The 144,179-nt window shown below is 40.5% G+C and overlaps 2 protein-coding genes, 1 long non-coding RNA gene and 1 other non-coding gene across 7 annotated transcripts in view; 1 reads left to right on the top strand and 3 right to left on the bottom strand.

Annotated features, from left to right (window-relative positions):
- Positions 1-10,659, bottom strand: part of RELN (reelin) — a 269,232-nt gene extending 258,573 nt beyond the window's left edge. For both annotated transcript variants that reach the window (XM_042815609.1, XM_042815611.1), the window contains exon 1: positions 10,431-10,659. In XM_042815609.1, coding sequence (XP_042671543.1) covers positions 10,431-10,659 — 229 coding nt within the window. The remainder of the gene's footprint in view (positions 1-10,430) is intronic.
- Positions 10,660-10,832: 173 nt separating this feature from the next.
- On the top strand, positions 10,833-15,845 carry LOC122158709. Its single transcript, XR_006168298.1, has 3 exons — positions 10,833-10,878; positions 12,997-13,177; positions 15,230-15,845. It is a non-coding gene; the product is annotated as an uncharacterized LOC122158709 (long non-coding RNA).
- A 23,131-nt stretch (positions 15,846-38,976) lies between these two features.
- ORC5 (origin recognition complex subunit 5) lies at positions 38,977-107,882 on the bottom strand. 3 transcript variants are annotated; one of them, XM_042816145.1, is made up of 15 exons: positions 107,796-107,882; positions 105,074-105,257; positions 104,189-104,281; positions 101,890-102,087; positions 98,215-98,289; positions 95,766-95,877; positions 95,283-95,413; positions 91,983-92,031; positions 90,838-90,928; positions 88,615-88,667; positions 87,012-87,124; positions 85,372-85,419; positions 76,884-76,994; positions 44,182-44,294; positions 38,977-40,692 (listed from the first exon to the last, which is right to left on the bottom strand). In XM_042816145.1, the coding sequence occupies exons 2-15, from the start codon at positions 105,182-105,184 to the stop codon at positions 40,647-40,649; spliced, it is 1,344 nt and encodes a 447-aa protein (XP_042672079.1). In that variant the 5' UTR covers positions 105,185-105,257; positions 107,796-107,882; the 3' UTR covers positions 38,977-40,646. The 3 variants fall into 3 exon arrangements, with proteins under 3 accessions (XP_042672079.1, XP_042672081.1, XP_042672080.1); XM_042816147.1 differs by lacking the exon at positions 107,796-107,882 and having other exon boundaries at positions 104,680-105,164; XM_042816146.1 differs by lacking the exons at positions 38,977-40,692; positions 44,182-44,294 and adding an exon at positions 72,393-72,426.
- TRNAG-CCC lies at positions 93,711-93,781 on the bottom strand. Its single transcript has one exon. It is a non-coding gene; the product is annotated as a tRNA-Gly (tRNA).
- Positions 107,883-144,179: the final 36,297 nt, after the last annotated feature.

A 144,179-nucleotide genomic window follows, 5' to 3' on the forward strand; every position in this document is an offset into this window, starting at 1 on the left:
GAATCTCTGTGTTGCACATCTTTATAGCAGGGGCTCAATCCCTTTTCACTTTATCTGTAAATATCACACCTACATTCATGAAGTTCTCTTTGTCTGTGCAGACATGACATTAGTGAAACTGTCCTGAGTAAAAATGAACTAGTATTTGTTCTGAGAGTTGTGTTAGAAATGTTTCCTTCCGGAGCAATGTCCAACCTTATTCTGTTCAATGTCTGTTAATTATGTCAGCACTGTGTTTCCCTCACTGATAATGCAGACTTTCTTCTAAATACATTCCGTTTCCCAATTGCCCTTTCTAGGCTTCTTGGGACTGATTCAATAATCCATTATTTTTACGCCTTGCTTAACAAATCTGGATTAAGACTTTGAATGATATTAATTTACAACACTTAAGGTCCAAAGTGACTTGCCTAGAATGGGATGAAATCAGGGTCATTATCCTAAAAGCCATGCACTATTTTACTCAAAACACCAGGAGAGCACCTTACATTTACAAAGGAAAACTGCAGTGAAGGCAGAAACTTCCGTATCGGTTGTGGAGGCTGATGGTGTTAGAGGGGTGAAATAAAGTCGAGACTAGACAAGGAAGACTGGAAACACCACTTTGTGCTGCACCATGTATGCTGAGCTTCGTTGCACTTGGTTATCCCTCCTGACTCCACCTTTCTGCAGCAGAAACATGAGGTCAGCCTCACTCTGAAGCAGCACTGCCATAACAGACAGAAGCCACAATTCACATGCTCATTTGGAGAAGAGATTCATCAAATTTTGCAAGGGGTCAGATGGAATATGGGATTTTTGTTTGTCAAGAATCTGCCAGTCTTAAGATTGTATGTACTACACTCACTAGCTTCTGTATGAGCACTGTGCATTGAAAAAAATCTCCATGCTCTAGAGAAGCAATCCCCGACAAACCATACATAAATACATATTCCCTATTTCTGACTATTTGCCTGGAGTATATTTGGTAACTGCAATAAGCGCAAACTTTGTAGATCTGTAATGAAAGGTCAATAGTTGTGGTGCAGTTCACTAGAGAACCCAGCAGTGTTTCTTAGCAGTTACAGGTGTCCAATCAGGAAATGTACTGTACTGCAACTAATTTTTCAATGTTGTTTTTTCATCTTTTCTCTGGAAGAAATTTGCTGCAAATAGCAGAAGAATTTGCTCTCTGATATCACCAAGTGGGAAATAAAAAGGAGTATCTGGAAAGTTGGGCATTGGGTTTTTAGGCAAAGACCCAAAAGAGGAGTAGCCAGTTCGTAACACACAAGTGCCTCTGCTCAATGACAGTTTGGACTTTTAATAAGATGATCTGTACTAAGAAAATAGCCAGATGCCATAGCATTGGCTTTCTCTCAGTAATGAATGGCGTGAAAGCTTGCTAACATCTGCTGCCACTTGATGAAACAAAACTTCCATTTCCTTGACTGGGAAGGTCCACAGATGCTCAATGAAGTAATCGGGGCTGCCAGAGGCTGGAGAGGGACCAGCCCAAACCCACATTTTTTACCTCCTATGGCTGAGGCAGTTTCTGCAAACATCACAGCCCCAGTACAATTACGTAATTTTCACCCCACATTAGCAATATGCTGCAGGAAAAATAGGCTAATGAAGAACATTAAGGATTATTTCCCTTAATGAAATAAGCCTGCAATTCTCATTGCCAATTTCTATGTCTGCTCTGAACAGTTTTCCTGTTTAAGGTGGGCAGCTCTGTAAATATCATTCCTTGGGAAGAAAGAAAAAGGTAATTTTAGAGATGTGGAGGTCTATTTATCTAGTCAAATGGATTCTTATTCTGTAGATGCAGTGTAAGAGGTTTTCAAGTTTGTAAGCAGAAATGTCCTCTAAATGCAGATATCCAGAAGGAGCAAAGTGATAGATCTTTTCTAAGGCTTTTTTTACCAAAGGACTGGACTGGAGAAAAGATTTCTGGTGAGGAAGAAAACTGAATAGTGGCTGAATGTAAAGGAAAATGTGGTCAGTGTATACATCAGAAGCCCCATAGCAACTGCAGGTATCATTACAGAGAACAAGTTTGTTACCTTGGAAATGGCAGTATTCCTACCAGCTGCACTTCGGTGCCTTAAAGAGCTAATTATTATTCTCTTATTTATTTGGGGAACAAATGTGAGAGGAGTCATGAGGGTTACTTGTTTGAATCAAATCTGTTCAGTGGCCGGAAATTAAATGGTCAACTTGTCAGAAGTGAAACTATTCAATTTTTGGTTCAGTGACCAAAATGAAAAGAAAAAGAAATAAAAAGAGATCAGCTAACATGAAAAGAGAAGACTGGGGGGTTTAACAGACGCCAAAAATTAAAATATCAATTCGATCAATATGAAAATCTTCAGTGAACACAGAAAAATTAGATAAAGAATATTGTTCAAGCAGGAAGGTCTCATTCCATTTTCTGATTATTCACTTAACTTCTTTTTTTCCCTTTTCATAGTCAGTTTCAAAATTGAAATACTTTTCCAAAGCGAAAATCAGAAATTTGCATTGAAACTGCAAAGTATTTCACATTCTTCACCAGTTTCTACTCAGAGACATTGTCCATTTTTGTCCTCCTCACAAACCAATTATAAATGAATTTCTTACTCATTACAAACACGGCAATTCTAGATGAACAAATTATATAGTCCTGTTTCTTATGGGAACAACGCTATCATCTAAAAACCCTTCTGATGGGTTATCAGGAATGAGCAAATCAACAGTAGCAATTGGAAAACAGAAAAATATTTGCCAGAAGGTTTTGTTCTTGATACCATCCAGAACAATGCTCTTCATGCTGCCATCTCTGGGGGCTAGAGACAGAATTATCACTCTACAAAGATATCTAACATTGGTGTTTAAGCAGACACCCTTTCTTTCAAAAATACTAGAAAGGTGTTTTTACAGAACTTGATAGTAATGACTCTGTGACCTGACACCCCACAGAGAAGCCTGCTTGCTGCAGCACTTGCTGGGCAGTGCTTTGTAAGACCTAGATCTTTGTATGGGTCAGTGGTGCTGTCTGGTTTCTTTCTGCAGTTCACGGTATTGAAAATCATTTCACCCTTTGTCCAGATGAATGTGTCTAATTCTGGAAGGAGGCTTGTTTTCTCTAGCAGCATATTTCCCCTGTGAGATAGGAACACTGGAAGGTTATTCTGGCCTGGAAACTGCCACTTGTTTAGTCAGAAAGATAAATATTATCTATATTTCTTGTTCTTTCCTATCTATTGTATTGTCCTGGAGAGCAGTGGGAAAAGTGGAACCAAATGGCAGAGACCTTGCCAAGCCCTGTGACGTGATGAATGACTTCTCACATCCCAGGGCCTGACACGGGGAGAGGCTACAGAGGGTTGTGCTGCTGTTTTCGGATGTTAAAAGGCTGATCACCTGCTCATTGCTCACATTTATCACACAGAGAGAGCTCTCAGGGACAGGACACACACAGCAAACCAAGTGCTGCCATGAAGTATTCCTTTTCAATAGTATGGCCAATATACATAGAAAACTGGTTTTCAGCCTGCATCAGCTGATTGTGTCCTTGGTGACTCACTTATGATTATTGTACCAGACGTGTTGAATGCTGAGGCCAGAAAGTCTCTCTCAATTATGGAAAGATAATCCCAGGTTTCTCTAAGCTTTCTGAACAGTGAGTGTTATGCATTCTTTTTCCCCTCTTCCTTCCTTCCCCTCCACTATGATGCAAATGTTCAAGGTCTCCCCATATTTCCAGGGAGCATCCAACATCTGCTGCCTGTGGGCAACCACCACAAAAATCTCTTCCAACCCAAGCTGAGGCTGGGAACTGGAGAGGAATGAAGGATGTGTGGCTACAAGGAATAATGTGTCAGAGCTGGTGAGCAGATCTCCTTCATGTTTGCGCATCCTAATGCTTCTGCAAAAGAAGTGAGCATGGCAATAGCTTCCCCTAGACCTGGAAGGCTGGAATTGTTAATAAGACTTCTCATTGCCAGGTATACCCCGAGGTACTTGTCACCCTGGGGCATGAATGGACAGGTGTGGGGCACCAAAGCAATGGTGCAGTTCAGAGAAACCTGCAGTACACATCATATTATGAAGGTGGCCAATGTAGAAGTCTAGAGGGGTGGAGATTTTTTTATTTCTATTTTTATAGAAGGTAAAGGGTGAAGCTTGCACCTGAGTGGAGATGGATTTGATGCCTGCTGTCACTTCAGGCTCTCACAGATAACAGACATGAGCTGGAAAAGCTCCACTGATTTTTTGCCCTGAGATGATGCTTGTGAAAATCCCACAACCAATATTAGTATCAAAGTGCCTAGTCAGAAGGTGGGAACTGCTTGCTTTGTTCCCAGGTCTCCACCAGGATGGAAAATCTGCCAAGAGAAACTTTACAAAGACCTTGGTAAAACAACCTCTGCTTTGCAGTAAGCCATTGGAAGTTTATGAGTTCCTCACCTGCCACACAGCCTTTACAGACCCCTCTTGTTTTCCATGTTAATGCACAGAATCATAGAATCATAGAATAGCTCAAGTTGGAAGGCACACACAAGGATCAGAGTCCAAGTCCTGGCTCCACACAGGACCGTCCAGAATTCAAACCCTACGTCTGAGGGTGTTGTCCAAATGCTCCCTGAACTCCAGCAGCTCGGGACTGTGACCTCTGTCCTATGGGATGGGTCAGAGGGGTTGCTGCCCATGGAATGCCATCACCTTTTGATTTGGCACAGCCCAAATTGCACTAACGGTGTGATGCACTCTTGGGCTTTCATTTTCCAGGGAAGGGTGAATGGATACAACAGCAGGCTTGACAAGAAGGAATCAGGAAAGAACATCCCAAGGCCTCTTCCACAAGCAATCTATTCTTGGGCCTTGACGGATGTTAAAAGTTGCATTGTAAGAGTTTGTGTTTATCCCAGTGGCCACTCACAACTTGGAAAAAAAACAAAAAAGGGGAATGACACAAATATTCCAGAAACACGTTTGCACTCTATGCACTTTTTATGCCAGATGAAAAGGCAGGAAATGTTAACACAAAGAAAGGAAGCATGTTAAAAAGACTGAAACTTTCATCACAGACTATTGAAATTCTCAAACCAAGGACTACTAGGAGAGGTTGCTTATTCTCAGAGGTAAGACAGTGCTGTTTCCTTTCCTCTTTATGCAGCAAAGATTCATGACAAATCCAAACCACAGCTGTAGAGCAGGAGGCAAAAAGCTAATGAAGCTTGTGCCAGAACACATCTCTGTCGTATCATCAGGTCTGTCATCAGATGGAAAATCATACCTCCATTAGTCCATGTTCAAATACTGTGTTATTGCGCTGTATTGAAGTGTGACATTATGTCACAGGCAGCGGTCTTTAAAAATCCAGATCAACAGAACAGTGAGGAAAATTAGAAATGTTGATGGTCAACAGTCATACTCTGTTCTACCTGATGAACCAGCATGGCTTGGGTAAAATGCTCATTGCAAAAAGATTAGAGAAAGGAGCTACATGTCATCACAACACAGTAATCTACTTACACACTGCTTACTGGCCCACTTAGGTCCTGAAGTTTTATATCTTGCTACGTGTACAAATATACACGTAATATAAATGTGTGATATAATGTGATGTACATATGCATATATAAAATTACAGCTACTTGTTATTTATAGAAAAAGTAGCTTTTAAAAATAATCTACTTAAAAGCTGTTGTCACAGGCAGATTTTAGCAATGTATTCCTTAGATGAACTGTATGTATTCAAAATCACATCCTTCAAACTTGAAGAAAGTACATGCAATATTCCCAGATCGATTTTTAATGCACAGTCTGCCCCATGCAGACCAATAACACCAGCAATGCCATTTCTGTCCTGCAGTCAGATGTCACCTGGCAAATGTGGGTCAGGCCAGCACACTGTGCTGACTGCAATTGCTGTTATTTGGGGCAATCAACTCTCCTTTGCAGGGATAGCAGCCCCCGATGGGGGCAGAAAGGGTTTAAGCAGAGATTACATCTCTTGCGAATTTGCAAGAAGGATTCATGGAGGCCTTTGTGGGCCATTACCTCCATTTATAAATCCCATGCCTGACCGTATCTATGGTTGAGCCATCTGCTGGCTGCTTATCTGGCCCAGGAATGAGAATGATGGCAGCTGATCCCATTAAAATTTAACATCTTCCCCAGGAAAATACCTCGATTTTGTCTCCCTTTTTCTTTCAAGGTTCCCATCCCTCATCAACTTGTGGTCAAGAGATCTTCAGAGCAGAACTCCATAAAACTTTCGTGTTCATGTCACTTTAACTCTGGGACAAGAGCTTCGGAAATAGAACCTATTGTCTGAGGTCAAGATTTAAATAAATAAGGTTCAGATCTGACATATTCAAACTGCAGACTGTAGAGAACAGACCGCGTTATTCAGAAGTCATTCCTGCTTCTACAAACTCCGGTTTGTGCAAGAAGATCCTAAACAGAATGGAAAGCAGCTGGGATGAACTCTTTGGGCACTGGGGGATGAAGGTTTTTCTCTGAGTGCCCCAGAAGAAAAATTTGATGGGTTATGAAACCTTTACACCACTGCAGAATTTTGCTCAAGACCCAGTAGGAAAGAATGGACTTGAACACCCAGCATCTGTCCCATTCTTGATAACTCCCTTGCTGTTGTTATCAATTGCTAGCCTCAGGGTTTTAATTTAAGCATCCTTTAAGAGTTAACTGTACTCCTATGAACAGAACTTTCTACACAGCTCAGTAATTGGAACAAAATATTAATGAAAGTATCCATTCTTACAAACATGATGGCAAGGTGTAAGTAGATGAGACCAATGTTTTTGAGGTAATATCCAGCAGAAGTTTCTAAGAACTAACATAATTCACAGAATGATGCTGGAAAGCCTTCACCAAAACATGCTCTTCCCTTACCAGTGCACATCACATTCTCCACACATTTTACTACTAGTGGCTGACAGAAAAGCTTTGTACACTGTGGCATAACTGATAGAGAAGATGCCGTAACAAAGTGCCTGGACCTTCCTGACAATCCTATTTCTCTGTTCCTCAAGCAGCATCACTTTTACTCTCCTGTTTTTTGCTCTCACCCCCTCCTTCATCTCAGATTCCAACACATGCTTTTTATTTTTTCCTAGTCTGAACAGTCAGATTTTACCATGCAGATACCCACCAGACCAAGCTGGTACCAGGAATGACGATACTCTCAATGAAAACAGGCATTGAGTCACAACCTGTATTTCTTAAATACAGGGCTAAGTAACAAAGGTGCACTTGGCTACACTTTAAACAATTTCTTATCAGTGCTGGACGAGTATGTAATTACCACTTAAAATAGTTGAAAACTTCTTTTCTTTTTTTGCAACCTATCAAAGCAGTGGTTCCACACAATATACAGTGTGTCCAAGAATAGTAACAGCCATTGATGGGAACTGATAACATTTGGGGACTGAAGGTTAATCAGTTCTGGAAAAAAAAAAAAAAAAAAAAAAAAAAAAGGAACAATGGAGAGTGAAATAGGAACTGAAGTCTCATTAAAGAAAACTATTTTAAGGCTAGAATCATGAGTGTTGACATCAATCATGGGAAAAGAGTTCAAAATTGTTCCTAAAAGATCTAAATAAGAAGCCTTGAGAAAAAAAGCTTGTTTTCTGCCCTGTTTGCAGTGACAGCAAAACCTTTCTTTTTGAGAGAAAGATAAGGAAAAATACTGTGTGAAGGATCTCTTTGCACTGTTTTAAACCCTACCAATATGAACGTTTATTTTAAGTTCTCTGTGATGGAGGGCAGTGAGGATTCACTGTTCAGTCAGGCTGATCCTTCTGCATGTGTTTCCTTTGTGTATTTCCAAGGCACAGATCTGCCTGCAAACTGTGGGATGAGCTCACAGCACCGAGGGCAAATTGGTGTGAGTAACCAAAACTGAGCACAGATTGAAAAGAAACACACACACAAAAAAGAAACTTGCAGGAAGATTTTGGACTTGTAATTTATTATTATTATTATTATTATTATTTTCTTAAAGGAATGGCATTCTGCTCTGTAGATTGAAGTGGGAAGCCAGGGAGAAAGCGGGATCACTTCAGAACTATGAGCAAGCCCTGATGCAGCCCAGATCTGAGCACACCAACACCACTTGGCTGGAAGGGAGCTGAGCAGGTGCCTGAGTTAAACAAGTGCACAGTTTGTCAGTTTGGATTTGAGCAAATGCATAAGTGCTTCACCAGCTCAAGCACTTAATTAGATTTGGAGGAAAAAAGCCAATTCAAGGAATAAAAGGCTGTCGAAAGCAATAAAACTGTTTACCAATTTCAAATTGGCCCTGTATGTAAAGAGCATATTTATGTGCAGCATAGTTCTGTTCCCATTCAGTCAGTGTGTGTTTAAATATTTAGTGAGCGCGGGAAGAGGGCCAAACTGGGAGCAGTTTTAGGGGTTAGGGGTGAAGTGCTAAATCCCAAAGTATCCAATTTACCAATGCAAAGTAGGGAATACCATTGTCCTCACTTTACTTATGAGGTTCAGTGTCACAGGAAAGTGAAGTGCTGGAGCCAGCGTGCCAGAGAAGCTGCTTGGAGAAGCTCCGTTCTCAGCCGATGCCCACATGTCCCCATGGGGAGCTTTCCTCTCATGGGCACAGGGCAGCACGAGGGACCGCTGGGCAGACGGATGTGAGCCAGTGTCACAGCTCTGTGTGCAAACACATTAACAGAACGCTGTGAGCTGATTTGCGTTTGATATTTCTTCTTTTCCAGCCCTTGAGATAAGGGTTCACCCAATTCACTCATCTCTGAATTTGGTGCTCGTGGGCTCTGCTGTTACCGAGGGAAGAAGCAGCCAGTGCAGAACAGCCCTGCTGGATCCTGTGCTCGGAATGTGCTCTCTGCACAGGTGGGTTTCCATTGCACATCTGTACATCTCCCTTTGTCCTGCGCTCCTGTACTGCGTTCGCAACTCCACCTCACAAGTCTGCCTTTAAAGCCTGGTGTTTCGAACAGTAAATGCTGAAGCAGTGCAGAGTGGGATTTGCCAGTAACATTAAGCTGCATGACAAACAGCCCAGATTACTCCGGATTGTTTTTTCGGGTTATAATTTCATTTATTTTATTGGTGCTACTTTTAACACCGATAATTGTTTCGAGATATTCAGACGAGACGTTTCAAAGTATCTACCGGAATAGGTGTGCTTGCTCAAGGGTACATCACCGCGCCGCACGGAGCCAGCGGGCACTGCCTCTGCCTTTGTTTTGGCACAGCCAAGTGTTCCATCAATGCACGGGATGACAAAACAAGCTCCCATGACAGGCTGTGAGCAGGGCGGGCACAGGGCAGGGTATACCCACACATCGTGATGCACGAAAGCATTAGCGCCAAGTTCAGCCCTTGCTCTGTGTGCCCGGGATGGGGCCGTTCCCCCGCGCCGGGCTTCGGCTTGTCTCCCGGCGCAGCGCGGTTCTGTCGCTTAAGCCTCTGAGCCGCGGTATGAAAACTGCAGAGCTTAAAGCTGAGGGAAATTCGGGACTGTTTTGTTTTTTTCGCTCTCGAGTCGGGGGCGGGCGGGTTGGATGCAGTGCGATCGGTCCGAGAGAGGATACGGGGCTCTGAGGGGAAACCGAGCGCGACGGTCACGGAATTAACGTACGGGAATCGTTAAAAAAAAGATAGCGACACTTTTATAAAAAGTTTCATATGGATTTTTTAAGAACTGCGTTGTTAAAGGCTACACAAACACTTCAGCGCTCCTAATCCGGTGAGGGGTGTGTGACGTTCGTTCTCCCGTCCTTACAATAGGAACGAAATCCATCAGAACATCCGCATCCCTCCGAGATTCTCTGATTTGCTTTAAACTTAAATTCTAAGCCGGAACACATCAAAGGCAGCAGTTCGACTCCATCCATAGCCAGGGACCGCCCAAGATGTCTTACTCTGAGCAGGACGCTTTCAATAAATATTTACTTTTTTTTTCTGGCTTTTTATTGTTTATTACAAATCAGCGCTTATTACGTAGCGTCGCAAAACCTCGAGCGGACGCAAAGAGGGGAGAAGGATCCGCCAGTACACCTTGAAGCGGCCATGAATTAGAAACGTTCCTCACCCGAAAGTTTGCCTTACGAAGAGGCGGCGGTGGGGCTCTGTCGTTTCTCCTCACCTCAGGTACCCACAGAGAGCGGCTGTCGCGGCGTTACCCGCCCGACCTTCTCTCCCCCTCCCCCCCGCCGCCACCTGTGAGCGCGGCTCCCGCATCCCCCGGGCGCGGCCAACTCCGGGCACCGCGAGCGGCACCGCGCACCCCAGCGGGACGCGTTCCCCGGCTCCCGAAGCGGGGACGGACCGGCACCAACTTCGGAGCGTCGGGATCCGCCGCCGGCTACGCAGACCGGAGGGCGGAGGGAGATGCGGACGCCGCGGGTGTCCCCCGGGGGATGCTCGCAAGCTTTCAACGCGCGGCCGCCACTTACCGTGGTACTCCTGGCCGGGCACGTAGGCGGCGGGGTTGCCGGCGATGTGGAGGGCGATGAGCACCTCGCCCTGCTCGCCGTCCCCCTCCAGCTCGCCGTGGTGGGTGCAGAGGAAGAAGAAGGGCGAGAAGCGGGCTCGAGGGGTGGCCGCACGTCCCGCCGCCAGCAGGGCTCCCAGCGCGGCCAGCAGGCAGGGCCAGCCCCCGGGGACGCCCCGCCGCCGCTCCATGCTGCTGCCGCCGGCGCCGCTGGGGCATCCAGGGCACGGCGGGGCCGCCGCGCCGCTCCGCTCCTCTCCGCTCCCCGCGGGACGGGACGAGACGCGACGGGACGGGACGGGACGGGACGCAGGGCGGGACGGACGGGGCGGGACGGGGCGGGCGCTGCCCCCCGCCGAGCCCGCGGAAGTTCGGGGAGCGCGGAGGGGCGCGGAGAGGAGCGGAGCGAGGTAAGGGCGACCGCGGCCCTTCCGCGCCCGCAGAAGGCTGCGCTGCCCCGAGCGGCTCCGCCGTCCCCGTCTACCGCTGCCGGGGTGCGGGGCTCGGAGCCGGGAGAGCGAGGGTTGGGAATAATTTATTTCCCCCGGTGTCGGGGTGGGAGGGAGGGGAAGGTCCCTCCTCCTCCTCCACCTCTTTCTCCTCCTCCGCCGCCGCCGCCCGCTCCTCCCGCTCCTCGCTCTGCGCGCTGGGGTGCGGTGATGCCTCTGCGGAGCCGCGGGCTGCCGACCCAGCGCTGTCGCTGCCCTTTGTCTGTCGCCCGTCCCTGCCTACGGGTCCCCGCTCCGGCCCCTGGCGCTGCTCCCGGGTCCCTGCTCTGCTCCTGCCGCTGATCCTTCCCCAGTTGCCGCCCCGGCACCTGAATCCCTGTGCCCCCGTCCCGCTTCTCCAACCTGTGTCTCTCTGCCTCTGTCCCTCTCCCTGCCCCAGCCCTGTCCCTGATCGATGTGCGCCCAGTTGGTTTGTCCTTAGACGTTCTTCCCACACATACACAGAGTTCTTCAGGTCAGGAGGGGCCGTGTGAGGGCACACAGGGAGGGCAGGTTCCCAGGAGAGCAGTTCAGCCCCCAGGGAGGTGTGCCCAGGCCCCACACCTCAGGAAGAGGAGCGAACACAGGGCGGACTGCAGGGGGAATGAGCAGCTGGACACGAAATGCTGGCAAGAGGAATAATTCATACAAATGTACATTTTTAATTGAGCAGGGCTAGCAGAGGGACCGCAGTATGAGGAGACAGGAGCAGACCTATCAGTCTGTAAGGTGTGTGCCACACTGCTGCTGGATGCCAACTGGTGTCCAGGACAGTGCAGGCAAGCACCAGTGACATGATGCAAGCGGAAAGCAGAGCGTACCTGCCAGCATTTTGTCAAGTGCAGAACTGGCACGGGCCAGGGGCTCCCTCCTGGATCCATGTTAGTGCCAGAGGGAAAGGTTCCCTCCGCAGAGGCGCGAGCCACATGGCAGCTGCCCTTCATTGGCGCAGCCTGCCGGGCTGGCCCATCTCCACGCTGCTGCTGGGAGCCCGCGTGGGGCCCTGGGGACATCCTCACCATCTGTCCGAGCTGTCTCTGCCACTGGCTGTGCACCAAGCTGAGCTCAACACCACCGTCAGAACTTCGCTGCAGTTTTCCTTCTCAGTCTTTGGTGGGGATGGAGCGAGGCCGTGTCCTGGATGGGGGAAGCACGGGGACAGACTCCCCGTGAAGACGCAGAGGCACAGCGGTGCAGGGGGCATCCAGCTCCAGCTGGCGGCTGTCCCGGGCCACTGCCTTGGAAACAGAGCTGCTCGTAGTCTGGCTCCGACTTTTCCCTTTTAGCTCCTTCATTTATTTTTCAGCTTCGGGCATTTGTTTGTTTTGGATATATATTTTTTTTAACATTTGTGCCTCCTTCATAAATTTTAGTGCTAGTAGAAGTGATGGACTAACATAATTTGCTCACGCCAGAATCTCAAACAGGCATAAGCTGTTCAGGCTCCCTCCAGAACTGCCCTGGGGGAATGTTTGCCCCTGCTTTCCCACCCCCCCACCTCTCCCACTAAGTGCCCACTCGCCATCCACAGAGCTCGGGGTCTGCAGGCACAGCCAGCCCCATTATTTCATAATGAAGGAAGTGGCAGGGGAAGGGGCGATTGCCTCCCACCACTGCCAGAGTGCTCCCCAGCTGCCAGCAATGCCTTCATTTATTTTTCCTCCAAGAGATAACTCTCTAAGTAAGTTTGGGAGCATGGGAGTATCTAATCAGCCAGGGGATTTCTCTGGAAATCTCACTGAAGTTGTTGGGGTTTGGATATGCCCTGTGGTGATGAATTGTAGGCTTTTTTTCTTTGTTTCCAATGGTTTAGTAGACAGTATTGTCGGCGCAGCTGGGCACTAAAAGCTGTGTTTGTCGCTTACAAGCAAAGGGGAAACTCAGCAAAGCAATGTGTGCAAGGCAAGGTCTCTGCTTGGAAGCCTCATGTTCTGCCTTAATCACCTCCCTCCTCCACTTCTGTACCTTAGCACCTTTCTCTCTCTGTCCTTTCTCCTTTGTTTTTACTGTTCCTGCAGACATCTCACCTCTTCTTTGAAGGTCACAGCCTGTGCCCAGTCTGTGGAGAGACCTCGGCTAATACTGAAGGGGACAGGACACAAAGGGCTATCTGGGTCCTCCAGCCGCCGGCAGCAGTGTGACTGATACCTAGACCAGCCATGATCCCTGCCTTCCTGAACCCTCGTCATCAGAGTCAAAGAGTGCTTCCGAAAACTGCCCTGTAAGTTTCAGGTTCGTTTTCATCTAGAATAGTGGTGCCCATCAACAAAACATGGGGATGAGGAGCATTGCAAGAACTGCAACATTACAATTACGCGTTCCTACAACAGCAGGGACACCCTTGCTGAATAAACTTTCAGGTAAGCCAAGGCTGTGCCCAAACCCTGTGCTCCAGAGGAAAGGAAGGAAAAGAAACACCATGAGCCCAGTTCTCCCATAACGCCTCCAAAATGTCCCTTGCATGGAGCTCTTGTGCCCTTCAGCAAATCCTCTCAGGGGATTCTGTCCCCTGCACTGGGTCAGTGTGGTACCTGCCTACTGAAGATAAGGCATTCATGCAATGCCTTTGGCCAATATTTCCCATTCATCCTTCTCCTAATGACACAAGATTAAAATATTATTGTTGTTCATAATAGTACAGTCTCTTTAAGAAAAGCAATTTTCTTAAATTTCTTAAGCTCACTTCATTCAGAGAGAGAGTTTGCACCCCAAAAGCGGAATGGCAAAGCTAACGGCAGAGAAGCTGCTTTATTAGCAGGGCCACAAGCAGTCCCTTTGCAAGGGTCAGGGTAGGCTCAGGAATAGTTCAGCAACACTCAGCAATAAGGAGTTCTGTCAGAGCTCCCTGTATCTGGAAAAGTTTTCATGGGAGAACATAGAAGAACACTTGTCACTGCTGTGTGGAAAGTCCTGATGCAACACTCCAGCTTTTAAAAACAACTTTCTATGACTGCCCAAGGTTTTGTCATGATTGGCTTAGAATGGCAGAGACCACTAGGCTGCAAGTGGCACTTGTTCACTGTGGTACAGCATGTAAAATGCTAATAAAGATGGTCAGGTGGAATTTTCAAAGTGAGAGCTTTCCACCAAATGCTTTTCCTTTCCACTCATCCAAGCAAGCAGCTGTCTTGCTGTGTGCCTCTCCTCCTGGCCATTGGGCAGACTCAGAGAGCTGACCTGCTCTTTTTGCTGCTTGGAAGGTTTTGCTGAAGAAAGGAATACTGATTGCTGAAGGAGCATGATGTGATGGATGTGCAGAAGAAACAGCGCTGTAGCTGATACAGTTGATGATCTGTTCACAAGCACTTTTCTTTGAAGAAGTACTGTTGTGTTACTGGAGGCAGTGGTTCCCTTGGGCCGGCTGGCCCCACAGTGCTTGTTCCCGACCTTATGGAGCACAGGGCTGAGCCTGGCTGTGCAGCAGCGATTCCTCTGGACATGGGAAATGCGACGTGTTCAGCAAATGCATGCAGCCAGATCGAGCCACTGGCTCTGTGTCTCATCCCACTCATCTTGTCTCAAGTACAGGCAGGAAAAATTGTGAACCACTGATCCAAGAGATGGAACACTTCCCCTACAAGGACAGTTGGGAGCTGGAGTTGTTCAGCCCGGAGAAGAAAAGTCTCTGGGGAGACCTGAGAGTGGCCTTTCAGTATCTATAGGGAGACTGTAAGAAACAAGGGACCACAGTCTTCAGTCGGGTTGGTTGTGACAGGACAAGGAGAAATGGTTTCAAATCAGAAGAGGGCAGATTTAGATTGGATGTAAGGAAGAAGTATTTTACAGTAAGAGTGATGAGGCACTGGAACAGGTTTCCCAGAGAGGTTGTGGATGCCCTGTCCTTGGAGAATTCAAGATCAGGCTGGGCAGGGCTCTGAGCACCTGCTGTAGCTGTAGGTGTCCCTGATCATTGCAGGGGGGTTGAATCAGTTGATCTTTAATGGCCCCTTCAAACTAAACCGATTCCATGGTTCCATGATTCTTGGATTAAACCATCAAAACGGGCTGGGAAGTTCTTCCCCAGTCACCCCAAGGGTCCCTGTATCAGGGAACTCAAGTGGGAGGATGAATCCAACAGTGCCAAAACCAAAACCCAAATCCTTCTCTTCTGTCAGAAGTGTTGAAGCTTCAGTGAAGTTGGGCCTCAGTGCATCTGCCTCATGAACGCTGGACAGAAGCATTAGAAGTAATTAGTAGCTAATTGATCTTGTCCCTTCTTTCAAAACAAAGTCTTCTGTTCATGAAGTCTCCTCATTTTCTCCTATTTATGCAGGCACTGCCACAGTGACTTACCAGAGGAGCCTGGAGCTTTGGACTTGGCCATGCCACGTAACCCCTTGGGATGAATTCCTTTTTTGTGCACACTGCTGGTCATAGCTGTGTAATAATGCAGCCTTGCCTCGCCACTTGCATGAACTTTGCTCTTAAGTAGAGCCCAAGCCATTTCTAAACAAAGGCCTAAATGTGAAATTACAGTCAACTTCCATGCCTATGTTATTACGAGATTTTCATTTTCCTAGGGTATGAACAATAGCAGCTATTTGGCTGCGCTGTTTTCCCGGGTGCTGGCACAATATGCATCTTCTGTAAACTGACATCTCATGATTTTGTCTGAAAATAGAATATTTAACTGCACATTTTATTCTCTCATAGTGAGTTTCATTCAAATGGTCTTAAACTTGTATTTCTTCATTGCTTATTAACTTTAATGAGGTATGAATATAAAAGAGAATATTAAAAGGGTTTTCTTTTTCAAAAAGGCATTTCTTTACCAACAGTGTTGACGTTATCGAGTAGGTGTGTCTAAGCCCTTAAATTTACTATTGATCTTATAGTCATTAAATAAAGAATGAGATTTAAAAAACCTTAGGCAACTAGGATTAACAGCTTTCTATTGTTTGGATTAATAACACAATTTAAGTGTGAATACTTTAAAAGTGTAGGAAGCCTTTGTGCTTCCACACCTTATGCATTTTATTTATTTATGTGAAATTAGTTTAAAGATTTAAATCTCCTACAGCAAATAAACTACGCCCATGCTTAGAAAACAAGATACTGTGAGGGATTGTGAGCTTGGGATTATTCTGAGCATCTGTTATGCAGAAAAATAAAAATTTCTGGAGACAAATACACAACAGTCGTTACAAGTCTTGTTTTTATATATTCCTAACGTTGGTGTATTTTCTTTTAATGAATTATTTTGGGTGCAGCACAAGCACAGGAATATCCTTCTTTCTGTGTCTGATCCACTGAACCAATGTGCCTTATTAACAATGCATGAGGAGCTTACCTAAATATATTTAAGGAAATTCAACTTGACTCTCGTTATTTACAATTCTAATGTTCAATCTTGCTTTGGAAATCTGATTTTCAGTGTACATTAAATAAACGTGTTTTATATGAAGAGGCATCTCCTTCAACAAACATTCATGGCTATTGTTTCCTACTGTATGTTTGCTGATCTGGATTTCTGTGAAGAAATGCTGGATATTTACATGTGTTACTGAAGTTTCCAAGTCTTTCATTAACTTGCAAATATTTATCGTGGGTAGTCTTTATCTGAAGAATTTTTTAAATGTCAGTGGCCACAAAAGAAACCCTCAGTCCATTTTACAACCTGATTTATGTCTCTGCTTTTCTCTTCTAACCTGAATAACCCCAAAGGCCCAAGGTACACATGGCTAACAGAGCAGGTCAAATTTAACCGTTTGCTTTGCAAAGGAAAGCAGTAAACCCTAAGGAAGTCCATAAAAGATATTCCTTCTGTTTTATCAAATGATCACCAAACTTGCAAAGACCTGGAAACACCCAATACTGTTGGTTTTGAGGATTTGCTCTTATCACTTCTGCATTTTAAACTTATCTAAAATATACAGTGCACATGGTTAAATGTCAGTGTAGCTGTGCATGGAGATCCAACATCCAACACTTTTATCTAGGAGACACCACTGCAGCTTGTGAGCCCACAGACACACTGCAAGAATGAACTTTGTTTGCCAAGTGTCTACCACAAAACTTTCTAGGCTGCAGGTGCAAATACAATCCAAGCAAAATATAAACTATGATTGCATCAAAGCCATTTAAAATGCCCACAGATTTACGGAAAACCAGAGAATAAGTAGGCAGTCCCAGTGATAGGGTGGTGCAGGAGGAGGGTGCTCCCAGGCAGCAGTTTGGGTGCAGGTTGCATTCCACTGCCCATCACCTCCATGCTCCCTGACCTGCAGGACTGCATGGGACATGCATCAGGATGTCAAACCTCTGCTCCTTACGTGGGACCTGGTCACCAGAGCCATCAAGTGCTCTCATTCGTTTTTTTCAGCCCACTGAGCCAGTGTGAGCAGGACAACTGGAGAGGAGTTAATGTGATGGATGCCCTCAGTGACTGCGTTACTGCATTCATGCACCAAAAACAGTCTCAGTTTTGGTTAAAGAGCATCTTTTGTTGATGAGATGAGATAAAGGCAGCAGAGCTACAAAATGCTGTTTGGGCTGGGGTACATCCCCACAGGACGGCTGAGGAACCTGGGGCAGCTGAGCACCCCCATCAGTGAGCTCAATGAGCCTGACCTATGAATGGGACTACTGGGCAAAAAGCCACCCCTGTCACAGCTTCAGGCACCTCTGCAAACCAGGCACATGTGAGTCCGTGCCCAAAGGTCACAATACGCAGGTGTAATAACACATGGGAAGTGAGGAGACTGAAATGGGGATGAACAAATGGGAATAGAAAGAAATTGGGTGCTAATGTCTTTTTTCTTCCCAGCACTCTTCACTTGTGGAAAAAAATCTTGTCAGAATTGCACTGCTTTCACTTACTTGTAAATTGTCAGATTTCTTGTTTTTCAGAGTGAGCCATATCCAATATATATGGCAATACTGTAAAATATGGGGCCTGAACTCAGTGTCAATGTGAATGCAGTTAAGATGTTAGGAATGGTATCTCCACTTCAGTTTTGACCCACAAAATGGTTTTTTCAATCAAAATAAGACTTAAAAAATCAGACTTGGTGGTTAATTTTAAAAAAAGGTTTTAATTTGTATTAGCAGCAAAGCATTAGGATAAGCCAGAATATTATACAATAAGCAGATATTTTTTTATTATTCCAAATCCTTCACTAGAAGTCTAAAATTCATCACTTATGAGTCAAATATTCCTCCCAGCTCCCTGTAAGAAGGTCACAGAGAGATTGCTTAGAGTGGTTGTCAACAAGAATCTGTTGTATAATAAGAAGTAGAAATGAGACCATAGGATTTTCTTCGTCAAGAGGGATCATTCTACAGCTGAAGAACAGTCTGGTCACTGGGAGGAAAGTATTGGGCTCCTATTCCTGCCCCTTGCTTTTCTTAGGCAGGTTGGTTCCTCCACATCTCAATGTCACTACTTCTACATGTGATCATATCAACTGGCCCACAACTTTATTAAGTTAGGTATTAAGCTCCCTTTACAGTAAACACTATTATATGATCCTAGTAAAACCATGAGTCTACTTTACCAGCTTTTAAGCCCAAAGGTGCTTCTGGCATCATCTCAGTGTCTGATGCCATGGATCATAGGGCTCCACCAGGGAAGTTTTTTGCAGCTCAAACCTTTCAGCCAAGGCATAACCTCATTTTACAAGGTCTTGAAGATTTCCAATGCCAGAAAATCCATTGCTCTTTATTCAGCATGATGTAATGGCATTTTTAAAACCACTTGACCCAAATAAAATATTTTCATTTTTCATACAATTGTATTTCCCTTCTCTTTGTCGGACTCTGTTCCACCAATTTAGGGATTAGATTCAAGTCGAGGCAGAGGAAATGTCCCTGTGAAGGCACATAAGCTATCAAGTTTCCTATCACCTCTCACTTCAGTAAGCTGAATAAATCAACTTCTGTGAGCTCACTGCACGGTAGTAGAAGCACTCCACAGAGAGTGACATTGCCAGCAGACATGAGTCCTCCTTGCTCTCGTATGAGATGATGCACAACGGTGTAAAAAGGTGCCAGGCTCCTAAAACTGAGTAGGCTTTCGGAGGGCTGCCATGGAGAGGAGGGGATGAATCTGAGAAACCTACAAATTAAAACATCTTGCTGGGTCACCATGTATGGACTTACAGCATGTTTGAAGATTTCTGATGGGTGTTCATGAAGACTGAACAAATACTGGTTTGTACATGCAAAGGTTTACTCACGTTTGCTGACCGGGACATTTCTTCTTCTTCCTCAGAGTTCATCTGAAACCCCCAGGATGCCCCAGCTCTGCACAGGGTACCTCAGTGTCTCCAGTTCTGCCCCACTGCTCGTGTGCTCTCTTAGGAACTTCTGCAAATCGATGTGCCAGTCCCAGGTTTTTTTCCATGGTAATTCCTTCTACAATAAAAACACACAAGTACCTATGAGTGTGTGTAGAGTCTCTGCATTAAAGCACAAGGCCCAATGAGAAGGAAGAATCTGACCAAACTGTACCCAGGAACATCCGTACACAAAGAACATGAATGAAAACACCCAGTGGGCTTTCAGATCCATTTAGGGTCTTCAGGGCAATGAGAGAAGAATCTGAGGCATCTCTCAGCTTCCAGGTGAGGTGAATGGAGGAGTTGTTTCTGACGAAATATCAGTGCTCCAAAACCTGTGCTTCCTGCCCCTTGGGAAAAGGGAGCCTGAGTGACCTGAGGCAAAGCTTGATGTCATTCTGCCCTGGCTCGTGTGACCGTACTGTCATGTTGGCTGCTGTAACCATGATCGTCCCTCCTAACACTTCAGCTGTTTAGAAGTAGTTCTCAGATTTGGTCATTTTTCTCTTCAGAATCCTGTCTGGAAAGACATGGGATACAAGAGCCTGTGCCACCAGCATCTGTCTGCAGAGGGACCAGAGCCTTTATCAGCTGATGGAAGGGGCTTGGGGCACAATGCCTGGCAACACCTGGCATCCCTATAATCTGTCTAATTCCTCGGCCTTCCCCTCACTCATCCTTCCGAGGAGATAACAGGACGGGTGTTATCTCTGTGAGCTGTGCACACATGCTGATGGCAGTGCTGGAAATCCCAGGTTTCCAGGCAGGCTCTCCCTCCCTGCTGCAGGCTGTGCCACCCTCCTCACACCCGGCCCAGCTTTGTGCTTTGCAGGCAAACCTCACAGACCCACCTGTTCCTCACAGACCCGTGCCACCTCTGCCTCCCAGCCATCCCAGGAGAATGTATGGGAGTGTGTGCTCTGCAGGCCCCAGGCAGCCCTGTTGGCCATCAGCAGCCTGGCGTGAAATCAAAGGATGTTTGTCCAGTGTTCTGAGAGCCTCAACTGGAAGAAGATATAGAAATGCAAAGTGCAGGATCCTTTTTTCCTTGGCAAATAGCCTAGAAAAGTAACAAAAAGAGGCAGAAATGCCAAAAAGCAAACCACCTACTGTTGTCTCCTGGAGATAAAGCAGAACATTGTTCCAAGGAGCAGAATGCCGCTGTCATTTCTTGTGGAAGTGGAGATAGCGTCACTGGGTCCAGGGCAGGGGGAGGAGGGAGAAAAATGAACAGCTCAAGTGAACCTCTTGCAGGGAAGTTAAGGTAGTGCATTTACTGCAGAATTATGTGACATCGTGCATTTAGAGAAATCACGGCTGTGTGGAGTGAACGCAGACATGGAGACATTTGCGACATTCACTGGTTACAATAGTTTGTTGTAGATTATTACTCCCACTCCTGAGGAGAGTTCTTCTCCACATGAGTCATAAGGACCATGCCCATCTATGTTGCTATGGCCCATAGCACCCTATTGTCCATTATCTATTATTGTCTATTATCTTCCCCCACACAAAAAATGCCGACTTTCCAGTGTATGATTTCTGACATTCAGCAAATGCAACGAGGACAGAACACCAAGCACAGGGCTCGGTCACTGCACTGCTTCCACTCTGCCAGTCTTTGCTGCTAAGAGTCCTTGGAGTACAATGGTAGCTTTTAAGCTAGATCCCTCTGTTTGATTTAGTATCAGTCTGTGTTTGCTAAAGCCAAGCCCCTTCTCTAATGAAATTAACACCAGGCTCAGAAAACGTGACTTTTTGTGTGGATAATTGCACGCGTACAACATTCTGTTTCTCCCTGTTCTGTAGATTATTGGGAAACAGGACATAATCTTGTGGCAAGAAGTGTAAAAATTTCCTCCGGGCTCTACCAGAGCTGCTGACACAAACCTGACAGAGGCACCTGCAGTGGCTCTGCTCCATCCGTCCACACACCAATGCTCCAACTTCCCTCCAAAGTCTGAAGCAGAAGCAATTCAGCACCCGCCTCTTTGCTGCTCCACTCTTGTGCCTCAGCTCGAGCTGACTGGGGCACACATTTCATTCTGCTTACACTATTAGAGCAGCAGTAACCTCTGGCAGGCAGGTGGGAGACAGCTCTATCTGAAACCGCTGCAGCTCTTTGCTTCACTGCGCACAAACTGAAGCCCTGAGGAGCTGAAGCTCCATTTGCAACCATAGGAAGCTCGGGAAAGTCAGCAGTTCACCTTTCTGTGGTTCTTTGGGGAAAGAACAAAGAAAACAACAGATGTAATACAGCAGTGTTCTTACTGTATCTTGGAGATCACATATGCAATAACTCACCGGTCAGTAATGGAAACTATCAGTGGTATCTTTATTCACCAGTCAGCAGTCAAATCCCCTTAATGGCTGCTTCCCAGACACAACCAACACTTTATTTCTTCACATTTTCACGCATTTCACCCACTGAGAGCACATTACCCAGCCGCCTCCATGCTGCTGGGTAGAGGGTGCTCCCAGGTGGCAGAAGAGCACTGCATTTCATTTCTGCCCTCTGTTACAGTGACACACAAAAAGAAACCATTGACAAATTGTGTTTTTCCTACAGGCTACTAGCTGTGCGAAGGATCAAAGGCAAAGTGCCTTTTCACAACTCTAGGTGCTTTAGAAAAGTAATAAATAACAGCAATGTTGAGGCTGTGTACAGACTCTGTATCCAGAGACAAAGCATTTTGCAAGCACAGGTAAAAATGCTTGTCATATTTTATACAAAGAGGAACATAGAATCCAACTAATAGGTAATATTTTCCCTTCTATGTGCACAATATGTTGGAACAAAATCTGTTTTAACAATATCGCATTTAGCTCAGCTCTGCACCATGTACTCAGATGTGTGGTTCCAAAGCTTTTTGCCACTGCAAGCAGGAGGGAGGCATGGTGCTGCCTGCTGCAAGCAGGATGCCTGGGCTTGGGGCTGTGACTTCAGACACACTGAAGCACTCATACATTGATCAACCATGTCCTACCAAAAGCATTCACTGTTTGATGCATCAAACCTCTGTAAGCCACAATTTAGGCTGAAACACTGGGGCTACACACCTGGAGCAGGATTGCACATCTTGGGCATGGATTGCAGCAGCATGGCAGCTTTTCCTTCCCATTTTGCACTGACCAAAATATATGGATGAGTGGGAATGTGGCGGGGAGCGTCAGCCTCTGTAAATATGTGCGTCAGAGGTGCTCCCAACGGGCCTCTCATACAGGGTGGTGACACTGGAACTGGTACAGAGAACTTGAGGCTGTGGGAGAAATCAGAGGTGCCGACTTTGTTCTTTGTTTGAAATTGCATTTTTGCCACTCTGATTAGATTAAACTGCATTGCATCTCATTAACAATTCAGGTGTTGTCTGTGTCTTCAGAGAAGGAAACGTGAGATGACAGACTATTTAACAAGTTCATTTTGAGCACAAAGTGTGTTTAAGGCAGGAAAAAAATAATACTTCATGCAAAACTTGGGTTCATGTAATTGCAGCTCTGACTGCTTCTAAGATGAAAAGCCCCTTTCTTAATTCAAGGCAAATTTAGCAGAAATAATGTTTAGAAAAGAGGTGCAGGTAGGTACACACCAGGGAGTACAATTTTAATATCCTGAGTACGAGATTTCTTAAATCTGTGTCTGACCCTGCATTAACACACTTGGTTACATTTCATCTGCCACATTTATCTTTGTCAGTTTCTTTTTCCCCTACAAGTTGTCTGCCTGTGCTCATGTTAAACTTTCTGGCTGATGCTCCTGTCCATTTCAAGACATTGTGGAATCTCAGCACCGACCCCTTGGGTGAGGTCTGGTTATGTCCTTCTTCGGCAGATCCTCCTCAGTAGCTGGTGGCGCAGGTTCCAGATATTTGCCCTGAAAATAAGCAATGCGATCAGCAGTTCAGCAGTTCATTAATCAAGAGAACAGGAGGTAATTCTGGAAGTTCTGAATGTGTGCTCAGTGCAGATTTACACCTGATGCTACGGCTGTGTCTCAGTGTGGAGTCAGAAAGATCCAGATCATTCCCAGTCTGTAGGCTGGGTGGCGGGGATGTTCGTCAGCCCTTCCAATGCAAACTAAAACTTTTGTTTGAAGGGCAATATGCATGGAAGATCTTATAGAAACATAGAATCTTTGGGATTCAGAGGGAGCTTTAAAAGTCATCTCGTCCAACTCCCCTGCTAGTGATCAGGGACACCTACAGCTAGATCAGGTTGCTCAGAGCCCTGTCCAGCCTGATGATGAATGTCTCCAAGGACCCCTGTCCCAGGATCCTTGGGCATCCACCACCTCTCTGGGCAACCTGTTCCACTGCCTTACCACCCTTAATGTAAAAACTTCTTCAAATCCAATCTAAATCTAAGTTATGATGAGATGTAACTGAAAGGAACATGGGATAAGGCTCCCAAGCATCTTGTTCTGAAATACTTGTGTGAATATCCATTAGTGCAGCTCCATGGGCACCCACCTCTCTACTGAGACTTGGAGCTGGTGGGAAAGCCCCAGCTTGCCTGACCTTTCCTGAGCGTTGATTTATCCAAAATAGAAGGTGCTGTCAGAAAGGATGGACATCAGGAAGGAAATGAGGAGAAGTGGCACGGTGTCAGGCTGGAGCTTTCATTCGAAAGTCCCCAAAACACCCCAGACTGCATCCCAACAGTGTGGCCAAACCAAGAGTTCATTGCCCAGGCCACCTCTTGGAGGTCTGAGGGGTCCACCATGTCTGGCACCCCTGGTTGCGTCCATGCCTCCTCCAAGTCTGGAGGCCCTGGCAGAAACTTCTTGGAAAGCTGAACAACAGCAGACTGGCCACTGTGTTTCGTGAGGGTCAAGGGTTCTGTGCTGTTTGCTGTCTTACCTACCTCCTGATTCAATGTTTTGTAAATTTAGCTCTCTCCCTCTTCAGTGTGTGGATGAAGACACTTATAGATGTTATTTATTCCAATAGCGAGAAATGACTTGATAATTTATGGGTTGTAAACCCAAAGTTGTACAGGTTTTTACCTCAGGAGAGAATAAATCCACGTCTCATTTCAACACATTTTAGACAATGTGCTCCTTTTTAATGGCTTCCTTTGATTTTACTCTGAGATATGTAGACACTTCCTCACAGGAGTTTCATAGGGGAGCTTCATGCTGTTCTGTCAGGTTGCATATTTTCCCCCTGAATTTCTTATAGAAGATCACGCTTATTTGAATTACAAAGATGTTAACATTGTGTTGTCAATGTGAATAAGGAGTTTAGGCAAAGATTTTATTTTGATTAAGAAACAGAAGTGTTGGAGAATAATGATTGCAATAGCAATAAGAAATGCATGGATGTTTAAAATGAATCAGAACATATTTATTTATTTACACATGTTGAAATTAGAGTACGATTTTAGCCCCAAATAAAAGAATTTTTGCATACAGCTACTAAGTCTGGTTGAGATGATGTGCGTGCAGTTTTGTGCCCTGAGAGGAAAATATAACTATAACAGATACATATTGGTATGTGGCGTGAGGAATTTTTAGGCAATCACATTTGACGTTACAGTTCAAGGATGGAAAAGATTTATTGATCTGTGAGTTAAACAGTGACCTTGGTTTTACCTCTTGTTAGTGCTTTGTAGGTTGCATTCAAAAATTGTACAGTAGTGAATCCTTAGGCTCAGATAAATGTAAATCCTCCCCTTGATATGTCACAAAGGAGAAAAACACTGCAGGAGATGCTCAGTTCTACAAGCTGTTTTATTTAGAGGACATTTTCATGTCTTCTGCACAGATTGGGGTCAGTTTTGTGGGATTCCTCCATCTCCTCTTCTCTGATGATTTTGATCTATCGTGACCTCCCTGGCCAATATTTGTAAGCAGTGACTGAAGTCGTGAGCTAATGCCACCTAAATACACAGTATGGCAAATGGGACAGGACAGGCTTTTGTGTCCCTGGGCCCAGCCTCACACCCCTGAGGTAACTATTAAACTCGTGGCAAACAGAACTTTGATCCCGTCTGCATTTTCAAACGATTGGCAACTGCAGATCTTTTCAAGTAAGGCACTTGAAAAGTGACACAGGCATTCATTGTGTCAACACAGAAGGTGTCCAGTGCAAGGTTTAGAGGAGCAAACAGCAGTGAGGAGCGGCACCAGAAGCTGTGGGGCCTCTGCCCGGCAAGTCGAAACCTTCATTTTGCAAACGAACAGGACATTCACTCAGCATCAGTGCTACTGCCTAGCAAGAGAAGGCAGCTGTGGTCAGGGAAAAAGTGGATGTGTAAAAGGATAAAAACACGCACTGCTGATAGCGCAGCAAGATCTTCAGAAGGTGAGCGGTTCCTGCTGCTGTCTCGCAGGCCCAGCAGCACAGCTCCTTATGAGACACGGCTGAAGGGAATGCCGCCGTGCGGGTGTCCAGGAGGCCTCAGAACAGGGAGGCCCTGATGGGGGGCAGGACAGAGGCCTAACCTGGGGATGGGCCAACGTGGCACCAGGATGGGGTCAGAGCACTCTGGCTTCTCCCTGGCAGGGGGTCCATCTGCAGGAGACAAGGCAAGACGAGAAATGCCAGAGGATAAGCAGCCTAAAAGCAGCTTAGAGGCTGAGCACTCACCATCAAATAGACCTCCAGCTCATCTCAGCTTCAGCAGCTCGGCTTAAAGTACTGTTAGAAAAACAAAACAAAATAACACCAAAAAGAGCCTTTGTAGCACAGCTCAGAACCCATTTATTCCTTCATTTGCAAAATACTTCTCCCTGGTTTACATATGTTGGCTTATCTGCTTCTCTGGATGCTAAGAGCATTGGGGTGGACCAGGAAATTGTTTCCTCACTGAGCTGCTGCTAGGAGCTACGTCCTGAGATTCCTGCACCAGATGCTGCAAAACTAATGGTAAGAGACCAGTTGGTAAGAGACCAACTCTCTGATGTTTGCTTAACATAAGCCAGCAGTGTGCATTTGCAGCCCTGAAGGCCAGCAGTATCCTGGGCTGCAACAAAAGAGGGGTGGCCAGCAGGGACAGGGAGGTGATTGTCTCCCCCTGCTCTGCCCTTGTGAAGTCCCATCTGGAGTACTGTGTCCATGCTTAGGGTCCCCACAGAAAAGATGTAGAGCTGTTGGAGAGGGTCCAGAGGAGGGCCATAAAGATGACTGGAAGGCTGGAGCAACTCCCCTATGAAAATAGGCTTAAGGAGCCTGGCTTGTTCATTCTGGAGAAGACCAGGCTGTAGGGACACCCTATTATGACCTTCCAATACTGAATGGGAGATGATAAACATGAGGAAAATCAATTTCTAACATGGGTAGATAGTAATAGGACAAGAGGGAATCGTTTAAAACTTTAAAAAGGGAGATTTAGATTAGGTGTCAGAGGAAATTTTTCAATGAGGGAATGGTGAGATGGTGGCACAGGTTGCCCAGAGAGGCTGTGGATGCCCCATCCCTGGAGGTGTTTAAGGCCAGACTGGATGCAGTGCTGGGCAGCCTGATCTAGTGCTTGATCTAGCAGCTGACAACCCTCCCTGTGGCAGATTAGCTGAAACCTGATGATCCTTGAGGTCCCTTCCAACTTAAACCATTCTATCATTCTATGATTCTCATGCATATGTGAATGTGGGGAATTTGGGAAAAATGAGCAAAGTGCAAGAGCCCACCTGCCACAAAGAAAGCTCCTGCTCACAGCAACTTTTCACCAAAACAAAAAAACAGGTGGGATGGTTTGGTGAACATCCCATCTTGCTTTCTGATCTGTTGTGTGCCCCTGTGCTTCCACGAAGCTGCCTGGGGCTGAGGGCTGTGAAGTGTCCTGAGCAACCAAGAAATGCCATTCAGGTAATGAACGTTGTTATTCAGCAGTAGAACCTTAGGCTGCTCCTAAAGGACTGAAGTGAGCAAGTATGGATAAATATAAGGTATGGATGGGCAGGGAGATGAGCAGCAGAATCAAGGCTTTCCCTCAATCTGTCTTGCTGAGTTAACCTATGTTCTGAGGCTGGGGAGGTGAACAGCCTGGATGTGCACAACTGCAGTCCCAGTTGTACCTAATTAAAGAAATTCTTCCTCTATTTTCATTATAGAAATAATTCCTAACCACGTGCTGGAATAAAATTACATTTCTTCCACTAATACAATTTTGCAGTGTGTAATCATACAGCTCTTGTATTTTCAGTGTAAGATGTACCACACAGGGATGTGTCTCACGACTGCGTAAATTCAGAGCTCTAAATATTTCATGCAAGTTGTAAAATAACATAGTGCAATCAAAATGTATACCATATCGGGAAGGGTTGGGCTAAGGTGTGAAGATGATGAAAACTCATCTGTTTGCTTGGAACTGTCAGCTGGGAGTTACTTGTCTACAGTTCCAGAGACCGCTCCAATAATTCATGAGTGCTTTCACAGCTGTTCCTTGCCACCCCCCCACCCTACCAGAGATGCGGTCATTTTTGCACCTACAACACTGGGCTGGATTTCTGCCTCTGAGGTGTCTCAGAGCAGAGACCAGCACCCTGTAGGAGGTGGCCCCAAGACCTGACAGGGGATGCCCCGATCACTGCTGAAGTACAACCAGTGGCTGGAAATAATAACCAAGTCACCACGAAGTAAGAACCCTCTTATTTGTAGTGATAAAAAATATCTGCGGATGGGCAGGTATCTGTAGAGGCAATCTGCAAAGAAATAGCAGGTGAAAGCTCAGCATGCCGGCTAGGCGGCTTCCTAATAGCTTCTGTGTATCACCTAGCAAACGGATATCTACAGCAGTGTCGCTTATTGGCGATGGCTGATAATGGGATTACTGCTCCCACATCCAAGAAGCGTGGCATCCCAAATAGCATCATTTCATGCTGATGGAAAGACATTATTATCGTGTCCTGACTTCGTGTACTGCTCAACCGGTTATCTATGCAGGACTCAGTGTGGAGCTCTGAGACTTTATAGGGTATTATCATGTTATATGAAATTCATGCTGCTGCAGCTATAAATCAAGAGGATGCCTCGTTTGGTGGCTGGTTCTCCTTGGAACACTATCTCTAAGCAGAGGCTCTGTTCTCTGAAAGATTAGAGTGTGATTTAAAAAAAAAAAATGTTGTCAATTAATTTAATGCTCATGAAAAGGGCAGGTTTAATATCTTTGGCATTTGCACAGCACTGTTTGTTACAGCCTAAGCTTCTGCACAGCACCTTAAGAAAATACCCCAAGCCTGACCAGAGAGTGCCCCCTTTCCATGGATAAGAGGATAGTTATGTCACACTTTTAAAATAGTATTTCCATCTACTGACACTGTCCAGGAGAGCACAAACTGTGGCAGAGGCCAAGTGGAAGGAATATCAGTCTACAAGGGGCTGCATATATTCAGGATGGGGTTTTAAGGGTGGTCAGGCTGATCCAATGGCTTGTAGGTACCAAAGAACACTCTGCCAGTCCTCACCCTGCTCCCCTGTCCTTGCTCAGAGGCAGATCCGAGAGCTCCTCTCTGCTTTTGTCCGTCATGGTGCTCATCAGCCCTTCTTGCCCTGGGGGAAGGTAAATAGCTCCTTTAGCTGGGTTAGCTTTTGGCTCCCAGAGGGTAAGACCTACTATGAAAGTGGTAGAAAGCAAATGAGGGAAATGTATATCCTAGGGAGAGGGAACCCACTGGCAAGAGGAGATGGCTCACCATGTCTCACGGAGTTGAGCCCTTTCCTGGTGGATTAGCTTGGAAATGCTCATGTGGGGCTTCTCTCTTCAGCCCTGCACAGCCCACATACACCAGGACTGCTAAGTTCACAGGTGCCCAAAAGAGTTGATATTCCCAGGTACGGTGTACTTATTAGGGTGGCTCTTGTCTGAGACCTTCTCTTGCATTTTCTCACCAGCAAGAGTAACTACTGCATTTGTTGGGCACAAGAGTGTTGGCTTACCCTTGATGGAGCAACAGTAGCTGGAAGAAAAATGTCACCTTGGGAACAAAGAGTTGTTAAAGCACTGCTAGGTTCAAAAGCAGGAGTAATGGAAGCTGAATAGCAAAGCTGAAAACCAGAAAGCTTTGGTCAGCTTAGTGCAGCTGATCTGAGCCCTCCAGTCAGCCCCATTTAGAGCCCCAGCTTGAGCCATCTCTGCTGGGCTGCTGACAACGGATATTTCAACAAATCTCTCGCCTCCTTTTGCTGACAGGAAGCTGTATTTCTTACAGGACCAACTGAACCATTGCACGCAAAGCAGATTGGGGTCAAACATTAAGACATATCTTTATAAATTCATCCCTAATTAAGCTGCAAAAAGGTCAAATTTGAAGATCAAACTACAAGAAACTACAATCTAAACTACAATCAAACTACAAAAAAGAGGGGAGCTCTTGTATCATTAACCTTAGGTGTATATATGAACCCCTCCTAAACCACCAGAGTCAGATGAAGCCTTTGGATCTGCCCCTCAAGTGCTGCTAATTCTCATCATTCCAGAAACTTATAATGAGAAATCAGAGCTAAAATCCCAGCAACAAGAACTAATTCATACGATGACCAAACACGCTTAGTAGCCAACCCTACTAGGCCTGAGTTAGGCTGCAGCAGCAGGTTTTTCTACAGTCTTTTCACCTGTGCTGCTGGTTCATTTCTTCATGAAGAAATTGTATTAAATTGATGAGGTAAACTTCTGCATCTCCTCAGGCTCTGCATTTTACCTGCATTTTAAAAAATAAACAAGAGGGAAAATAGCATGTTTGACTTGAAAACTTAGCATCTGTCCTTCATGTGCTTTTTCTAGGGACTACCAGCAAGAGAAGGAGCAGTGAGATGCACTGGGGAGAATGTTAAGGGCACTGTAAGTTAACAAGCATGCAGCTTGTGAGAAAAAAGCAGCCGTCAGACTGGCAGAGTTTATCATTTAGGATTCACTTTGTGCACGCAGGGAGAAGGAAAAGTTCTCCAGCACCTACAACAGAAGGATGGTACTTTATCATCCTTTGGAAAATCACAGAGAGCTTTGAAGGTGTACAAAAAAGTAATGATTTAACAACAAAGTTCTGTTGGTTGCCCATTGCGTCTTTTAAATGCCCACTGACTATAAAGGCTTGTAATATTTCAGTAGGTTATTGCCTCTGAGAGGTGTTGCCACTTCAGTATACATTTTTTAATTGTTCAAAAGCCTATGATGCTAAAGATTTGCTTTCTTCTTCCTGAAATAATGCCTGAGACTCCAGTGAGGGAGGGAACATACAGTGCATGCTGCTCATGAATAAAAGATGTTTGCAGCTAGGCAATCTAGAGTGTTCTTCTCTTAGGGGATTAATGCTATTCATCAGAAATTATTTTAAAGAACAGTTTTTAGAAGAGAAATATTCTTGCTTGAGTGATGGTGAGGATGCTGCAGAGGGGAGAAGGGGAGGGAACTGGGGCATTGAGCATCACCATGGCTATGGGAGGGCTCAGTGCTGCTCCTCACCTTGGGGCAACTCTTCGTATCACAGCATCCTTCTGGTGGTTTCCACCAGCTTTGTGCCCTGCACAATCCAATGGTTATCCCTGCTCCCACTTTTAGACACTTCCTCCTTGCTCCAAACCTAAACCATGGCTACCAGGCTCCTGTTGGGCAAATCATCATCTGTGCCCTCAACCTTGTCACCATCATTGTGCTGCCAGCTCTCCAGGTCACCATGACCATGGGCACCATCTATGCCTGGAACAGACTGAAACACAGCATCTTCTGCATCAGGTTGAATATTAGGGAAGATTTCTTCCCAGAAAGAGCGGTGGAGCATTGGGACAGGCTGCCCAAGGAGTTGCTGGAGTCACCGTCCTTGGAGGTGTTCAAGAAAAGGGTAGTTATCACACTTAGGAACAGGGGTTAGAAGGCATGGTGGGTGAAGGCTGCACTAGATGGCCTAAGTGGTCTTTTCCAACCCCAACTCGTACAAAGTTTGACACTGTGGGTGTGAGAGAGTGCCTCCCTGAGGCCTGCCAAGCCCTGGGATTTGTCCTCCTCACTGCCCAGCTCCACGTGCAGCCTCAGTCACTGTCTCTGATTCTTAGCACCAATTGCAAGGCAAGCAGTGAGCCAGGTGTCATGAGAGATGTCTTACGGGACTCATGGGTGATGGTCTTGTGCAGATCAGAGGTAGAGAAGTGTGAAGTTGCTCTGCTGAAGTGTAAGTCTGTGACTGGCACCCAGAGTGCTTCTGCACACGCATCTGACATAGCAGCGGCAGTCAAGACACTGAGAAGGGGAACGTGGTGCATATGCTGCAGAGGAGCTGTGAGCAGCATAGCCATTGCTTCTGACCACCTGCAGGACCATGCCACACCTGCAGCCACATCGTCATATCTGCACCCATGCTGTTGTCACATTATAGAAGCCACAAACTCTCTAAGCATGGCAGGACTGCATCACTCAGGCTGGGTGCCTGCAGGAAGAACAAAGGCTGAGCCACGTTCCAGGAAGCACCAACACATATATGCTCTGCCCTTGAGCATGGCTATATCTGTAAAGGACAGACACTACCTCTGTCCCTCTTCTCAAAGCCACAGCCTTGGCAGCACAGCCAGGTGCAACCTATTAAAAGGTTTCTCCTTCCTGGAGAGTGTTTGTGAGTGATCAACCAGGAATTGCTCTGTACGCAGTGAGAAGACAGGGAGATCCCTGTGTGCCCATGAGTTTCAAGGACAAACTACAGGCATTGCCTCCTTATCCTACAGTCCTCATAACAAAACATTTTTTTTTCTTTCAAGAATGTATGTACATGGGTTGCTGCAAAAGTAATGCCTCCTATTTATTTCCATAGAAACTACAACAAAGACCACAATAATTCTATTTGATAGAGCAAATTCTTAGCTACAAAACACTATTTGTCAACATAGTCACCACCATCAGCTGTGCATTTTCACTAGAGATAAACAAGAGCCTGCATGTCATGCATGTCACTGTCACTGCTGCTGAAAGGCACCAGCCACCATCTCACTATGCTCACATCCACCGGTTGGTCTCCATAAAAGATCAGCAAGAGCCACTGAATGTCAGCGAGGCATTCAACGACATACCTATGCTCCATCTGCACTTCCATGTCAGACTCCATTCTGTCAGAGTGCCCCTCTGCTGCCATCTGTCACATGGCAACAAGATGCAGTGGAATATTGGTGAGAAGGCTCAGCCTCTCCTGCCATATCATGAACATCTGCCTCTGACATCATGGGCCAATGTAACAAAGTAGAAGGCATTACTTTCAGAGCAGCCCCTATGCATATAAGTAAATGCATATGTAATTTTATAGGATATTTGGATCTCAGGCAGCTGTGAACAAATGCAGCTTGTGAAGAGTCACAAAGTCCATCAGTATAAAAAGCACAGCCCCAAAATGTGAGGGAAAATGAAAAATGCTCCCATTTCTCTAATGCTGTGGCTCTGCCTGTGGTGTTCGTAAGCAGGGGACTGCAATTACAGTTTAAGCATTTTATTGCAGGAAAAGCATCAACACGTGTGCTGTATTTTCTGGGTCCTAAACAGCAAAGTAAACGTACATAAAATTGTGAGGTGATGTATAATACATGAAATGAAGACATTTTGATTCATGCAGCAAAATGAAACACATGCAAATTATTGGTAGTCTATATGGAATGAAGTTTCATTCCACATAACTTTATGTGCCTGCACAGAGAATCTGTAATCCCACAAAGGAGCACTTCGTCACCTGTAATGAATGAGGGGTTTTAAAATGAGAAACCTGTTAAGGTTTAAGCCAATATATATCTAATACCTCTAATATATGGAGACTAAAAATAACACCAGAATACACACGGTATCCAAATGAAAGCATCACATTTGTGCTTAAGGAATTAAGCATCCAGCAAACACTTAACTTCCCCAGAAATACCTTGCTTTAAATTCCATATTTTCCTCTGCCACATTTTTCATTCAAAAGCCTGTGTGAGCTTTTGTACTGTTGCCAGGCTTATTCTGTGTGTATGTACAGGTTCTTGCCATGGAGATGTGTCCCTGACATGGAGGCATCCAGTATAGGAAATGACACGCAATGCCTTATTCTTCTGGTTTAATTAATGCTCTGACAACTTGGCAATGTGGCTGCAGCAAAGAAAAGGTCTCTGCGGGAAACCGCAGGTTCTGAGCAATAAGAAAACTGTCAGAATTTTACTATATGTCTATAGTAACATATCAAACATCCAAAGATTTCTGGAAGGCATCTGTAGAAAAGAATTCGAAAGAGAAAAGGTTAGCAGAAAAATGATGCTCCTTAACCTACTAAAAATAAAAGAATTACTTTCCCAGCAGCTGAAGTTGGAGCTCTTAAAGCAGCCTACATGGACTTACTCATTCCATGCAGAAATTCCCGTTTGTAATGAGTGAGGACCGATAGGTGCAGCCTACAAAGGGTTATCCCCATCCCCACTGAAGCAATCTTCTCCTGCCATTTAAACAAGCTGAACGAAGAATGGGTCTGTCCCACACAGTGATCCGGATCCCCACGACCTGCTGGATTCACTACGTTGGGCAGCAACTGAGACGCCAGCCTGAAGGAGGCTGCAACAGCAGCCACAACTCTGGATCATCATGGCTCCATGCCTCACCAAGAGCATAATTCAAAATTCACGGCCTTACCATCCTCTGTCAGCTCCCTCTCTTTCCCAGGATAGGATATTGCAAAGGAAATAGCACACCAGGCACAGCACCACCCGACTTCCTCCAGTATCCCCATCTCTTTGGCTGTGCATGCACAGACACAGGGCTCTGTTCTGATGGATGTGCTGTTCTCGGTCGCTGACGGACAACAGCTGTCAGTGCTCATGCACTTAATTGCCTTCAGCACCAAAGATTCATGAAGTTGTGCTGCACACTTAAGTAGCTTTCTGTAATTGGGACTTAGGGGACTTTTATTTTAGTGAACAGATTAATTTATTTCTGCAAATGCTTCCCAAGCGAACCAGGCAGGCTTGTCTCCTCACAGGTCTGATTTCTGAAGAAGGGGCGTAGGAGAAAGTAAAAGGCTGCCACCAAAAGTATTCATTCTGCATGAAAAATATCTACAGGAGAGGACGTGGATGCTATTCAGTGTTACAGCTGCCACGAGCAGCAGTGGCTATAATGAAGATTACCTGATTTTTTTCCATATAATAAACTCACTAGCTTCTCAGAATTTTTCAAAAGATTAACAGTTTTTCCTATAATGGGTGTGACAGCCTTAGCAGAATGTCTATCTCAAGGGTAAAGGAACTTCAGCAAGACTTGGTTAATTGTATGATGGAAAACTAAACCTGGTGTCTTCTTTTTTGATACTGATACAAAAAACGTTGCGATTGTTTCACTGAAAACCTCTGCATTCCCATGCTTTGGAGAAGGTATTGGAGATGAGATTGGGAGGAGCAAAAAGAATTGAGTCTACAGCTGGGTTATGCAGGGACCATCTAGACAGAAACACAGATGAGTCTGTGCTCATTTTAAAAGTGGGTGGTGAGTGGTGGAGGGATGGCTGAGGAGAACACTTTGCAGAAAACTGACAAGCTTTTTTCTTTTTTTTAATGCATCCTTAGGGAATAATCAAAAATTGCATGGGAAACATTGCTGTGGGATAATGGGATGGGCATTCCTCCAGGTGTCTGCAATTCAGAACTCCTGGAGCTGCAGGGGAGTATCATCATAGGTCCCCTTTGAAGATCATAGAACCATGGAATCAGTTCAGTGGGAAGGGATCTTTAAATGTCATCCAGACCAACTCCCCTGCAATGAACAGGGACCCCTACAGCTAGAGCAGGTGCTCAGAGACCCATCCAGCCAAACCTTCAGTGTCTCCAGAGATGGGGCATCCACCACCTCTCTGGACAACCTGTGCCTCACCACTGATGAATGAAAGGTTACTCCTTGCTAAGCTCTTTCCAGCCAGGATTTAGAAATATCTGTATGAAAACTCTCATTGCCTGTCTGAAGGCAGAGGAAGAGCACAGCCATTGCACTCCCAGTTCATGAGCACCAGAAAAGCCAGCTAGCAAAGCTCTGTTATCCAGCCCTACGGGTCCTACCTTATTCCCAGTACCTTCATCTGAACTCAAATATCTAAACATCTTCTGAATTTATATACTTACATACTTCCCTGAGCAAGAATCAAATGCAAAGAAAGGATTTGCGCATTAAAAATCCTATTCTGCTGAAAATTCATGTGTGCCAGGAAAGCAGAACATATGTACTGAATGCATTTCTGAGTGCATTCAGAGAGAAGTGCACTTTTGCTTTGCTGCTCATGACAAATCACATTCTACACTAGGCTGGGTCTTGTTGCTATTTTTCATCAACATTTCATCAAAATCCAACAAACTTGTAAAACAAACATCAACAAGACAACCAGCTGCATAGTCATCATGGCACGATGTGCTTAATCAAATTTTGGAAAAAACAACATTGCTGAAGCCAAACACCTGCCTTTGAGTCTCTAGTCAACACTCATGAACACCCACACAAGTGTTGGCAGGACAAGGGACATTATGAGACAACAGGATGCTCCAACAACGTGTACCCACGGCACAGACAGCCCACTGCAGGCTGCCTACTTTGCTAGCTCACTGAAGGCTTTGAACCAAGTGGAAGAAGAGTTAGGGGCACTTTCTGGTACTCTGGACTGCCCTTTTCTCTGTTCTACTCTTCCCCTGGTTCCTCTGATCAGCTCTAAGAAAGCTGCTCTCTTGCTCAGTTTGAGGGAAAAGGGGTTATTTATTTACAGAGGAGGAGGCAACAAAGTACAATCCATTACAACATCTCAAACATTAAATCCATCTATGCTACTTTGGGCATGAAGCTGTTTCTCAAAGATGACCTTGCTATTGGACAGTGAATTACTTGCTTAACCTAAACAGCATGGAAACAGGAATGGGCACAGGCTGACTCAACAAATCACCTTGGTCTTACTTGTAAGCTTCTTAATACTAGAAGCCCAAATATTTACAAATACGTGGCTTTTCAAATGTATGGCGGATATATTGCCAATGTCCAACAACAAGCAGTATGATTTCCAACTTCTTGTTCCAGCAGAAACTGCCACTGACGTTGAGAAACCAGAAGTTACCGTCATGTCAGCAGCATTAAATCCTGGGTGGAAGAAATCTTCTGTTTCCAAACCAGGCAGACTGAAGCACATAGCATGCCTAACTCCAGGCAATCCCTAACAACCTGCTGTTCCTTGCTCTTCCGTGCTACCTCTGCCAATGGAGGTGCAGAGGGAATATCTAATCCTGAGATATTCAACCGTCTGCGTTTTGCTTACAGGTCACAGACATGTAGTATCTCCTACGTTCCTGCTGGGAATCCCATCCTTCACACTATTTTCCTGGCATGGCTGTCTGTTCCAGTTAGAAGGAAGCAAGGAGCGCCTGAATGGGCTTGGCAAATCTACTTGGATACTGGAAAAATTTCACCAAGGAAAAAATGGATCTATGCTCACATATGTAAATCATGGTGTATGGCAGCACCAGATGTCAGAAAATGTTCAAGTAACCAATTCACTTCTTTTAACTAACAAAAAATCAGAGAACAGCCACAGGGATTATTATGGTCAGCGCAGGGAGCTCTGGGAGAAGCAGAACAAATTTCCTTTATACTAAATGAGGATGCACTCTTACAAGACTCTTTTAAAAAGAAAATCTCTATTCTATTGGTATGAAAATGCAGCTGTTGATGAAGTCGGGTATTTAAGGGCACGAATACCTCTGCAGCTTTGTGATAGGTACAATTCTTTCCCCATTACTTTCTTCTTCTAAAAACAAGACGCAGCTCCAGTGGATGTGTGGACCAGGCACTACATATAGGTACTCTGAATTTATAATCTTTAAAGTATTTTAATACTTTTTGAATGGCAAACTGTTAAAAAAAAATCCTGGTATTCTTTAAATAAATTCTCCTGCACTGAAGTACTGAGGATTTCTCTTGCTCTGCATCTTTTGCACAGCTCTCCAATTCACCTGTAGGACCAGTGCAATTCTAGTCCTGGGGAGGCTGAAGCCCAAGACTTCACCCATGAAAAGGTCTTAAACTGAAATATTGCTAGGGTACATAACAGGACACTCAGCAGTAATTTATAAACTCATTGATATGGATATATAGAGGTATTTCTAGTTTGTTAGAACAAATTCCACTATCCATCATCAGCATAGTTATAGCCTACATCCATCATCCACACCTCAGTCACCCTGCTCATTCTCATTCTGCTGATTCAGTTTTAAGTTTTATATCACTTGATAGAAATCTTTCAAAAAGGTCACAAAATTGCATTTAGTGAAAGGACAGCAGTTCCAGGTAAGGGATCCCCAGTAACTACTCCTTCTCCAGGTAACTGTTTAGTCCAATTAACTACATCCCACAGCTATCTGTAGCCTCAGCCTCCAGACTTACACTGGTAATGATCATCATGCTAGCGAGGAAGAAATCGCACTACAAAACATATCTCCAGCATCACATTTCCTCAGCGCCCATTTTCTAAGGCCCATACTTTGTGTCACCCACTCTCTGTGTCCCAAAAAAGGGGTTTAGTAGTTCTGACTGCCTGATCTTCTATGTGGGATTAATGGGATTGCAGATAAGGTTGGACAACCAAATGAACACACTCACTGCAGTGCTAATGGAACATCTTTCCAGCAGCAACCCAAACCAGAACTTACTGTGATCGGTTTTGTTCCACACTCAAACATCTGCAAAGGCAGTTCTGAAATAGCATGTTTAGTACTTTCTATGTACATTGCCTGTGTGTTGCCTAGTACCTAGAAATTAAGTCCTCAACTGGTTCTGCTCTTGATCTCTTTTTAAAAAAGATACGGCAACAATGAAGGAGAAACATCATTTACCTATACATGTGGGCTGATTTATAACATCCAACTGAATTTTAACATCGAAACAATGCTGTGCATTTCATTAAGTGCTGTTACAAGCACTTACATGTGTTTATGGATTCACACAGTTAAAAATACTAAGATTTTGGAATTGATTTAACCATACAACATTGACTTGGGGTCAACTTGCTTTTATATCAGAGCAAAAGACCATTATGTTTGTTTTTTCTTTTTTGTTTGAAGCCTTTGACTTTTGCATCTTCTATCAATGTACATCATCAACAGCATTAAAAACATTCCTGAAATGATCAGGCATTAGTCCAAGTGGTAAAAATCCTTCTGGTGGGATATCAGATATAAACATTGCACGACTCTGAGATGACAAAGTTTTTTTATGCAACCTTATACTCTCATAGGATGCATTCCATGTTCTCCTTGTATTCTGTTTGCATGCATTCTCTAGAACTATTTGATTATTTCTGATATTTTTATGCAGGGTAATTTGAAGTGTTATACTATTCAGAACTTGCTGTTGGCAGTAAAACTTTCCAGCACTTCTTCTAAATGCTTCTTAGAAGACTGACTTGGTAGGCGCTTTGGTTTTCAGCCGTGCTGGCGACCACTGAGCAGGACCTTCATAAGCTGGCACTGTCCTTCTCAGCAGTACAGCCCCATCTCCCTTTGCTGAAAGCTGTAAAAAAAGGTCAGTTGCAGAATTTTCAAAATTTTGTGACTTGAGTGTTGTAGGACTTCATAAATTAGTATCAATCACATTATGTTTCACATATCCAAGTGTAATCCACATCAGATATCTGGAAAAGCTATGATGCATGGCTGTTTCTCTGCGTGGGCTAGTGTAGATGTAACAGCTCAAACTTCCTTCGTCAATTTTCAGCCCTTGGTAGTCAGGCCAAGCACAAGCACAAGAGCTGAGCTGAGACCATCACAAGCTCCAAAAAAAGAAGTAGCTGTAAAGTTTAGTCCCAAGAACAACTTGCATACATTTTTATTAGTAAAAATAAAAGTAGGCAATAAACATTTTGAAACAGGTCATGTATTTGCATCCATTTATTTCAGCAAGTGTGACAAATGTTGCCACCTCATGGACAGGTGCAGGGTTTGAAGTAGCTCAGCAGTCGGAAGGAAAACGGATCACACAGATGACTCATTGCTGCCCTTTCACATTCTCCCGAGGAGGGAAATGACAGCTTGGCCAGAAGGATGCTTCTGTTGCTTAGATTCACCTGGAACTCCTTCATCTGAGTCCAAATCCAGAAGCAGAAGCCTGGCTATACATTCACAATTGGAAAAAAAAATAAATAGAAAGAGCTACACACGTTCAGGGTATTTGACCATCTCCAATATCAAGACAAACATGTAGTTTTCTTTTTAGAAATCCATAGTGGTCAACACACGACGTAGCTGGTCTTAAACTATTAAAGAGTCAAAGGCAAGCATTAAGGAACAAAATACCCAAATAACAGGCTGTGGGGCCCTGAGTCTTCGAGATGGTGAAAAAAGCTTTAGATTTATGAAGACAATAATCCTTAAGAGGGCCAGTGGATTTCAATACTCTACAGAGGTAACAGCAGCTGGGACTCCTCTGTTTGTAAATTGGAGACAAATATAGTTTCACTATATGTTTCCAAAATCAAAGCTTTATGCTGTTACAGAATTACATTGATTATTCTTTATTACACCTTGCTTGGGCAACCACTACAGGAATACTTTGTCAACTGCTGAACCTCTCCCTTTCCGATGGAACGGCAGCTGTGCCACACTTCTCTATAGGACAGACAGTGTTACAAAAACCACCACAGTGTGCATCTTAAATTATATTCTTTAAAACAGTATTATAATTAGCACTCCACAGAATTGGAGCTTAAAGGGAATGTAAAATGTTGAAGAAAAAAAAACCTTTCAACATCACGTTAGAATTTCATGAATCAATGAGTTTTTGAAAGTAAGTATCATAAAAATAGATTTGTAGTCAACATTTATGAGTGGTCTGAAAAAGGACAGTATGATGATTAATTGGGAGTTCCCAATCATTGTGATCTCTGTATAACAGTCTGCCTAACACTCTGTAACACTCTGCCTACGAATGACTGAAGAGAAAGCATTTATACCAGCTTGATTTTAAATATTTTGCTTATATTTATTGTATTTCACTGCTACACTCTCCTAAAATGGTAGCCTCAGGAAAAGCTACTTTGGCAGGCAATTGGAAAGATTCCTGTGGAGAGGAAGTGAAAAGACTGGGCATACAAACAAGGGCTGCTGCCATGTTCAAAGCACTGGGGAGAGTTCATAGAGCAAAATGCAGTCCTAAGTAAATGGGTTTCAGGCAATTTCAGTGTTAAGATAACATCATTAAGAGTAGAACAGATTGTGCTCAAACCCTGCTGTTTATAATTAACACATTGCTTCCAAATACTCCAGGGTCCCCGGTAAATAGTCCTCTGCTCAGATCTACCCAGACCAATCAGAATATTTTCATCAGAATCCATGCTGGGCCAGCACCTGTTTGGACAAATCCAAGAGAGCCAAAATACTCCTCATTCTGGCCAGCTAAGTAGAGAGATGAACACAGCTTGCCTTAGTCATTGTCACAGTGTCCATATGGCTGTGAAGCTTGTTTTCACAAGAAATCGTACAAGTACTTTATTATGTCGAAGTTCACAGTCCTATAAACAAAAACACAGCAGATTTGAGCAAGCATCGTAACAGTGCTAAGACTTCAACCTGCTTGGAGACATATATGTGAGACACAGCACTATCAAAATCAAGGAATATCTCCAAATAAAAGCCATTGAGATGTAATTTTTAACTTAATTTTTAATTAAGTTCCTACCTTCTATTTATTCAAGTTTTGTTAAGTTTGAAAAAAATAAAGCAGCTTTCTAGCAACAACTGATTCTTATTCCAGTCATTAAGCAGCAAAAATATCTAAGTAAATGCATTTTCATACGGTAAATATGATATTCCTGTTGGCGATGCAAAGTTGCAGCCTTTTATGCTATTGAATATTTTGTTCATTTTCCAAACCACCTGTTTTACCATGTACTACATAACTCCTTCATCTCCACTCATTTGCAGTCTGTGTTCTTTCAGTCTTGACACTAGTTGACCCAAATTCGTAGCTAAATTTGAAAAACCCGAGAACACTACTCAATAGGATAGAAGATTTTAATGTATACTTTTATACTTCAATAGCAGGCAGAATGAACAGCAGTAAAATAAAACATGTAATTATTTTTTTTGTCTTCAAACTCATTCTGTCATGCATCTAACACTCAGACTTTGAGATTTACTGCCTGAACAAATAACACAAATTACTGCATATAATGGCAAGTATAAAATTAAAAGTTTTTTTGGTTTTTGTGTTTTTAAGTATTCAACGATTCAAAAATAACTGTTCTCAATGCTAAGTGAGATTAACTGACTGAATGTCTTATTTTCTAGGCTGCAATCATTTAATATTCTCTACTCACACACTGTTCTGTAACCCACTTTTCAAGAAGTTTTTATAGAACAACACGTTGAGAAGAGAAAAAGTTCAGAAATCCCCATGATACCTAATAAGATATAACGTGTTGGAGTCTACCTAATAATCCAATGACAAAACTGAAGGAAATTAAATGCCACTGTTAGATTCATATTACCTTATGTTGCTCAATAAAAATGCTAGTTATAAAGCAGAAACAAATTGCATTGTAACAAACACCAACCTTATTAGCTAACTGGAACTCAACCACTGTCATAAGAACAAGATCATTAGAGACTATATGAAAAGCTTCATGACGTTCTATGAACATTAAGTCATTCTTACTTCAGCTACAGAAAGATTATGAACTTGAGTTTGAGATCTGTTTATCAGAAATGAAAAGTTTCTTAAAAAGAAATGCCTCAACTGACTTGAACTGAAAATGTAAATACTACATAGTAAAAAGCATGGGAATTTATCTGCAAAGGCTGAACGTATGTAACAGAACAGAGAGAGACATGGAGCTCTATAGTATTAAACTGAACGACCCTGGATTGGAAGAGGTTACCACACTAAAAGCCACCTGAAAGACAACTAAGTTTGCTACTCTTTTCCAAAAGCAGGTGGGTTTTGGCTTTAAAAAAAAAAAAAGCAGACTCCATTCTTGCTCTAAATAAATAAATAGTTAAATAAATAAATGCTGAATACCTTGAATAGGGGTGGGGAGACGAAGAAGAGAGCACAACTGCCTGTCCTACTCTCCTGCAGAAATATGTTTGTCCAGCAGCAACAATGAAATGCTAACAAGGATGAGATCTTTGAGGATTTTGATGACTAAAGTTATTTTAGTGCTACTGTAGTAATGGAGATGAAAGAATCAGGAGACAGTCTGCTTACTCAAAGTGTACTGTGGTTGAAATGCCAAAGTAGTTCCATTTCTTCCACTTCTTCCATTTGTGGTTAAAAACTACAGGCAGCTGCAACGTTAGAGCACAGCTAGCCAATGATCATACATTCAGCCTTTAGCAAGTCTCATCAAAACAAGGGAGAAACCCATTTATTGTGGCTTCATGAAACTTTTAATCTCAACTATGTCTTTTTTAAGGATATAATAAAGACAGTGGGTTGGAAAAAAACTCAAAAATGTGTAACAAAGGAATAATCACAGAAAAAAACAAAACAGGATTAAAGAACAGTCCAACTTTAAAATGTCAGATCACTTAAATGGACCTATTTGTGCAGCTTAAACACACTCCCAAATTACTTGGGGGTGCGGAGGGAATTGCTGACTTCTTCATAACTTGTATGAAAAATCAGTCAGGATACATGCATGCACATCTGACCTAAAGGCCAGAGCAATGTGCTGTGCACTGAGGTTTGAAGTGACAACTTCTCTATCAACTTTCTCTGTTAGACATGAGCTGCATAGCCCAAGTTTTGGTCCTGTTTTCTCTCCACCTGTACTGTATGGCAATTCTAATGGAGTCCACAAAACTTCAAAGGATGTTGAAGTTGTAGGCGAAGGGCCATCGTTTCAAGAATTTGAGAACTCATAGTACAGAGTTTAGAACTGGTTTCTGTACTCATAGTAAGTCAGAGCAGAAGCAAGAGCATGGGGATGTCTGCACACAGTGATCCATGTTGCTAAACAGATGGTCTGCTGTACTTGGTACCAGTGGGAGCTTTTTCAGGGCATCATTCACATGTGACTTTATTGCGGGGAACAGCAAATTGATGTAGCAAAGCCCTGGAGATGCCAGCAGTTATGGCCCAGCCAGGTCTGAACAAGACGAAGTTTTGCTTCACTGTTCCTGTGTGGTTCACTGACCAGACTATCAGACATTTCGTAGCTCAAGGAATCAACTTGTGTACTGAGGATACAGGATATAGTCTGAAACACAGATTCCTCTGAAGTCCCATATTACAGAGGAGAGGTGGCCTTCATAACCTTTTCCTTTTTGCCATGTCATTCCTGGGCTCTGGTCTGGCTACATATTCTTTTACCAAGACCTGCTAATTGAGCTGGCTGCAGCAACATGTGTGAGGTAATACTGTTTGGATTTCGTATCAGTGAGACATCAGTTGGATTGCTGCCTATATACTGCATGCAGTTCTGTCTGTAATTTATCACCATCTCTCCTGATGCATCTGGAACTGCTCTCCAACTCCCAGAATGAAGGCTTTGAAGGAACAGGTAATTACTACCTTTGACGTATTTACACTGAATTACTGAATTAGTTTGTATTAACTACAGAACAGACAACATGGAAGATTTTTTTTAACGTAGGCAGCTTTTGTATAAGTTGTAAAATAACACTTCTGAGAATTAAATATCAATTTTGGACATAATGGGTCTCTGGTAATAAAATGGATTGCTGTTTTAGATCAGTATATTCACAGGAAGTTCCTGACTTTCATTAAACACAGAGACAGTATGTTACTATGACACACTAAAGCAGTTCCTTGGCCTACTCCTGTCACTCTAAGATAGCTGTTTTTCAAAACAGGATTGAAACTTATCTCAAGTTCAACACCTCCTGTAGATAAGACTCATTCACTCATTCTTCAAAGATATCCACAGATACCCATTCTGATCTGCAGAGAGCTAACATAAAGACTGGGAAAAATACAGGTGTTAAGTCTCATTCAGACTGGCACATACAACACTAAGGGTCTCTAGAAGGCTCACCGGGCAATAGCTCTGATGAAGTCCAGAGATACGGTACATTTGTATCGGGGTCCATCAAGCTGGTCATTGTTGCCAACCACGGACAACAACTGGAGAGTCACAAGGGAGGTGATCTGCAAACAAGAAACATCAGTAATATTAATCATTTTTGCTAACACGAAGAGCAGTGGCAATCTTTTTTTTTCCAATTTGTCATCAGTGCATCTTCCCAAGTTACAATATTCTCATACTTCAGAAAGTTACTCTTAGTTTCTCACTGATTTTCACATAGTCCTGGAACTAGAAAACTCAGGAATGTTTGTACATTTTCTCTATGACATTTTCAGCACAGGCAGTGAGGCATACAAGCTAAATCCTTCAAATCAAAGTTGTTCTGGAGTTCCGATCAGAGAGAGGAAGATCTTGGGGGAGAATAACAGGCATGAAGTGAACATCTTCCAAATCTCTGCCTGACAGCCAGGACAGACTTTGATTCTCTTTCCTTTGTATCTGAAGACCTCCTCATCAATTTTCACACTCAAAGCTGAATTTTCTTGTTCCAGCTCATACCACATTTTGAACAGATGGTTAGTATCACCCTATTCCAGCTAAAAGAAAGGAATTCAAAGGTCGGAAAGAAAATGCCTGAAGACCACGTGCTTAAAATAAGTAGTGCCTGAAAGGACAGAACTTTGCCTATAACAACTCATGCAGTGCCTTGGCAGAGCTGCCGATTATTGCAGCGGTACAGCAATGTACCAGCATATTTGTCACTGTCTTCTTCTTCCCAGGGATGACTGCAGTATCACCAAAGTGCAGTCAAAGGATGTCAGCACTGAATGCAGTCAGGCTGCTCTGCCTCAGGAAAGAATCCTGCAGTGATTCTGCTGCCGCCCTACCACCACCCCTGGGAAAGAAATAGGTAAAAGCAGAGAACGAGAAAATATTTCCCTAGCCTTTGCAAAAGATGCTGCTGACAACTCAGTGCAACAAGAATTGGTATCTCAGCACAGCCCTACTTTTCAGAAAACAAACAAGCAATCACCACCACAAAACAAAAGGCTATGATCTGCTTCTGTGTAAAGATAATAATACAGTAAGGAATATCTGAAGCATGAACGTATTGAGAGAGAGCATCAATTCAAAACTTTAAGGAAGCATGTGCTATAAAAGATAGCAAGTATCAGAATCAATTAAAAAAAACCCTAACTCAGTAATAACCCCACTCTTCCACTGGAAGTGAACTTTGTCTTCAAAAGTGTGCCAAAACTTGCAGGAGGTACAAATTTCCCTCATATGGACATGATATGAAAAAATGACACTTGTGGAGAATAGAAAAAAATACAAGCATCAAGAATGAGGCAATCTTTTACATGAGTTTGTGCTTAAGTTTCTTGTATATGGCATTAGGCAACAGTAATTAGGATGTCATCTTTCTGTAAGGTATTCGGAGTCCGGTTAAGGAACACAGGCCTCCCTCTGCTCACCAAGACAAAGACGACAAAGACTTAATTCAGCTCAGTAAATCACATTAAAGAGAAGCAGATGATTTACAAATTATTAGTGCTGAAAGCTTAAGAAAACTGAACTTGCTATAGTGTACATGGCTCAAAACACAGATCATTAATCATTTTGGACTTGTCGTTGAATAGTAACCTATCTCAAACTTGTTACGTGTTTGTTTTCTTAGAATACTCATGAGTTTGAAAGCATATTTTTCTACACTCTTCATCCAACAAAGTCTTTATTAGCTAGTGAAGAAACACAATGTAGTAGTCTGCTGTTGCAATTACTGTTTTACATCCCAGTGCCCCATTACTACCTAATCACTTCTGTGATATGCACTTGCAGCTGGCCTCATGTTCAGGAATTACCAGTGAAGGAACTGCAGAAGGCTCCTCAAAGCCTCCAATGAGCCCAGCAAAAGCCTAGAGATAGCTTGGAGCTATTGCAGTTTTGTGAGATGCAATAGTGACTTTGCTGCTGCACTGCAAATGTTCCAGCCATTTAATAGCAAATCATAATTGATTTTTTTCCAACTATCACCAAATGCCACATATGTAACATAACGTCAGCAGTACAAAATTCCTTACTGAAGGCTGACACTAGAAATCCAAAAGCGTCAGACTACAGGAGAAGTTTCATTAATGTTTCAGACCCAATACTACCAGACACAAGGTTTCTGATCATGTCAGAATTAGTTAGTAAGCAAGCCACATTTTACTCATTTCTTTGAAAAGTCCTCCACTTATTTAGCTTAATAAAAATGTCATCATAGTGAATGTCTGAACACTGAGCTCCGTAATTGAGACTGCTTAAAAAGGAAGAAGTAGACAGAATTGCTGTTTTCAATTCATGCATGCTTTTAATTAATTCAGGTAGGAAACAGCTCTCTCCCTGAAGAGGCTCAGAACTGACAAAACCAGAGTCCATATCTCAGGGAAGCAGCCCTGGGATCAGGCCACCTACAGAAAGTCAAAGGTTACATTCCAGAATTCCTAACTTGCGAGTCTTCAGAGTAGAATTCAAGACCTAGCTAGATATCTGCTCCGTACATGGAGACAGGCAGAGATCTCAGGAGGACACATGCAAGAGCCTCCATGTGGTTCTGTGGGCAGCAGCCCAGAGCTCTGTTTGCACAGCTTTCTCAACAGGTTCAGGAAAAATCAAAACCAAGGGTTTTATGAGGGTTCTGACACACAGCAATAACTTTTTTTGGTTTGCTTGTTTCCTGTTTTATACAAATACAACACAACACTTCCATGGATAGGCCAGTGACAGAACGGGGTGACGCACACTTCTGGCAGTAAGCTGTTTTGTCAGAAGATTCAGTTTTGCTACAACTGGAATTAAGTCCCTGAAGCATTTTGTGCTCAACCCATCTATCTAGATCTGATTCATAGAAAAGATGACTTTCTTCATCAGTTATTATATCATCTAGGTCACAGAAGGCTCGATTTTCCCTCACATTAGGGATTTGGGCTCCCTTAGCTGAGCATCTGGAACTTACCTGGGGCATGGGTAACTTTAGAGGTAACCTATTCTTAAATGAAGAAATGTCATCATATTTGGAAAAAATAAAAGAGTAATTATACTTCTTAGCACAAAGAAGTGTTCAAAGCTTTTTTTTTTTTTTCCTCCTTAAATACTGTGCATACAGTGGCTGCATTTCATTGTCACAAAAGCTGGAAAAAAACATCTGGCAAGAAGAGCCTAGCAACTAGCCAGAAGAATTGTGTGGGTGACATAAAAGAAGAATATTTACTGAGAATCTTCTGAACAAAGGAAATTACAGTTGGGAGAAATATTTTAAAGCTATTCATAAAATTAAAGTTCTATGTGGCAATAATTTAACACCAGCAAAAGCTAATAAGTAAATGGAATTTTCTACAAGAGGAACAAGAAAATCTAAAGAAAAGTTAACGGAAAGAGAAAAAAGAATAGGTGTCATTTTTATGTTCTAAAATAAACCAGGACTGAGCTTTCTTTGGAATGCATTTATGTGAGAAACCTGCTGCTGAAAGCCTGGCTGCAAGGTGGGAATACCCACACATACATGGCCAGTTGTTGCTGCAGTGACCCCTCAGAATGCTTCTGAAGATTCGCTGGTCAGAGACAGACATGGAGAAACCTCTGGAAAAAACACAGAGTAACCCACCAACCATCCTTAAAGGCTGCCTTTTTCCTATCAGCCTGAGCTAACAGACGGCCTTGCATCATTCCCCCAGAGAAACAAAGGCAGGCTTTGTTAGCATGCTGCTGCGAGGGGGCAAGAAGAATTCCAGAAGTGAAAGCTGTCCATGGGGAAAGGCCAGGCTCTTCCCATCGACACGGCATGCCTGAAAGCACTGACAGAGGTGCAGAACACAACTGAATTCAGAACAGAGGTACAGGCACACATAGGTTTGGTTTGGTTCCGTAACAACAGACTACCTCAGGAAGAAGTCTGGATAAATCGTGTGGCATATCTTGAAGTTAATGGATAAAACTAAAGTGAGAAAATGATGTTGACTGCTATAAGAGATGCGACTGAAGTATCACCAAGTGGAACACTCTAAACTGGACTAGACAAAACTGCTTTAGGAACAAATCTCAAACTGGCAGAGATGTACTGGATGATCTACAAGGTATTTTTCATCTCCACAGTCTATGATTTCTAATTACCTTGCTGTACTATTAACCACTACTCTTAAGTCTCGGTTACTTTCTGAAACTGACAGCTTTAACCTATTTTATGATTCTGAACCTCAAACCAGTCAAGGTATTAAGAACTTCCATAATTTAAGCTATAATACTCAGACAAGAGTACTATATTATTTCACAATAATTAAAATTTATATGCACCCAAGTACTCTGCAGTACCGCCACCACACAGCTCTCAAAGCACAAATCAGCTTGTGCACTTGTTCAAACCCCACTGCTGCTTGTAGTTCAACTCAGGCACATGATAAAGCTGCAGCTGCTCAGTAAGACAGTCTGAAAACCAGATGCTATTTAGAAAGCACCTTTCAGTCAGCATGACTGCAGAACTAGTCTCCTGGAGCTGAATTCAATGACCCCAGCACGAATTACGTGAGCAGAAAAAACAACCACTCAAAATGATTTCAATCAAAACTATATCCAGAGTATGTTCAGTGTGCCAGCCCTGGTAGGAAAGCCAACAAAAGGGAAGTTAACGATAGAAATAGCAATTAGATATATTTAAGCAAGCAACTGATCAAAACTGTTGTAATAAAAATTACTAAAAGTAAATCAATATTTTTCTGAATGCTTACACTTCAACAGACAGTTAAATACTTTGTAAAGTATTTTGTCAAATTTTCCATTGGTAGTGAGTCAAAGTTTCCATTCTCAGTAGCACTCCAATATTTCTAACTACACACCATACCATTCTTGCCTTATTCTTTACCCTGTCAAACTGCTTACAGCCTTTAAGTGTACAGTTAAAGGTTCACTACTATAAGCTTCAGTTGTCATCTTTGTCTCAGCTTAAATTATTCCTTCTCTTTTTCAACCATCTTCTGAATGTAACCCTAATGTTTCTGGCCAAAGCCAGAGAGATATCCCAGACATGGCTCCAGGGGAGGAACACTGTTGTCTTCCCACTGCTAACACACATGGGTGTCTCAACAAGATGCTGCAGTGCATGGCAGATATATTTGTCCCTGCTGTGCAACTGTAAGGTATCCAATCCCCTTTAGAAGCCCTTTTTTTCTTTTTTTTCTATGAATACTTGTGCTGTTAGGTTCCCCCTCCATCCCCCCCCCATACCAGTTATTTTTGCATTTCTTTTCATATTTTTCTGTTGACTCTATACATCACACCACATACATTTTAAGTAATCTCTGCACATTTCATCAATGGGTTGACAGTACTTTACAGAAGACTTTCTCAGATGGAGCAATCAGATCACTGGCACTGATAATTAACCTGAACAAGACAAAAATGGTGGCAAATTCCAGATGTGACAGCATAATTGTCACTAAATGTTCAACAAGTGAGCTCAGACCACTTTGTTACTTCTAAAATCTTATACTGCTTAGGCTTGCTGTTTTTTTTTTTTTTTTTTTTTAAACGTATTATTTTTAAACCCATTTAAGAATTGTAAAATATTTGCTTTCTCAATATGCTTAGCTGTTACCAGGTTGCACTTTTGACAGCATGGCAGGCAGGGAGATTTGCATCATATTCTCTTTTAAAAACTATCACGCAATCTCCCTACAATTCTACTTTCAGCTTTCAATCTTAAGTATTTCCTGGATCATGATCATGCTGTGTTATTGAAACCATTAGGTCACAGCATTTTTTTCATGAGTGCACTATATTTTATCATAAAAGCAGGAAACATTTTCTCTCTAACACAATGACTCCCATAGAAGACTTTTTCAGAATCCTAGGAAATTTGCTTTGGGTTCTTAACTCATTTTATTCAGGACCAATTTACATGAGTACAGTGCTTTCAGTCAAATCTTTGGCACTTGTTATTCTGCATCTCTGTATTATGGTCACCTCTGACTTCATTTATAGATTTAAACAAGTTACACTTTTGGCTCTTTCTTTGGCCATTGTCCCATTGGTAGCTCAGTCCTTCACTAAGCCAGACAAAACTTTCAACAATTCTTACACTTTTAAAAAGATGATCCTTCTGTTTTCAGAAAAAATGTTTACTTACTCTTGAATTTTATGCTGCTCAGCCCACTAGTTTGTACCATACCATCTGAAACGTATTTCAGGAACATCTTCAAGTAGAAAACTTTCTTAAGCCCATGGTGTAGAATCTTGAATGTTTACATTACAAAATTCCTTCAGTTTCCGTTATATGGGTCATAACCACCATTCCCATATGGTATTTTTCCCACTGTATAAACAATGTGTATCACTTGCCTTGTTGTACTCTGTCTAACTTTGTGTCCCACTTACGCCAAATATTTGACAAAACGTGCTGCTGATCTCATAGGCTGATTCAAGGCGTAAGTGTGAATCTTTCACTTTTTTTCCTTCTCCCCTCCTCCCGTCCTGTAAATCACTCACCTTTCAGACCATTTCAGCATACCAGAAGCTTTCTATTTCTACTACACTCCTGTAAATCAGCTTCCTTGATGGCTTTTCTCTTCAATCACAAGTAAAGCCTATGTATTTTTTTCCTTCAAGAAGACATCCTTACCTTTCCCTAGAATTTATATTCTTTTTTATAATCAATTCTCTTCAAATCTGTCATCTACATCTTTTTGTTTGGTGACTATTTAATTTATAGAATCACAGAATGGCTCAGATACCTGCAAATCTTGAGTCATCAGTGCAGCATCCTTTCATCTCTCCTTTACCATATTCCCACCTGTACTTTCTCATTATCTCTAGCCTTCACATCTTCACTTTCAAAAAACATAAAAAAAAAAAATCCACAACTTTTTAAAATGCAGTGAAAACAAGGCTCCTGTTTAATGGATACTGAAACAAGGTTCAGTAAACACCCCAGGAAAATAAAAAGACAAGATAAAAAAGTAAGCAAGAAAAGCACAGGAGGTGGCATTTCTTCAAATATGCAGTTAGTCTGTGGCACACCTGGCCACTGGAAGTTCAGTGAGGTGATACAGGGTTTTGTGAAGTTAAGAAAGTAGCTTAATACAATCCATACAACCATGGGCTGTTAAACACAAAGACTGTCAAATCTGCAGCAAACAGCTGAGCCACACAGAGTGAGAAGCTGTAATGTATGCCAGACAAATTCATCCTATGTTTGCCAGTTGTATATTCTTCCCTATGTGTCTGATATGAACTAGTAGCTGTTACGACACATTCACCAGAGGTTATATAATAAATCAATAAATATCAACAAAATCTGGTCTTCTACATCCTATTACTTTGTATTTCCCCTTCACCCTTCTCTTGGGTCTCCACACGAACTTTCTCAATATTAATCACCCTATTTTCTCCACAGCCTGCAGTCTGGGGAAAAAAGTAAAAATAAAATTTGCTTCTTCCTACCAGCTTCCAGAGAAGTGTCAGATATCTCAAAAGCAGTGAGAGCATTCGTCTTGCCCACTATAATTGTCACAATAACAGAACTTTCTGAAAGCAATTTAATAATTTATTCATTTTTGAACTATTCTTAGATGGTTCTCCAGAATTATAAATGAATTTATTCTCCAATGTTTTTACTTGGTAGATAAATTTGGAGGAAGATCCTTTTTCTCTCAGAACATTTACTTTAGCATTAACTCAGTGTGCAGAAGGAGAAAGAGAACAATAGAAGGCAATTCACAACGATGTTAAAGTACTTTGTCATCTACCCCGAGAGGCACGCTAAAAATTTGCTTAAATAATTTTATCTCAAAATACATTTCTGTACCCGAGGATATATGTAAATTTCTTTAGAAATTTGCTAGTCTTGGAACAGACTGCAGTTTATTTTGATCCTCCAAAATGCTGAAAAACAAGAGTTGAATGTACTTAAAATCTGCTGGATGCACACACGTTTGAATCATTCCATAACAACCTGGGGAAAGTAGTCCTAACCACAGGGTCTACAGAGACAAGTTGTAGACAGATGATTCAAAAGTACTTGCCTTTCTCTTTTGAATTTTAAAATCAGAGCAAACAAAGATGGTAAAGGGTCAAAAGAACACCTGGGGAATGATGCTTACAGTTCTTTTAATTACTTAAGTCAGGCAGCTTCACAACATGGACACCAAGCAAAGGCTGGCTATTTTTCAAGGCACAGGCAATATGGAAGTATCTGTCTGCCTCTCTGTAACCCCACCATCCCAAATTCATTTCCGCAGAGCTCTTACATTCCAAGTGTTTTTCCAGAAGCATTTAAAAAGCTATATTTACAAACATAAGTATGTACACACACACACACACACACAGACTGTTTCCCTGAAGAGAACTTTTAATGAAAAAGATACTGAGCACACAATCTTAAATCCTAAACTCCAGTGACTTTTCACCTAGTTGTTAAAATCCCTTATTTACAGCACCTCTGTCCAACAATGGCAGCTTTCTAGATAATGCAAGACAAGTTGGATCCAGAACAGAAGAGACTAACCTTAAACATGTTGTCAAATATGTGTGATAGTGACATGACGTGATACTCATGTTTTAGAAGGCCCCTAAATTTTTAATACTGCCTTCTCAGCAAAATATAGAGCTGTGTACAACTGCTGACCTTTTACTGCTGTTGGCTTTGAAAAAATAACAAAAGCAATGAGGATTTCTGACTTGAACCAAAAATCAGCACTCACTGATTCACAACGCTGTGAACAGAACTCATGAAATTATAAGGATAATTCCCATAATGAGATATTTGGGGGCATCTTCTGAGACAAAATTACCTTGCTTTCTCTAAGAAAAAGATTTTCAAAGCCTGTTAACTGCAGTCTATTTTTTTTATGATTATGATAATTAAGTGTTGAAAGAATATTGATCCAAAGCTTATATAAGGAAAAAAGATTTTAAGAATTTTTAATTAAAACAACTGCTCCAGGAAGATTTGACCTAAATACTTCTGAAATACAAAAATTAGATATTTTATCCACAAGGCTAGATAAATGGTAACATTTACAGTTGTCTGAAGTAGGAGTTTGCTCTGAAAAAATGACAATGTAAAGAAATTTATTTTGTATCTTGGGATTACTAAAATCAAATCTAAAATTGTGTTTACTGGTAAAAATCATAGAATGGACCCAAGATCATCAAGTTCCAACACCACTGCCACCTCCAGATCTGGTACTAGAGCAGGCTGCTCATGGCCCCGTCCAACCTTGAAAAAATGTTTCTCCTTGGTTTCTTTCTCATATATGGTTTGTTTCTAACAAGCCCCTCTCCCTCGTCTGCAACCTGCCCTCAAATACATACCATGTGTAAGAGCTCAGTGTCTTTAAAGAACTGCCCACAATAACCTATTGTATCCCAACTATTCAAGAGAAGCACTGCACACACTCGAAAGTAACAGTACATACATCTCCACACATTTCAGTGGTTCTATAATAGAAACAGCAACAGAAATAAAAATAGAAATAAATTGTATCACTGAAGTGTACAAATACCTCATCCTGGTAAAAAAGATCTCTTCTGTTGCAGTGTGCTCTCTCTTGAAAGGAGCAGCAATACATGCTTAGGAAAGTGTACAATACAACTGTAAGCAAGAGAAATTCTACAACATACACTCCTGGGTAATCTCCATTTCGAGGATGTAAGTAATTACATACAAAATTATTCACACATACGGATCTGATCTGTTGAAATACGGCACTTCATTTTGTTCTCGCATTGTAGAACTGAAGCTAAAAAGATTGCTAAACTGGGAAATTAATGAACCTAATCAACACATTGCAGGAGAAAATTATGATAAGGTTGCATACACTAGGATGAAGACCATCACTCCGTAAGTCAATCATCCTAATTGCTTGAAAAATAACGAAACCCTACTGTAACAGCACAGAAACTGATGGCTGTAATCAACAATAAGAAAATTTTGCTTTGTTTTTTATAAAAATTGATAAGTATGCAGCAAATTTACACTACAATAGTGACTGTGATTTTGTAACATCCATTTGTATTCATCATCCTACAGAAAGTAAAGCTTCCAGTCATCCATGAATTGATGTCATGAAATATTAAAAATTTAACTTCAGTGATCCATTAAATACCTTTCAGATACAATTGCAAAATATATCTATAAATATCCTTAAGCTTCTTGGATAGAAAACCCTGAAAAGTGGGCACAAGTACTAGCGTTGCATCTTTTATTCAGTTGTACTGTTTCATCAGATAAAGACCATGAAACATCACCTGTCAGCACAACGCATCATCTCTTAGCAATTAATTTGAAAGGAAATAAACTGTTCTGCAAACACAACACTGTTTTTGTATGCAGTTTCCATCACAACTGTTAAATTTGCTAGTTACACAGTGTATCACTTAGCTTTCCCAACCTGGGAAAAAATAGCTTCTAACACATTTGGCAAGCACACATGTCAGGTAGAGAAGTTCACAGTCAACCAAGAAAACAGATGAAGTAGTATGCTGTAATATCTGCTAACTATACAGGGTAAAGAATTTAACTCAGTTTTATCTACAGACAAGTAATAAAATGGGAAGAAAATATCCAGGTTGGGATAGAAAAAGAGACAAACTTTGTATCAGGTACTGTTACACTTCAAGTAATCTCTTGAAATTGCTCTTTGAATTGCTCTTGGGAGCAGTGTGTGCATTCCATCTAAATACTGCAAAAGGAAAGGATGGTGTAAGGGCAGTATGCAGCTAATTAGTATTTGTCCTGCCCTTCCAGGATACAAAGATAATACTATTTAGACTGACAGAAACACTCAAAGATACAACCCTCCTTCATAACTTAAAGCATCTTGCTATAAAGTTTGGATTAAAATTGGTGTAGCTAGTAAACAGTGACTATATGGCTCCTATATCATTTTATCATCATTTACGGAGCACTGATGTGATGCACAATGCAATTTCTATATGTAGACCAGGAAAGGATTAATGCACAGAAAAACCAGCACAGGACATCCCACTTTAGTTTCAGAGGAATAAAACGCAATAAAAAAAAACGCAAGTCTCAAGTTTCTATGACTAATTAACATTGATTTTTTCAGTTGATGGCTGTGCCACTCATGGTGGTTTTTTATTAATCATTGTGTCAAGACTTTTTTGTAACGTTCAGTGATAGTAAATATGATTTTTGAATGTTATCACCATAAAGAAGGTTATACCCCAGAAAGTATCACGTTGATCACTAAACCAAAAAAATCCATGCAAGAGATTAATGAAAAGATGGATGCAAAAGTGCAGGAAAGAATCAAACAATGAGTGAAATCTTTCAATTTTATGGATGAAAGTCACTCTCCCCCTATCTACAGAGGGAGATACAGACTTTATCTACACATATAGCCTATCTCTCTCTATTCTGTCTACTGCAATGAGAAAAACAGGAGAAAAATGAAACCAAAGCAATAAGAGGGGAAGCAGGTATGATTTGGTAAAGGCAATATAAGTGTCTGATGAAAAGTTCCTTGTTGTTCCGTTGACTGTGCTATATCTTGAAGGCTTTTCCACCCCTTGAAGGTTTTTACAGCTTTACATAACGGATAAATAAGTCCCAAAGCTATCTTCTGGAATCTCTTTAGTGAGAAGAAATAACTATCCCTCCTGTACCTTTTAACCTGTCCATACAAGAACTACCACTGCAGTCAACAAATGTTTATAACAAAGAATGGTATCAAAGAATCAGCGGATCAGGGAGCTTTTAGCCTGGTTTTAGCCTGCTGCTTTTCAGTAGGGGAAACTCAAGCAGCAGAGATGAACTGTCGTCTAGGGCTGAAAGCACTCAACTCGAAGGCCTTCCCCTCTGTCACTGAAAACTCAGACTTGCTCTGCCTGAAGTTCTTGACATGCCCAAGATGATTCATTAAAACAGACCACTGGTGGGAACTCGTTATCAGATCGGGACATCCAAACTGTTCCTTCCGAGGTGCCTGGCAGCCTGCACCCTCTTTAATGGTTATACTTGATTTTACTACAAGAAGTAGCAACCTGAGAAGTGACAGTGGAGACTTCCTTCAAAGTCAACAAGTTACTGTTAAAACTACATCCCCAATATGCAAGGACATCTCTGTGCCTGCATATCTGGTCTGGCAGAGGCACTACACATCATTAACATGGCTGATTTTATCTGCAAAGTGTAGAGACCTCCTCACCCCAAGAATAATTTAAAGCTACCAACTTTGGAAATTGCACTTCAAAGAATTTCGCACTAAAAAATAAAACAGAACTAATGTTCATAAAAGAAAGACTTTTCTGTCCCTAAAATGATTCCCAATTTATTTTATAACAGAGAAATTATGCAATACGAATGCTACCATGGTAACGACTCACTTTATTCAACAAGAGAAAAAATAATTATCCCAAACCTGTGCATCATGCAAGCACATGCAGTAAATTTAGTGCTGTCCTTTCCCTCCTTGCTATTTTTCCTCTTGCAAAGAGAGACAGATTTTGAATTTATACATTATAGCAAGCCAGGCACCATTTTACTTGTTCCTCCCACTTCTTTGTATATTTTACACCTCTTGAGGGCACGATGTGAAGGACCCACTTACTTACAAAAAGAAAAAGGGATTAATGAATCAGAAATGCTCTTCCCCCTCCTGAGTTAAGTACAGAAGACTCCTATGTAAATGCTTCATGCATTTAAGAAAAAGTGAAGCCCTAAGGCTAGCACAGCACATGCTTAGTATTCACTCAGTATACTGAAACAGGAACCTTACATTTATAGTAAACCAAAAGTTATTAATCTCCAAACATAAATACAATCTGATTTTACTGTTTGGTTCAAATATTCTTTCTGATATTATGTTCTTGACCACATTGTTACATTTTATATACAAGGGGCCATAATATTTTCAGAAGAACAGCATGGATAGAAGCCATACAAATCCAATTACTCTCAATAGAAGTTGTATAACTAAATCCCCGTGCTTGCCTTTGACATTTTGGAAGCAGTGGGGGAGGTTTTACAAGCAGAGAATGTATTATCCAAAACTCAGTTTTCTCTAAAGAAAAATAAAATAGATAGATGTAGGCATATTCAGATATCAACAAATATTCATGTGACTGTCAGTAAAACCACATTTCCAGCAAAACAAATGATTTCCTCAGAACTCTACCAAAAATAACAGTATTATCCTGCAACCTGCACAATAAAGCTAAATGCACGTGTGTATTAGTTGGATAAACTATTCTTATTCTACCTCCAGTTTTGATCTTTTTATTTCGTTTGCAGTGGATCTGCCTAACAAAATGCTCAGGAATTAATTAAATCTTGTGCTCACAATTAGATGACAACCAAAACAAAGTGTTTGGGATGTATTCAATTTATGTTTTCAAATGTTACCTTAAAGAAGAGACTTGGAAGTGCTGTTTAAAAAAATGATCTTGTTTGCCGTGGACCTTCATCACCTTATTTTTCTTAACCATTCCAACAAACTTAACAGTAAAAACAAAAGTACTCTCACCCAACTTCAGCAATTGGTAGATTTCTTCCATTACTGGGGACAATTCATGTTTAAGCACATTCACACACACATGATTTTAATATGCTGCCTTCATGGAGCTGGAGCTCTCCAAACCATCCAAATACAACTTATTTTGTTACACTGAAATGTAAGCTATCACGGTATATCTTTTGTAAATACACACACACACAACTAAATGTGATTAACACTCCTTATGAAGTTCTTAAGGAAAGGAAAATTGCAATAGTTCTACTAGTAGAACTCACAATTTCATGTAAAAGAGACCACTCTTAGCTACAGACAAATGCCTCCTCTCTTCCCCAAATCTCTCCAGATTAGTAAAAGGATCTCACGTGGTGAGTATAGTATGTAGGTGCTTTTTCCACCTTAAAAGACATTAAAACAAAACCACTAAGTGTGCATGTTTTAATTGTAATTTAACAATTAAATCACAAGAACGTTATAACTTCAAAAGAAGTACAAATGCTTCATTTTACAGTAACATAATTTCTGCATTTGAAGGTACTTTTTGTATGGATACATTTTCCAGTTCAAAAATAATTCACACAAGCACAGCAGAGATGACTTCTTATTCTGTTAAGTAGGAGCATTAAAACAAACAGACAAAAACAAAACAAAACTCACAGGAAGGTTCAGCCTGTGCAGCCCACGCTACACAGCGTTTAGAAGTTTTAAATAAAACTTGTTCTATTTCAAGTTAATTATAACTATAGAAATCCTCAAAGACTGGAATAATAATCATGTTTTTTTTTTTTTTAAACCTGCAATGGATGACAAAGCTGATACTTCATACTAAACTACTGCCGATAGAAGACATTGCTAGATATAGCAATATTCTGCAGCAGGATGTTGAAAGCCTTACAATCTGACTAGAAAGACGTCTACAAAAACATTAGCATGTTTTAAAAATACACATAATCTACTGGGACAATATCTGAAACGGTAGCTTCTCTGGACAGATGCTCTCCACAAAGCTACCTTTGAATTTTGCAGCTATACAAAGCCGTGATTTCTGGGCTACAGAACTTCAGTGTATTAAAACGCTTAACGTAATAAAATATAAGTGATACAATGTTTCATGTTTGAACTCAATTAAATAAGAAACTGTTCTTCAAAGATAAAAACTTATATCCATAAGCCTTCGCCAACGCACAAGGCTCAAATTTCACTCCCCCGACCATGGCACTTACAACCTCAGCTACTTCTATCCCCTCACAACCCCTTCCTGTTTCTCATTACACCACTTGGCACACCACACACCTTCTGTTCCCCAGATGCACATGGGTGAAAACATTCCACACCGCATGGCTGAGTCTGGCTTAGCTCCTGGTGGACGGCCAGCACCAGCTCAAACTGGAAAACCACTGAACAGAAGGCAGTGGTCACCACCCTTCATTACATTTGTTGGACTTTAATGCCTTTGAAACATTCAACTTTCCATCCGTTTTAGTCAGAACCAGATAAGCTAAAAAAGGCGTGGAGGATGTAAACAGACTGAAAGATGTGCCAGATATGCAATGGATGCTACTCAGGAAACCAGGCCAGGAGAAGCTTAAGAAATAAGCAGCCCTCTGAAAAGCTGATACTGGGAAGATATGGAGTAGACACTGATACGTAATCACATTCAAACATACTACAGACTTCTGGTGGGGGTGGAAAGGAACACGGCCAGAGTTTTATCTTCAACAGCTTGGGAAGTACTTCGATTTTACAGATAAAACAAAAACAGTTGGAAGTAGAAGTACAGCAATTCATTAATGAAACACGTATATCCTTTATTTTAAAAATAAATAAATTCAGATATAAACCAAAACCTTCTTCCAAAGAAAAAAAAAATTTGGAAAACTGGAACAAGTACAAGATTCCTAAGCAGCTTCCTCCAACCAAACCTTCCCGGTGGTCCCCACAAGCAGTTGCTCTTTGAGGGGATCATGGATGAAGCATGGGCAATAGATGTTAAAGTATGCAGGATGACCCACTTCACAAATCAACTGTTAGTTGTTCATTCAGAAATGTAATTTCCATTCAGTTGTCTGATGAAAGAATACCTGACAGTAAGATCTTTCATAGGCTAGGTTATAACCATTATCTAGGCTCAGGGCTTAGATTTTAGTCTCTAAGTGGCAATTTTTTTCATGTGGCAAGCCCTGCCCAAGGGGAATCCCCCGTCCCCCTGCTTGGGGGCTGGCCCATCACCAACTGCAGCCTAGGCTACAATTTCCAGTGGCAGAATGCAGCCTATTCAAGCTAGCATGATTAATTTAACCAAAAAGAAAACCACAAGCAGAGAGAAATGGATTAAAAACCAACAAAACCCTACACACTCATGGTCTTATCTTAGACTTGCCTTGTTAACATTCCCCTTTTTTGAGCCACAGTATTTGAAGCACTCCCTGGGCACTGCCCAATGCTGACACTATAACCTAGTGCCTTCACAGTCTCCAGCACAACCCAAGGCTGAATTCAGGTATTGTTCCTCCCATCACAAAGCAACTGAAAGAAAGCCACTGCCAGGTTCCCAGAAAGCTGGGGAAATGCTTAACTGAATTTAACCCTTAGTGTTCCCCGTAAGCAGCAACACAAAATCCCCTGGGCTAGAGCTACAGACAACATCAATAATTTCCAACTTCCGTGTAACTGCTACATGCTACATTTGGAAATACCATTAGACAGGGGCACACAGCAAGGAAATAGTGTTATGAAATAATTCCATTTTCTTCAGTGAGACCAGATGTTAAAATTTCCCTGCAGTGATCTAGTAGCAGAATCAGAGATCTAATATGGTTTATTTACTACACATTTTCTGTGTTTTCCTCTAACCAATAAATGTATTTAACTTTCAAATTTGCTCTCTAGATTCTCTGTAATGGGAAAATCCAATAATATTATTTAGATCCAACAAAGGAAAAAGCTAAGACAAAGGAAAATATATGCAAAGTACTGATGGGAATGACTGGCAAACCTTATTTAATCAAGAGGTTAGACTTGCAGAAGTAAAACAGTATTAGCTTATATCAGGTCATCCAAATCTTCAACATACCAATGAAATTATTACTTATCTAAATATGAAGTCAGCTACTCAGTAATGATTATTGCAGACATTATGCTATAACACTGCTATATTTTCATCTGAAATCTTAAGTCTGTCACCTTTACTTCAATATGGAATTAAATAACTTCAAAAAAGATGGCATACTTCAAAATAAATTTAACAATTTTCTGAATGGATTCTCATACACTTCCTTAACTTCTATAGTTTAAGTCTGAGTTGCATAATCTTTTTTAAGTACTGCCACTTCACATCACATTCCCTGCGCCCTTATAAAGTTGATCAGGTTGATAACCGTGTGTCGTTTTATACAACGTTGTATGGGAACTGCTGAGTCACGGCCTGAACCTCTGATTGATCACCTGAGGTGAGCCTTGAGTCAGCCAGAGGAGCACAGCTGAAGGCAACTCACCTGTGCTGCCGGAAGGGGTGGAGCCAGGCTCCACCCCGCCTGGACCTATTTAAGAGCTGGCTACCAGAGGGGAAGGATCTCTTCTGGAGATCCCCTCTTTTGGTATCTTCTGGTGAGCTCAACCCAAGGGTAAGCTCTTCCATTTATTCTCTTTTGTGATCATTGTCTGCTTTGCTTTACTCTCTTGATTATATTGCAATTATAACATCTTGGTTATACAAATTATAACATCTTGGTTATACATTATAACATCTTGGTTATACAAACGTACTCAGCCATGCTTATACAGCAAGCACCTACAGATAAGACAGAAAAAAATAAATACATTTTCAATGCATTATAAAATAATTGAAGCAAATTATTTGCCCATCTTTTCAAAAACCAGAAAATGTCGTTTTCCAAAGGGTTCCACTAATGAGCAGAGAATCATCTCAACACGTCTATCAGTGACCTCAAATACAGAGTTGCTCTACATTAAAGTTACGTCTTGGATGTATGTGTGAGCACATGCTTGGAAAGTTGGGCTAGTTCCAGTACTTCTCTAGGAATGTGCTCAGCTGTAATCACTGCAAAACAAACAAAAAAGAAAAAAGAAAAAACACCAACAAACAGATGAAAAATACGTGGCCAAACTTCTCTGCCCCTGATTTCCAACTGCAACTTCTTCCTATTTAAAACATATTAGGGTTTATCATCAAAATGAGCAGTTTTTCTCTTACTACCTATATACCATGAAGATGACAGTGGTTGACAGTTGTGATGACACATCTCCATATCACATCTCTAAATACTTATTTTTCTTGTTTATGCATATTTTTGGGCTTTTTGTTTTCCAAAAAGAATATTACTCACAAGATATTTCCCAACGCAATCTGTTGGAAAAGTTGTAAAACTAGTTTTTTAATATTTGGTTATAAAATAAAATTAATTTAAAACAAATTACACCTCTGAGTTTCAGCATTTTTATTCTCGTGAATATGACTATAAGCAAGACTATCAACTGATGCAATAGATTCTTTATATAAATAGAACTTGTATAGGTAATACAGATAAGGGCATTGTTCCATTCAGGATGCAGAGGGAGTTAAATCATAAAATATTCAGTTTTAATTAAGATTACCGTATCAAAGGCAAGACTTAATGCAGAACTGAAGTAAGGATGAAGGTTAATGCCTGTTCTATCAAGAATTTACATAAATTATGTTTCAGTAGTACACTAGAAGGCTTATATTGTCAATTTTTACCATGTGATATCATAGAAATCCAACACAGAATCCTTTTCTCAAGTTTATTTACGAATGCTTTGTTCACTGAAATTTCAAACAGCTCAAGTAGTAGGACAATCCACTGAAACGTCAGGAGAGAGTATTACACACTCCAACATCTCCAGCACGTTGGCTGTTTTTTGGGGATTTTTTTTTTTAAACAGTACTCAAAGATAGTCTTCACCTCATCTCATTTCATTACTCCTTCTTAGACCTCCTTTGGACTTCAAAATGAACCCTTTCTTGCTACTTGAAAGCTAAAAATGCTTTTAGACATTTTCATCATCCCCCAGTAGCTATTTAGCCAAATTAGTATAGGGATCATCTTTCTTGATCTGAGCATCGCCAAGCACACAGATAACTAAATGTAATAATTACGCACGTTCATTTCCTTTAATCTTTCTTCACAAGTCATTCCCTTCTAGCCTTTAATTTTTACCACTCTTCGTGCCTACATCTTCTTTCAAGTGTTAGTATCTTCCAATTATTTTCTTTTCTCTGAACAGCTTTGTATTGGGCCATTTCCACTTAAGTATGCTAGTCTGAATTTGTGAATTTATTCTCATTTTTTTCACTAGAATATGTAGGTTGTTCTTTTTGATAAAACATCACACTCAACTTCCCTTCTCTGTTCACAATGAACAACCACAGAAAAAAAATTACCTGTACTAAAAACTAGCATCTCAGCTTATTAAAAATATTATAAACATAAGTGCCTAATAAATTGAAATTGTTTACATTACTCGTTTCTGTCTTTGGCTATTATTTTCCAGACTACATTCTGTCAGATTTCAGGTACCATTAACTTTGAGAAATTGATCTGAAACATCTTTGGCTCCTGGAGTACAGATAACCAATCTTCTTTCTTTGCATTTGTTTCTGCAGACACTCTAGCTACAAATAGAGTTAACTGCATAAAGACTTTAAGGATTATTTATGTCCTGTATTTGTTATTCCTATCATGTTTTCTTACGTTTCTTCATGACCACCCCAAAACACTGAGTTATCCTTAGTGCCCGAGCACAACACAAAGTTACAAAGGCTTCCTTTGAGTCAGACAGATTTGCTCTCATCTGTCTGAAGTGCAGCTCCATGAAGTAAACTCCAGACTGTGTGTAGGCTATTTTAGCTTATTTTTAAATGTAGTTTACGATAATATGATATTGGTTTAAATATGGTTATATAATGACAGAAGTAATTTTAGGGGATTTTTTTTCTCCTAAGCAGAAACTGCCTTGTTAATCCCCCACCTGTACCTCTTTACTTTTCCCAGTCATTAATATATAGTCCAATTCTCATTGTGACCACACAGTAAATATGCTATAAAAACCAAAGTGGTCAAATCACAGTTCATAGGCTAGCTTTTTTTTTTTTAATGCCCACAGTAAGACTAAAACTGTTGAGATCTTGATGCTTTTTATCTTTTATAGGAGGAGGGAAGGAAAAAGCACGTCAAGGATGCGCTCGTCAACAGACCAGCCAACTTTGCAAGAGCCCGTCAGTCACTACATTTCTTCATCCTTCCCCTTTACTACTTCTCTTGGTTGACCAATGCATTTTATGCCACAGAATCTCACACTGCTAACAGTGAGTCAATAAAGAAAAGATTTTTCAGGTTAAAAAGAAGCACAGAGAGATTACACTGTTGATGTCACTGCTATACCTGTTCAGTGAATCAGAACAGATAGCTTCCATTACCCATCCTTCTAGGCTGTCAGTCTAGCATCTTTCAGAAGTACTACAGTCACACAAATTATTAAAAAGCTATATATATATATAGTGTATATTCATAGTGTATATGTGAATATATATACACATATATGTGTATATATATACATATATGTATATATAGTGCATATATATAGTGTATATTCAATACACTATCAGTGTTACACATCCATTAGAGGTCACTTCAGGCTAGAAAATATCTGTTGCAAAACATCCTCCTATGCGATTTACTGGTAATAAATAAAAAAGGTTGGAAAAGATAATTTTGTACCAACAGTCTTCAGTTCTATTCTCATATCTCTGCAGTAATCCATTAAGTCAAACTCTTTACTCTCTGTATCAACTACTGAAATTTATTTTATTATATATTATTAATCAGTGCATCTTTTGACTTTCATGTTTCTTGCCTGAATATCTAGAACCAAGAGCCCTCTTGCTCATTTGGTCTAGGTCACACATGGTCCTCAATTATTAAACTGAATCAACAGGGATCTCTATTTCTATGTCTTTTATTAAAACCCCCAGTCAGCACTCTCCCTGGTCTTTATTTTTAAAAACTTGATTTGCATTACACTTTAAGAAATATATATGGACAGGAACAGGCGGGAAAAAAAATTACATATGTAAAATATTATATATGTAATATTTTATATACATATAAATTTTATATACATGTAATTTATTTTTATATACATATTACATATATAATATTACATTTTACATATGTAAAAAATTACATATGCACAGAGACACCTGTCAGTGTTCTACATGAATTGTTACAAAGAGCTGGCCACAGGTCCTGCTTGAAATGGAAATGTATATTAGCTTGTAATCATATTCAGAATTGAGTATCACTTATAATAGAAGAGATAACAATTTGAAGACTAAAATACAGAATTTTTGGTACTGGGATACTTTCTCTCCACAGGGCTGGCTGCAGGGTAACTGAAGTTCATCAGATTCAAGTAAAATTGTCCCATCACGTTAGTAAAACGTGCTTGCAGACAAGCATCTACATTCTGCTCATCTAGAATATATCTTGAAGTATTTCAATTTTAATTTCCATTGTTAAACTGTGCCTTAAAATCCCCTCTAAATAAGCTAAGTCATGTTTTGAAATTTTACCTCTAAAGCACCTTCTGAACTCATATCTGTTTTTTTTTCCAATTCTTCTACAAGCTCCTCATGCAGAGGTTACACCCAGTCTCCTCATATTTCAAAATGAAAGCAGAAAATCCTACCTTGTCGTATTTGGCTTTCTCATGTGAAAAAAGATCACTATTGATGCTTTCCACAAGACAATAAGCTGTGCTACAGTTGCTGTTACTGAAACGTGGTTGAAAGATGTATGGTTCACACAAATTCAAGGATGGAAAATGACAGATCATCATCACAGAATTCTGCAGAGTAAGTGTCTACCAGGAAAATCCTAGCATTAAAAAGACAGAATATAAGCCCTTGTTCTTTGAGATAAATCAAAAGCAGTTCTGCAAACTGAAGGCTGGCACTAGGCTGCCAGCCAAGTAACCTATATATCCCCAAGTATACTACAGCATAATCAGACAACTCAATCCACAGGAGTGATGAAATGAAAGGTAGGGTATAAAAATCCACTGTTTTTCCTGCTCTGCAAAAGTTTTGACAAGGAATATGACAACCAAGAAGGTGCATTTGGTGGTAAGTTTTCGGATTGTTTTATGAGTAATTCAGGATACTCGAGAAAAAGAACTTACTAGCCAATATGAGTAATACTTCTTAGTCCTCAGAGGTGGAATAACTTTAAGACAGCTTCAAATGTAAATATTTACTCTGTAGCCATGTAGCTTATGAAGTAAAACTGGTACCTCAAGGATGCATGTCACTGTAATCTAATAAACATAAAAAACTGTCAAAATCAGAGAACTTTCAGAAGACCACATCTACAACAGGGTGCACGAGATGATGTTCTCTGTATGACCATTTCTCCCCATTAACTAGAAACTCACGCTACCGACTAGCTTAGATATATGTGTAGATATATGAAAAGATATATATAGATATAGATATATGAAAAGTACAATGAAGACAAATCTGATTTTGCTTCCATCCTCCATTCTCCTTCACCTTTTGAGAAATGGATGCACAAGATATCAGGACAGAGACCGTGCATAGTTCCTATTGTATCTTTTTATATCTGGCACCAATATCAGCTTTTAGAATAACACTTTTGTAGCAGATTCATTTGTTCAGTAGCCAAGTCACGGGCATTTTTTCTTAAAAACAACAACAAAAAAACACTTTTATGGAATCAAACTTCTGCAAGTCTAAGCTACGTTAGGACATTTTAGCTTATCTTATGACTCCTCCACATTTTAAAAAGCAGTATCTGTAATGCTCATTTGGAACATATACTTTTCCTATTTATTTTTTAGATTTACATGTACCCTGTTGTCAGTCTTCCACATTGCTTCCCGCATCTATTTGTCAATTTTCATTTCCATACATGGAGAAGAGGGATTATGTCAATTCTTAACCACTCTTTGTCTGTCAAGAGGCATTTTTTTGTCAAGTTTCATATTTTGAAATCCTGCCTTTCAAATTAACTGTAACGTAGCTGCTGTTGCTTTTATTGAAGATGCTGTGTCAAGCCACACTATTCCACATCAAATGAATAGAAAGCAGCAGAGGGTCCTTGCAGGAGAAGGAGGGATGTCAAGTAGAAAGTCAGTGGCTTGAACTGACTGCAGCTGGCAGGGCAGAAACAGTACAAGTATCCACTGAAGTGATCCAACATATTCTTTAATACATCATTTTGCTACCTTGCACTCTGTCAGTGTACAAGTACACAGCCTTGGTACCTTCTTTGCAATCAAAAATGTAAAGAGTTCTCCTGGTACAGATACAATGCTACAGGTTTATGTCACATGTGATATGAAAGAAACCCGTAGTGAAATGACAGATGAGGGGTAAGAATCTAAAAGAGAATATAATCTAGAAAAGGAGATGTAATAGCACATGAAGCAGGAGGACAGAGACCTTATCAGAACCATTCTGAGGAGAGTACCAGTAAAAAGAAGTTTTTAAGTTTACAGTCAACTTCTCTGCTAGTGACTGTGAATCATTTTTGTGCCACTTATGTGTAATTATATTCAGTTATAATCATTACTGTATGTGCAGAAAAGTACAAGTCCCATGTATAAGTTAAGGCTTGAAAAATGAAGACCATGTCAGAATATCTGTGCCCTTACAACCCTGCTGAGGGAAGTGCCAAAGAAGAAGTAAAGCTATTTAGGTAAAAAAGACAATGGCAGTACAAAGTAAGAGAGGTAAAACTGGCCTTGGGTAGTCTTCAACTCAGAAATAGTTATAGTCACGACGGCAGTGTAGAAACCGGGACATCATGTTGCGATTTGACCCGAGTCCTGTCCTAGTCTTGACACTGTATTTCACTGAACTAGGTTCCATACAAATTCTCAGTAAGGAGATGGCTCCTTTTCCCAGTCTGTGATGCACATTAGCAGAGAAATCACCCAAGTTATTTTTAAAAAAACAGAACAACAAAATTTATGAATAGTGTTTATGATGTCACCTGGGTGTTCAACAGTCCCATACCACACAAGAGATTTGCAAGAGAAGCAATAAACTCTACCTTCACTCTCCAATTTACTTTATCTCAATGTTGTATCCTAAGTCATTTTGATGAATAGCTGGTAATTCTGGAACACATTATGTGCATACAGTAAACAGTTAAAGGAAAGTGATTAGAAAACTCATCATACACAAGCTGTTTTTAGATATGTATGTTATCAAGCGAGGTTGTGCAGTATTTGCTTAATTAATCTTTGCTGTCTTAACAGATGAACCAGATGTACCATTATGTTCTTTGTTCTCCCCTAAAGAGGAGATGAGCCGATTATTTATCTCCAAACAATAGGAGTTCATGTACCACAGTGAAGATTTTTTTTTTTTAATCTGGGAGGCAATCACTAACAAGCTTCAGCTGCAACTGCCTGATGTAAACACAGTGTGAGTTTGTTCCTGGAGTATTAAATGATTTTCCATTAAGTACATGGAACCAATTTCTAAATAAGCATGTGAAGAAAGGGAGGGAAAGGAAGTCTGGAAGGAGACAAACTCTGCTCTGACTTTCAAGTATTCACATTTACTTCTTTTATACACTAACAAGTTTGCATAGATAAGTCAAAGTTTCAAACTTCAAATGCTGTTTACAAATAATGCACTGATAAAACAAAAGTTAAAGAAACCACTGGTTGATGCAAGAAATGTTTTACACCATACCATATATGATGCGAAGGCACATAAGGAACACAGGGCTGCAAAAATTGCTAACAGATTCAGAGAATTTAAAATTCTTCACCACTGTTCTAGCAACTCGGTGCATCTATCTCAAAAATCACACTTTTCATTTGATCATATTTGAAAAGTACAAATTCATTGCAAACAAATTTTAAAGAGCATTATATATAGCTGATTTATGAGAGTCAGGAAATTCTTACAGAGATGCTACTAAAATAGTAAAAAATAGAACAAATACAGCTAGAAAGCTGTGTGTTTTTTTTCCTAACTAAAAGCACTGGCACAGCATATTTAGAAATTCCGTTCATCTTCCTCAGTCTCAATCATATCTGAAGTCCTCCTTCTCTCCCTCCCTCCCAGTAGGCTCTCTTGTCGTAACTAGAATTTCTTCTGTTAAACTAGTTTTCAATAACTCACAACAATTTGCCTTTGTTACATACATTTATCCGTGCCTGAAAAAACAGCTGAAATGCAAACCTGGGCACTATTACCAGAAGCCCTTTGGAGAAATAAGTTTTCTACCTAAATTACTGTGAAGAAAGAATTCAAGTAGAACAGAACAGAGTTTGGTCAAGAAAATACTTTAAGAAAGCCTCCCAGGAAACTGTAAAGCTTCGTTAACATGGACAGTGATAGGACAAGGGGGAATAGTTTTAAACTGAGACAGGGGAGATTTAGGTTAGATATTAGGAGGAAGTTTTTCACACAGTGGGTGATGACGCACTGGAACAGGCTGCCCAAGGAGGTTGTGGATGCCCCATCCCTGGAGGCATTCATGGCCAGGCTGGATGTGGCTCTGGGCAGCCTGGTCTGGTGGTTGGCGACCTGTACATAGCAGGGGGTTGAAACTAGATGAGCATTGTGGTCCTTTTCAACCCAGTCATTCTATGATTCTATGACAGGTCAGACAACACAGCGTAGCTCAAACATCAGTTTCTCTACAAGACCTTTTCTGTATCAATTAAAACTAGAAGGAATGAAGCACCAGGAATACATTCATTTTTATTCACAGCCATGCTGATGCTTCAAGAGTAGTCAGCTACTTGGTTAAAAGTCATGTTTTTTCTTTCACTTCTGAAAAAAAGCAGGCTTTCTCAAGCTGCCACAGCCAGCGCTGAAGTGCTAACCTATGTTCCCATGCTATGCATCACAAATTCCCATTTAAAGCTGTGAATTTCCATCAGATCAGTTTGGTGACCAGTAATAGAAAAACTGAGTTATTTATTACCTCTTATCACCATCTTTCCAAATCTACTAAAAATTAACAGAGTACTGACCAATAGATTACTAAACTCTCTAATCAATAGATACAACAAAACAAGGAACGTGATGCATAATACACCTACAGAATAAGGTATGTGGTAAGATCAAATGCAACATTAATATTACAAAGACATAAAAAATACAGCTGCAATTTTGCCAGCAGCTAAGCAAGCTGTTCTAACAATCTTTATTAGGTATTGGTAGTCATGACATCACTGCACAGAAAAAGCTACTTTACAGGCCCATATGGACAAGATGCCTACAGGGGTTGCACAACTTGAAGAGACTGAATGTACACAGAACTGTTAGTGATGTTATATAAGAATAATACTCATATGTGTGGACCTTCACAGACACTGCAAGAAGAAGGGAAGTCTATTTGTAACAGTAATGAAAATTACCAGTAATGATAACTACCCCAGAGTGTAGAGTTTATGTTCAATCATCCTATCTGTGGCACACTGGGAAGCAAAATTCTTTAGAATGATCAGACGGGCAGCTATACTGTGCACAATATGTATTTTTAACCAAACCTTTTCCTCTGGAAATGCACACATCTTAGCAGTGAATGCTTCAGACAGGTTGGATGTAAAACGTTCCCATGAGCAGTCCCTGCAACAGCAAGGAAGGCTGGAACACTGTGCAGGAACTGCTGACTGAGCAAAGAGAGAGCGTAATTCTTCTTAATTCTTCTTCTGCCGAGAGTTCTCAAGTGTAGAATGGAAAGCAGAGTATTTTCAAATATTAACACAATCTGAGCTATGCAGATGCATTACACTTTTTTCAAGTGGGAAACAACACTAAGATGACAGCACTCTTTCTCAAAGTTGCCTCATCAAGAGGATCCAACCTAATGTTTGAGTTAGCACTATGACCAGGATAGGAGTATCTGATGTCTGAGAAAGGCCATGCCAAAAAGCAAACTCCCTATCAAATAAGTAGGTAACTAAACCAGAATGCTTACTATCGTCTTGGCATCTGAATTTTACCATAGCTGGAAACAACAACAACAACAAAGTAGTACTTTAAATATCAAACTATCATATGAAATAGCGAGATATAAAGTACGCTGCTAGCAAAACACAGGCAAATAAATCTTGTAGGTAAATTGCCATAAACTGTTCCAGTTGACATACGCCAATATTAGTTATTCCCTAATCTATTCCATGAGGGGCAGTCAAAAAAGGAAGGAAAAAGAAAACAAACCTGACCGTATTCTATGCTCCAAGAAAGGGTATTTTAATCAAGGGAAATTACATTCCTCTGGCTCCTTCCAGCTGGGAGCATTCTATATACATCAGGGGTTTTATGTATTTCTAATAGATCTGTATCAGATTGCTACTTAACACATGACTCTAAATCTTAGAGCTGTAGACTTATTCCACCTTCAGATAAAATCACTTGCTCTGTAACCAGCATCACTTGGAATTGCATTTATGGGTTTGCCAGATTGGAAAATGTTAATTTTTAACCTTCAATCCAAATTCTTACATATATATATACACATTAGTTTAAGAGTTTGTGGATCTCTTAAGGAAATTCAAATGCTTTTCTTGCATCCAGCGTTAAACAGATCAGAAACATCTTTAAATGAAATGCAGGCTGTGGAGTATAAGATAGCAGATCCATCATTATATATCTACAGAGAGAAACAGCCTTCGTGAAAATTTCATTTTCCAAACGCACAGTGACTAGAAATTAATTCTAACCAAATTAATTCTACATATATTAATATCGGGTATATATAATAATGTTTTCATATATAGGTATACTACATATAGATATATCTGAATTATAACTATTTAAATAAAAAATATAAGCATAAAATAGATCTATTTTAAAATAACCTAACAGTCTTAACTTTAATGCATTATAGTGAAATGCAGACAGAAGTGAAGTTACCTATCAGCATGTTTCGGCCATTACTATGTTCTGAGATCAGTTACTGCATCTCTCTGCATAGGCCTCTCTCCAAATGTTCTGGATGTGTTACTATTTATGAAGTATGCAAAAGTAAGCAAGACAAAGGAGATAGTTCAATTTCAGAGAATAAAAGCAACAGCACAACTCAAATACAAGTAGATCTCAGCAATCTTTTTAATGAAAAACATATTTTGCAACAAGGTGGACATTTGGTCTAGATATTAGAGGACTTTTCCAGCCTTAATGATTCTATGATTCTAAAAAAAATAAAAGCAAAATAAAAGATATAGAAAACAGGACATGTGAAAAACAGCTGAGAATTAATATGAAAAATCACTTTGGTAGAGGCAGAAGTACTGGTGGATTTTGGCTAGCAATTCACAGTGTAAACCATAACAAGAAAAACACCTACTTGTGATACTAAATGAACAACACCAATCTACTTCAATGTAAACAGAGCTGCTTCAATTTAAATAAATATTGATAATTCCTGTTTAACGTTCCATGCACACTCTTAACAAGAGAAGACTGCATTTCTGTCTAAATAGCACAGAGGGTCGTCGTTGGCAGTGCAGAGTCCGGTTGGAGACCTGTAACTAGTGGTGTTCCTCAGGGGTCTGTGCTGGGTCCGGTCTTGTTCAACATCTTCATCAATGACCTTGATGAGGGGATAATGGCCACTCTCAGCAAGTTTGCTGATGATACGAAGTTGGGAGGATTGGCTGACATGCCTGGAGGCTGTGCTGCCATTCAGCAAGACTTGGACAGGCTGGAGAGCTGGGCAGAAAAAAACCGGATGAGGTTTAACAAAAGCAAGTGTAGAGTCTTGCATGTGGGGAGGAAGAATTGCATGCACCAGTACAGGATGGGGGATGAGCTGCTGGAGAGGAGCTCTGCAGAGAGGGACCTGGGTGTCCTGGTGGATGACAGGTTGGCCATGAGCCAGCAGTGTGCCCTTGTGGCCAAGAGGGCCAATGGCATCCTGGGGTGCATTAAAAAGAGCGTGGCCAGCAGGTCGAGGGAGGTGATCCTCCCCCTCTACTCTGCCCTGGTGAGGCCTCATCTGGAGTACTGCGTCCAGTTCTGGGCTCCCCAGTACAAAAAAGACAGGGATCTCTTGGAAAGAGTCCAGCGGAGGGACACAAAGATGGTGAGGGGCCTGGAGCATCTCTCCTATGAGGAAAGGCTGAGTGAACTGGGTCTGTTCAGCCTTGAGAAAAGAAGACTGAGAGGGGACCTGATCCAGGACTACAAATATCTAAGGTGTGGGGGGCAGAATGGCGAGGCCAGACTCTTTTCAGTGGTGAGTGGAGACAGGACAAGGGGAAACGGCCAGAAACTGCAGCATAGGAAGTTCTGCACCAATGTGCGCAAGAACTTCTTTACAGTGAGGTGACGGAGCACTGGAACAGGCTGCCCAGGGAGGTGGTGGAGTCTCCTTCTCTGGAGATGTTCAAGACCTGCCTGGATGCCTACCTGTGCGACCTGCTGTAGGGAACCTGCTTTGGCAGGGGGGTTGGACTCGATCTCTGGAGGTCCCTTCCAACCCCTACAATTCTGTGATTCTGTGATTCTGTAACAGTAGTCTAAAATGAAATACTATCCTTCTACAAACCGGACTGAACAGACCTGTGCAACATGCACTTGTGGTAGATATCATAAACTTTCCTGGTATCCATCCACCCTGTAGCAATTACGTTTGGCCACAATGCAGATTTGCAGCTCTGCACAGTGGGTGCTTGTGGACCCAAATCATAGTCCTGGTGGTTCCCCAGGGCTGCAAAGGCGAGCTGCTAGGAAACATCAACCAGCTTACCCAGATATGTGACTTTGCTGCTATTGTAGGATACAGACTGCACACCACATCACTGCACTGGCTGAACATTTTTCATTTTTTCCCCCACTACAACATGCTCGACCTAGCCATACAGCAATTCAAACATCAACTGTGCAAACTCCAACTGAGGCACAAGTGATGTTGGTAGTATCGTCTTTCATCTGCTAAATTCTTACCCAGAAGTGCATCTGAAGAAAAACAGTTGGAGATTGTGTCCTCTGAAATGGTTACAGAAATCACTGATTTAATTTCCCTCATCTCTTGATTAGAAAACAAGCAAAGTCAACCAAATCGGTGATACGTAACAGCAACACAAAACGTATTAAAAAGCAATATCATGATAAATTAGAACTGCTAAAATAACAACAGAAAGGATATTCTGGAGAAGAAGACTTATATTCACATATGTTCCAATATCAGTTGTCTAAAAACCTCACCTTCGCTTCCTCTCAAACAATTCCTCACTAGATGTGTAAAAATGTTATTTAAAAATAGCACATGGAAAAAAAAAAAACAAAAAAACCAGAAGAATGTTCAACCTTTAAAAATGGCAATGGAAACAATTTTCATTTGCAGAAGTGTAAATTTGTATCTTTTTGTTTTTCCTGGTGCTGTTTGCTCTGCTAATTAGTGAGGGCAGGGGGAGCAAATCAAATTTTATAACCCAAGTCATATAACCCAATTCCAGTAAGAATCAACTGTAAAGACCACACAGCTAAAAGACACACGTTAACTTTGTTTGAAAAAGTACAAGATTGTTCAGTGGCTAATATTATTCACGTTACTAACATTAGAAGGTAAAAGTTGCATTAAGATTGAAATTTTAAGTTGAAATTCTGTTTTGTGAAAATGAAGCATTTTTAATAAACCCAACCATTGAGCAGAACATTGAAATTTTTTCTGCTCAAGGAAAGCTTCATTTGGAAAAGCTAATAACCACAATTTCGGTATGAATAGAAATTATGTGCAGAAACAAGAAGCAATAAGAAACATCAAGAAATCAGCAGCACGGCAGATCTCAAAGCAGCTGCCAGTCCTTGAATCCTGACTGAGATCGTTGATCAACTTTAAAGTCAAGGCATGCTATTTTCTGATAGCACATGGGAAGAATTCACAAGCATTTGGTTCATGTACAGCCTTTTGGTCTTCAAATGAAAGAGCACAAAAACAAAGCTGAATCAGTTAAAGAGACTGATGTTTGATTTCCAGCTTTTTAAAACTTCTGTACTATAATTATTTCCCTATTTTATACACAAGAAAGAAGAAAAAAACCTTGTGGCAATCTAATAGCCTAAAATATAGGTGCTGTAAGGTAATTCAGCTCCCAAATAATTATTTGGAAAACTATTTGGAAACTAGTTCAGAATAGTAAAATAAATAAATAAATAACCAGTGAAACATGAAGTATTTTAAGCAATTTGAGTTGAAGTACAATTCAACTACTTCAAAATCTTTTAAAATTCTGCTCTATTTTATTCTACATTAGAAATGAATTTTAGACTAAAATTTAATGCAAAACTTGTTCCTAGAGACAAAGAAGTAACAATACTTTATTTTGGTATCAACAAATTTAATTTCAACCTGCTTGCCGTAACCTAATTACAATTCAACAGAACCCTTCTAACATATCTTTGCAGTTTAAACTGCATATTTTAAGAAGAAAATATTACTATACCAACTCCTTGACAACACTGCCATCTAGTGTTGAGTTATTTCATACTTTAAAATGAAACAACTGTTTAAAATCACTGCTGCTTGGATTCAAATATTTAACGAAAGAGAAAGAAAGGCTTAATGCAAGAAGTACCTATATGCCCAACCAACAGTAGACAGAACACAAGTGAAACCAACCCAAACATTACTTGGATTGTATCCTATTTTATTCAACTCTGTAACAACCTTATAAGACACGTATTCACTTCTTACTGAACTAACCCTAGTTCTATCGTTGTTGATCAACATTCATCACTAACTGAGATAATGCCTTTGTGTCTTTGTATTAAGTCTCAGCTTCAATGCTGTGTCTTAAATCAATAGATATATTGCACTGAATGCAGCAAACAATAACAGCTGAGGTATAAAAGTCACAACCGTTTCTCCACGCGACGCCATTAGACTGACCAACAAACTTCCCAGTACAGTGAGTTAAAGAATCCACGCACTTAGAAAAGCAGTTTATCTCAAGCCACCTCTGACATTTCAGCCAGAAGAAAAAATAGTGAACAGATACTGTTGTCCAATATTAGACATTTTTACTGACATTAGTATCACTGAATTATTTCTGTTCCAAAGAAACTCCACGTAGCTACAAAGCTGAAGCCAGCCAAAGACTGGACCAGCGTGCTTCAACAACCTCTGATGCCCCTTCATACAAGCACCTTATCATTATCAACAAATACACAGACCAGTGATTAAATAAAGCACTATAATTCACTTGTTCTTGCATTTCTTAATTTTAAAATGTGTATTATTTGTAGTGGATTGTTCTGCAAATATGAGAGATGAACTTCACCAACCTAAACATGTGAGAACACTGAACAGTGATGATTAAAACTGCAGAACTGGTTAGGTATCTCGAGCTTATTTCCTAGAACTCTGCATGAAAACAAACATCATTTAAGCAATCCCTGATTTGAAACTTAACAATTAGATGTAGAAAATATTTCTAAGTAAAAGTCAACTGGAAAGCAAGAAAGCAGCGGAAATGGAGATCTTCTAAGGTGTACATGGAAGCTCTAAGAATCAAGCTGACATTAAAGAACAGATATTTACAACTGATAAATGCAGAGCTTTAGAGAGACCAGAGAGAATCCTACACTTGCTGCATTTCACTCAATGCTATAGTTATGCTGCCACCTAGTGAAATGGGAAACTGACTGGACCCTGAAAAACAAAGTTGGTCCAAAGGAAAAATATCATCCCTATGACATATGTATGCCACAGCAGGTACTTTTCACCTTCAGAGACCTTACTCCTCCCTCTGCTCTTTCTTGACTACTGCAACTTCTGTAACACATTATCGGTGACTAATTCTGTCAGTAAGATAGAGAACATTTACACACTTAAACTGAAACGCAAGAAAGGCTAGCAGACTTCAGTGAGAATTCAACAAGCTAACCAACACAGATAACATTCCATGATCAAGAAATATTGTAGCTGTTATAAAGTTTCAGATCATTACACAGATAAAAGCTTGTATTCATAGCTACTAATGTAGATAAATACTACCACAAGACTTCAACTTAAATTAATAATGTGCTTATTTTTCCATTATATTCCATTAAAATAGCAACTTAAAGAACCCACAAAACACCTCCACACACATACCAGTGTGAAGCCTTTTCAAAAATTCCACAGACAATGTACAGGAAATAAAAGTAAGTACATATGTACTCACCTGGGAAAATATATTTGCAGTTGGAGCAACTCTGTTGTCCACAATGCTATACAATATTGCTAATAATCTGTCCAGAGGAAACGGCTTTGGTCCAAGGAGGTGATTGCTGGTCTGAAAAACAAACAGGAGTTTTTAATCCAGGAGATTTTTCCCAGAGTATCACAAGATGCTATTCTTGTAATTTTCAGTCTCTAGGGAGGCATAATCACTCACAGTAGTCTTTTTTTTATATATAAATACACTGGCTCCTGTGAATACTATACTGAAACAACAGGTTACATTCTGCCCTAAAACAACTGATTCTATAAGTTCTTAATTTTAGAAAATCATCAATAGCTGAAATCTTCTGGCTATTTAAGATTTTCTAAAATTATGAACTTCTCTAGAACATCAATAATGTTTCCAGATTTAAATTTCGTGGATTCAGAATGGGCATCAACCAGCAACGTTGATGACAAGTAGATAAAGTGATGTAAAGAATATTCCTGTGAACACAATAGAGTTGAGGCTGAGGCTCACATACAAAAATATACAACTAGAGCAAAAGATTCTTTAATAGTTATTGATAACTAAAGGAACAGGCAGGGACTTTCTGCTGCCAGAAGGTAAGTTCAGCACAAATATTTACACATTTTAAAGTCTGCTTTGAAAAGAGTTAGTGACCAAGTAAATGCACAGGGGATCAACTACATATTCCTGTTGACCTATTTTACTAGACTCTGAATTATTCTAGTCATTCAAAATCTATGTAAAGGGAAAAAAACAGCATAGAAGATTTAAAACATAGTTTTCCCTTTTTTCTCTGCTTCTCTTGTGGTACTTCTTTTAATCTATACCAACAGACAAGGTAGCAGTGCTACAAAAACACAGCATAGATAGATTCTTGAATTTCACTTCATTTATATTAGTCTATCGAATCACAAGATGGTTGAGGCCAGAAGGCACTTCTGGATGTGCCTGGAGGTTATTCAATCAAACCCCTTCACTCCCTCAATTCAACAAGTGTCATTTGCTCACATATATATATATATATATATATATATGACTAAAGCTTCATTACTGCTAGCCTCAGAGAACTGACTTTCTGAACTCAGAATCTACCAAACTTCAGGCAAAGAACAACTGCAAGCCATGCAGAAATATAAAGCAGAACCACCTTGCAGACCCCACTGATTTTCACATAGTTGTTACAAGAACACACAAAATAGCTCTGATGAGTTCTTCACCAACAGCCAAATATCATTGGATAAATCCATGAGGACAAAAACTCATCACAGCTACTAAATTCACATACATAACTAAGCCACTTTCATTCATTAGGCACAATGACAAAACTATGACTTCATCTTCAAAAAACAGCAGATAATACACTTGCTTTTAAGAAAGTCATTTAAACACATACCTTTCCTATCTTTCATAAGCACCTATACCTGTATTTTAAGAAACTTAACGAACAGCATTCATCTTTGAAGCAGACCAACATGAACCGCTGTATTAATTTATTAAGCATCAGACTCAAATTCTCTATCCATTCATCTATTCTCGTATAAGTTTCTAAACTGCTCTACTCTTTACATAGCAAAGTGGAAAACTATAAGAATAGGATTCACCTTCCTGATTTGAAGACCTAAATTTAATAGTCTGCACCGCTGCACTCACCAGAGATACACCTGATGGAGTCAGAATGACCCTCCTGCAGATGCCCAGGTAATGGTTGGTAAATCACTTTATGGAGTGACTAGATTCCCTCCAGCTACTCAAAAGCTTTGCTGGCTACTGTACTGAATTACATTTAAATTTATGTGCAAATTGAATAGACTGCAAAGCACCTGTCATACGAGGATGCTGAGAGCTGAACTGCTTAACCTTGAGAGGAAAAGGTTTGTGGGGATGTTATCAGTGCGCAGATAGATAGGGCTTCAGGAGGTCTCAATTCAAATCCCTCCTGCTCAGAGCAGGGTCAGCTGTGAGACCAAACAGGTTAAACAGGACTACATCAGCACAGTCTTGTAAACCTCAAAGGATACAGAGTGCACTCTGCCTCTACAGGAAGACAGTGACACTTCTTGACTGTCACTATAGGGGAAAGTCTTTCCTTTACACCTGGTACAAACATCTTCTTTCAGCTTATGCCCAGTGTTTCTCACTCAGGTACAGACAGGCCTTCCCTCAGCCTCCCCTCACAGGACAAGTGCTCCAGCCCTTGACCAGCATGGGGATGAACTTGGCCAACTCACTGATATGTCCCATACTGGAGATGGGGCAGAACTCAACACAGTTTCAGATGTGGCCCAAGGACTGCTAAGCAGGGATTCACTTCCCATGACTTCAGCTGCCAAATTAAAGCCATTACATTTTCTCCTAAGAGCTGCTACCAGACAAAGTGATAGACATTTTAGGCACTGCAGACTACAGCGAATTCAAAATAAAACACAGAAACAAATTCCCGATTTGCAGCATGAAGTTTTTTTCTCAAGTATTTTTTAAGTAAGCCATTTTACAAATAGGAAAAATACAGTTCATAGAGCACAGAACTGGATAATACAAAATTCTCCTCCACACATGCAATACTGTCAGGAATACAGAGTTGTATTCATGACCCAGATTGTCAAAAGTTCTGATAAAAGGAAACAAGTGTTTTCCTTAAGTGTGTATTTCATTCTCTCTACTTTGACATTCAGTTTCCTTTTTTGTAGCATACGTTGTTCCATTCTTACTAGCAAAGCAGACAAGATTAAAGAGGAATATCAGAAGAGTTTATTTAAAAATGCTTCTGGAAAAGGACATCACACAAATATACCAACAGCACCTCTGTGGCATTAGATTTTAGAAAAGTAATTTCTTCAGCAGAACAAAAGAACACTTCCAATACATGCTTTAGCTTCAAAAATCCAGGAGGTGTCCCTAAAGCTATCTCTTCGCTAACAAAGAAAGAAGTAATATCAGAAACATGTCATCAAAACCGTACTAAAACCATCTATACAGATAAGCCCAATTCCTCTAACACAGCACCACAGAATCACAGAACCCCGGATTGGAAGGGATCTCAAGGATCACAAATCTCCAAGCCCCCTGCCACATGCAGGGCCACCAACCTCCCCATACCAGACCAGGCTGCCCAGAGCCCCATCCAGTCTGGCCTTGAACACCTCCAGGGTCAGGGCACCCACAACCCCGCTGGGCAGCCTGTTCCAGCACCTCACCACTCTCTCTGTAAAGAATTCCCCCTGACACCCAACCTAAATCTTCCCTCCCTCAACTTCAAACCATTTCCCCTCGTCCTGCAGTTATCAACCCTTTCAAAGAGTTGATTCCCCTCCTGTTTGTAGGCTCCCTTTAGGTACTGAAATGCTGCAGTGAGGTCACCCTGCAGCCTTCTTTTCTCCAGGCTGAACAAGCCCAGCTCTCTCAGCCTGTCCTCATAGAGCAGGTGCTCCCTGATCATCTTCGTGGCTCTCCTCTGGACCCTCTGTCCCTCCTCTGGACAGCTCCCTGTCTTTCTTGTACTGGAGGCTCCATAACTGGACGCATACTCCAGATGGGGCCTTAGCAGAGTAGAAGGGGACGATCACCTCCCTGTCCCTGCTGGCCACCCCTCTTCTGGCACCCTCAAAATGCAGATAAAATGGAAGATATGAACTGCACACCATCTCAACCTTCTGCTTCTCAACAACAGTTCCATGAAGCATATTCTCCAATATCAACCAGAAGACGTCAACAAACATACAATAACTATTAAAACATGTACACCCCAAGTAGCTAGCAAGCACAATCAGCATACAGTAATTCCTGAAGTTGCATTTAGCATACAAGTCTGTTTTTTTCACATTATCATCCTTCTGCTTTAACAGATTTGAATTTTCAAATTTAAGAAATCGTTTCTTCTGGAAAAGCCAGGAGAGTTAAATAAAATGAAGTGCTCCTTCTAGAACTCACACTTTACTGGAATTCTTTGGCAGAAATAAATTCCTGTAAGAGCAGGAACAGTTCAGAAATTCTTCCAAACAGAAGATAGAGAAGAATAAGATTTATGAAGATCTTCTGGAATGAACTGAGGCAAAATACCGCATAAAACAGCACTTGCGAAAACCCAAGGGAACCCTCATATTGTTTCACAAAGAAAGATATCTTCCACATTCAAAATAATAATTCATGAATTTTTAGAGCTATCAAATCTACATGCCCTTGCTTAGGGGTTTAAAAAACACCAGGTTGGATGTGGCTCTGGCAGCCTGATCTGGTGGTTGGTGATTCTGCACATAGAAGGGGGTTGAAACCAGATGATCATTGCGGTCTTTTTCAACCCAGGCCATTCTGTGATCCTATGATTCTCTTCCCCAGTTGTCACTGTGTGTGCTTGTGCAGTTTCATAGTCCCAGTGTTTAAATGACCTAAGCCTTTCAGAACTTCACAACTCGAAATCCCATACTCACATGGCAACATTTCAGGAACAAGAATGAGGATTAGAAGCATTCTTACATAGTAAAAGCTTAACCCAAACTAAATTACCTGTACAATAAGATGAAAACTCTTAACCTCAATTGGCTGAACTTTCAACCTTTATTATCATAAATGCTAACAGATGGAACTACTCACTGTTTTGAGCAGAAAGTATTTCTAAATTTCCCTCACTGTTATACAACTGAAGTATCATGGGGTGTATGCTAGAAATTAAAAAAACAATAACAAATAAATTCTAGGTTAAAGTCAAAGTATCCTCCAACAAAATAAAACAACCACCAATACATCTGATCACTTCTAAAAGCAAACTCCTGCAAAAGAAGCTCCACCAGGAAAAATCTCACTTAAATAGAAAAAACATTGTTCCAGATCAACCATGTGAAGAAACCCAACAAATTCTGCTCTTATCTGCAACAAGGTAAATAAAGGCAATTTTTTCCCCTCATGGGGAATTCAAAAGATTTACTTTTCTAATTAGAAAGCAAAAGCAATGCCTTCAGATTTTAAGCCTGGCTGTACCTAAACATTTAAGGCAGGATTTATTTCACCTAATGTTAGCTTCCTGCCAAGTGGGTACGTACAGCCAAACTAGTTTCCTAAGCTCCCATTATAGCCAGTAGAAATCTAATCAATATAGTTTATGGTGCAATTTATCCAATTCAATACAGAACCTACTTTAGCATCAGATGAATCTTGCACTGCACTCCAATGCCCACATCAACTGGCTGTGCACTGTCTATAGGAGACTAGTTTAAATGCAGCATCCCCCTGGATTTAAGCAAATGTGAACTCTAAATATGATGTTAGACAAGTTTTTCTAAGCAAAGGTACATAAGCACATACAATTGGTGTGAAAAACACAAGCAAGTCAGCCCCTCCTTGTAACACTGCATATGTAATCCTTTATTCCTGTATTTCCATTTCCTTCACTGTAAAATCAAGTATATAAGGTTACATCTAGGTCACTGCATCTCTGTGCAGTATTTATAAAAGTCAGAGGGCAGTAAAAGAAATGCTGGTCTAGAAGATCCCTGTGGGACCTGAAGTCCTCTTCTCTGCTATTGCAAGTACAGTGCCTGAAAAAGTTTCAAAACCAGACTCTGGCCTACAACCAGTTAGAATTTCTGGCATCAACTGTAAGGAGTGAAAGCGCCCTTTTACTTGTCCACTACAAAGAAAACCAGAGCTCTTAGAGAAGGAAAAGACCTCCTGAAATGCTACAAAGTTCTGTCGTGTTAATTATTCCCCAAGACATATTTCAGTTTCTTGCATGCAATCAGTTTAATGTAACATAGTAGATATCTTCTGTTCAGTACATTTGATGTACAGGGTTACAAAGTTTTAATTCTCTTCAAAGTAATATTAATTTTTAATACAACAAAGGTAGAAGATGAGATCTTTCGCAAATTTGGGCTGTCCTGATAATGAAACTTACTTACAGGTGGGCAACAAAGCAAGCTCATTTAAATGCACACATCTAATCACACTTTCTGAACAACAGCCCAAAGCTTCAGCAGTAGGCTAAAGGGAAAACCAAGAAAACTAGAACTAATCTAATAAATACTAAAAAGAAAAAAAAATAACTGAAATCTTAAACTTTTGGGCCATTAATTTTGCTTACATAACTACATGGATCTTGTCAGTTACCCTCGTTTACTTTTATTTCCTCAGTAGCTCTTCCTATTCTGTTTTTGTACCTACATGATAGTATTTCATTTCCACGAAAATGTAAATAGACTACAGGGCAGAGACTGTGCCTGCATGGTCTGATGCTGCAGGAACAGTAACAAAATGAAATAAATTAATCATTAATGGAAGTACTTCTGAGCACTAAGAAGTAAATTCAGATATAAGTGCATTTAACAATTAAACAGAAGTACAGGCTCTACAGCACAGTTAAGGTGACCGTGACCTCTATATTCTATCATCCCATCTCTTATTTTCCCCTTTTTTTCCAAATTCCTAGCTGTTCTCATCTCCCTAGTTGTTCCCATCTCATCACTAAGGCTGAAAACCCTATTGCTGAGAGAATAAAACAAAACACCGCTCTTGCAGAGGCTGCAGGAAGAACATTCTGGTCTAAGGCACAGCAATTATTTCTCCACTCTCTCTCTTCTGAAAATGATTTATCAACTAATTAAGATGTGGATGTATTTCAAGAAGATAACAGTCCTTAAAATAATCACATGCTCCGAAATATCTCTAGAGTTCACGTGCCAGAGAGAAGAGGTATGACATCTTGAATACATGTCCTGTACACATAGATTTAAGAATTCCTACATATGCTTAGTTATCTACTTAAAGGTGCAATAGTTGAAGTAAAATTAAAAATCAAATTTTCACAAGTATAATCAGTACCACTACAGAAATAGGTGGGACTCTAATCTCCTGCAGGGCCAAACGAAAAATGAGGGCAGGTTCAGAAGGAAGGGTTATTTAAGCTAAGAAATTATCAAATCAAATTTTTCAGCCACACTGCTTGTGGCACAGAAAAGGAAGGGCATAATGATGATTTCCACATGGATTTAGTCTACCCGCACTGCTCCTGATTTTATAGTTCATCTAAAAGCAACTCAACAGTTTACAAATGTTAATTTGATTTTTCCTCTTAGATTACATCTACAAATACACATACAGGTACTTGCTTTCCAAGTACATCAAGCATCTGTCAGTAAAAACTGATACAGCTTCACCAAAATCAGTTATGTTTAGATACTTATAACTATGACAAGTTTAGTTAATAGTCTGATGGAATAATTACCTTTTTTCGGTTAATGGATTCTTTCTATGTAAAGAACAGACAGAAGTGCAAAGTTCTCAAGCCTCAACATACAAATTTAAAGTCCTTATATCTTAAACATAACTAGGAATTGAAGTGATTTGATTTTCAAAATCATTTGTTACTTTAATGTGCTTGATAGAAATTGTGGAACCTGGCTCTTCTAGACATGCTATCTTTATTCATAATATTGAGTGCACCCTCAGCAAGTTTGCTGATGACACCAAGCTGATAGAACAAAAAGAAGGGATGCCATCCAGAGGGACCTGGAAAAGGCTGAAAAATAGGCACATAAGCACCTAATGAGGTTCAATAGGGCCAGGTGCACGGTGCTGTATCTGGGCAATCCCAGATGTGTGCAGACTTGGAGAAGAACTCATTCAGACAAGTCCTGTGGAGAAGGACTCAGGGATGCTGGTGGACAAAAATCTGGACATGAGCCAGCAGTGTATCTCTGCAGCCTGGAAGGCCAACTACCCTGGGCCAAAAGAGGGATGGCTGGCAGGGAGGGAACTTTCCCCTCTACTCTGCCCTCTTGAGGCCACTTCTGGAGTACAGCATCGAGGCCTAGGACCTCCAGCACAAGGATGTGGAGCTGCTGGACATGTCCAGAAGAGGCCTACAAAGTTGCTCACCGGGCTGGAGCGCCTTGCTACAAAGAAAAGCTGACGGAGCTGGGCTTGTTTAGCTGGGAGAATGCTCCAGTGAGACCTCGCTGAAGCCCTCTGGTACTTGAGGGGAGCTTATAAGCAGGAAGGAGACACATTTTTTGCTCGGTCTGATAGTGAAGGCTATAAACTAGAAGAAGGGAGAGCTATGTTTTTGCTCAGAGGGTGGCATCCCTGGATGTATTCAAAGCCAGGCTGGATGAGGCCCTGGGCAGTCTGAGCTGGTGGGTGACAACTCCGCTCACAGCACAGAGGTTGGAACCAGATTATCTTTAAGATTCCCTTTCAACCCAAGCCAATCTAAGATGACCTTTATATAGTTTTATTGAGCACATTCAGCTATAAAAAAAGATACGGAGGACAAATTTACAGTACAATAAATTCTCATGAAATAAAAATGTATGCATCATACAGAAATGTATATAATGTAAAATAAATGCATCAATAACTTATTTCAAGTAATGCCTGTTTTTACAGTGAAGAATATAGGATAACACAAAGTATGAAAGTATGAAATCAGTAGTGCAGTAGGAAGAAAATCTTTGTTCCCAAGCTCAGCCTTGAAAGATAAAATAGATACCTTTTCATGTTTCTTCATGAAGTTGGTCTTCTTAATTTTCCCATGATGCTGTAAAACAATGGACAAGAGCAAATACGATAAGCAAATTATTTTCTGCTCTTCTTACTGCAGTGACAAAATTAAATGAATCAGAAAGAATCATGCACCATGTCTGGCAGTATGCTAGTACAGTTCTTCCTTTTATTACGCCTCCAGTCTATGCGTCTCTGATGCTGCTAAGTAATTCTTCTTATCAGAACTCCTAAAATCACACTTAGCTCTTGCCACATTGTGTCCCAAGTGGTATCCGTTTCTGTGTGAGTACAACAAGACATCAACCTCAGACCTGATTTTCAGTTAGTTTTTTGTATTGTTTAAATTGAAACAATTAACAATTCATATAGATCTTCTTTTTTAAATTAAAGAATATTTTAAAAGCAACTTATTTTTCATTTAATCTTCACAAAGCATTTGAACTTCCACGTAATTAACAGCATCACTGCTCATTATTACTTCACTGTTCTATCAAACTTTTAATAAACAGATCACAACTGTATGTAGCCTAGCACATCTACTAGTAGAGCAGATTAGCACCCCAATGCCCACGCTTTTGTTTGCATCCCTTTTGCTTTCTGGCAGTCATTAGTTAACTACTCAAAAAAATAGTTTTCTGTGCTCTACTTGCAATCTCATTACAGCCCCATCAAAACCATGTTCTGTTTTCACTGTCAGTATGACTCAAGGACACACAGCTTGAAGGCACACCCAAAAAGTGTTACTGGGCTTTGAGATGCACCTGTTTCTGAATTTTGCCCCAGCACCTTATGAATTGCTAATTGCTATCTGATGATACTTGCAGTAAGAACAGTAGCCTCTGTTTCACCCAATTCTTGGGGAAAATATTTAATATCACTGACTGAAATGCCTACACTGTTTGTGCTTCAAAAACCTTAGAAGTTCACATTGCATTTACTGTGGGAAAGTTCAGTATGGTTCATATGCAAGAGTGGAAATCAACTTCAGAAATGATAAAAAAAAGAGATCGGAAAAAATTAAATTGAGAAGGTTGTTCAGTGAACACAAGCAAGAAAGATGTCACACATTAGCTAACATGCCTTACTTGACTCGATTCCTGTAGGCTTTCTTGTTTGAGTTCCAGGACTAATATAGAAAAATCTGGCCAACAACATTTGTTTAGAAAATAAAGCATTTACTATGAAACTGCTTGGTCAAGCAAAATAACGAAAGAGATAAAGATAATCCGTCAGTCAGTGCTTACTACAAGCACACCTACACCCTTATAAAGGACTAGACAGAAAGGTGAAAAGTCTTCAGTACCAGAAACATGAAACTCATTTTAACTATTAATATAACAGTATATCATTCACTAGGAACTGCAGCAAACTCCAAAACGTGTGTTCACAATTCTCATTTGAGAAGAAAAGCATATTCTTAAAGACTTCTCCTCATGTTCTTACTTTTTTTTCTCCAGTTGCTCACCCTTACCTGCCATGAATACCACATATTCATGAACACATGCACATGTTGATAAATATCTCACACACACAAAGAAAATTCAACTGTCAAAAAGTTTTAAACCAGGACAATCATTACTGCTGAAAATTGGATTCCTGCATAAGAAAAAAAACAAAACCCTTTACCTTAAGAAAGAATCTTTTATCTGTCCTAACAGGATTGTAGGAGGCAAGATAAGCAGCAATTAGAAGAAATTTGGAGTAGTAAGGAAGTTCCACATGTGTGTGCGCAGAAAGTCCTGTAAAAGAAACAATTGAGAGCAGATTTCAGTGACGTATAAACCTCCACAGACTTCAAATTACAGTGGTTTGTATTCTCCTGTTTCAATATTGTAGTCTACATGATTTCCTTCTCTGCAGCTGTACTCCTGTAAGCAAAGTATGGCTTCTTCTGACAAAGCTGTTACCATGGATATAAAGTCAGGGAAGGGCAAGGAATGCTGTCGTGAAGCTACACAAAATACACATCCTGAACTCTTTACAGACTTTTCTGAGAAGCAGTATTTAAAAGTCAGCAATTCGAAAACCACTGAAGAGTGATCTCCTTAAAAATAATTCAAGGATACTTTCCGTCAAGGACCCCGTTCCAGCAAACAGAAGAAATGAACAGACATTCCAGACTCTGGAGGACACAGCTCAGCATGGAACTGAGCTGCCATGCCACCAGAACTGGTGCTGCATCTCTGAGCAACAGTTCAGCATCTCACCGTTTTTAGCTACTCTTCTATTTTCTATAAAAAGGAAAATGTTATCGAGACTTCAAACTTAATACATTTGACCTAGTGTGCTACATAATATACTTCATTTATGTAAGAGTCTTATGTACTACAAGCACAAGTAGTACGGTCTACTGAGTTATTTTTCTTCCTTCTCTTGAATGCACTTTATAATTGTTGTTTCTTGCTCTTTAAAGCACTACTACCTTTATGACTTAACTCAGAAACATCAGCAAACAAAGATGAAGCAATTAAAAATGTTTAAAGGCTGAGAATCAGAGCTCAGAGTGGGATGAGAAGCACCCTAGATAACAGCTAGTAATTTCTTTTCAGGTAGTCAGCAGAAAATCACAGCAATTTAGCTTTAATTTACAAATGAGAATGTTCTCTACTGCATACTCATTACATGGAACAACAACAACAAAATCAATCACATACAGAGAGTTCAGTTTAATAAAGCAGTGTCTGTTTCTACAACTGATATGCTAGTGTTGCATCATGCACTACTTCCTAATTACAACCACAGTAAAATTTAATATTTTTAAGCATTTTATATTATTAAATTACATTAAGCTGTTGGTAAACAGCATTTGATGGCCATAGGACACCCATTTTGCTTAGGAATGTGGTAAACCAGTACAATGCACCAGGTATAATACTGACATCACTCCACAGATGATTCTGCACTTGGCATGCATAGGTTTACAGTTAGGAGAGGTGAGCCATTTCCTCATGCATTGTTAGATGGAGAAATACTGATGTAATGAAATTTGCTTATACCCCAAATAGCACCATAGGAAAAATTACTCCAAGGATATATGAAAGGGGAAAAAATAGTAAGAGTCCTTTGTAGAAAGTCTTTTCAAAGAAAACATAACTTCCCTGAACTGTAACTGAACATTAAATATCCTCGTCCACATTAATTCCAGTCACACTTTGACAGGTAAGACTGATCAATCAGAAGAGAAAATGTTTTACATTACAAGCTTCTGCACAATTACTGTATTTGGCACCTTTAATCTGCTCAGGTTCTTCTTCTTCACACTGTAATCGCTCCCACTGTGAGCTGAAAGACAGAAAATGCAACAGAAATTAATATTTGTTACTCCCATGTAAAATCCTCTTTTAGGGGGGAAAAAAAAAAACAACATACACCAAGTAAGTAATTTAATTACATGACTCTAGCTAGGCCAGAGTAGAAGAATAATTATAAATATCAAGTCTTAATATCTTGAATATAGGTTTCAATAATAATACAGACAATAATAATAATAATGAACATAATTTTACATTAAGGTGTAAAAGTAAAATTGAGTACAAGCTGATTATAAAATATTTGTTCTTTTCCATTCAATTACTACAGCATATTAAGTCTGAAAACAAAGCAAAATTTAATGAAGAACTGCTAGCTTTGATTTTTTATTATTCTTGTTTTGCTTAACTGTGTTTATCCTAACAAGAACAACACTATAATTACTTCACACTGGAGTTTTGAAGTCTGTGTGAAAAGAAGTTGATACTATTCTTCTCTGAAAAGCTTTGTAAAATCAAAAAGAACATTTTGACAGTGAAAAGTAATGTCTGCAAGTAGGTGTTTTACTTAATAGTGAAATCCTCACCTTAAAGCTTCCCCTAAGGCACAATATTATTACCACATCATTATTTCAGACTATCACTTAGTATACTACAAACAATAACATTTTATTCAAGTACCAAAGTACCACTGCATTTTTAAAGATCCTCATGATCCTTCCCTCAGCTGAAATCCTGTCTAATTTATTATCACATATTAGGTTTATCAGCCATGAGCAATTAAAACTTACAAAAATAGCTTAATGAGCACTGATGTCACACTCAAATCATAATGAACATTCAACCAAATTATTAACCCAATACTTCATACACTGTCTACCTCAAAGGTAGAAAAAAGTTTCATTTTCATCTTGGTTCAGGCAGCACAACAGCATATAACAAAATTCCACTGCTGTAACTTAAAATTAGAAGAAAACTCAGGAGTAATTACAGTTCTATGGCCAGAAAAATTAATATGGTTATTTTTATTCCTCAAGTGCTTACAGTTATGCAGAAGTAAATCCTAGAACTATTATGCAAAAAGCTGGAATTTATAATAAAAAATGGCAAAATTCAAATTTATAATAAAATAAAAAAGTAAAGAGGGAAAAAAAAGTTATTTGGGAACCATTAATAACCTACTTTACATCATCATGTTAGATTACACACTAATTAGGAAGGACCATTAGAGAATACAAAAAGTTAAGATTGTGAGTGGACTGTAACAAAGACCAATACTGAGTATGAATACACATTTGAGGCAAACAAAGTAATTTATGACTCGCTGTACAGCTAAGTCTAGCTCATACAGAGGGAAACCTCTGTTTCAAGGAAAGATCACTTTTCCAAGCCATTTAGCCAAGACTTCTACTGCTCACCCGAGTTCTGCTACCAGAATACTCTATGGCCTCAGTGACATTCATTGAAGAAGAAATCATTATGTATCAGTACAAAGAAATCAAGCACTAACTATTTATCCCTACTTACAAGGGTGTAATATCAGAATCACAAATCAGAAGGATAGAGAAGACATTAAGCCTGAGCCAATAGCTATCATTAAAAAATGAGCATCAGGGTCCTTTTTCCAGCAGCCTCAAGTCAAATAAACAAAGAATCTCAAACTATACCAACCTAAGTTCAGTGCATGAGCAGTACAGCAAATTTTAACATTGTCAAAAACAATCTTATATAAGGAATGTTTTGCCCTTGGATAAAAAAAAAAAAAAAAAGGGTCAGAAAGCACAGCAAATATACATAAATCTAACGAGTAAACAAAGCTGAAGGACACTGATGTTCAAAACCTGCAGCAGTAACTGTGTCTGTATGTGATGGATTCCCACGCTTGACAGTTCCACTTGTGGCAACGCTGATCTGCACGACCACCACAGAAATTCAAACTACAATCTGTTTCTGCTAGTTCACTCACTACATGCTACTTAGCACTTACTACTTCATATGCTACACGTATCAATTTATTTAGAAGATCTCTCCTAAGGTATCTTATTTTTAACATTACATGTCAAGAAAGAAATGCAGGTTAAAAAGTAAAGATTCTATCTAGCAAAAAAGAAACACTGCTGATGAGAGTTAATTGAGACAAAGAAAATATTTACGAAGAAAGCTTATTAAATACAAAACCAGAAAAAGAAACCACAGAAGGTTACCTGGATACTTCCCGGAGGTAAACTGTCTGCATTGCCTTCTTCAAATGAGGTTCAATATTTTTCCAGAGTTTACGAGTGTCGCGTTCTTTTGCTGCACCAAGCCAAAATAAACTACGTTAGATTTTTACCTCGTGGAACACAAACCATATCTACAGCATCTGAACATCACAGGCAGAACACAATCATAGAATCACTCAGCTCAGAAAAGACCTTAAAGACAACTGAGTCCAACCACAAACTAACCATACTACCCTAGCAACCCTCTGCTAAATCATGTCCCTGAGCACCACATCCAATGGTTTTTAAACACATCCAGGGATGGTGACTCAGCCACCTCTCTGAGGAGCCTATTCCAGTGCTTAACAACCCTTTCTGTGAAGTGTTTCCTGACATCCAACCTAAACTTACCCTGGCGCAGCTTAAGGCCATTTCCCTCATCCAGTCACCAGTAAGAAGACACCATCCCTGCTCTCGCTGTAAGCACCTTTAAGATACTGAAAGAGAGCAGTAAGGTCTCCCCTCAGCCTCCTTTTCCCCAGACTGAACAGCCCCAGTTCCTTCAGTCTCTCGTCGTAGGGCACATTCTCCAAGCCCTTCACAAGCCTTGCTGCTCTTCTTTGGACCTGCTCCAGCACTTCACTGTCCTTTCTGCACTGAGGTGCCCAACTGAACACAGTACTCAAGGTGAGGCCTCATCAGTGCTGAGTACAGGGGTAGGATCAGTCTAACATTCTGACTCTAAATGCTGCCTTACAGTCATCATTTGCATACTACAATGCAAGGCTGTTTCTCTGTGGTTATTCTGATGAACTCTGGGACAGTTTGACAGAACCTCTGCTTTTATCTTCTTCAGAGTTTTGATAGAGAAATGACTTTTGTCACTGCTTTGTAGAAGTACTGCTGCTTGAGAGAGGAGAAAGTTGTACAGGGGAGTAGCCAGTTTTCAAAGGATTTCCCTCTCATTTTCTCAAAACATCACTATCAGAAACTTTAATCTGCATCTATTGCAAATGTTACCTACTGGGTGCAACTGGCCTAAGTGATACTGCTGTGACCAGAAAAATTAACAAAGTGAGGATCAAGAAAGTCAACAGGAAGACATACACACTCTCCTATATGCACTCAAATCAAGGACAGAAGCTTACCTTCTTTTCTGACCACTGGTTCGCAGTATTTAGAAAAATTGAGTGCTGCCTACAGAAAGTAAAAAGTACAACACATTAAGAAGGTACCATACATTTGATCTACCTACAGAGTAGAGAACATCGCATAATTCATTGGTTTTATAATCAAAAACAATTCTTTCAGTCAATAATTACGCTGTTTTATTCCCAAATGTTCTACTGTGAAGTGTCACAACATTTTTGCAGATTAAATATAAACTGAAATAATCAGCTTGGTTGGCAGCAAAATCTGTTTTCTGTATTCAAAGGCTGTAAACTTTAATTTTTTTAAAACAACTAAACACTATAAATAGAATTTTTAAAAAAATATTAAACTTCCACTTCAAAAATGAGTAATGGAAGTAAACTATAGTGTAGATGTAGTTCAGTATGTTCAGAAGTAAGCAACGTGTACTTAAAACAGACAAGCAGAAATTATCTATGAAAACTGTCCTAACAGAATGTGGGACTTTTCACAAGGATCTTATCTCAATCTTTTCTTAAATGGTCAAATAAACAGCACACAGAATATAAACTACCATCTTCACAACTCACTCTCCTCTTGTCCTACTGAATCTTTCTAAATCTCTCTGCTAATATACAGAACTCAAGGCAGTATCTTCAACACATGAGTTTAATATAATTCCAGAATATGTTCCTAATAATCATGCATAATAACACATGTATTTCCAGGTTATGCTAGGCACTATGAAGTGGTTCATAAGATACTGAAAATCACAGAATCACTAAAGTTGAAAAAGACCTCCAAGATCATGTAGTCCAACCGCCTACCAACCACCAATGTTTCTGCATTTAATGTACCACATCTAAATGATTCTTGAACATCTCCAGGGACAGAAGACTCAAACAGCTCCCTGGGCAGCCTGTTCAGTGCTTCACCACTCTTTCTGAGAAGTCTTCGTTAATATCCAGCCTGAACCTCCTCTGGTGCAACTTGAGGACATTCCTCCTACTCCTATTCCTTTTTATGCAGAAGAAGAGGCCAACCCCACCTCACCACCACCTCTGTTCAGACAGGTGTAGAGAGCCATAAGGTCTCTGAAGCCTGCATTTCTCCAGACTAAACAATCCCACATCCCTCAGCTGCTTCTTGTAAGACTTGTGCTCCAGACCCATCAACAGTTTCACTGTCCTTTTCTAGACACGCTCCCAGACCTTCATGTCTTCCTTGTATGAGGGACTCAAAACTGAACACAGCACTTGAGGCATGGCCTCACCAGAGCCCAGTAGAGGGATGGCAGCCAGCCTTCCCAGTTTTGTCATTCACCTGCTAACTTGCTGAGGGTAAACTCTGCTCCATAGTTCAGATCATTAATCACAGAATCATAGAATCACAAAGTTGGAAAGGACCTAGAAGACCACCTAGGCCAACCATCATGAAGACGTTAAACAAGGGTGGACCCTGAGAGGTCTCCAGCTAGACTTTGCACCGTTTATTACCCGCGAGTGCGCTCAGCCACTCTGTCAGTTTTTGATCCACCTCAATCTCTGCTCATCCAGCCCTTATATTGACACTTGTCTATGAGGACACAATGGGGGACAGCTCCAAAGGCCTCACTGATGTGCACGAAGACAACATGCACTGCTCTCCCTACACCCATCAAGGCTGGTTGTTCCATCACAGCAGCTTATCAGGTTGCTCAGGCACGTCCTCCCCTTGGTAAATCCATGCTATTGCAAAAAACTTCCTGCGCCGCCCGGGAATCGAACCCGGGTCGCAAGAATGGGAATCTTGCATGATACCACTACACCAGCGGCGCTGCTGCTGGCCCTGCCAGAACTATGCCTGATGGAGAGACAATCTCATCTAAACAGAAAGCTTCTAAACGTAACACACAAGTTCAGTTGAAACTTAGACATATTTTCCTGTTGGAAACACAAGTGGAACATTCTGATCTCCTCACTAGCAAAATCTGTTCATTGTTTGTAACCACTGACCACAACACGCTTTTGAAATTTCAATGGGTTCTCTCTACAAGAAAAATTTCCTTGTATACAGTAACTATATTTACTACATAACAACTGTTATAAACAATAACAACTCAGCTAAACATTGGCATTGCTTTTCAGCTTTACGTATGTAAAGGTCACCATCAACCACATGTATTTTTTTTTTTTTTTTTAAGTTTATTTTTACTGTTTGCTATTACATTCCCTAATTTATACCTGGTTAGAACTCCTTTTACCAAATTCCTTCAACATATTTCCACTTTCTCATATGTTATTACATTACAAGAACTTTTAAATTACCTATTTTTAATTCCAACAGAAGGACAATGAAAATATCTGTCAATTTTAACTCCTCTAGACCTTTGATTCAAATTAATATGCTATGTTTATGTAACACTGCAGAGCTCTAGCTTGCTGTTGCTACTTAACAGCTTAGGTACTTTAAAATCCTCCGTAGGAAGCAAATCAATGGGAAATTTTACACTACTGAAAAATACAAGAAGTTGTTTCAAATTTTAATTTAAATTTCCCATACTGATGAAGTATTAACAACTTTGGGTAACAAGTTACACTTAATAAACATAGGAAACCATAGAACTTGCAGCCAGACATGCAATGGTTATCTAAGATCATTCACTTGAAGTTTTCTTTCATGCACTGAAAGTAAATGCCTCGTTTAGTACTGAATATTCTGAATTGTTCAGGAAACAAATACAACAGAATCTATTAAGGACAACAGAAGTCCAGAATAGCAGTGTGCAAAGTTCAAATCCACATTACTACATACAAAAAGAATCTGAAGAGTAAGGACTCTTGAAAGAGTAAAATCATAACCACTACTAAAAAAACCACTGTTATACCTAAGTCTGTAACAGACTTCTTCAGGAACTGCTGGATTTGCAACAACTGCTTCTACCATACTTAGCAGACCTAGGAGATACATCTCTGTATCTCAACAGGTGAAAATATTTGGTTTAGTCCTCTCAGCCACTCTGATATTGTAGAATTGTTTGAGCAGAAGTGAGATCAAGAGAAGTTCCACGCTGGCTGAATCACAAACATACCAAACTCCTTTAATGCAGTTTTTGTCCTCTCTGTGACTGGTTGGATACTGTGTAATACAAGAAACCTTCTGCAGCCATCAGAACCTTTTGTCACACACAACTTTAGGAAAACTACATTCTGTGCTAACACATCTTCTCTTTGCCATATTCAACAGTAAATCTAGACTTGCCAGTTTCTCAGGAAAACATACAAATAAACAAAGAACAAGAATAAGAACAACAACAACACTGAAAGAGCTTGTCTCACCAGATGCTGAAGTTCTTTGAGGTCCCTACAGACCATGTAGAAGACGCCAAGCAGAATATTTATATATGCAGAATAGAAATCCGCAGAATATTCTGGAGGATGATTCTGGGACAAGATCTTCTGCAGGTGTCCTATTTAAACATAGGTAAGTTTGGCTTATCTAAAAATAGCTTTAAAAACTGAACACGTTTTAAATTAAGCAGAAAAATAATTCTCATTAAAAACAAATACTACCAAAAAAAAAAAAAAAAATCAATGTAATTAAAGAACTAGCAAGTATAATGGATCAAAATGTTGTTTTCCGATGTTCTGTTAAGAGGAGTATTTTAGAGCTCGTGGGAATATAGCCTTCTGCCTTCCAGTGGCTAACATGCTTTTCAGATTCAAAAAAAAGCATATTGGTAAACGATTTTTATCATATTTGCACAGTTTTTGACAAAGTGTTATTTTATCCCCAAAAAGCAAATTCAAGAATTATATTACCTATGCTGTAATCAGGAAAATACAAGATGAATGGCTCAAAGCATCCAGTATTTGGACGAAACATTTCCCATACTATTTCACTAAGCAAGATAACTGTCACATTTCTGTCAGTCTACAAGAAGGGAAAAAAAAAAGTAGCAGATGAACAGAAAAAAAACATAGCATATTATAACACCAATGAAAAAAATACCATGACACTTCTATTCAAAATAATAAGCAAACAAAAATGAAAATTACAGTTTAATACAAACCACTACCATAATAAAGCTTCAGCTAGTCTAGTCAAGAGGGTCAAACATTTGAAGATTTTCATCTTTACCTCTTGTCATTTCATTGGTCTATATGCTTTCTAGGGTTACAGAGATTCAGTACTAGACAATATCAACTTCAATCCATTCATTGTTTGCAGAATTAAAGCAGCAATTTATATTGGTAATCAAACCCAGCCTTTCAGAACAGATAGGAAGGATTAAGAAGCAAAAGAAAGTTCAGATCTCTTTAAAACCAAGCTACTACTTTATTTTAAAGGTCAGGTGGTGAGCAGGAACAGAAGATTTTCGACAATTGCCCTTCTTTCCTTCTGTCACATCACAGCGCTTCAATGCAGTTCTCAGTATATTCTAAGAATGCTGAAGTCTTATAGTTTAAACTCCTAGACAGTGCCTACAGAAAAAAAGCCATCAAGAACTCCATCGAAACCCCTACTGATATATGATGTTTAACATGAGTTATGAATGACTCGAGAAGTTTAAGTGCTATTTCCCCTTCTCCAAAATTCCCACTTCTTGCTGAAGTGATAGCCACCAGCATTCTTTATTGTTTCTTCTTTTTCTATTTGTATTCATCTATTTCCTTTTAATTTGCCCACCTTCCTACAGTTTTCTTCCCCAAACCTCTTTCCTTTCCCAGACCTCCCACCATTTTAGCTAAGAAAAAAGCTAAGGTATTTCCATTTCTGTTCCTGACAGACCTTCCAATATGAGAAACCCAAGTCCTTTCTATCATAATCCATACAGAAATCAAGCACTCCATTCTTCACACGATGCCCTGTTCCACAAAATCTGACTGATAATGAAGAATCTTGCCTCCTAAGCATGAAAGTCAACGATGAAGCAACTTTGCCCCATGACAGTTATCAGCCTGCACATGAGTTTAACACCATCTCAGTTCACAGAAACTAGGATATCAGCATTAGGAAAGGCTAGCAAACTTATCTGGAAATCACTTTTGATCTTGAAGATGCTGCTTTAGCATTTTAAAAAAATCATATGCTTTTTTGGTTCCTGAGCAGTAGGGGCTACACTTCCCTCATTTATTGTCAGTTTGTTTCTCCTTTAGGGCAGCAAACTCTACAACATGGGCAAAACAGACAAGAAGGGCCAGAAAAATCAGCTGCCAAGATTAAAAACACAGCTCTGAATGAGACTTCATTCAGTAAAATTGAAATCAGTGTCACCAGAAAATTACTGACTATCATATACAAGCTCTTGAGGTATAAAAAAAAAAAAAAAAAAAAAAGTCCTCTATTTAGTTGTTCAGACATCTCAAAATACCACCATTTGCTAGTTTTGTTTTCTGTTTATTCCCAGAGAATGCACCATCTTTACTTCTTCCAAGGGACAAGCCTACATAATTCAGAAGTGAAAGAAGATATGGAGCTTAACTTCAAATCAGAAACATACTACAGTGTGATTAGAGAAGAAATGTAAAAACCTTCTGCCAATATCAAGCATGTTCTCAGCTGCTGAGCTGAGCTGGACCTGCTCATATGGTTCATACTATTCTGAAAAAGCCATCAAGAAACGGCCTGAAGTTTTGTGTGGGAGAAAACTGAGGAAAACAAACATTTCTTGACTGCAAATTCATGCTTCTAATACTGAATTCACTCTATTTGATTGAGCTCTCTGAGTCAGCCTGATTCAGATGTAAACTTTGGATCCCCACACTAACATTCACAAACGCTAGAAGGATTGGTTTTTTTAACTTATCTATTGCTGGTGCAAAGTATGTAGTATGTAGGAACTGTGTTGAACTTATACCTAATAGATCACAGTCTTCCTTTTTTGCTTTTTATTTTTTTTGTAGTTATTACAGGAATTTAAATGAAGTGCAGAAAAAATTCACATTCTTCCTAAAAATAAAAACATTCAAGAAAAGGCCGCTACATATCTGGCATCAGCATCCCTGTCAGAAGGTATTATTAAACTTTACTTTTGTTTGTTTATATTGAAGGATAAGATAGACCTGCAAGCATTTAAATTCTGGTTTACTTTCTGGTTTTGACCTCTGCCAGCTGCTTATTTTTTAGAAACCAAACAGACAGACAAACCAACCAACCTGCAGCTTTTCTAAGGAATCACTTTTCATGATGAGCCTGGACAGACCTATCTCACGCGCAGTTATCCTGAACGTAGGAATCATATGCTATTTTTTTCCTTGAGATACTCACCAATTCTTGAAGCCTAAGAAATGCTGGCAGGACATTTGCTTCCATTTCCCTTAGCTGTTCTGCTCGATCCAGTACCTTTAATAAAACAGTGATCTCATTACACAGAAAACAGTAACCTGAACTCTCATGCTGACTTGAAATCCGCTCTCAGCTGCTGGAGACACATTTCACCAATTGCTCTCAGACAAGAGGAAACTAAGCAGGAAGTTATGTTAAGAAGGGAACATCAGAGATATCATTGCTTCAGGTGTGCTTCCAGAAAGCTCAAGCAGCTCTGCCTTCCAAACAAAAGATATAATTCCCAGAAAATCACAGTATCACCAAGGTTGAAAAAGACCTGTAAGATCATCCAGTTCAACCATCCACCTATCAGCAATAGTTCTCACTAAACCATATTCCTCAACACAACATCCAAACATTCTTTGAATGCTACACTGTTATACCTAAGGGTAGCAAGAATTAAGTAGTACATACATAAATCAAGAAATCTGTAATATTTATAACCTCTGAAATCTCAATTTTCTCCAAAATTATTCTTCTATTAAAAACTGGGTATTACTTCAACTCTACATTAACATACTTACTGTGGGAGAGTTGTCTTTTACCAGTATTAATTTATGTCTCCAAAATAATTAAGAGTTACCACTTAATATCTTCAAGTAGCTAACATTTGGAGTTCATAAAACTGAATTTTGAGAGAAACTTTTCTTACTATATTTTGTAGCCCAGATGTTTACAGGATTTAATTGTATTTATGCAAACCCTGTGTAGTAATAACAGCTATGCTGTGTATATATAGCTTATACAAGGAACACCAAACAACTGGACGTACGAGCCTGTACGGAAAAATCAGGAGCATAAAAACATTTGTGGACATCTTTCAGAAAGAAAAAAAAAAAAAAAAACAAACTTATTCCACTCTTTCCTGTTAAGATTCTAAGAAGAAAAAAAAAAAAAACCAAATCATGTATTCTGTATTCTATTCACTACTCACAATAAAAACATAAGCTCTGAAGTTCTTTACTTCCTCTGAATTACTACTACGTTTAAAGAGAAACTATCGGTCTCTGAAAAACTGCATTAGTCTATTCTTTAACCACATCAAAATATTAAAACATCTATTGGTTCTGTTGTTCACAGTAAGAAAAGTAATTCTACGTGGACAACCAAAGAACATGTTATGCAAAGGGTATTTAAAAATAAAACTGAAAAAAATGTGGGATTATCTCTAAAATAATAGTTCAAGATTCTTGGGACTATTATAGTTTTAAATAAACTGTAACACAACATGATCTTATATTGACATCTGAATTTCGTTCATATAATAACCAGCTTCAAGGATGAGAACAGCTGATTAGGTTTACACAGAATTGCTTGAAAGTATTCTTCCTAATGAAACACTCTTTGTTAGGCCTAGTAACAGGCAATACCGAATACGAAGCTTAAACCCTTAAGTAGATCTTACTTTTCCCCTAAATGGGAAACCAAGCAGAGTTTTTATTCACAACACGCAAAATATACTGCAACACTGGGCTGTGGAACATGTCATGTGTGTCATGGAAACGGCCAACACAGGCCTATAAACCTACATTTACTCTATTATTTATTTTAATGCAAATTTGTCATGTTTTTTTAAACCAAAAAGTATATTTTCCCACTGACTGTTGAGCAACAATAAAACTGCAGATTCTTGCTTCTGTATAGTGCCAAATACTGCAGGTGTACAAATGAATAGAAGTTAAATCCGTTCTATTTTTTTTCATATAGTTACAAAGAATAAATTCTCTTTTTTTCTGAGTAATCACAAGCACACAGCACCCATGCTGGAGTTAACAGAAGCATTTAGAATCCTTTGCTTAAGAGTAAACATTTATCTTAATTCACTCTGAATTAATTAGGCTGAAACATTAGATTATTTAATTCGAAAATGAAACAGTTCATGTTACCAGCACACTGGTCTTCCATCAGTCTCAATTTAAACCATTCTATCACAAACCCAGATGACACAGGTTAATATACATGAATTGATTTCCTGTGTTCCTGTCTGTTCCCATGCAGAACAGAACTGAAATACTAATACTTAATTCTTCTGATTCAGCAACTATTTACCTGAAACAACGGAAACTTCCTAATTATTTAATGCTCTGCTTTCTCTAACTATTGTTCAGGAACATTCTGATTTCCAGATCAATAATAATTTTAATATAACACTCGATGCATTCTTTACTGATGCAGAATAGGCTTTTTAATTCAAATATTCAATTGAAAAGAAGTACAGATTTATTATATGTTTTGTGAAGCTTCCCATCACTTTAGTGCTAAATCCCGTTTTTACGGAATTGTTGAAAGATGTCAATACCACTTTTTTTTAATCTGTATATTAAATTGAATTATCTATAAGTAGTTTATTATATATTTTAAGTATTGGTTTGGAGCTGTTTGATTTTTTTTTTTCTCCAGTTTTCGAAGAGTAAATTTTATCAACTTCATGAGTTTCATCAGTTAGCATTGCTTCCCCTAAACATAATATGAAGTTTTACTTAACCATAACTCAACCATAACCTGTGAAACAGTGTGGAATTTTCTGCGTAGTTCTAGACTTCTTGTTTGACTACAAAAAAGCAAAGCAATGTGCCCTTCAACTGGTCTGAGAAATACGCAATGATAATCCCAGCTGATCAGACTTCCAATCTTGAGTCACTCTCATGTTTTCTTCAATAATAAATTTGACCTCATCTAACAAATTATTTAATTCTTAATACTATGCTGAAAATTCAGTCCATGTATGTTGTAGGTTTACTAAGTATGCATGCATACACTTACACATCACTATACTAAGAGAATTTGTTCAACTAAGTGAACTAGGAAAAGTTTTGAGGAGTCTACATCCTTTCTGTAGAGCCCTTGCATGCTTCATATTTATTTCAATATTCGTCTGTTGACACAATCAATGCTGTTAATGTTTACTACTTGATGTAGCTAGTTCAGCACAGTACCAGTGTTCTAGTCCTACACTGATTCAATCATACTTGTGATTTAAGTTCTCCTATTTTCTTCTGCAGACTGCTTGTTTCTTCCAAGCTTACTTATGTATGTCATCAAATCTTTCACTGCAGGACATTTCTGACATCTCAGTGTTAAAACCTCAGTTCTTGTCTCCAAGGGCAACAATATAAAGACGTAAGATTCTTACATTTAGAGAGAAAATTGTACATTTTAATTCCTTAGTATGACTTCTGACTTAAGTCTATGATAGCCAGCAATTGTTGTGTGCACCACAATGCACTTCACCCCTGCTTCCTACTTTTGCCTCTTCATTTGTGAAATTACCTTCTTCACAGAGAAGTACCTGGGTGTGACTTAAGAACTATGAAACAAATATAGTCTCTCTATATTATAAGAGACTTAATTATACAGTATAATTTACGGCAATTACTTACTATGTTAAACAGCTTTGTGAATAAAAAACTTCAAAAATACGAAAAATACACTTTCACCTGCAGACAGTAAGCCAGCTGGAAAAAAATCTATTTGGTATCAACAGATTGTGAACAAGGTACAAAAAAGAATTTTGTGAAAACTGTTCTAATATATACATTGCACATACAGGTTATTGACAGCACCTGGATCCACAGAAGCAAAACAAAACCTAAGCACTAAAAATAAACTACTTACAACATATACTGTTTGATCTTGAAGATTTTGACTCATGAGAGCTTGTTTAAACAGACGCACAAAGTCATTGAAGGTATCACAAGGCACGGGAGAAGCTCGTTTTGTTTCAGGAGAACCATTTTGCAGCTGGATGAGAATTTCTTCTAAAAGAAGTCGTGAAGTAAAGCATTCCACACAGTTCACAAACACATGAGGAAGCTGGAGGGGATAAAAATATCCAACTTCATTTCTATACTGTATTTATAGTGCTTTTTCAATATATATACTCCAAAATCAAGTTTCCCTTCCACATGAAGCAGTGAAAGAAACCAAACACTGCCAACAGAATAGAGAGCATAAACAAATAAATAAAACCTCGCTGTAGACAAATAATTACTTAAGTATCTAATCAAACTATCACATGTCTTGAGGTGATGAGAGGTCTGACAAATCCTCACACAAAATACGTGGTGTACCTTCCAATTAGGTTTTAAAATTTCTCTTTTGAGAGCAAAACATAGGAAGAACACCAAATAGCATTTTGATCAAAGAAAAGACAATCACAACACATTACAGTCTCGTAAAATAACCCATTACAAACTGGGTAGCATGAACTTCTCCAACTTATAAAAAAAAAAAGTAATCTAGGAGCACACACTTCAAAGAAATTACGCAATGCTTTTGGCATTCACTGCATACAAACGACCCGAAGATAAAGTGCAAGATTCTACATAAAACATGTGATAAGCCTGTTTGTGTAGAATATTCTGCACAAGTCTGAAAAATGTGCATATATATTTATGTGATTATCTATATGGCATTAACCAAATCCAAATCAAGATGATTTTACTTAGAAAGCAGGAATCCTTGATGTGAATTTTGTTTGTATGTTCCTGAAAAAAAATTGTTGATTCCAATTAGTTACATAATTCACTTATAGCTAGCCATCCAGCCACAACACCATTACAAACATTACTCAAGGTACTCAGTTCCTCCAAAATTTTGAAATAAATAGTCTAAAGAAGTGGTTTTCTTACGTTAAAAACAACAAATAGCATACATTAAAAACCACAGTAAAGCAGTATGATTCACCAGGAGAGGTTTAGGTTGGATATCAGGAAGAACTTTGTTACAGAAAGGGCTGTTAAACACTGGAATGGGCTCCCCAGAGAGAGGTGGTTGAGTCACCATCCCTGAATGTGTTTAAAAGCCATTTGGATGTGGTGCTCAGGGACATGATTTAGCAGAGGGTTGTTATAGTTAGCATAGTATGGTTAGGTTGCAGTTGGATTCAATGATCTTTAAGGTCTTTTCCAAACTGAGCAATTCTATGATTCTGTGACGCACATCAAGCTGTGTTTGGAGGATCTAGAAAAACCACAACAATTAGCCTATGCAACACTGCTTCAAGATGTATTGTTCAAGATTTTCAAAATTTTCAAGATTTAAGACTGTATTTTCTACAGTAAAGATCTTCGTGCATCTACAAGCAGGATGACCAGAATAAAGCAAATATGCTACAATGAATACAATGTTCTCCTTCAATCTGCAGAAGTATCAGAACAAATGGCAGCAGCCTTGTATTCAACTAGCGATTTTCATTATTTTATTGACTTATTTTTTTTCTTTTTTAGATTTCCAGCAAGTGTATGGCTTGTACCTTTGCTCAGAATGCTAACAACTGCACAGTAAGTTCAAACTTATGGGACTACATTTAAAGAGATTATGCACACCCAACTGAACATAACTGCAATTAGTTTGTCAACAAAAAGCAAAATTCTACTTTGGCAAAATCTTCCTACTGTTACTCATTTGCTCTCACAGCTGCACCAGCACTTGGCCCCCAACATTTTAGGCTACGAACATCTTTGCAATACATGCCCACAAAGATTGCTGGGACATTTGGGTATCACCAAAATTACATTTGTGAAGCTTCCATAAATCGTCTTTTTTTTTTTTTTTTTTTTTTTTTTTTAATATCCAAATAAACTATTAAAGGAGAATTACAAGATAGAGAAAAGGTTCTCTGCATTACATAAGCCTGAGAGGCTATTGCAGGTTAAGTCCTTTCCGGAGAGAGGAAGAAGATAGGCTGCTCTTTCTTCCTTTTTTAAACTTTTCTAAGAAAAATTATTATTCTATACATTATATACTATTATGTACTATTTCACACTAATTGGGGGACGAGGGGGGGTGAGTGAGTCAAGGCAGAAATAGCTGAAGAAACAAATCACTCTGGGAAAACCGACAAACAGCAGAGGGATTATGTTTTCATCAGTCCTCCATCACAAAGTTCGAAATTCAGAATCAACAAACTCACCTGTAATGTGTTTAGAAGAGTCTTCATCACATAGGTCTTTCCACTAGATGTATGTCCATAGATAAAGATGGACGGAAAACTCAACTGCTGACGCTAGGGAGAAAAACATGTTTGAAAAGAAAAGGGTTGCTCTTTTGATACCTCTTCTGCTTTGTGCTGTTGTTTCCTTGTTTTCAACAGAGGATTTACCACTGAAGTGTGCCCACAAAAAAAGTTAACTTTGAAACTGAGGTATAAAGTATAAAATACACCAATTACCATGAAACAAAACTCAATCACATTGATACCATGATCACTGAAATGCTAAGAGGATAAGTCCCAAGAATCAAAAGTCACATAAAGCTACCTGTGAAACTGCTGCAGCATGAGGACACATTTTTCATGAAAGACAATTTAAATAGGAGCAAATAAGAAGAAAAACAGTAGACTCTTAATTCAAACTGATTAAATAACGAACAAAATTCTGGCAAGAGTAAACTGGTAACCTTTACCTTGCCATAACTTCTACAAATAGAAGATGCTTTTCATCAGCACTACAAAATCTTATGGACAGCAATGGAACTACCAAGAATCCCGTACCTAAAATTCAGACACACAGATACAACAGTTGCAAATAGAATTTCTAGACAGTCACTTAAAAAAAAAAGCACCCCGGAACTTAAGACCAGGGAGAAAGACAGACTTTGTTCCATTTTTGGAACAAAGTTAATACCAGGAGCTATCATGGAGAAACAAGGCTGCAGAGACAATAAGGTACTAATAGCTGACTAAAGAAACGAGATGTACCCAAACTACACTCATAATAACATCACAAAAACTCTACTTTTACTCCAAAATAACAAAACATCATTTTTCCACTCAAATACACAACATAGAAAGCACCACCTCTCCAAATATAGACAGCAACATGGACACTTGGGATTCTCGACAAGGCACCAAACTTTCCAAGCAAAGGAGAGTAGCTGGTGGATAAGCTGGGTGTTCAAGAATAGGCATTTTGAAGTTCCTGTAGTCAGGATTCTAAACATGAACGTCCCTCCTGAGATGTGGAGACGAGAAATAAGGTGATCTGGAAAATAAAACGTTTTAATTATGATTTGCTGTCACATACATAAAGGAGAAAAATAAGCCAGAATTTCTATTACACCCAAATAGATATTCTAATTCTGGGCGATATGAAGACAGCTGCTCCAAAAGAAATGCCTCCTATTTCATTTGTCCCACAACATCAGAGGCAGATGTTGGTGGTATGGTGGTAAATTCCCAACAATATTCCATTACATTTTGTTGCTATGTGACAGATGGCAAAAGAGAAGCAGTCTAACAAAATGGTATCTGATGTTGAAGTGCAGATGAAGCAAAGGTGAATTCCTTTATGAGGAAAGAAATGAACCTGTTGATATTCAGACACTTGCTGAATGTCTAGGTGTTAACACAATGGAAGCTGGACCACGTGGGCGACATTTTCCTAGCAACAATGCCATCACAGTAGCTGTGAAACAGTGATCATCTCTGCTGGAGCAGATTTTTACACGTGGCATGCAGGCTCTTGTTCATCGCTGGCAGAAACCAAAAGCTAGTGGTGGTGACTACGTTGAAGAAACAGTGTTTTGTAGCTGAGGATTTGCTCTATCAAGCAGCATAATTGTGCTCTTTTTCAGTATTCACTGAAACGAAAAAGAAGCATTACTTTTGGAGCAGTCACATTCTATGCAGGGCTGAAAGATCTCTTTAAAATTGGGCTTTACTATGTAAGGCATTATATGGCCATTTTCATATAAGGCAGATTCCAAAATTTCAAAGAAAAATGGAAAGGTATGCGATATATCAGCAAATTGCTATAATGAAGAATTATCACATTTAACTAACTGGAGAAACACATATTTTGGTCTGTCTTTATACACATTTAAAAGTAACAAGGTAATAAAATGAGAAAAGCAGATCAGTCACAGATGATCACCTCCCTGGACAGCCAATAAGTTAGGATCTGCAAATAACAGGGAACAGTCAGGGCATAAGGAAAGATGATAAAATAATAGCTCTTCAGATATTAACATGAAAGCACAGCAAACTAAGCCTTAAAGCAGCAGTAACACACGAAGAAAATTCATCTGATGCTGCAGGTCAGAAATACTGATTAAAAAAATAATAGAAGCTCATTTACCAGACCAATCAGGTCCAGGTAAAGCTGTAACACTGATCACACTCTTTAAGACAGCAACAAGTCAGGAAATACTGAAGGTCTGACTGCCCATTCACCGGAACAGCTTCATTTTAGTTACAAAACACAGAAAAACAGCTCTGTTCTTGTTCTCCTGCACCTTCTAAAACTGCTGTAAAGATACTACATAAGTAAGGAAGTTTTTCCTCACATTCATATGGAACTTTCTGTGTTTCAGTTCGTGCCTGTTGCCCTTTGTTCTGTAACTGAGCACTATGTCTACATACATTTGAGACTTTTCTCCTTGTTTTACTTTGCCTTCAGTATTTTCAACGTCTCAGCATTTCAAATTACACTTACGTTTAAGTAAGCGCATCAGATCTAACAAGGACTACTCAAAAAACTACTTTTGAATCAACCTGAAAAACAGAGAAGTCCATAATTGCAAGTATGAGAAACTCAAGTAACGCAGCTATAGAAAAAAACTGCATGATTGTACATGGTTGTCTCCTGCACCAATTTAAGTGTCTTCAAAATTGAATGAAGATTTTTAGAAAAGAATAGCTTAAAGTTTCTCACTGCAAATGAACTAGAAATAAATATCAAAGATGGAAGGAAAACATTCAGCCTCCACAGCAGGGGACAAACACAAAGCTTTGGAAAGGTCTGAAAGGCATGTGGTGTGAATGTAAGATCTGCTCTGCAGTGACTGCACTACCCGGGGCTCAGCACAGTGCCTTGTGCACATCTGAAGCCATTTGAGATGCAGAACAGCTTAAATCTGCTGAAGCATCCTATCTGCCAGCCCATGAAGATGCTTTTCAACCACGTTACCTTATGGTAAACATATTTAAAAGGAATGAAAAATTTGCATGTCTACTGACTATATGCAGGCATCTAGTTCTTCAGCAGGATCTCATTCTAGAGTCCACATGAAAAAGGACATTTGGTGCAAAGCTTTCAAATTTAATTCAGACTAAATGGCAATGCTGGCACCACCAGCCCAAGCTCGAACTCAGGACGTTCCCAAACTGTGCTGGAGGCGGTACGCGTGGCTGCGATCAGGGGAGGAGCAGCACTGACCTTCAGGGTGAGCCTGGTGAAGTTGCAGAAGGCACCACTCAAGCCAGACGGCACAGGAGGATCTGACACACGGGCAGGATGCCTCTCAGCTCACTGCTTCCAGAATACCTACCCCTCGCACGCCTTTCTACACTTGACACCAAAACTGAGCTCATAGCGCCGCTCTCCCCCCGCCCCACAGAGGCTCACAGAGGCGTCCCACCCGCCGCGCCTGGGGGGCTGAAGGCGGAGCCCGGCCCCGGAGGGCAGGTCGGGACAGGAGCAGCAGGGACCCCATGCTCCCCAGCGCCATGTCCTCGCCTCGCTTCGCCTCGCCGCCCCGCGGCAAGCGCTCAGCCCCGTTCCCACCTGGTCCCCCCTCACCTCGCTCCGCTCCGGCGCCTACACCTCCCGGCCACCGCTGGCCAGCCGGCTCCCGCGGCCGCTTTCTGCACATGCGCACCGCCCGGCTGGTCCCCCGTCCTACTGCAGTGCGCAGGCGCGGAGACTGCACGCATGCGCCGTAGCGACGTGACGCTCACTGCCGTCAGTGCGTCCCTGGCAGCGCGGGAAAAGGCAGGAAGGGGCGGCGGAGGAAGGTTTGTGTGCGGAGTCTTCTGTTACCGGGGTAGAATGGAATAGCTCATTTGGAAGGGAGCTTCAGCAATTATCAAATCCAGGTGTTTCTTCAGGACTAGCCAGAAGTTGAAGATTATCAATGAAGACGTTCTCTATCTGGATATGCCTTCTGATCACTGACAGACATGGGGCGTTAGCCTCCTCACTAGGAAGCCTGTGGCCACCCTCACAGTATAGAAACTTTTCCTGTTATCCACTCGACCTCCCCAGCGCAGCTTTGTGTGCCATTCCACCATGTTCTGACATCAGTTTCCAAGGGGTAGAGCTTGGCACCTCTCTCTGCAGTGACACCATCATAGCTGTGAAACGGTGATCACCTCTGCTGGTGCAGATACTTACAAGCACAGCACGCAGGCTCTTGTTCATAGCTGGTGAAAATGCATAGCTAATGGTGGTTACTATGGAAAAGTAGTGTCATGTAGCTGAGAATTTGCTCAATCAGTGTTACTGTCTTCCTTGTATTTGTTGTCATTTCCACAGAAATAAATAGGAGGCGTTACTTTTGGAGGGAGCTGCGTATATGCAGCCCAAGACGATTGCTCTTCAGTGTGGCCCAGACAAGCCAGAAGGTTGAACGCTCATAGAATCATAGAATCATAGAATCACCAAGGTTGGAAAAGACCTAAAAGATCGTCCAGTCCAACCGTACACCTATTACCAATAGCTCCTACTAAACCATGTCCCTCAACACAACATCCATTTTTTCTTGAACTCCCAGGGTCGGTGACTCCACTACCTCCCTTGGCTGTCCATTCCAGTTTCAATTCAGAACTGCTTTTGAAGCTCTTCCCACACTCGGTACACTTATAGGGTCTCTCTCCTGTGTGAATGCGCTGGTGGTAGGTTAGGTGGGAACTAAGTGTGTGAGTGAGTGCTTTAGAAGTTCCTCCCACACTCAGAGCACTTTTAGGGTTTTTCACCTGTGTGGATGCGCTGATGCAACTTCAGTTCAGAACTGCTTGTGAAGTTCTTCTAACACTCAGGACTTTCGTAAGGTCTCTCCCCTGTGTGGATGCTCTGGTGCATCTTTAAATCAGCACTGATGGGGAAGCTGTTCCCACACTCAGAGCTCTTGTGGGGTTTTTCACCTGTGTGGATGCACTGGTGTGACTTCAATTCAGAACGGCTTCTGAAGCTCTTCTCACACTCAGGACATTTGTAAGGTCTCTCCCCTGTGTGGATGCACTGGTGCCTCTTTGAAACAGAACTGCGTGTGAAGCTCTTCCCACACTCCAAGCACTTGTGCGGTTTTTCACCTGTGTGGATGTGCTGGTGCCTCTTTAAATCAGAACGACATGCGTAGCTCTTCCCACACTCAGAGCACTTGTAGGGTCTCTCCCCTGTGTGGATGCGCTGGTGCAGCTTCAATTCAGTCACTAAAGCACCTGTAAATCCTTATTGCTTCGAAGTGGAGATTCTCATTCTCACTGTTCCATCACTGCTTACATTCATTTTCCTAGGACTTGGGTGGTTATGCAGTGAGCTAGCTCAGGGAACAAGTCCAGCTGAAATTAACACAAAGCAAAAAAACAGTTACTTTTGAATAGCCTCACTTCTACAACTCTAGTTATTAATTGAGTGACCAATGTGGTCTTAGCTACTCTGGTACTTAGCTTCTAATCTAGAATTCAGACAAAATACCCAGTAGTGACACTGTTTATAGATCCACGTGTCACCATTATTATCACGACATAGTAAATGAAAATATATCCCTTTTCCAGCAGTTTAAAATTACTAAGAATATCTACGTTGATTGAAATCTGATGCTTGGTTTTTTCAGGTGTGACTTGTGAAAAGTAAGATAGAATCCTGGACTTGTATGTGTGCAGATAAAAAACTATTACAGAAGATGATTGAACAGTTCTGTCCAGTTTTTCAGGTGCATCAGCATCCATATATCCCTGCTTTGATTTAGTAAGCAAGATACTTTATACCTGTCATTTAGGTCAAAATCTGTAAGTATCAGCTGCTAGAGATAGGATTCATGCATTAGTACCAGGCTGGTTATGTGTAGCGTAATTTGTTTCAGTGTACATTTTTTATTACATTTTACACTGATGTTGCCACTGAACATGCATTTCTGTACAGATTTAAATATTTTCTTAATTCATACTAAAATGTCATGGTTCTTTTTCTTGTTCTGACAATGAGTTGCTGTCATTTGAAAGAGAAAGCAAACAGTAGGCTGAGATTTGAAACTTAAATCTAACAGCAGAAGATAGTCTTTTCTCGTTGCGTTCATGCTCAGGTATTTAACTTTTTTTTTTTTTTTTTTGAGTATCAATGTGATTTTCAGTACAAGTAGTAGTTAGTTTCCTTTTAAGTTTTCTTACCATAGCTCTTGTTCATCAAAATATCTTTTTTTTAAGAATAGGATACTCAGTGATTTCATTCAAATCCCTGGGATTCCTTATTTATCGAATTTATAAACGTGAATTACAGGATTAGATTGTTTAACATGTAAATACATGGAACTGCATGTAGAACACATACATATTCTGTGTGGCCTCTGTATAATACAATACAGAGAGTATTATGAGTCTAAACAATGTGCAGAATTTTCTTCTTCATTTCTCTCAGTCTTTCCAGGATATATTTTACCAGTAATACTGTTGTACATTATGCCGTTGAGACTGTATCTGGATTATTACCTAGCAGTCTCTTCCTATTCAGAAAAGTCATTTCAAGCTGATAGAGGTGCAGAAAAGGGCTCCCATAAAGAGCGGGAAGATAAGAAATTATTGCCCTGGAAAGACATTCACTTGAAAGGATAGTTAAAGTGGTATAAGGAGTTACTGTAACCATATGTTCCCTGCTTTGCTAGGACAGTGTTATCATCCTCTTCAACACAAGCCATCCATTTGACTTAAATCCCCAGATAGAGACTATTTAAAGTATTAACTGGGTGATTTTTCGAGGTAGATGAAGGGATCTCAAGTGATTCACTGTACACACCAACGTACAGAAACAAAGCTTAAATAATGAAAGGGAAAAGGTATCTACAATAGCTTCTAAAGTGATTTCAGTTTAATCTGGTGAAGGATATCTGACACATCCTAAAGAAGGATGGGATTTGAACTTTGATGAAGGACAGATATCAAAGAGAGGAGAAGAGGTGTTTACATTAAAGGGTCAGTATGGAAATTGTGACATATTTTATGACCACTTACAGTAAGAAATTTTCAAACATCTTTCCCAATATTGTGAGTGAGAAAATGAAGTGATGCTGAGTCACACTCTCAGTTATTTAAGAACGAAGTTGTGAATGTTGTTTGTTGGAGCAGAAAGGTTTATTTGACTGAAGTTTCTTTCATTCATATGAGCAAGTATCACAAAAATGAAATAGATATTGATTAGTTGCCATCAGAATTTGTAGAAGTCTTGCCAGAAATACCCCTTCAACTGTTTTAAACAGCATCAGAGCTATCTTGCAAGTGCAGTGCTGCAATGAGAAGGATCATTAGCTTCAGTATAATACATAGTAAAAGCAGACTCCTTAATTTCTCCCCAGACGGAAACCTGCCATTCCATGTAATATAGATTTACACGTGTGTTATTTTAAAAAGTGAATAATTTAAATACATTTTTAATGAATGTATGAAGATAAGAAGTAGGTTGGACCAAATAACTTTGGTCTGGCTGAAGCACACCTACTCTGCTGCAGGTTATTCTAGTGGAAGTGGCTGCATAACCAGCTGCACAAACATGACCAGGTTCCTAATAAAGCAGTTTGAGCACATTTTAAATACCGAGCAGAAGCCTAAAAATTATTATTTCCTGTCAAATGAAATTATATACAGGTAGATAAAGTTGTGCACAAGTTCACATCCCATTTGTAACTATGAGTTATTAGGCACCTTCAAGGAATCAGCTCACCTCCTCATTCTCCTGATATCAAAACTAGGAAGATGAGGTGTGGTTACGCTACACAGACTGTAGTAGAAGATTTAGACCAAAGAGCTTTGAGTTACATCCAAAGAAATAGTCCCTGGAGACAACTTTTTGGGACGTAGATTACAAAAATGCAATACTTTTCCTGCACATCTCATCCTGTGTACAACGCTGTAGTGGCCAGGCCCAACAGGCACCATATCCATGCCAGGGGACAACGCAAATGGTGGCATGGCTGTGCTCACAGCTGGTAGAGGTTCATTTGCACTGGTACAGCTGAGGATCTGATCCATAATTGCTCATTAAGTTTGCTAAAGATAGACAAAGATGAATGCTTAACAATCTAATCGCTAGTGATTATAATCACCGACAGTGGATTTTCAAGCAATTAGCAGTAATTAAGCTCTCATTTATAACTCATTAATATGAAAAACAGTAATTCCATGGATGAAGTACTCCCATAGTATCTAAGGAAAAGTATTTTGCAGGCAGAAATATATGATGAACTATCTAGAGCTTCAGATCACCAAAAGAGATTTGATCGATGTATCATCGTAGCCAAACACTGCTGAAATTTCAGCTGGTTGCTCAGGCAGAAATCACTTGCACACTATCATCATTGTTTACTTAGACTCCAGGTCCCAGGGGGGACAATCTGGTAAAGAATGAGAGTAAATAAATATCTTTCTTCAAACTGCCAATAAGAAAAGTCTATTCACTGGTTTTACTTTAAAGTTACGTTTTCATTAATTCTCTATTCAAATAATGTTTGCTTTCCAATTTATTTTTCTGGGAAAATGGTACCAACCTCTCCAAATAAATTAGCGTGTTAATATATATATTCCTTTACAGAAGTATGTAGCAGCTCACAGCAATGTACTCTCCATACTCATGGAGAATGCTTTACTAAGAGCACGTTGCTGAGTTTTTTAAGTTTCATTATAGTCTTCATAAAGCAAGAGGGCCAAAGGACATTGATGTCTTGACACAAGCTTAATCAAAACCTTTTATGTATCATTACGTACTCGGGTTCTGAAAGCTATACTAAAGTGATATCGCTTCCAGTTGAAGTCAGTCCTATCTGGCAATTGTTGATTTACTTACCTTAATGCCTGGAGATAATCTGAATGAATTCTAAAAAACAACCTTGTTAGAAATATTTTACTTCAGAAAGAAATTAACATTCTCTACTTCTAAGATGAGACATGGAGAAAGATGTGACTTATATGCACCAACAGCAAGGGCAGACACTTGGATTAACGAGGAATTAACGAGAAACAAAAGACATGGATCATGGCTGGGAGAGTAGCTAATGGCTACTGTTACTACGTAAGCATTTCTGATATGCAAAAGCTGTCATCATGATGTTTCACGGGTCGTCTGAACCAAAACTATGCATTGGATTCTTACTGCTCAAATCTGCAGTTACACTTAGATGTGCTGGGCTAGGAATGGGCAGCCCGGCGTCATGGAATGAAATGAGGTTTTAACTAGTGTACCACTGTGGGTGGTTTACACAAGGGCTTTATTAAAGACCACTTAATTCTTTGATTAATTCCATAGTTAATTCCACTATTAAGACTTTCCCTCAGTTTTAGGGACCTTCTAGATCCCAGTGTAAGTTAAAGGAAACTTTGTTTCCTCTTATATTAAACTTTCCACAGTGCTGAGAAACACACTGCATTTATCTTCATCCATACCCTGAGGCACCGGTGAGCAAAGGCTGCTAACAGCACTGGCTGGCAGCATTAGGGAGCGTTCTGCAGAAGGATGTGCCGCCAGGAGGCGATCTCTGCAGGCACAATGTGTGATGCAGGATTAGCGTTAGCAAGGAATATAATCTGCTGGGAGAGATTTTGGTTCCTTGGATGGGGAGTGTAACTGCTGAACCATTCACTGTGAGCCTGATGCTGTTTTATAGTTACAGCCATATCATGCTCAACTTCTATCCTGTTTTGGTTTTTGGTTTGGTTTGTTTGGTTTGGAGTTTTTTGTTGGTGGGCTCTTTTTGTTTGTTTGTTTTGTTTTGTTGCTTGTTTCCAGTAAGTTATGAGGCAGATCCAAACGCATTCTTGTAGAATTGAAAATGATTTTAATCTTTAAATAGAAAACCAAATAAAGATCTACACTGCAGGAGGAATCAGCAACTGAGTCATCACATTTGTGGACTAAACATAATATCACAATTCTAATCTATAATAGTAAAAGAACAGCTAAATGTTGCCCTGGCAGATAGACTGCTTACTGAGACTAATAAGAAATCCTATCTCCTTCTCAGCTTGAGCTGTTTCTTCAGCTTATTTTCCGTGGACATACATCTGTCTCAGTCTCACGTCAGCTTCCCAGCAAAATAAATTTGGCATTTAACTAAGTGCCAAGCAGAAAAATTCTATGCTAACAATTTTTAATAATCATAATTAATTATTGATTACTGTTAATGACAGTAGGCAAAAATTGATTTGCTGTTTGTACTGAGCTGAAATAATTTACTTGTCAAATGGAAGTGATTAACCAGTAAGACTAACAGCAATTATGTAATAATCTCCCATTTCTAATTTACTATATTAATGAAAAGATCTCTGTTTGGTAAGTGGTAAATCAAGGAAAGAAATGCAAGATAGATTTAGGTAGTAGATCTTTCATCATATTTATTACTGCGATATGGTTTCTTTCATCTATGATAAATAATACATGAATTGGGGACAATGCTATGCTAACCTTGGTAGGTAAGGATTTTTTACCTTACAATATCCTTTGGGTAGCAGTAAATGACCATTTAGGACTGACCTCTTCTTCATTTTTTCAGCTAATTGTCAGTATTTATAACAGTTGTAGTTTTTGGCAAAGCATTCGAACACTATACCTACACAACTTGTCTTTTATGTAAAGACAAACCTGTGCTGCCATTGAGAATTTACACACTTATAGATGTTATTTTTTTTTCTTTACTGACTGGTATTTAAAAATCAGTTCTGAAACCCCAGAGGATGTCAGTGACATCTTATGCTGAGCATCTGATTCCACCTTCATGCCTTTCCCTGTTTGCAGGTTTGGCAATTGCTTACTCCTTAGTATATAGCTTCATGCCTAAGATCACAATCAGCTGGTTAGCTTTGGTGGCTCTTCCCACCTTCCCCCAAGAAGTTGTAATCATAGAGTAGCAGAAGCCTAATTATTGCAATTTTTTTCCTCTTCTTTGATACATAGCATAGCAAAAAGTATAAAGGAGGAACTGGAAAGAGACACCTCTGCCAGTATTTACTAAAATATGCTCCCAGTACAAAAGCATTGATTGGAAGGACAATGTTGTTTGACACCATGAACTGCTCACAGCTGCAGGCAATATTTCCCATTGGAGAGTGAGAAGATGTATGTGGTGATAGGCTACGTATGTGAAAATGATTTGCTGAATGCAAGTATAATTGCAGAGTAAGATCCAAGATGCTGCCTGGGTTACCAGTGACCAGCAGGAAGATGTTGCCCACAGAAATTCAAGAGAGATAGAGATCATGAAATTTAAGAAATCTAGTTTAGACCCTTTTAACTCAATGTGATGTTTATTCTCTAGAGATTGAGGTGAGAGAGAGAGACTGTGAATTTTAGTTTCATACAAAAAGGATTGTGTGGAAGAGAGAAGGTTGGTATCACTGAACTAGGGCAGAGATAGGAGCTGTATTTGTCCTTGAGAAGATAAGAAGATTTAAAAGAAAAGATGTCTGACAGTACTTTATCAGGAACCTTCTGAGCTATGAGTAAGAATGGTTTTCATCTCAGGAACATCTCAGCTGATGATTTTAAATTTTGAGAACACGGTAATAGTTTCCTCTATGAAATTAATGAAGCTGCCAAAACCTGCCTTTCTGTCAATACGTATTCTGCTGATATCTCTTTTATTTGTTTATATCTGCCAAGATATTGCTTGCTCTGAACTCTGTTTCATTCTGAAAATATCAAAGTCAAAATGGTGTAAACCCACATCAATTGTATATGAAAGTGTTGATCTCCATGCTAGTCCAACTTAATTCAGAATCCAATATGTCAAAGTTCTTAATTTTAAGTTCACGTTGTCAAGACTGCTATAGAAATACAATCCAGCTGCATCAGGCATGGATCTGGGCTTGGAGGAAACGTATGCCTCATGCCAGAAGTCTTACAGGTTTCACATGCTTGTTATTAGTACTTCTCGTGGAAGCTAGCAATGAGAAAGATCTTTGAAGCTTTTCCCTTTGCCATCCTCCTGCAAAAGATGTATAGCAATGGCAGGCATCCTACACTCTGCTAAGCCTGCTACGTATATTCTAGTGTTCAAATTACTAGCTGAATAGCACAAGTGCCCAGAGGGGAATAGGTGCATGACAGCAATGGGCCACAAAGCAGGAGGCCTGGGGGGCTCTTAGCAGTAGCAGACAAAAATGTTCTGAGGCACAAAGTGGTAGCTTGCTGAGTGTGAACTCTGGGCAGAGTGGTGAAACAGGACTGTAGTGAAGAGTCTGAACGTGTGAGTAGAAAAAAGGGAATAAGAGTGCAGTAATTGCTAGGATAGGTAAGAGTTCCCACCCTCTGGTACTCCTGCCATCTACATGGTTTTTCTTGCTTCGGAGCTTAACAGCAATGGTAACGATGTGGTCCCTCCATTTCAGAAATATATGTTATGTTTAATTTATATGTCTAGAAAATGAGGTACAGGGAGGTATCACAACTCTTACAGCAGTAAGGACTAAGTATATAATGTTGCATGCAAGATATAAGTAATAATCTCCCTTTGTAAGGGAGAAGGGATTTAAACAAAGAACATGAATTCATTTCTGAAATATTGACAGCAGTATCTTAAGAAACGGGTGCCCAGTGTTTTGTCTTGTGGAGCGGAATTACCTTGGCCTGCATAGAAAATATGCAATATAGTTAATGTACGTAAGTAACAAAATTTCTCTTTTAAAAAACATATTTTCTTTAAAACTTGGGGGAAAAAAAGAGAGCAATAACAGCATAAAGCAAATGGGTTGGACATATATGCCATAAAATGAGCCCAGGACTCACAGCAATGACAGTCATGGTTGTCAGTGCCATAGAAGGAGTTAAAAAGCTGCACAGGTCAACAAATTGAGATACTCGAAGCTCTCCTTTGGGTTGCTGGAAGGCATTGTTTCTTTGTGAAATCACCCCCAAAAATCTTCTAGCCTGACAAACCATTATTTGGCCTGAATTTGATCCAAATTGCCAAATATTTTTTTTATTGTTTATCACATTGTAATCATTTTGTTAATAGTTGAAATAAGTCAGCTTCACCTAAGAGCCCTTCTAAGAGCTGCTTTGAAGAGCAAGTTTCAAATCCTTCGTCTTACTGATCACGAGTTTCAGTAGTTAAACAACAGTCAAAGGGTATCACAGCATGCTGAAGGAGTATGGTGAGACACAGCTGTTTGTCGTGGGATGTTTCATGTGCCAGTTTGACCATAGGTGACAGCTGTAGCTACATGTTTTCCTTTAACATTAAGATTCTTAATGTAAGAAATGTAATTAGCTTTTTACTTCAGGAAGTATGTACCTCGACATCTAGTAAAATAGTTTGTAACACGCTATAAAAAAAATGCAAGAGATGCAAGGGAAATGTGCAAAGGAATGGCATACCATCCTGCAGAGTGCTGTTACTACATTATGAGGCATGCTGGAATTCAGGGTGAAGTAATATGTGAGAATGGACTAAATCTTGACATTCCCAGGACTTCAGAGACAAGTACGAACAGAAGGTGTGATATGTCATGTGTTTCTATAATTGCAGATATAACTCATTTTGATGACAGCTCAGATAGAGGCAGTAAAATAGCCTCGATCTAGAAAATGTTAATTCTGTAATATTCAAACAAGTGATTCGGCCAGATTCTAGGAGACATATCTCAGTCATTTGCACAGAAGAAAGCTGAAATACATCATCTTTCTGAAAGGGCAAACAGTGGGGCAAGAACAGTCAGTCGTGTTTGTATGCCACACTTCACCCAGTGGCCAATGACCTGAGTTCCACAGCTCAATGGCAGCAAAGTTGGCTCGGCTTCTTATCTATGCCAAGTGCCAGCGTCTGAGTGTGGTGAGTGCTGCTGTGCCTGAGGATCAGCAAGGCTTAAACCTCTCTGCAGAAGTTAGCTACCAACGTGGTGTACATCCACTAATGCTGGAAGCTCACTGTCTGAGCTTCCCAAAGCAGATTTCCGTGCTATTGCGCCTGCAGGCCAACAAGATACAAATACACTGAAGCTACTCTGCCAAAGTTTTTTTTTGTTTGTTTTTAAATTTCCATCACAGTAAGTATCAGGTCAGCTTATGAATAAGTCTATCTCACCTATCCTAGAATTAAACTGAAAATCTGTAACTTAATAAACTTTTGATCAATTCTTTTATTTAAGAGTTATCTTCAAACATTTGGTCGATTGTGTTGACAGTTTGATATGACTTCTGTATTCTAGCACATTGCAGAATTCATAAAACTAGATTTACAAGTTTAATGGTAACCAAATCATATACAATTGCTTTTTGTAGCCTCCAGTGAGTCAGACTTGGTCACATGGTCAATGATATGGTTTTGGTTGTGTTAGAATTTACAACAAACCTTTTTTCTGCATCTCTGTGTTTATTTATTCAGCAAATTTGACTTCACATGCTGGGCTCTCACAACAGAAGCAGTAAAATGTGGAAAAACATTTGGATTTTCTTAAACACTTCCTTTTGGTGCTCTAAGAATCAGAAATATGTACGTTCTAGTAAGTATATATTTGCTATAGCTGAATGATCTTGATTACTAGAGTTGTAGTAGTTTTTACCATGCAATTTGTGTTCAGTTTTGCTCACTCCTCTCTCTTATGGTCCTCCAGATTCTTTGATCCTTCACAGCTAGTGCTGTGGCATTAAAATAGCAAGGATAATCTTATCAGAGAACATGGTTTATACACATGGAAATGAACTTAAATTTTGCTATATGAGTTTTGTAATTCTTTTAGGAAAATGCAATTCAGAGGAGTGCTGCAGCAATCTGCTGTTCTGTTATGCTAGTACTGTTGCACTGAATGAGGGAGGAAACAGACTCAATTGTGCTAAATTACTGTGTGCTTTTTTACCACCATATAATCAGCACTGAGGTGTGGATTAAAAAAAAAAAGAAAGAAAGATTTAAATGTATTTGTGGCACTTATCTGTGACATCCCAGAAGAAATGAGTTCTCAGAAAAGCATAAACACAGACCAGCTACCTTAAATGATTTGTATTGTGCGCCCTGACTTACACACAGTTCAAATCATCTTGTATCACTGATATCACTGCACCATATGTGCAAACTGTGAATTATGATTTCATCTTTTGTGCACTTTCTGACTTCAGCCCAGCATTTACCAATATCTGAGAGACACTGACACGTTTTGCCTGTCAGTAGATACCCACTTCTCTGCTGCTTATGTTTTAAAGAGCTGCCTTATGTATTACTTAAATTATAATACTGCATGCTGAAATGTTCCCTCAAGCGATAGGTAACTGAGGAGACAATCTGGGAAGCAGTGAGATGCAGATGCTGCTCTTAATATGCCAATCAGTCAATTTCCTACTGGCCTCTTTACTCAAAAGCTGATTTTAAAACATAGATTTATCTCACAACACCGAGAAATCTGTATTAAACGCAAAGAGCATGCAGACAGTCAACAGTAAATAAACAGATTTCACAGCCCTGCACAAATGAGGTGCATGCAGCCACGTACTGCTATCTGTTTTCATCCTCTGTCATGCAACAAATGCATTAAAAGTAGCTTGTGAGTCTAGGAACTGTTTGGTTTTTTTTTCTTCACCCTTCCTCCTGAGCACATGATGCTGTTAGGGCAAAGGGAATATCCTGCTTGTGTTTCTGCACTGGGTGAAACTGGACGGGTGCTGTGACAGTGAAAATGAAGCTGCTTGGACTGCTCACCACATGGGCTACAGTACTGGGAAGTTAGAGCCTGCTATTCAACTTCACAGGGATAAATCAGGAAATAAAAAAATAAGGGCTTTATAGTCAGTACAGATTGTGGGTACAGTTCTACTCTATATGCATAGCTATTGATGCAGGATGAGCATGTGCCACAAGGAAACCTCCTTAGAACACCTGACAGGATTATGAGTATCTACATATTCCCAAAGGTAGGAAAAGGTTAAAAGGAAGAGGAGGCCCTGCTTTGTGCCTGCTGGCTGTAGTGTGTGTTGGCATAGATCAGGAGGCAGGAATGAAGCTGTTAGCTGGGGCTGGTCCAGTTTTGGAGTCTATTCCTTAGCCATCGAGTGTAAAAACCTTCTGAAAATCCACGAGAATTGAGAAAGTCAGGAAGGAGCCCGAAAGAGAAGAGAATGAAAACAGAGTTATTCAGGTTACAAAGGCATCCTAATGTCCCTGTGCTAAAATCATTTCAGGGCCCACAGATGCACATCACGCATAGCAGCTGGGAAAGACCAGTCCCAGTTTCATCATGCATGTAGGCTGTTTTCCCATTCTCTGGGGCGGGTGCTGGTTTGCCCTTTGTACTGCCTCACTGCCACACACATCGCTTCCCTTGGAACAGTTTGCAACTTCCAGGCTATGGTCACTCCATCCTCCGTAACTCCTAAGGCAAGGAATCCATGTCTTTAACTCCAGAAAAGTGAAGGAACTTTGCTCAGCCATTGTTAGTGTTGTCTTAAATAGACATGACTTTTATCACAGAAGTGGGCTTTCATTCAAGAAAGCACTTTTGCTTCCTATTTCATATTTAAAACAAATACAGATTTATTGCTTTGGTATTAAATTAGTTTCAGAGCTCTCGTTGTTATCCTGGAGCCATGTTTCACTTTGAGAACACCACACTGAAGTAGAAAGCTACTTCCAAGTCAGTACTGAAAGCTAATATTTCATCCCAGTTACATTTATGCAGGGAGAGGAAAGAACCTTTCCAATGTCTTGTGGTTTTGTTGTTGGTTTTGCTTTTGCTTTTGTATCATTTACATTGCAGTCAGGCCCCTGATAGCCCTCTTAGCAACTGCTCTGTATTTCCAGGCTAACACTGAGGTCACCATTAAAAAACCCAGATGGACAGGAGGCAATGTGCCACTGTTCGGTGTTGCCCCCAGCCTTCCTCAAACCCACAGCACTGAGCTCAGCTCACAGCAGTCAGAAAAACTGACTCAGCCCTGATCACTCCAGGGCCTTGTGTGCTACTCATCTTTCTGCAGAATGACAGCACTCACCTCCTATCAATGGGGAACAGTCTGCCTCGACTCTGGGATCTGCTCAGCCTGTTCCAGGCTCCTCCATGTTCCTTTCTCCTTGTCCTAGGGCTTCCTCTCAGGAAATCTGACTACAGATAAGCAACTGAGCAGCCATATGCTTCATTTTTAGTGAATGAAGTGAGATCTATTCACATATTTAGTGTAAAGCATATGCCTAAATGCCACCAGAATATCTACATCTTTGCAGAATTGAACAGCCTGCACTGGAACAAACTTGGAAAATGTGATCAGCCTGAACTGATGAGCATCACCCTGTATTTGAACCATAGTAGTTTCAAATGCACTGGCGAACTCACAGTGTAACTCTTATGCATGTTTGATTTAATTACCACATGTGATGGCCTCAGAAAAAGCATCTAATTTTTTAATGTACCATATCAGTTGCCAAACCCCATGTAAAGGAAGCCAGTGGGAGGTATCTGCACTCTAAGGAAGATGAATGTATGTACCTTCACTGTACCACTTAGGCTGTAACTAATGCCAGACATTCCTGCAAAGGTAAGGGCTCTGATAAAAGCTCATAAAGCTCCTTACTGATGGCAAAAATAGGAGCCTAAAATTTATGCTCAGCCTGTCTTCCTTACAAATGCGGGTTTTAACAGAATCAGAGTCAACATGGAGGAGCAGTGAATTCTGGGGCAGACAGACAAAAATGAGCTGCTCAGTGCTGTCTTTCTGAACTCATGAGCTTGTACTACTGTTTCCATTAAGTATTAAAGCTGTTTTTAAAAATAATTAGATATCCTCTTTGGGTTTGTAGGTTTCTTTGTTTGTTTGGAGGGTCAGGGCTGTAGTAAGTGTCCTACAAGAGCCTAAGACTATTTGTTAGCAGTGTGCCATCTCCTCTCCTCCCATCCATCCAATGAGGTGCTTGGGATTCCCCATCTCCATGGCAGGCTACTCTGGGCTCCCGCCCTCCTTGGTTTTGGCTCATTTTGCAATGGCTTAAAAGAGGGAACTATTACTTAAGATGATGATTTAGCATTAATATGAGAAGGATCTTTGAAAACTGTGTCATTTACATCATGTACTGCATCCCAAAATCCCACACCATTGTCTAGATTTACCCATCCATCTGCACAGACTTGGACTGGGCACACCAGAGAAGGCAGTCATTAACAGTGCAAAGATTTAATTTTATGACAAAATACTTCCATTTTTCTCCATCTCCTTTGGGACTTGCCTGCACACACCTTTAGCTCCAGGTTTTGTTGTCCATTGTGTGTCAGTGCATCCACTCCAGCCTCTGGAGAAGCATAGAAAGCACTAAATGCCAAATATAATTAAAATGAATTGAAAAGCAAAAGGTAAGAGACAAGACCAACTGTTCTCACCTAATGGTGTGCCTGATTTCTTTCCTATGCCTGCTTCCTTTATTACATGAGCACACCTCTTAGCAGGCATAGCGAAGGGAAGCATTTTCTGTGTGCACAGCTTAGACCACACCTGGAAGCAAAAATTTTTTGTCTATCTTAAGAACGGGCAGTTATTAGAATAGGCAGTTCCAGTGTCTCTTACAGCCCATGGGCACCAAGAGCAGGCTTTAATGTCTCTATCTCCTTGCTGGGAGCCAGCTGTCCTGATGCTCTTGGTGGCCCTAGAAGAGAGTTGGTTGCAACTGTGGGACTCCATAGCCTGCCTGCAACAAGTCCTGATTTCTGCAGCTTCCTCACTTCTTTCAGTTCAGGGGCTTGAGCCCCAGCATGCAGCCACTCAACCAGACTTCTGTGCATGACAGTGGCACTTGGGAGCTGAATTGTTGTTACCAAACCTGGTTGCACTCAAATGAGGGAAGTTCCGATGAATGGTACACGTGCTGAAATAGTCAAAGGAGGAAGGATTTTTCCTATGAAGCAAAGTACACTTTAGCTGAATAAGTTTGCCTCACAAAAAAAAAAACAAAAACAAAATAAAACAACGTTATCACACAGCAACGTGAGTAAAATAATTGAGGTATTCTGTACTTTCTAGATAAGCTTTCTAGCCAGAAGAGCATAGACCGACTAATCCTTAATACGGCTTTCTAATTTCTTGAGTCTGAGGTAACACATAAGTGACCAGTTAACCTCCAGCAGCTGCAGGATCTGACTGCAGGCATCCCAGACCATGTGACTGCCTGCCCACGGGCCCTTCCCTTCCTGCAGAGGGAGCCAACCTCAGCCTCCAGGATGGAGCCCAACCTCCCAGCCCCAGACACACCAATGGTCCTATCTGAGCCTTCCTGCAAAGCAGGAAGGAACTGGTGGTAGTTTGGCCAGAAGGATGCTGTCTTCTGCATCATCTGCACATCTGCAGCTGTGGAAAGCACTCTGGGAACCCAAAAAAGCAAGTGAGCCTGAGAGCAGTCATCTGCTTGCTTGTCACCACAGGGATGAGGTGTACATCTTCAGCAATTTTTTTGCAGGGATCATGTTATCCAGATCATCTCTGTAACAGAAACCTTGGCTACTTTCCATTCTACTCACAGCAAGAGAAGTCTTCACCAGGCTCAGCAGATTATAATTCACAAATCTTTGCAGCCACTGCTAAGCAGCAGTAGCCCATTCTTTCGGATATACTGTTAGCATCACAGAACAAAAGGCACAGAGAACATGATCAGAAATCAGAACGGGTAGGTATAGCAAGAATATTTAATAGCCATTTTAAGTTCTTCTTAATCCAACTTTCATGCTTGAATTTACAAAGAGTCCATGATACAAGGTTGTGTTTTTCTTATCTGCATGTTATCAAAAGCAGCTGGAAGGGCCCCGACACCATTAGATTTTAAAAAGTCTCAAAAATCTGAAGAAATTTTTAGAAGATTTCACCCAAGTCCTCGAGCAATTCAGGTTCCCTATGAGTAGCAGGGATGCTACCACAATGCTTACTGCCTGTAAGCTTTTTGTATTTGCATTCTTTCTGTGACACATGTGAATGAAGTTGCTCTGAGTATGATAAATTAATACTTACTCAAATCTCCTGTCCCCTTTCCCTTACCACCTAGCATTTTGTTCCCTGTAGCAATAAATGGCTTCTCACTCTTTCTTCAGTTTCTTTTAAGCTAAACCAGCACAAAGTTTCCAGATCCACGTTTGGAATCAAAGAGGTTTTCAAGTCTTTGAATATCAGCACCAACTCCTGCCAAATACACGGCAGCTCAGGAACTCCAGCTGAAAGTATTCTGCAAGTTTTTACCAAGCAGTGCAGCCGAACCAGCTTTACTATGTGCTTGAAGTGAGCACTGCCAGTGCCCCTTCTTTGTCAGGATTTTGGCAAATACGATCACTTCTTGAGTGCAGCCTTCCATGTGTTCCCATACCATGAGATCAGGAAGGCAATATTTTTAGGTGACTGGCAACTGATAGTGCACCAGATCAGCTTGAAGTCTCCTGGTTTCTAATCTTCAAAAAGGCACTGGTGTCCTATATTAAAGAGGTTCAATAAAGCTTGATGTTAAAAAGAGTTTTAAGGATGGAACGTGATGGGAAGCCCAGTGAGTTTCTGGGTATATTGAAAATGCTGCAGACATTTTGTGTTGTGTATTAGCTGCCTTTCTGTAAGCTAGACTCTTAGCCAAGCATAGACAGCACTGCTCACAGGCAACGGAGCCATGATTCAGATGAACGGCGGATGGTACAACTGTATGATGTGAGATGACAGCATGCAGTTTAGTCTTCCGTATCTCTGTGCACTGAGTTTTTGACACATCAGGGATGAACCAGTGCCACAAAGTACACACTACCTACGTGGCCAGATGCACAGATGCCACTTGTTCCTAAAACTCTCCAAGAGCAGTACACCAGATGTTATTATGGAGGAGGCTTTTGCTCACTGCAGCTGCACATTTAATAATTTAAAGATGTGGCACATATTACAGCTACAAGGGAATGTTCATCATTTACTATTTAACCATGAAGGATTTTGAATATTTCTAAAGGACTTTGTTATTCTCTTATACTTGTTTTTTGGTATTAGGTGTTCAGGAGATTTTTTGCCAAGGAAATAACTGCAATCCTACCTGCGGGTTTTTCTATGAGCATCAGAAAGCAGACTTTTGTATGCATATTTATGCAGATGCATAATGTTCTTCAGCTTTATGCTATCTACAGCTCCTTACATACTGTTCTGTCTTCAGCTCCAGAGGAATACAGAACAAAATAACACTTAAAGGATCAGTAATCCCACATTTTTAATGTAAGTTCCAGGTTTCAGTTAAGCAAACCTTCAGCATTACATGCTGTTGTTAGGGCAAAAGAAGGTTGAACAGCCTCTGAGCAAGGATATTAGCTGTCTTTTTTTACTATACTCTGAAGAGAGCAATAATAGCAATGCAAAATGCATAATATGAGTCACTGACTGCAAGTATATGGGAGGTCAGGTTGACTGACAAAAGTGTTCAAGAGATTACGTGAGGACTTGAATGAAACTCATCCTAAGAGCCTTAAAGCTGTGCAGCCATCTGGGGACTTGGGTTTGGCACTCTGGTACGCCTGTTGCAGTTGCATGTAAACCTACAGCTGTTTGTCCAGGATCTCTGTGATAGGGTGTTTTGAGTCTCACCTTCATTTCGCACTGAAGGACATGGGAGAAACTCAATAATTCCTTTGTGTGTATTAAACTTTCATGCTAGCAGAAGTCCATGTTTGTGTAGCTCCTAGTGGCTCTGATTCATAGAGCCCTGGTTCGCATCAGCACGGTCATCAGGGGTGAGGTATCCTTGTATCCCTGATGCGGAAGCAGTAGGCCTTTTGGAGCACTTTGCCCTTGCCCCCCCTCTTTGATAGGAGGCCAGGAAACAAAATGGGAATATTCAGAGCTGGCAGTTGTTGTTTTCTCCGTCTGGAAAAGAAAACATTGCTGCTCTGTCTTTCTTCAAGGCTAAGACCAGCTAGTAAGTGAACCTACTTATTTTTGAGGATTCCATTTTTTGACACCTAAGAAAGCCTTACTTGAGTTCAATACTTTGATGTAAAATGTTGAGAAAAAGGATTTTTTGGAACAGTATGGTAGCTGTGATGATGTAAGGCTATATGTAAGGTGTGGCTTTCAGGAGGAGGCAACATCTTATGATACTAGAAGAAAGTTGGGTGAAAGGGATGTTCTTTCCATCTTACCTGGAGAGCTTTTATGCCTGAAAGATCTCCCTTTTCCATCCATATCAGACAATCAAAAAGAGAGCTAACTTCTCCATAAACACCTTGTCTCTGGAGGTAGAAAATATCATCTCTCCCTGTTGGCTCTGATGTGGAATGCTGGCACCTGTAAGCTGATTTTCTTCTGAAGACTCTTCTCACTGCTTGAATCCATCATGGAGAGCTTTAAATAATATGCTTCTCTGTACTCAAGTTTTCTCTCTGTATTTTCTGCTTCAAGAATAGTGTGCTCCAATATTAAAGCAAACTTCACTTCTACAACCAAAACAATAAAAGCCAGACATTTTTGTTTTTTTTTCTTCCCAGTGTGACATGGAGTCGGTGATGTAGTTTGTCAGCCCGAGTAGGAGCCCAGGCACAGCCCCACAAATCCTCCTGCATACCTGACTGGTCACTTGAGATCATAAGGAGATTGGAACAGGGAATTTTGCTGCTAGTGTCTTATTGGAGCATCTCTTCCACTTGTACTATGATCCTTTTCAAGATGTTCCTACAGAAAGTATGAATTAATGTGCCACGTCATTACTTAATATTGAAAAAAACAAAAAACAACAAAAGACCACCTCTGTTGTCAGAGTTGCAAGTACAAGTATTCTGGGAAGTTCATTAGTATTCTTCACCAGATAAATTTGGAAACATAGCAGTACATGCTAAATGATGAGAAGATTCTAAGGTGTCTCTCTGAGGGAAATGACTTCTCTCCCCCAGTGGGTTGTTGTGATTACTCGGAAACTGCATAATCAGAGATGGTGATGCCTGTCGCTTCTCCTGAATGATTAGAAACCTCTGCTGTCAGAAAATATTTAGAGTATAGTTTGTCTTTCATTGCTTTCAGTTCCCAAAGCAATTACATCAGAAAGACTTAAAGTGGACCAGTGTGGTTTTCTTCAGAAGCGATGCAGTTTTATCACTAGCAACCTACTGTAGATGTGTAAGAGAATGTGTGGGTGTCTATCCTGCCAGAATCATTATTGCCCTGGTGATATCTTTGTTCTGATTTCTTTACCTGCCCAAGGGATGCCACTACTCTGAGGACTGTCTCCAGCCCTGATATTTGGAAGCTATGGAATATTCATCCATAAAGTGAGAGATACTTTCTCCTCTCATTGTATGAGTGGTTGAATTGGATAACAGTGTGTATTTGTAAGTACATCACTGGTGTTTGAAAAATCATCTCCAAGCTGTACATGATCACAGAGGCAGTGTAATTCCACTAAATATAAAGAGGAACAGTAACTTATGAGCCGAACTCCTGTATCTAGCAAAAGCATAAATATGCAACTAAAAATCAAATGAAAAATATTCAAAGTCTTTTCAATTCCTCCTTGAGTCCTCAGGGAAGAAAGCAAGAGATAGTAAAGTAACAACAGAGAATAGAGAGGATATCTATAAGCAGGCCAAGCTGCTTAGAGAAAGGCATGTTTTGAAACATAACCCAGAGGAATTTAAAAGAGTGCGAGGAGAAAGAGAAAGTACAGACAGCACCAAGAGGGTACCGACAAGTATCCTGGTCTGTCCTATAACTTTGATCCATACCAGGTCCTGGCATGGCACTTAGCAATTCTTACCTTACATCGTTTTGCACCTTTTTGCTTCTGATTACTCTTGTATAAGCAGTATACATTCAAATGTAGAACACTGGTCTCTGTTCTGGCAGGACATAGAGACAAATGGCTATTAAATGTAACAGATAATCATCCATGATCAAACTCAGAGATCTGCAGAAAGAAGGTCAGAGACTGTATGCTCTGCACAGCATCCAGATCACTGTCAGAGAAGATATCTATTATGGTGAAGAGTAAATCTGAACAGAAACTGATAAAGCAACCACAGCTGTAATCATTAAAAAAATAGTTTATGGCAATCAACAGAACTCAGGTAGTCCATGGTACTGTGTGATGCCAAAAGAATTGAAGAAGAGAAAATCTGAACACTTTTATGCCATTTACCTTTCAGCAGAAATACAATAGGGAACATGGATTGGGATGGGACACTCTCTGAGCTGAGAGGAGAAAACACACTGTTCTGAGAATTATTCTTATCCAGTAAGAAACCAGGGGATGGTTTCTTCTCCCCACATTCTCTTTTCCAGAAATTTCTGCCTCTGTGCCCTAATTCAGCAGAAAGCCCAAATCAGAGCAGTGTGCAGCAAGGGCGAGAAGGCATCTGCCACCTTTGCACTAATCAGCATTTCAAGTACATCATGTGCCTCAAACTAATTTACAGGAAAAAAAAAAAAATTCCGTTTTCAAGCACTTACTTGATACAAAGTGAAATAAAAATTAGCCATATCTTTGATTGGTGATGATTTTTCTACTCAAAATGGTTATATATGATGCTTCCAAATTTTATTAAATAAATTCATTCCAGTAAACTCCAATTTTTCTATTTGTTGACAAAACTGCAGAGTATTTCTTTGGCAATTCCCATGTCAAGAACTGCAGAGGTCTGACCTATCCACGTGCTTGAGTGCTGCCACATCAACACAGTCAGGCTGGGGACTGCCTCTGCTGCAGGCACTGGAATGACGGCTGGAGCAGAAATGCTCCTGCTAACTCTGAGCTATCAGGAGCAGAGGAAATCATGCAGTTGGTGAGGTGACATGCAGTGCAGTGTAGCTGTGAAGTTCGTGTCTTCCCTGCCTCCCCCTCAACTCACTGAAATCAGGCTTCGTCCAGGCTTGGAGCTAAATCTGCCAGTCCTGTAATAGCAGCAGAGGGCTCAGAAAGAACTAATTTGGGCTCATTGGTAGAAAATACTTGAGAAAAAAGTGCTCCTCATTCCTCGGTCATCACCAGAAGACAGCAGGCACAGAGCTAGTCATTAGAAATTGCCCTAAATGTGCGTTCACTCACCAAGGGGGAGGACATGATATCAGCAAATAGCCATGAGCAACATGAGCACATGCTGTTCATCTGTAATTGACAGGCTGAAGACATGATGCATTCAGAGACTCATAGTATCATTAAAGTTGGAATAGACCACTAACATCGTCTAGTCCAACCATCAACCCACCCCACCATGCCCACTAAACCATGTCCTTGAGTGCTACATCTCTACATTTCTTGAGCACCTCCAGGATGATGACTCCACCAACACTCTGGGCAGCCTGTTCCAATGCATCACTATTCTCTGTGAAGAAGTTTTTCCTAATATCCAACCTGAACCTCCTCTGGCACAGCTTAAAGCCATCACCTCTCATTCTGATTCATACAATCATGAGCCTGTGCCAAGTAACAAGCCCAAGATCTCAAATGAACATCTGAGTTATCCCAAGCACAACTTCTGGGCGCTTACATGTGCTCTTTTGGAATTCTGTCTGGATCTCATCTCTCCCACCTTACCATCCAGGCACTGTCAAGACAGAAAAATAGGCTTGGGAATGGATTGCTGCCACTCTTGTCGATGACATTTGAGGGAATGAAGAACCTCTGCAGAAGACTTGAGGTGTGGCCCTGATCCTCCCTACAAAACTAGGGACAAAGTGTGTCCCATCGGCATAGGGCAGGAGAGAAGAGAGCATGTCTTTCCTGACCTATGGAAGCGCACCTAGAAGAGATCCTTTAATGAGCAGCTATCTGCAGTGCCACACAGCACTCTGCTGGGGACAAGTTTGGATGTCTGTTCAGGACTAACTAAAGTTCGCAGTTTGAGGCAGACATACACCCCCTGGCACAATCTTTGGAGGCAATCCAAAGTAATTGCAAAGCTGTCTGCCTGTACTATGAGAGCGAGTAATAAGTAGTGAAAGACCCTTATGTGTTGAAGAGGTTGTCTGTGCTGGTATGAGGGGAATTCTCATAGCTCTTCCAAGAGGAATAACCTCAAAATAGCTTTGCTTATCACTAATGAGAACATACCGGTGTTCGATTGAATGTGGTTTCCTTGCATGCTAAAAAGACGTGCAGTCTCATTAATTCCCTTTACCTGTGCCATTTCTCTTTCACTTTTAATATTCTCAATCCCAAGGAGCGCCAAAGGGAATACAGGAAAGGCTGAGTATAGATGAATTATTTCCTCTGAAATCATGTTCAACTGTCTGTCAGAAATTCTTGAAACAACCGCAATAAATTCTGAATTTTTAATATGGTTCACAAGTTCAGAGACAGAAAAATCAGTGCACAAACATTTGGGATTGCGGTAGCTATCTACAGTGTCAGGTTACACGTGTTTCTCTGAAAGGAAATCAAACGCAAGACTGCATTTAAAGAGTGATCAAATATAGTCTGAAGACAAAGAATGTCTGCTGGAAAGCAGAGGAAGAAAGGTCAGTAGAAATGGATATGGAATGGCTGGGAGAGAAAAACAAGCCCTCTGCCTGTCTTCTCACTGCTCTGTATTATAGCTGAATGTATGGGTCTGTATCACTAACATCCTATGGGTAAATTAGAAGTACCCCATCAGTGTAACATAGATTTGTGTTAACACTCAAAAATCCAAAGAGCCTGAATCCCTAGAAAATTTTTTATTGTAAAAGGAGTAAAAGAGCCCCAGCTGGCTACAGATTGCTCTCAGTGGCCATGCTGCACACAGGTCACTCTTTCGGGGGCTGATGGTGTGGGCTGGAGTGTTCCCCCCACAGCCCTCCAGCCTTAGGAGAGAACCACATGGCGCACACAAGGAGGAGCCTTGTGCCTTCACTACAAGTGGAGCTCTCAGCTGCTGTTGTGGTCCATGGAGCTAAAGAGTCAAACCCCACACTTAGATCAACATGGGAAATTTTGTCCTACCACAGGGGCAATACGGTCTGCCTTCACCAAGTTCAGGACAGCCCAGTCCTGCAGGTAAGACTGCTGGGGAGGGAAGACGGTCTTGAAGTCAGGGAAAGACAAGAGAGGTTGAGCACTGCAAGCAGGGGAAATAAGAGATTTTCTGCTGTGAAATACGACAGCGCAGCCAAGGAATATTGGGAAATTTGATGGGTTTCTTTGCATGCCCAACATATGGCCAGCTGTTTACGGTCCTGCTAGAGACACTGCTAGCTAGTCAGTAGCAATTAATGTAGGGGGGGCAATTAATTTGGTAAGAAGTAAGCTTCTGCTTAATATCATTTGTATTGACTAGGTTTCTATTGATTTTATTGAGGTTCCGGGGTCATTTGCTCAGATGTGGATGTCTGCAGTCTGGACATCTATATTCATTCAGCTGTCTATCCACAGACAAGAAAAACAAGGAACAGTGATAACAGCAAATTCTGTCCATTACATACAACAGCATTCCACGAAGTAAACATACTTTCCTACGTCAGTAACAGTCTGTCACATTCCTTCAATTTTCCAAGAAATAAATGTTCTCTGAGGTCTTTTTGAAGGTAATAGCATCAGTCAGAGTGAGTGGCAAAAAGATCCCTTGAGTGAGTCTCTCCACGAGCAGCTAACAGATTCCAGCTCACTGTGCTTGGTTGTATATTCAGCCTGTTTGGATACGTAGGGATTTCTGACGTTCATGGAGGTGTGTGGTGAGGTTAAGAATGCTGAGTTGATCTTGAGACGTTCTGCCAATTGGAGCTCAGTGCTGATGGGTGCTGTGTGCTGGGCTGGCCATGGGAGTTTATTGCTGTTTGATTGCACTGACTGGTTGTTCTGCCTGGTTATGGTAACCTGTCTTAGTAAAATCCATAATTGCAAGATTTTGCAAACTTTTTGATACTGACCAAGATTTTGATGTGACAGCTTCATGGGTCTCTATCATGCACCATTGATTCCTGCACTAAAACATGTCCTAGAAATGAGAGGTTGTCTCACAGTGGAGCAGGTTGGCATGAAGGAATAGATAAACAGGTGGGACCATGAGATCTTCAGAGCACAGAGGAGAAAACAGCTGCAGGCATTCAGGTGCTGGTAACATACATGCTACCTAGGAGGCTAAGATGTGAGCTTAGGCCAGTTTCTTACTCACATGAGAATACTTCTGCTGATGAAGCTAGTTAGCTTTCTTAAGCTGTGGGCTAGAATATGAACTAAGTTTAGTGCTCTAAGGATGGCCAGGAAGCTTGAATTTGCATGAGGTGATGAGACAGCTGACATTCAGTAGGGACATCTAGTTAAGTAGGGACATCAGCTGACAGTAGGGACATCTAGTTAATCACTCTTTGAAACAGAAAGACCAGTTAGTGATCAGAAGAACAGTGCTGGACAGGAATGGTGAATCAAGACAGCCCAGCCCAGCTCAGCTCATGGCAAACAGCTCGTTGTAAGCCTATCACAAGTGAGTGATTAAGAAATTGTCCCTAATGCAGAACACGCTAGGGGTTTCAACAGAAGAACATCTCTTGAAAGCGCTATGTAGACCAAGGGCAACCTTGCTAAAAGGACTCACTATGGGATATTGTTGTGCGTGAGATCTGGTGACCCTTTAAAAACACAGCAATACAAGTGCTTTCTCCATAAAAGCATCACTGTGAGGAGGCTGTTCTAGCAGGACACAGCTGGAGTTTTGACTGCCAGAGATTAAGTCAGCTTGAAGTTGACGTGGAAGAGCTTGGCAAGAAAAACCCACATAAAATCTTTAGAGATGGGAAGCCTGATTACAAAATGTGTCCAGAAAGGGCAGGATAGCTTGTTTCTGTGTGCATATAGGCTAAAGCCTATATTTAGACTTTTTTTGTTTTGTGGGTGGTGGATCTTTGTGAAACGTGGCAGAATGAATCGCTGGTTTCAGTCCAAAGAGAAGAGGCAAAGAGGGAAAAAAGGAGGAGGCAGTGCCCCACTAACCGTGGGGTGGAAGGCTGTGACCAGGTGTGTCTAGCAGTGTTCTCTGCACGTGTCATGCACACAGACACCTGTCACAGGAAGATCTTTTCAACCTTTCTCTCCCTGCACAGCTTGTTCATCTGCACACAAATCAATGCCTGCACTTTGCCTACAGATAGGCACATCCATCGCAGCAACAACAGTACCTGCAGTATCTGTAGCCTGCAGTAAACTAGATGGCATGGCCTGTTGCACAAAATTAAACCTAAATGATGGGAAATGTGGAATTGGTTAGTAGGTACTGATATAGAGAAGGCTTAAGGACTACTTTTTGTTTTGATTATGTATTCAGAAAGAAAAAAAAGTATATTACGTACTTAGAGAAATATACTATGCACATATTAAATTGCTGTACAGAGCTTGCTAGATGAGACAGACAATGCACAACCTCCTGAAGAACAGCTGTCAAAGGCTTATTGCATTCTAACAACGAAAAAACCCCAAGTCCTGTGTTCTCTTTTTCATTCTATGGATTCTGGGGAGAGCTGGAGCCATTTTAGCTGTCTAACAATAATTACCAATCCCTCCACAGACACTGGCTGTGAGAACTCTTCTTTGTGCCTCTCATACCTGTTTTCTGTGGGAGGAGGGGGCAGAGAGAACTGTTAAGGAACTGCTTCCAGCAAGGAGGCTGGCTTGAGGGCAGTTTGAGCAGTGCTGAGTTACACAGGATTTCCAAGTGGCTCATTGTCTAGAATGCTTGGTACCTGAGAATTTGTAGTCCACAGATAATTTGCCACATTTCTGATGAAAACGGGAGTTTGACATCAAAGTGGACAGGTAAATACCAATAATAATTAAAAAAATGTACATTATCTTCTATAAATCTCCTGGCTTTCTGGGCCTATATCTTGCTTGTAGAGTTTTGAATAGTGTCCTCAGATCATTCATTAGTAGCAAAACAGTTCTTGACTCTTTCATCTGTCACTAGCAAGCAGAGCTCAGGATGCACCAATGTTTTGGTGGCTCCTGCCCTGTGAAGATGTGCACACCTCCCAAAGAAGCTCATTGTGTTGGTTGCACACACAGATCTGATGGCAGAGCACTAACTAGGCAAACCTCTTGCCAGATATGTCAAACTCTGTGATTGTGATGCTTTGCTTCTCTGCATCTGATGAGGTAAAGTAAGAAAGGGTCAAAAGGTCCTCAGGAGTGGGTAAGGAAGATGTATCCTTGAGCTGCTTGTGGGGAGATCATAGAATTTTTTGAGTTGGAAAGCACTCTTAAAGGCCCCTTAGTCCAACTCCCCTGCAGTGATAAGGAACACCTACAGCTAGATCAGAGTGTTGAGAACTCGGTCCAACCTGACCTTGAGTATCTCCAGGAATGAAACATTCCCCACCTCATGTTTCAGTGCCTCTCCAATACAGGGAGGCAGTGGGTGGCTGCCCACAGCTGGCATTGGGCAATTCAGTTTGAACTTGAAGAACACTGAAGAGTAGGTTTAGTTAAGTGCTGTTATTTTGTTAACTGGTTTTGCAAAATTTCTTTTATGTTCCTTCTCTCTTGAAGTCTTGTTTGTATAAAATCAGTCTAAAATCAGCACTCAGCTAGGGAACTCTAACTCTTTGGTGTTCCAGATAGAAATCTGAATTGGAATTACTTCTGTTCTTTTGAGAAAAAACTGAAATGATGACACCCAGCTAACTTAGCCCTTCTTAATACCAAATGCAGCTGGGAAAATTGTTTTGCCTCTAAAAAAACATATTTTTTGTCCTTTGGTAAGCATTTGCAGCAGTTTGCTGACATTTGTGTTATACCTGTCTTTTCCTAACCAAAGCTGTTAAAAATGTGAAGGAAAAAAAACGCATAGTGAATTGCCAAATCTTAGAGTCATTGAATCACCATATCGTTGAGGTTGACAGTGACAGTTTTCTACTCTGACCTGCTGCTCAGAGCAGGCTTCTTAGTGCTGCATCTAGTCAGGTTTTGAAGATCATCAAGGAGGAGACTCCACAGCCTCTGGGCAACCTGTGCCAGTGCTCCATCACCCCGGCACCTCTTGTGTTCCAGTTTGTGCCCATGGCCTCTTGTCCTGACATGAAACGCCATTGTAAAAAAGCCCGGCTCTGTCTTCTTTGCACCCTTCCTTCAGGTAGTTATGGACACTGGTGAGATCACCTCTGATCCTCTCTTCTCCAGGCTGAACAGTCCCAGTTCTCTCAGTTTCTTCACACACGAAAAGTACTCCAGTCTCTTCATCATCTTCTTTACCCTTGGTTAGACCATCTCCAGTATGTCCATTTCTCTCTTGTACTGGGAAACTGGAACTGGGTCCAGCACTCCAGATTAATCTTCCCAGTGTTGAGGAGAAGCATTACATCCCTTGACCTGCAGGCAATGATGTGCTGAATTCTGCCCAAGAGATTGCTGGGAATCTGAGAACTGAGTCAGAATCAGAAGATGAATGTTCTTTGGGGCACTGTGGCTCCTCAATGCACTATTCAAATTTGATTTATAAAATGTTCTTGACAACTACTATGGGATATCTTCTTACAAACCTCTGAGTACTTTCTCATGATAACCTCACGTCTGATCTTGAATTATATAATATTTGGATATTTGATCAGTTTTTCTTATGCTGAAGTAATTTTTCACACAATCTGAGGCAGTGAAGCCCTAACAGAGCTGACTCTAATTATGTTGCTTCCCACAGGTAAGATCAGAAGTCACATTTTTAGATAGTTCTTGACAGGGACATGGTGAAAACTAAAAAAAAAAAAGAAAAAAAAAAGACAGACTACGATGATACAGTACCTCTTGGTAGCAGTGGGAAACATTCAAATTGGTAAAAATGACACTTTTTTTTTTTTTTTTTTCCTTTTCAGACCACCAGTAACAGATATTTAGTCTGCTTTGGCTTTCCCTCAAAGTCCTCACAAATGTGTCAAGATGTTTCACCTACAGACTTGAAAGCAGGAAACAGAAGGCCTGCTGTTAGCTTTTGGTGTTTTTGAAATTGTAGACACTCAAATGCTGCAGTACCAAGGACCATGGGGAGATGTGGGTTGCTTTGCCATCAGTTGGCTGCACACAGCCACGGCCTCATATAAGTGGGGAAGCCAAGTTCAGTCTGTTTCTCTAGTGGGCCTGGTATCTTCTGATGTGATCTGTCACATCACAGCATTACTTCAGGTGTTGGCACTGCAACCTAATCTTGGTGACAGAGGGCTGCCTTGGCAGAAGATTTGGTCACAATAGTTGGGACCCAGCTTATAAATACTGAAATAAAAGTGATTCTTCTTCTAGCACCATTCATATTCCTAGTGCAGCATCATATACAGTGCCATCTGCCTTCCACGATGGAAGGTCCAGAAGGACCTTCACCAGATTCAGATGCTTCCAGAGCATCTGAATTTCTTTCCAAGTTGGTTAAATTGAGTCATTGGGTGTCCGATGATCGAAGACTCTCAGCCACATGCAGACTATCAGCTGTGTTACCTATGTTGCTTCACTAACTCACAGTCATGAAACAGAATCACAGAGGGAAGGGCCCTTTACAGCTCACGTGGTCCAACCCCATACCTCCAGCAGGACCACCCACAGCAGATTGCCCAGGACCGTGTCCAGGTAGCTTTTGAAACCATCCGGTAACTATTGCAGTTATAACTTGCTGTCCTGTGGTGGCAGTTAGCATCCCTTTAAGTTGAAAATTTCATCTGATTTCTCACTGGATTTCAAAACCTGTTTACCACAGTGTCCATGGCAGCCCAGTCTGATTGATGTTATATTTACAGACCAGAATAAATATCATAAAGGTGTGATAATTTTAGCAGGGCCTCTCATAGAGCTCTCCAGAGCTGTGGACTCATCTTCTATCTCCTGCCCACCATTCCTTAAGCCTGATCTCAATTTAAACCTCACTTGACCTTCCTTGCAGTTTCTGCCTTTGCCCTTTTTCACCAACTTTCTGCCTATTTTTTGCCCATGCACAAACAACTTTTTTGGGTGACCTCTCATTATTCTGATCACTTTGTACAAAGTCCATTCCCAAACATGTATACCAGTCAGCCAAGTATTTCTGAGAAGACACCACTTCATTTGTCTGCATGTTTGACCAAAAAATTCCAGCTGAGCACAGTTAACATTCATGTCTTCCTACAACTGCCAGGTACCCTCCAACTGGATTTAAGGACTGTAAGACAACATATTCTGTACAAAATTTCATATTATCTTCCACTTTTTAATGTCCAAATTTATTAGTAATATTAGATTTCTCAATGCAGTTAATGACATTTTTAATATTTCTTTTCTCCCAGCAGGCATGATAGTATCATGTTCTACAGCGGCTCTACTCTGTATGAACATATGGGCACTATTTTGGCAGCTAAAAAGGCCACAGTGGTCTTCTCTCTGCTTCCAGGCATCTTGTTAATGGACAGGAGATAGGAATGGATGAAACAGAATGAAAAAGGAGAAAGAAGATAAGGAAGAAAAGCCAGAGAATCAGTCTGCTGGTTTCAGAAGGCTGAGTTCAGATGCTGGAGGAAGAATCAACTCAGAAATAGAGGTCAGGAAGAGGAAAAGAGAGCATTAAAAACGGGTAAAGAGATTTTTTGTGGAAGAAAAGATAAATTTGAGACCCTGATACATCTTTCTTCTAGAGGAACAAAGATATGCCCCAGGAAAGACAGAATGATAAAGCCTACAAAAAGTCTGACACAACAAAGGGGAAGACTTGGGCAGAAGTTACTGTGCGGGAAAAAAAAGCAATCCAGAAACCAGGGCTACCATCTCTATTACAGATTTAGTTCTTCTCCTAGCAGAGTTGTGGGTTTGCTGTATCATTAACATTTTGGGAAACACTGTGGAATCGAAAGGAAAAGCTATGGAAGAGAAACAAAACGAGAAATAATGGCTTATCTGTCTTCAGTACCACAGCCTTCAGATAACAGCTTGCAGAAAGATTATTCATCCTCCTTGAGAAAAGGAGTCTTGCATAGTTTGGATGCATTCTTGACCTGGGGTCCATGCATGTTGCCAGGACTCCTCTCTGGTCACACAGCCCTGGCTGCCAGTCTCCACATCTTCTGAGGACCTAGCTGCAGGTTGCTCTGCCCCTGCTCCTGGAGTCAAAAGTCTGATGACAAGGAGAACTCCTTAGGACACGTCTGAGTAGTTCAGTGCCAAGAACTGGTTATTACCGAAAGGAGCAGGTGTGCAGACAGCTCACCTAATCCAGTCGCACTGCTGACGTCCGCAGTGGTAATCCACCCAGAGAGCCGCTTCCCAGACTGCGGCTGTGACAGCCTGCCTGGCTGAGACACACACGTACAGGGAATCCCCAGGGACAAACCCGCATCTTTGAATTCCCTCCAACTTTCACTCGCATAAATGAGAGCACATATGTCTCCTTAATTCACAAGAAAATCTGATTTTGAAATTGCTGTGGCGCCTGGCTCTCTAGCAAATGTGCATGATATAAATGAAGTAGCATGGGCATGCAGGACAGAAAGCAGGGTCCCCAGAAGTAGAGTGCAAACCCAAATCTCCCTATTCTGCAGTAGGCACTGACTTCATGTAACATTGGCAGCCCAGAGGGAGCTCCTTGCTGCGGTTATAGCTGCAATGTGTAATTGATAAATCTGCCACTCGCAGCTCAGGCATGGCTTGCTTCAGTGTTAGATAGGCTTCTTTGTTTGGCTGGTTGCAATTTTTTCCAAGGCAAAAGAAGGAACTGACAAAACTGAGCAAAGCATTTCAGCTAGTGGAGTGTGCTTGCAGAACAACAGGGGAAATATTCTTGCATCCTTCCTATTGTAGCACCGCATCCCCATCCATCTTACTCTAGGGATGAGAACTTTACCAAAGGGCTTGTCCACCTGCTAATGGGCTTTCCTGGCTCCAGACAGAGGTGAACCATTTTTTATCATTTATACAGTAGTATCATTATGTTTTTATTAACCAAAAGTCCATGCTGGTGACTTGAATACCATACTTTTGTCTGAAGAAATTTTGCTTTTCTCTGAAAGGGTCTGCTTTGTGCAGTGGAGGTTTAATTCTCTATTTGTATTAGCATAGTACAAAGTGAAAGTGGTAGATCAGAAAATTTAGTCTGTGTCTTAATGTCTTTGTCTCATCCCCTCCCACCTGGACAGATTGCTTAACATTTTAGCTATTTTCACCTCCACTTCTCATTATCACTTACTGGCACAAGCCAATTTGAAGCCTTCTTCAGAAAATCCTCTTCACTCTCCCACGCCAACCTTGCTGGAAGCTGGATGGGGAACATTTCCTGGAGTTGAGCATCCAGAAAAAAACGTTACATTTGGCAAGGGAAATGCCCACATTCACACCCTTGCCTCATCCATCACCTTCTGAAATCATGTCTTGCCACATCACAAGAAAAGCTGACCTCTTTGAGTTAACCACAGTTGGAAACGGACCTTTACTCTGCTAGCTGCTGCATTTTGCACAGTTTGTTGTTAATCTGCTGCAGAATAAACCACGTCCTCCTGTTCCCAGTTACACATTTGTATATGTTTGTTCTTTCTGCTTGGCTATCAGTATAGCCTTTACTTTTCTGCTGGACATTCTCTCTTGGCTTCCAATCAGCTACAAAAACACTCAAACCATTCTACCATCCCATAATGGGCCTAATGGATGGTATCTGTGCACACTGCTATGCTTACTCCCACTGATCACCGTGCTGTGACTCAACTTAGACCAAAGAGCCATCACCTTGTACCTTCTTTCCTGTCACAGTGCCCAGTGCTGCTGTCACATCAGCTACAAACATGATTATTATCTAGGCTGTTATACACCTCCTTTATTAACACATCATCTCTTTCAAAATCACAGTTCAGGAGTGCTCCAACCTATTTTGCTAATAACTTTCAGGCTGTGCCACGCATTCTGCCTTCCTCTTACCAAAGACTTCCCTTGCTTTTGGCCCTGTGTCTCCTCTGATTTTATACTGCTAAATTTTACAGTGTTATTCCTTGCTGCAATTACTGTGCCTCCAAAGGTTTACATGATGTATGTACGAGGTCTTACAAAAGTAAATTGAATCCTTTTTTAAAACTGTTTCCTAGCCAGAGGTGGAAGTGCTTCATTTGCTTAAGGAAAGAGCAGTGGTGAAGACACCAGCAATAGGTCAAAACCCCCCAGGCCTAAAGCAGATGACACTTTGCTCAAAGGAGGAGAAATCCTTTCCCAAGCATATGGAGATTAAAGTCAGAAATAAAATTATTTGTGTATATTTTCCTTCAGCTCGTGTCACTTTGTCAAACAGAGTGATTTTCGAAAATGTCCCAGTCATAAATCAGTGATAAAACTTCGGGGAAGGCGGTGAATCTTCAGTTGTTTTTTGAAGATGGCTATTTTTCATAAAACCCCACAGATACACATGATCACCTCCACACGGATATTTATTGCCACTTCACCTTCCCCACGTGCTGTTCAGTAGACACAGCGGAGCATCAGCTAGATTCATGACATCTCCATTAAAAAGTAATTTTACATCCCTCAGTGACAACTGGTTTTGAAACATCCCATAGAAATTATTCCTCAGCAGTTCACAACAGCAGCTTGGAACTGTTGGAGACACTGTGCGCACGGGTTTTGCTTCCTCTCCTGGACAGACACAGCAGTGGCACACGTTCTTCCTTACCCCATCCCAAACCCTCTGCTCTGCACATCTCCAGCTGAGATGCAGTGCTTAGAGTGATGATCTCAAAACATGTAAAAAAAAGCATTTCAAAGGGCAGTTACATGGAAGTGAAGGGTGGCGTGGAGATCATTAATAACAAAAGCTGAACACAGTTTTTCTATTAATCCCATAGCATTTTGTTTTGTGAAAATTAACTTATTTATGATATTTTTCCACATCAGTTCCTCATAATGCAGTCCTTCCAGGAGTTGTTACATGGATGCTGTTTCCTCTCTCACAGCAGGGACTGTGTACAACGTCACTTGCGGTTGGTGCTAATTGCAGGAGACGGCAGTACTAATAGCAATTATGATGCTTGACTGATTGGAAGATTACTTCATCTTTTCTATCCTCCATCCTTTGCTTTTGCAAAGTTTGTAGCACACTGAAGTCACACTAGCACAGAAAGGCAGAAAAAAGATGAGCTGTGTGACAATTTTAACAACTTCAAAAGAATTACAAGGTTTGGATTGTCTCCAATATGAGTAGAAATGATTCCTTGTGTTATTTAATTATATTATTGAATTCGATAAGGTTTAGCTCTATTTCCTATATAACAAATATTATTAGAAGTACTGTTTCAGTAAGTCCCATCTTTCCTTTAATATTTTGGGAGCAGTGTAGAGTTTTGGAAATTTTGAAGGGAAAGTCAGCCCATAGGCTTTGGAGACTTGTTCAGCAGGAAAGCGGTATGGTACTGTCACAGGTTTGGCCCACTCATGTTCCCCCACAGATCTGGGAAGTTGATGCTGAAGTCCTCTCTTCCTCCCCCACTTCATCCCAACAGTTGTGATGCACCGGGTCGTCCAGACCAAGGGGTGGAGGAGAGAACACATGAGCATTCATCTTTGGGTTTCTGTGTGGAAACAACAGGTAAGGATCTATGGGCTCCATCCTCACCTGGAGGACGACTGCAGCAGTGATGGGAAAAGGGGACAATTCTGAAGGTTATGGTACATAATTCTGAAGGTTAATATACAACAGATTTCCTAAATCCACATGGAGATGGTGTGTAAATAGAGGATAATTTTACTATTAAATCATCTGCATTAAGGAAAGCAAATAATTTTTCCTGTTACTTCTGAGGATCCTAAGACCATTCTCCAAGCATCTGCAAGAATTGCTCTCTGCAATTCTATTCAGAACTGTTACATTGAAACATTCACTGGAAGTGCACAGAGCTTATTTAATGGGACTGTGCAAACCTGAACTGCCAGAATCAGAGTTCAGACTATTTTAATGTCCAAGGAATAAATCAGAGAACACTTCCCATATGTCACTATTTATTTTCTTCAGTGCAGAGAGCCCATTCTGAGAGATAAAGACCAAAATCAGTTTTACGCTCACTTCCACGAGAGTTAATAGCCCAATGACTTCAAAAGGAACAGCACATAGCTCACCCAAGCCTGAATTTGGTCCATATCATATAAAAAGAAAAAAAACAAAATCATATAAAAGTCTTAGTGGATTAAATCTCACAGCCACAGAACCAGCTACAGAAGCAGAAACTGAACAGGAGAAATACAAACCCTTACCTTCCCTAACCCTTACCCTACCTAAACCTTCCCAGCCCTCAGTAAGGAGTCTGCTGCAAATAACAGATGTGAGGGCATGCGGATAATAATAGCAATGCCATAGAAGTGGAAAGGATTTCCCTCTGAACAAACCTCAAGTTCTCCATTTAATTTTTGGTAGTACTGTTTCTATTACATTAATTTCCATGACTACAAAGTTGAGACCAAAAAAATGTTTAGCAAGCAAAATGGGAAAGCCTGTTTTACACTGACCTGCAAACTGAAGCAAACAACAGGAAGGTCAACCTTGGAGACACACTTAGTCACAAACACTGTACAATACAAAGCCTTCTCTTGGCTCTGGAATCCTTATTAAATGACCTGTCTTCCAGGAACAAACACTGTAAGACAAGAGTACAAAGAAGAGGGGAAGGAAGCACTGAAGTGCTGCTGGGATACTTCCACAGTCAATGGGACAGATTCTCCCCCTTCCTGAACTGGTGCCTCTGTGCCACTTGGGTGCAAACAGGGAATTCAGAGCTGCCTCAAAGTTGGGTTATTTAAATCCTGTACCTATCAATCTCTTGAATAAATTGCATCATGATATTTTTAATCAAGCCAAAGCCAGAGCTGATCAGCCCACAGGATCAGAAACCCAGCTGTGCCCTTACATTACGTCTCTGGCTTGCACCCCAGTGGAGAATATTTCAAAAAGTATGTTCTCTGAGAGGCATCACAAAGCACCCAACGACCTTAACCGGATTCCACATTTGCAAAATGATGAGATCAGGATCAGCTACATCAAGTGAAGAGCAGCTCATCAGAAACTTCCCCTTTTCAACATCCCTTGATCCCAGCTGCCTTCGGTAGAAGCGCTCTGAGTGCTCCTGCCTACCTCTGCTAGACACAAATTCATTGCTCCAGAATGTTCTGGGTCACTGCAGTGAGGCTACAAAGGGCCAGCTTTATTAAGCACATCGTCCTGCTAGATTTCCACCTACGCAGCATTCTTCTGTCCTTCCAGCATACAAGGCACTTTCTTTTATACACCTATTGAGCACCAGATGAGTGCAGATACAGCCCAGGAATTTGTTCTGACAGTGTTCAAACCAGAGCCTACCAAGCACTGCTTCTAGTTCTGTTTGTTTTTTATTCTCAAGCTTCAGTGGCTGTTGGTGTCCTGCAGTACCTTCACTCTCTCCTGCACTTGTGCAAGCTATATTTGACCCTGTACAGACTTCAGAATGGGAACTTGACTGTGAGATGATCAGTAGGTGTTGCTCACTAATCAGAAAGTGGCTGATTCCTGGGGTCTGTCCCAAAGCCATGGGTTGTGAATTCTTCAGAGTAAGCCATGCAAAATCAGTTAATGACATCATTAGGTATTAGGTGGACTTTCACATGTTCTGAGGAGTGAGAAGGCCATTCCCTGCTTTACTCAAAAAGTATTTGTTATTCAGGAGACCAGATAACTAATTCTCCTTTGTTTGGATATGGTGGTGTTACAGTTTATATGCCAAAAAGTCTCTCCTATAACTCATTTTGTACATTACCCTTTTTAATTACATGCTCTCTGTTTCATTCCTACGCATTTTGGTTTAGAAACATTAACTAGATTGACTGTATTGATCCAGATCTTAACTTGAAAAAAATTGCACTGTGCTCTCTTGAGGACTCTTCAATAAAAAGAAGCACTGCTCCTTTAACTTTTCTTTGCAACCCATTTTGCAGAGCTACTGTAATCTTTGTTGACCCAGTCTGTACCCACTCCAACGTAATAATAACCTATTGATGTGTGCAGTGACTGATGCAGTGCTTGGTATTTGAAAAAGAGCTTGATAAGTGTCTTGTACAGAAAAACATCACCATTTTGTACTTTGTCTTTTATCAGTGCAGCTTTAGGTGTATTTTTCTTC

Source organism: Centrocercus urophasianus, unplaced genomic scaffold (assembly GCF_019232065.1).
Source record: "Centrocercus urophasianus isolate 14NV4802_14NV808 unplaced genomic scaffold, USGS_Curo_1.0 seq_15, whole genome shotgun sequence".
Classification (NCBI taxonomy): Eukaryota; Metazoa; Chordata; class Aves; order Galliformes; family Phasianidae; genus Centrocercus; species Centrocercus urophasianus.

What these genes read in the sequence shown, in the direction of transcription:
- ORC5 (XM_042816145.1), bottom strand. Translation starts at nt 105,184, where the DNA reads ATGCCTATTCTTGAACACCCAGCTTATCCACCAGCTACTCTCCTTTGC. An exon ending in TTCTTAGGCTTCAAGAATTG is followed by an intron (nt 95,878 to 98,214) that starts GTGAGTATCTCA and finishes CCCTTCTTGTAG; the next exon opens with ACTGACAGAAATGTGACAGT. An exon ending in CTGCAAATATATTTTCCCAG is followed by an intron (nt 44,295 to 76,883) that starts GTGAGTACATAT and finishes TCTTGTTTGCAG; the next exon opens with ATCACCTCCCTTGTGACTCT.